The 139,176-nt window shown below is 41.2% G+C and overlaps 6 protein-coding genes and 1 long non-coding RNA gene across 16 annotated transcripts in view; 4 read left to right on the forward strand and 3 right to left on the reverse strand.

The window, feature by feature from the left end:
• The first annotated feature begins 17,305 nt into the window (after positions 1–17,305).
• On the forward strand, positions 17,306–26,713 carry LOC121694761 (eosinophil peroxidase-like). Of its 3 annotated transcripts, none has more exons than XM_042075087.1 (14): positions 17,306–17,327; positions 21,154–21,222; positions 21,565–21,649; positions 21,753–21,925; positions 22,065–22,197; positions 22,386–22,515; positions 22,780–22,986; positions 23,136–23,493; positions 23,700–23,860; positions 24,055–24,316; positions 24,850–25,020; positions 25,395–25,632; positions 25,766–25,965; positions 26,180–26,713. In XM_042075087.1, exons 2-14 carry the CDS (start codon positions 21,156–21,158, stop codon positions 26,209–26,211), a joined length of 2,217 nt encoding a protein of 738 aa, XP_041931021.1. In that variant the 5' UTR covers positions 17,306–17,327; positions 21,154–21,155; the 3' UTR covers positions 26,212–26,713. The 3 variants fall into 3 exon arrangements, with proteins under 3 accessions (XP_041931021.1, XP_041931019.1, XP_041931020.1); XM_042075085.1 differs by lacking the exon at positions 17,306–17,327 and adding an exon at positions 17,559–17,580; XM_042075086.1 differs by lacking the exon at positions 17,306–17,327 and adding an exon at positions 19,148–19,217.
• Positions 26,714–52,362: 25,649 nt separating this feature from the next.
• LOC121694502 lies at positions 52,363–53,434 on the forward strand. The gene is made up of 2 exons (XM_042074687.1): positions 52,363–53,041; positions 53,207–53,434. The coding sequence occupies exons 1-2, from the start codon at positions 52,454–52,456 to the stop codon at positions 53,360–53,362; spliced, it is 744 nt and encodes a 247-aa protein (XP_041930621.1). The 5' UTR covers positions 52,363–52,453; the 3' UTR covers positions 53,363–53,434.
• A 12,342-nt stretch (positions 53,435–65,776) lies between these two features.
• Positions 65,777–72,768, reverse strand: LOC121694144 (leukocyte cell-derived chemotaxin-2-like). The gene is made up of 6 exons (XM_042074139.1): positions 72,536–72,768; positions 68,323–68,449; positions 67,356–67,403; positions 67,101–67,203; positions 66,718–66,875; positions 65,777–66,386 (listed from the first exon to the last, which is right to left on the reverse strand). Exons 2-6 carry the CDS (start codon positions 68,360–68,362, stop codon positions 66,220–66,222), a joined length of 516 nt encoding a protein of 171 aa, XP_041930073.1. The 5' UTR covers positions 68,363–68,449; positions 72,536–72,768; the 3' UTR covers positions 65,777–66,219.
• A 916-nt stretch (positions 72,769–73,684) lies between these two features.
• LOC121694989 (myeloid protein 1-like) lies at positions 73,685–75,510 on the reverse strand. Its single transcript, XM_042075449.1, has 4 exons — positions 75,357–75,510; positions 74,404–74,451; positions 74,143–74,245; positions 73,685–73,925 (listed from the first exon to the last, which is right to left on the reverse strand). Exons 1-4 carry the CDS (start codon positions 75,394–75,396, stop codon positions 73,685–73,687), a joined length of 432 nt encoding a protein of 143 aa, XP_041931383.1. The 5' UTR covers positions 75,397–75,510.
• A 2,093-nt stretch (positions 75,511–77,603) lies between these two features.
• On the reverse strand, positions 77,604–116,676 carry si:ch211-132p1.2 (proteinase-activated receptor 4). 5 transcript variants are annotated; one of them, XR_006025675.1, is made up of 4 exons: positions 82,806–83,296; positions 80,509–80,640; positions 80,080–80,249; positions 77,604–77,881 (listed from the first exon to the last, which is right to left on the reverse strand). XR_006025675.1 is itself a non-coding variant. In XM_042074128.1 (2 exons), the coding sequence occupies exons 1-2, from the start codon at positions 116,144–116,146 to the stop codon at positions 90,122–90,124; spliced, it is 1,167 nt and encodes a 388-aa protein (XP_041930062.1). In that variant the 5' UTR covers positions 116,147–116,676; the 3' UTR covers positions 89,232–90,121. The 5 variants fall into 5 exon arrangements, 1 of the variants encoding a protein (XP_041930062.1); XR_006025673.1 differs by having other exon boundaries at positions 80,551–80,640; positions 82,806–82,981; XR_006025674.1 differs by lacking the exon at positions 82,806–83,296 and adding an exon at positions 82,709–82,783 and having other exon boundaries at positions 80,551–80,640.
• On the forward strand, positions 110,968–112,918 carry LOC121694145. Its single transcript, XR_006025677.1, has 5 exons — positions 110,968–111,020; positions 112,275–112,383; positions 112,473–112,535; positions 112,677–112,709; positions 112,831–112,918. It is a non-coding gene; the product is annotated as an uncharacterized LOC121694145 (long non-coding RNA).
• Positions 116,677–138,963: 22,287 nt separating the features above from the next.
• The window catches only part of rnf130 (ring finger protein 130), a 50,871-nt gene continuing 50,658 nt past the window's right edge, over positions 138,964–139,176 (forward strand). For 2 of the 4 annotated variants that reach the window (XM_042074124.1, XM_042074126.1), the window contains exon 1: positions 138,964–139,125. The gene's annotated coding sequence lies outside the window, so the exon portion shown is untranslated. Of the gene's footprint in view, positions 139,131–139,176 lie in introns of all 4 variants that reach the window. The other 2 variants (XM_042074125.1, XM_042074123.1) reach the window with 2 other exon arrangements.

Below are 139,176 nucleotides of genomic sequence, written 5' to 3' on the forward strand. Positions count from 1 at the left end.
CGGCTTTAGCATTAATGTCAACTAGTGGAGCAAAACTGACTGAATTAAGGGAGCGAGAGAGAGCAAGAGAGAGAGCAAGAGAGAGAGAGAGATGAGAGAGAGAAAGAGATGGGAGTGGAGGGGAGATGCTAGTGGTGCTCACTAATGACAGATTTAAATAACCTTAACCCTCCCGAATCTTTAACATGCATCTCTGTGTTTGTAATGGCTTCAATTAACAACAGGGTCATGGGTCTCTGTCTGGTAGTGGATAAAAGCATTTATCTCATGAAGGTTTAAGAATAAGGTTGTCTGTGTGTTTGCAAACACATTTTTTATAGAGAGTGCACGTCTGTGTGTAAGTGAAGTGTGTGTGTGTGTGTGTGTGTGTGTGTGTGTGAAGTGTGTATGTGTGTGTTGATTGGGGCTCAGGTGGATATTGCCCTAATGAACCGAAAGAGGCCACTGAAGCTGCCCTGAATGCAGGCTGGAAGTGACAGAAGTTTAGCAAAACACATACACACACACACACACACACACACACACACACACACACACACACACACACACGCATATGTTCTCTTTACCAATACCGAGGTCCATAGTGACTATTCATTATCTCAGTGAGAAAACAGATTGTGCTGCGAGGGGAGGTTAGGGAGATGAAAAGAGAGAAATTGAGAAACTAACAGAGAGTGAAAGGAGCAGAGGGTGAAAAAAGGGCAAGAAAGAAAGAAAGAAAGAAAGAAAGAAAGAAAGAAAGAAGGGGAAAAAAGAGAAAGAGCAGAAGTTAGAGAGGGATGATGATAGAGTACAGAGGCCAGGGGCAGCAGAGTCCATCAGCAAGAGTGCAGTTCAGGGTGTGTGTGTGTGTGTGTGAGTGTGTGCATGTGTGTGTGTGTGTGTGTGTGTGTGTGTGTGTGTGTGTGTGAGTGTGTGCATGTGTGTGTGCAGGCACGTACTAATAGAGTCTGTGGGCGGCACAGAGATGGAGATGGAGAGAGAGGGAAAGAGGCTAAGGAGAGAGAGAGAGAGAGAGAGAGAGAGAGAGAGAGAGAGAGAGAGAGAGAGAGAGAGAGAGAGAGAGAAAGGGGTAGAGATGAATTAATGGCATGCTGGCTCTCTAATTGCATAGCAAGAGTAAACAGCCTCAACCTCTATTATCTGCCCAGTCACCTGTTGTCCTTTCTGCAAACTACATCCAGATTTGCAAATTTGCACATAAATGCTGAGATACAGATCGTTGTTCATTTTGTTGCAGTTTATTTTTAGGCGTAAGAATACTTTTTTCCCCTCTAGACAAGTGCTTTAATAGTAATAGTCACAACACTGTTGACATCATTAGTTTTCTGTTTGTTCGGTTTGTTATGGCAGTGTCCAAGAACGCCAGGAAAAAAACATTAGCAGACACACTTAGAACTTTGAAGCCTAAAGCTATGTTCTCAACAGCTCTTCTCCTCACATCAGACTTTGGAGCAACTTGGTTGTGAGGCTGAAGGATTTTTGTCTGAAATGTCCTGTTTTTTTCTTCTTTAGTTACAAATGTTGTATACAGAATTGGAACAATTTTACTCTCCTTTGTCTAATTTATGCGTGCAGGCAAGCATAAGTGGTCTATCCATTCACATTCAAAGTGTGGAGGCAAGCAAGCCCTTGAATGTAAAGATGGTCAAATATAACTCCTGTCCTCAGGTCCTGAGCTGCAGCCTCAGAAGCCGAGTCCACCAACCCTCGGATGAACCATCTCCCTCACCCCAGCTCCAACAGCGCCCCCTCTTGGTAGCCCACTGTAACCAATAGTCTGGTACTGTCACACTCAATTGACAGGAGATTCGGCAGCAGCAGAAGCAGCGGCAACAGTCCCCCGTGGCCTGTGACCTACTGCCTTGGACCACAGATGGAACGATGGCGAAGGGAATGAGAACTCGAACCTGGCATGTGTCATAAACTCAGAGCACGTACTGTGTCTCCAGATGCACCATTGTGGGACGCAGCAGACTGGAGCCATCGGCCGAATCCCCCCCTCTCCCCCCACCCCACCGGCAGCTCAGGGGAGCAGATGAGGGTCATCATGGGTATCTTGTGTCGTCGGAGTTGATCTGGTTAAGGGGGAGATGGTTCAGGTGGTGGCGAGGGGGAGTGGGGTGGGGTGGGGTGTAGGCTTGCACATCAGCACACTAAAGCTTATCCCTCACTAATCCAGCCCTCTCTGCTCGAGCGCTTTGCTGCAGCGACTCCAGTCAAAACCCGCATCCTATCAAAGTCCAGTGGCGGGGGCCATGAGGGTAATAAGTGTAGGTTAAGGGACACACACACACACACACACACACACACACACACACACCCATTCACACAGTGGTAGAGTGATGGCTGCTGAGATGTAGGATGAAACTGTGTCTCTGTGACAGTTTCCACTACTGCGGAGAGTAGCCCTACACTGCTCCTCCTGATAGGGAGACCCTAGATTAGATGGTCAAAAAATTGCCTCTTCCATCACCACTGGACAGCCAGCTGCAGCTGCTAGAGCACTCATCACTGTGGTAGAGGAGAGAGAGAGAGAAGGGGAGAGAGAGAGAGATTAGGGGAGCGAGAGAGAGAGAGAAGGGGAGAGTGGGACATCAGCTGCACCTGCATGCTGCCTCACGGAGTCCAAGAGTCTCCACCTTCCACTCCGAGATGGAGAGATGAAAAGACCCCATGGTGGACGAGGTGAAAGTGATGTGACCTTAACATCGAAGCCTCCAGCCAGATCAGCACACATGGAGAGAGCTACTGTGACACACAACATATAAAACATACGCAGACTAAATTTAAACTAAAAAAAGACAAAAATACACATACGCAAAACATACACATGCATAAATACGCACACAAACAAACACAGACAACTGTCATTCAATGTACAAGTCGCTATGCACTTTGTTGTGTGGCTTCTGCCTGAGATCTTCCATGTTTGCTTGCAAAGAATAAGCTCCTTGAAATCTTTTCATTTTGAGAGGATTGTTGTGAACCTTGCCCATCGTGTTTCGCCTGTGATAGGTACAGCCAGCCTATTCCTGTGTTTGCTTTTGGTTATTTAAATGGGGCCTTGAGGCCATCAATCATGATGTTAACCCGCAGGCTGTCAGATGTCTCTCGGCTGAAGAACTGAGAAAATGTGCTTCTTGGTTATATGTCTTGTTTGTGTGATGCTGTGATGCTGTGATGCTGTTATATGTGATGCTGCTGCCACAGAATGAAGGGAATGATGATTAAAGATTTGCAAGTAAATGGAAAAAAACATTATTATACTGAAGATATAATGAGGATTTCAGAAATGTCAAATGTCTGACAGAAGAACGTATGTGCTACCATCATATCCTGATCGCCGACAAAGACTTTAACCTCCGAACAAAATAAGTGCACACCTGCTGTTAAGTCATTCTGCCACTTTGTTCCCTCCTCTTTGAGCTGAAGGCAGCGACATTTTTGAAAGTGTGTGAAATGAGCTTTCAAGCACTCAAGGTTACATTGATTCCGCTTTGAAAGCGCCACTGCCCGCCTTCTCTCCATCTCCTTCTCCTGCATATGCCAGCATACAAAATCGGCCTCACACCATTCCCTCATCTCTCCTCTATTGTACCCTACCCCTTGACTGCGTTCCCTCCTTCATGCATTCCTCCTTCTCCTCCTCTGCTACTTTTCTCTATTTTCATTGTTCCTACTCAAGCAGGCTGTAAGCAGCAATCAGGGGGGAAAGTTCTCTTTCTCCCCGCAAGATGCATGCTGCAAGTTTTCTTAGTGTTTCTCATTGCCCACTTGTTTAGTGCTGTTAATGCCCCATCATGTGTTACTGTTATGTAACTCTAGTCAACGTGGCTGAAATTGAGCTCAAACCTCACACATTATATAAATTTAGCTTTTAATCAGCTGTATAGTAGCACTATTATATTCAATTAAAAACAAAATTGTTTGAATTGTAGGTATTTTAAGTCAGACACCAAAAATATGTTGTTATTGCAAGATTTGTTTGCTTCACTGTTGTCCTTGCTTTGGTGTGTCATCCTTAACAGCGGGTATTATCCGAGTCTGAAATCTCCCATGTTTTGATCTGAGTCATCAACAGTGTCCCTGAACCCCCAGTCTATAAGCACAGGGAGCCACGTTTCCACCTGACTACACTAACCTGTCACACCCCCACACACAGAGAGAGAGAGAGAGAGAGAGAGAGAGAGAGAGAGAGAGAGAGAGAGAGAGAGAGAGAGAGAGAGAGAGAGGGAGGGAGAAGGGGTAATCAGCTTCCATAATCCAATAAGATAAATATGAAATCCTTGTGATGCTCAAGAAGCTACAATTTGTGATTCTTGTTTTTTTTTCATCTTCTTCCAGCCGAGGAACATAATGGCGTGGGATGATGTTCTAATTCTAAAATCAATGTGTAGGCTACCCAATTTGGCCTTCACAAGCATGATACGACACTACAAAAATACCAATTTGCAGAATCGAATTTACACCACACACACTGTTATTAAATTCTCTTCCGGGGCGTCAGCCAGTTGGACACTACAACTATAGTTTACAGCTTATACTCAGATACTAGGATGCCGTTTTCACTCATTTGCATCTAATCTGGTTTGTACCCTATAGGGAGATATCATGCACACACAGTGACCACCACCTACAGATGGCCTCATCTGTGTGATGCTGAAAATGACAGCTTCACTATTGGTTCGGACATATGGAATGGCACCACAAGGTAAACCAGGACCTGATAAAGGTCAATCCCTCTCAGTCCAGCCTTCATCTCTCTTTTATTACTGCACAACAGATTGTCTTAGTAACCAAGTTGGCATTGGAAACCAAGTGTCCGCTTCAGTACTATCAAGGGAAGAAATGGATGCTTGGTATGTAAGTCAATGATTCTGGAAACATCTTTTCCATGTTGCACAAGCAATGCTGGCCTTCACTGTTGGTCTCTTTGTTGGCCTTTTTTGTTTTAATCTTGATGATTAAGGCTCACAGCTCATGGAAATAAATCAAAACTCCCGTATCTCAAAATATTAGAATAAATAGTATAATACAGAAATGTAAACCTTCTGAAAAGTAATTAACTAATCTGACTAATCTAAACTACTTGATTTATGCATTCAATACATGTTTGGTTTGACTTGGTTTCACTTCATGTGTAATGAATCTCGAATATATTAAAGTATCACTTTTTGAAATAAATTATGGGAAAAACAAATTCTTCTATTGTATTCTATTTTTTTAGATGCAGCTGTATTTTATTCACTCAGTCTGGTTTGTTTGCTTCACTTTGATTAGGCGGTTCACAGTCATGGAACACTCTGTTCACATTCTCTTCACACACACACACACACACACACACACACACACATTGATCTTTTCTGGTCGTGCCCAGCATTTTACCGGATAGTATAATCTGCTGAATGGTGCAAAGTGTTAAAATAATCATCTGCTCCACTTGTCTTCATTTACATGTACTAAAGTGGATCAATTAGGATTCCAGCAAAGGTCTCAATCACCTGGTCACTCATCTGTTTCAGGTGAGCAGCAGGCTCCTGCACACTTTATGGAATATTTAAAAACAATATCCTATACTGCCACCTACTGGGGAATATTGATCAATGCATTGTCAAGGAAGTTGCAGTCAAATATCAAAGAGCAAAAGCTTTTTGTGTTATTTCTAGGGCTGTCAATCGAATAAAAAATGCATACTCTGTGATTAATTCATCTAAATTAATCGCATATATAATTTTTGGTGTGAAAGTATTTAAAATATTTAAAGTCAAATGAATCATTGAATAATCACTATTAGTGACATTAAAGTTCAAAAACTCTTTTATTATTATTTTCACTGTTCAAATAATGGCCATAATAATCTATGATATGACCTAATACGCTGAGGAAATAAATTCAAAAGCGCTTCGGGAAGAAGTTTTTTTTTTTGACATACAAGGCATTTTAGGCCACAGATATAACCTAGGGGACACAATGAAAATAAATTAACACTCCTCTCAATGTCAACACTATTTCTTTGCATTGATGTGCGACTTTAGAGTTGACAAACTCCGATGATATGCAAATTCCTTGCTGCAGACATTGCAGACTTTATTTTATCTGTCTTATCTTCTACTGTCTTTATTGTACAGTGGAGTTTAGTTATATGTTTATACTTATACTTATGTTTACCATTTTTGCTGTAAGTGCATGTTGTGTGTTATGTCTGTATGCTACTGAGACCCTTGAATTTCCCCTTGAGGATCAATAAAGTATCTATCTATCTATCTATCTATCTATCTATCTATCTATCATTTTAATCAATACTTTATTGATATCAACACCATCAGGCGTTTTTTTAAAAGTAAATGTTCTAATCAATGATCTAGGCAGCACATTTTCTTCTCTCTCCAGAACGACTCGGGGTCAAAGGTCGTACAGAATTGATTAATCTGCACTATTTTTTTTTATCAGTTTTTTTTTTTTTCAAATTAATTAATCAAAATGAATCAGTTATTTTGACAGCCCTAGTTATTTCAGGATATTCTGAGCCATTTCCTTCCTTTTTTTTGCTTTTGCTGCATGTTTTTTTTTTTCATTTATTTTTTTATTGGATTACAGTGTAATGTACAATTTTTTCCTTCCTTTTAACTGACAGTAGACTCCTCCTTCCACTTCACACATTCAAGATACAGACACACTCCCATCAAATGAAATGTGTTACCTATGTTTATGTTTTTACCAATTCAAAGACTATAACTGCCATGGAAAAAAGTTTGGCTGTGTCTGGAGAGAAGGCCTGGCTATACACACCGGTGTAATGCTGTCCGACAATACTTGCTTTGGTCATCGTTTGTCTTTGATTTAGGTGTTTGTTGACTTCTTAGTCCTAAAAAAGGCAAATTCCTGTATATCCTACTGTAGCTCACACCGTTGATATATTTTATCAACCATTACACTTTGATAATACACAATTTCAGATGTAGACCTATACATCAAGAATAAACCAAATTCATTGAATGGACTTTGAGAAAATAACTTATATATGATTTCCCTATGCGCACATATTGTTGTAGTGACCTGCTGTGTCTTATGTCGGAGGCAAAGCTGCTAGGAAAACTGACTGTCCATTGCTGGCATGCTGCCATTATTGCGATGTCCATGTTTTATCAATCCAAGCTTACCAGTGGTTAGGAGTCATGTCAGAAAGAATGTCAGCAATGGACAGGTAGTTCTCCCAGTTACAGTTCTGGGCCAAGGGGCAGTCAAAGCGTGCCATCTTGTGGTCAAATTGTGTCCCTTTATTGAGTGCAACAATTCTGAAATTTGAGATTAGATTTGCAAGAATCTCAATGACAATAATAATAATAATAATAATAATAATAATAATAATAATAATAAGCTTTATTTGTATAGCACCTTTCATTCACAAAATGCAGCTCAAAGAGCTTTACATTTGGAACATGTAACACAATAATAGAAAAGAATCAGTCATTCCGCCATTTATGATCCAATCAATGGACATGGCTTGGCGGCTTTCTCCAAATTGTTAGCATTCTATTCTCGATGTATGTATCTTTTTAGAAAAGTATAGTTTATTATCAAAGTGAAATGGTTGAAAGAAAACGCCAGTGGCATGAGTTTCAACACTTTGTTGACTTTATTATGTGCAATATCTGTGACATGTATGGTACCCACTATTTCATGATGTCACTATTTACTCTCTGCGTCTGTGTAAAGTTCTGGTTTGCTCAGAGGGATGCTGTGGCATTACTGGTTACAGCGGCTATACCATAATCAGGTCCACGTGCCTGTGGAGACCTGGGTTCGATTCTGCCCTGACCTGAGTCATTTCCCAATTCCACCCCATCTCTATCTCTCCCACTCACTTTCTGTCACTTCTCCACTATCCTGTCAAATTAAAGGCATAACCCCCCCCCCCCCTCCCCCCCACACACACACAAAAAAAAACAGAATCTGGTTAACTCTTACATAATGATACTCACACTTCCTTCTCCTCCAGTCCTGTTGCTCCGCTGTAGGGGCAGTATTTCTCCCTACAACTTCTGCCTGTCTCATGGCAGAGGGATGAATGCTTTTACTAACGTTTGTCTGTATATGTGTTATGTGTTACGCCCCTCTACCCCCCCCCCCCCTGCCATTGCAGTGGTAGTGCAACAGGGCCAAAGACGTGACAAGGTGCTATTTTGCAACCTGGCGCATGACGGAAAGCTAGTTATTTTCCTGGTGAAATTCGTATTTTAAAACCCACTTACACAGTTTTTACGAAGATTATGGTATTCACCAATGTTGTCTTGTTCTTAGGTAAGAATAGAATCTATGAACACTCAAGAGCACTCTTACGCACATTTGAGAACTGACTTGTTTGTGCAAAATCAATGGTTATTGCATTTTCATCATATCTAGTATAAGTATACACTTTTGATCCCGTGAGGGAAATTTGGTCTCTGCATTTATCCCAATCCGTGAATTAGTGAAACACACACAGTACAGTACACAGTGAAGTGGACACCATTCACACATACACAAACTGGCACACAAACACACATACTGTATATGAACACACTCACACACACACACACACACACACACACACATAAACATGGCATGAGATATAAGAGTAGGCATGGAGTAGGAGATGGAGATAATCTGGAGAAGTGCAGGACTGAGTAGCTTATTTTGTACTACTATGCCGTACATCTAGTTACTTTATTGTCTTTGTTAACTAGTTTTAAGTTTGGATGATTTATACATTATTGCATTTTACCCGTTGATGCACAGTGTCCACTACAGTGGACAGTTGAGTATTTCCGTCAAAATAATAAATATTTTTTAAAAATCAATTGAATGTATTCTAAGTCTTGTTTGGGGGTAAGAAAATGTTTAGGAAAAAAATCTACCTCAGTGAATTAATAATTCATGTATGAAAGGGTTAAACATGGTAGTTGGAGCATCATACTGTGGGGCTGTTTTGCAGCCTCAGGCACAGGGAGCCTTGTTTTGGTGCATGGCATCATGAAAAAAGAAATTTATATTGAAATTTTGAAGGATAATATGCAGAAATCTCCTCATAGTCTAGCCTTAGGTCGTTGCTGGGTCTTCCAACAAGATTGACACCTGATTGGCAGCACCTGTGAGCATAGGCCATACTACTGTAAGTACAGTAAGTGTCTGCCATGACTGCCTTCACCGTAAGGCCCGTTGGCGCTGGTGTCGGCAACATGTGCACTGGAACCTGAACATATGAAGGAATGTTATGTTCAGTGATGAGTCCAGATTCTGCCTACGACAGTTGGATGGTAGGGTGTACACATAGTTTACTAAAAATAAAGGTGAAGGAGTGAGTTGTCCAAAACCTTTCTTTTTAGTAAACTATGTGTACAAAGCGTGAAACCTGTGAGAAATGTGTGATTTTTGACATTTAAGAACACTTTGCACTTTTGAAGTAAGGAAAATATATGTTTTTGGATGAAGGGATTTTAACACAGTAGCATGCTAAGCTGCTAGGGCACCCTGCTAGCTATTGAAAGTTTGAAAGTCATGTTTAAAATGTAGTTTAGGTGCTTTTTAGGCCATTTTGATGGGAGAAAATAAGTTAAGTTCTTGAACTTTATGGAAACATACCATTTAAAGGGAGAAAATTGTTAAAGGATAATTCCGGTATTTAGCACTTTGAGTCCCTTTTCTGGTTTGTTTTAGATGAACTAGAGTGGTGGACACCAACATTTTGATGATTGGTCCTGTCTCGACTTTTCTGACTCGTTTGGAATCACCTTTACTGCTTCAGAGCGGCTGCCTATGGGCATGCACAAACATGTCCTTAAAACAACCCTTAACATTCGTTTTAAAAATTGTGCAACTCACCGAGTGGTTTTAGGAAATAATTTACCTGTTCTATATGAACAGTGTAACAAGTCATTTGTTTTGTGCTGCTTCAGACTGACAATTTGACTGCAATTTGGTTGCCTGCAGGAAGCTGCACAGGGCAACCAGGCTGCTGCCCCCCACCCTGAGGCTGCAGTGAGTGATTTGTCCTTTTTACCATGTCAACTGTACTGTATGGTGATCATTGCTACATTCTGCAGAGGAGGAAGTGGAAGAGGTGGGCGGGGGGGGGGGGGGGGGGGGGGATTTGGGGGTGCTGGCGGATGGAGGGAGCGGATGACCAGGGGAGAGAGGTAGGGGTTAATTTTCCTTCTCCTCCACCTTCTCCTCCTCCTCCTCCTCCTCCTCCCCCTTCAGAGCCGCGGCCTGCTCGCAAGTTTGGAGTATAAGGCCTACCAGGTGGACGGGGCCACCTGGGACAGACAGCATGCAACTGCCTTGTCCAAGACCTCCAGGGTTAGGTTCTTTTTGTATTTCATGACAAGTGGTCAAACAGACCTCTGGAACTGGAGGTTCTTGGACAACCCCAACAAGATCCGGGAGTAAGTGCAGCCTTCTTAACACATTCTTTGTAAATGGGTAGTCTAACGTAGCACATTACTAAATCCACACAGATGGGGGGCCCCACATACAAGATAGTGATAAGGCAGTTACCACTGCAAATTTCTACCTGCCAAATGCCTCGCAGTTTATCGAGTACTATCGTCAGACGCAGCCGAAATTAAGCCGGCTGACCAGTACGTGTGTAACTGTCTTTTGTTCTCTCTGTCTCTCCAAACAGCTGAAGTGACTTTTCCTTCCAGACAATGTATGTGTGTGTTTTTCTCCATGGTGCTAAAGAGATTTTTTTAAAAATGCTTTCCAACTTTTTAGTAAGGGAACACACAATCTCCAAAACTGATTAGGATATATCACCATCTCTCAAACCATTTGAACATTAACTAAGATATATATATATATATATCAGGAGAATAGGGAAAGAGAGGGAAATGGCCAAGGAGGTGATGAGAGAGACAGGTGACCAGAGAAGGAGGCGACAGAGGAGGTACAGCAATTGAAGGAGAAGGAGAGAGAGGAGGAGGCGACAGAGTGACCAAAGTGAGGGAGAGAGAGCAACAGAGACAGGCAGCGCAGGAGGCACAGATGACGTTCTGTGAATGGTGTCAAGTACCTTATAAAACTCAACTCTGTAGTACTGCATAAGAGTTTTACTACAGGAACGGCAAATTAGCATGTTACCTTTTACACAAGAAAATGATTCAATAACTAGATGTACCGCAGAGCGGTACAAAATATGCCCGCCGCCCAGTCCAGCACATTTTTTCCACAAAAAGAAATCACGCTGAAAGGCCTATATGATTCTAACTGTCTCACTAAATTGCATTATCCACACTCAATTCTCACTGGTATCTGCTAGACAACAAGTACCAAAACATGATTAGTTCATAGATTTCACATGTAAAATTCATTTTATACGACCCCACCTCCATCTTGCCTGTTCACAATTCTGAGAAATTTTTGATTGTTTGTGTTATGTTTATGTTATGTGTGTGTGTGTGTGTGTGTGTGTGTGTGTGTGTGTGTGTGCGTGCTTGTGTGTGTGCCTGCGTATGTGCCTGTGCATGCAAGCGTACATATGTCTACTGTGTGAGTATGTGTCATACGTATGACTAAACCTACATGACCGCCGCTTCGCTGCGAGGCGGTCATAAATAAATAAATGAATAAATATACCGCGAGTTTAACCCCCCCAATGGTAGACCCAAAGTTACGCCCTTGGTCTCACCTATTCTCACTTTTATTATGACCGCCGCGCAGCGAAGCGTCATATAGGTTTAGTCAGATTTGTTTTGTTTTTTTTATTTTTCGCATGCCCAAATTTCCGTCAATGATTCCCGGGACACTGAAAGACCGGGGTACACGAAACTTGGTGGGCATGTAACCCCACATGGATAGCATGGAACCATCGTTTTTCGTTTTGATCTGTAGACCCCCCGCTGGACTGGACCCCCCAAAGGAGGGTAGGGCAGACACAGTTTTCTGTGAATACTGTATCTCGAAAACCGTAGGGTTTAGGAGGACCTTTTTTTTTTGTATGTTGATCTCAAGGGGCCATGTCAACCCATTCCATAACCACTCATTTCATGTATAGCGCCACCTAGTTAAACACAAAAAAGTAAAAATGAGGTGTTGTAATTGAAGGTATCTGTGACCTACCATAGTAGAAACTGCACGAAATTGGAAGTGTAGGATCATTATGACACACTCTGTATGCACGCCAAGTTTTGTGGAATTCCGTTCATGGGGGGCCACACAATAAATTAATTTATGTTACTATACACCAACTGGCCTGTAGGTGGCCGGAGACAGTTTTCTGTGAATATCTTGAGAACCGTAGGGCCTAGGAGGTCCAACTTTTTATGTATGTTGGTCTTAAGGGGGCATGTCAACCCATCCCATCACCACTTATTTCATGTATAGCGCCACCTAGTTAAAAATTAAAAAGCAAAAAATTAGGTGATTTTCATCACAATATCTCTGGCTGACAAGGTCAAAACTGCACGAAATTAAAAGTGTAGGATCATTATGACACCCTCCGAATGCATGCCAAGTTTTGTGTACTTTCGTTCATGGGGGGCCTTACAATAAAATAATTTATGTGTACATTTAGTGACGTACACCAACAAGGATTCCCGGGACACTGAAAGACCGGGGTACACAAAACTTGGTGGGCATGTACCCCACATGGATAGCATGGAACCGTAATTTTTCGTTTTGATCTGTAGCCCCCCCGCTGGACTGGACCCCCCGAAAGGAGGGTAGGGCAGACACAGTTCTCTGTGAATATCTTGAGAACTGTAGGGCCTAGGATGACCATTTTTTATGGATTTCCATACGTTTGCCTCCAGGGGTCATGTTAACCCATTTCATGTGCACTCATGTGCACAAACAGATACACACACACACACACACACACACACACACACACACACATACATTCACAGTAATCATACGTATGACACATACTCACACTGTAGACATATGTACGCTTGCATGCACAGGCACATACGCAGGCACACACACAAGCACGCACAAACACACACACACACACACACACACACACACACACACACACCCACACACATAACATAAACATAACACAAACAATCAAGAATTTCTCAGAATTATGAACAGGCAAGATGGAGGTGGGGTTGTATAAAATTAATTTTACATGTGAAATCTATGAACTAATCATGTTTTGGTACTTGTTGTCTAGTAGATACCAGTGAGAATTGAGTGTGGATAATGCAATTTAGTGAGACAGTTAGAATCATATATGCCTTTCAGCGTGACTTATTTTTGTGGAAAACATGTGCTGGACTGGGCGGCGGTCATATTTTGTACCGCTCTGCGGTACATCTAGTTCTTTTTGGGGTAGGACTGCATACGAAGATGGAAGTCACTTTTCAATCATATCTACGGTGTCCTTCGATGGGAAGAGGATGATCCATGTCTTGTAATTTTTTGTCTGTGTATTCTGGCTCAAACTGAGAGAAAGTGGAATAGAGCATTATGTCCAATATGTGGGGTTAATGTTCTGCATTGGGCCCAATAGACCAATATGTGGTTTAATGTTCTGCATTTCTCACTAGTGCGTCACTTTGACACTAAAAGTATGATTCTACGTCTGCATCAACCCTGTATGATATCTGTACTGTTCTTCTAAACATGGATAATGTAAGGCGCCAGGGTTGATAACACTTCTTGTTGTCTATTTTATGTCAACAGCAATTTGCGTCATTGATTAAGGTAGACTGGATGACTGCTGACTTTGCCACTGTTAGTGTATGATTATCTATTCTCTGCTGTGGGGTACTTAAACCCTGGATAATTCTGTCAGAGACGCATATTCTGGAATACGCTGAGCTACGTGTGTGCCTCTCTCCTGTATACAGCCTAATTAAACTCTGCATCTTGATTGTACTTCTTCGTGACTGGATCTCATGTTTCACTTTGGTATGCAACAGTTTATGGAGTTTCTACCCGAACATTGATAAGGATTATATGGATCTATTGAATTAAGGATTTTTCCTTTTTCCCAAAATCCAAACCTGCCTGACCCTACCTGCCTGACCCTAAAACGGTTTCTCGTGGAGTTAACAAACATGCAGAGATTCGCAAAAAACTAATCCCAGAACATAAAATGCAGTTGGGGGGGGAGTAATGGAGCTGTTACCTTGGACATGTGGAATGACGACTACAGAAGAATCGGCTACCTTTGTGTTACTCTGCACTACATAAACAATAAGTGGGAACTGATCGAACGAGTGCTCTGTACCTCTGAGTGGGACAGTTCCCTGCGTAAAACAGCCGACAACATTAAACCAGCCATCATCAGCGCATTGCATAAATTTGGCATTGATGAATTCTACTCCAAACTGGTCTACATGACAGATAGGGAGCAAGATAGGGGCCCTGCGTACAGTGACCAGATTGAGCTGTGCTGCCTATATTTCCACTGTCCTGTACACTACATTCAAACCATCCCAGGAGGATACGTATGCAGAAGAAGTAGCTGCTACAATTGACTCAGCCAGGTACGATTGACCTATTTCAAGCAGACCAACCTTCAGGCTCGCCTGAAATAGACTCTTAAAAACTCTATAGAGACACGTTGGAATTCCCTGCATACAATGCTAGAGTCTATCAGCAGTCAATATGAAAACAACTGCACACTTCTGGAAGAGCGAGGGGAAGTTGACCGCCTCACAAACTTGGATGAAGAGACCCTTTCCGACTTTGTTGCATTCCTGGAGCGATTTAAGGAAGCCACTAAAGCTTTAGAGGCATCGAAAACCCTGACCTTCTATCTAACCATTGTTTGGTATGAGCGCATCAGACGCTTCTTCAAATGATGGCATGGCCATTTCCTCACTGAAGGAGAAATGCCTCAGTATTCTCCAGAAGAAGTTCAACATTAATCTTTTACACAGACTTGCAATGTTCCTGCATCCTAAACTGAAAAGTTTGAAGCTACTTCCTGACAGTAGTGATGTGACAAGCGTTCACAGTGAGATGTGGCAAACACAGCCTAGGTTCCATTATTAGACAGCCAAACATAACGTTACCCCTGCCTATTTCAATATATAATGTTAAATTGCACTGCAATGTTTGTTTACATTTATCATAGACCTCAAGCGTGGAAGTCCTAAGCAGCAGTGCCACCGCCCCTCACTGGAGAAGCAAGTTTGAGCATCGGTGGACACTTTATCAGACGTAGAAGATTCTAGTGATGAGGCCCCACAGTATTAGGACGAAGTGGCTGCTTACATCGATCATAAAACGCCAAAAGATGACCCTTTTGACATTTTGTCATGGTGGCAAGACCATGTTCGCCTTTTCCCTAATATTACCAGATTGCGAGGTTTATCCTCCAGCGCTGCAAGTGAGCGAGACTTCTCTTGTGCTGGATACGTTATCCAAGAGCGGAGGAGTCAGCTGAAACCGTCAACAGTGGATGATGTGCTTTTTGTACGCAGCAATTCAAAACACCACGCCACAAACTCAATCTAATCCCCTCACACGGGAAAAGGTGCAGGCCAAAATTGCCCTCATTAGATAATAGATTCATAAACGTGCCAGTTCCATGTCTTAGCCCTAATTGTAGCCTAGGCTATATAGTGAAGTAATGCACAGGCCCGTTGGTAAAATGTTATCACTCAGTGTTGTGGTAGCCATGTTCTTCATATAGCCTAGGGTAGCTTAGGCCTTTTGACAGCTTAGGCTGAAGTTGCCATTGTTAATGGTCATGTAATAACTTCTGTATGACCTGGCAATTAACATTTTTGTAAGTGTGTCTAAAATGTGGTAGGCTAAACTTTATTTTGGGTGCGGGTCAGGTGTCGGTTCTATTTTAAGTGGGTCGGGTTGGGTGCGGATTTTAATTAGTGCTGCTGTCGGAAAACGGGTTGGATGTGGTTTCAAGCACTGCGGGTACGGACAGGTGCGGATTTACAAAATCAGGGAATATAAATTTGTCAATATAGTCTTCTAAACAGGAAGTTTTTTCACGGTAAGCACCCCAGGAAAATCTGAGAATATATGGTGCTGTAAAACAATTGTCTGCTATTCACTGAAGCACATCCCTCTTGCATGACTCATTAATTGTGTTGATGTTTGAAGAGACACTTCCTCAACTGAGACTTTGTCAATATTCTAAACAGGAAGCAGTTTCCTTTCACGGTATCAACCCAGGAAAATCTGAGAATATTTGGTGATGTAAAACCAAGGGGGCAGGTGAACGTTCAGAGAACATAGACACTATGGGCTAGAATGAGACTACTTCCAGCAGGAGCATGCCTATGTTCCCACAGCCCTATGTTCCCTAAACCTAACCCACCCACCCACAACTCAGGCCTAAATGTGGGAACATAGGGCTGACCCCCTTCCAGCTAGCATTCCATTCAACCCCATTCATTTTGGCGTCACTTTGACATCAAATAACGTTACAACTGAAGCGTTTTAAGCCTTTATATGAACCTTTATATGAACACTTTACTTGACAGTATCGACATAAAAGTGACATGACACTGTCATGACACATGAAACCTAATTCTAACCTCTATCCCTAATCCTAACCCCAACCCTAACCCTAACCTAAACCTAACCTTAACCTAACCCTAACTTGTTATGACAAAAACCGAAGGTCACTTAATAATAGAAGCGTTATGTCATAAACGTTTATGACTTGTTTATGACACGTTGATGACAGTGTCATGTCACATAGAACCTTTTCTATTTTCAGAGAAATACAACATTGTGTGTTTGGTGTCGTAAATCATATTACGGCTGAGTAAAAAACTTTTTTCGAAAAACAATGCTATCATGTAATACGTAATGAGCATGCGACTTAGCATTGCACAGTAGCAAAGTAATAATATTCTATGGATAAGAAAGTGCAGGCAATCTGGGGGGAAGCATGTGAATGATATTCAAGGGAAAAGCCATAGACAGTAAAAAATAGCAGATGGAAAATCCACTGGGAAAATCCACGAAATCATCGGACCAGAACATTGCAGCGACGTTTTGATGGATTGACAGGCTATGAATGTGGCAAGTGCTGTTTATATGAAATCACATTTATCTTCGAACAATTAGGACATTTAAGAGAAGTAAATGTAGACTGTTTAAGTAATTGTGGTAACAAAGTAAGGGCCTACATTAACTCAGTCTCAGCCCATTTTAATCACGGTTAACGTTATCCTCTCTCTCTCTCTCTCTCTCTCTGTGACAGACTGAGAATCACATTTTCTCGGCGCAGCTATCACAAGAGTTGCACAAGTCAGCCTACGTAGTCCGAGGCTGTGCAGTAAACCACGTCGACCAACAGGAAACAGTTGAAATTTGATTCACTCATCTCTTCTGACGTCTATGTGATGACGGTTAATAATTTACTGCCTATGTGTATAACAATGGCCTGCTATTCATTGAAGCACATCCCTCTTGCATGATTGCAAGAGACACTTCCTCAACTCATCAGCTGTTTCCATATCTTCATTTCAGAACTTGCCAGACTTGCTGGGGTTGTTTACTAATGCTGAATGGAGCATCCCCTATTGTTTTGTTTTCCATGCACTGTATTGTTATCCTCGAGTGACCGTGAAAATGTTACCAATGATGGAAAATACCTGACAGGTCAGGTTCATGTGTGTCCAAACTTTATGGGACAGTAAGATGCATTAGATTATTGTATTGTATTGTATTTATTGTATTGTGAATATTGCAGGGCTTGAAAACGAAATTATTTTTCAAACGTTCCGTTCCGAACGGTTCAGGTAGGCCTATGTTTAACGTTTTCGTTCTTGCATGCGTTCCGCCACCAACATATCGGTCCTGAACCGGTTCGGAACGCAAAATATCGTTCGTTCTTAAAGTTCCGACAGTGTTTATGCGGCCTATCAAGTCTATTTTTGTGGACTTTACCTTAGAATAGACATACTCATTATTTCCCCTTGATTTAGCCTATACCGTAGCTATGCCCAAAAATAATAAATCACAGGCGGCATCCAAAAACATTCAGATGGGCTATCCATCCCATAGCCTACAGACTTACTGTAGACCTAACCTATGCCTATAAATAATTTCTTATCAAAATATTTCTGGATACGTGCTAAACTCCTTACCTGGTTGTAGCCTAAGTTTTATCCATATGTTGATCTTCAAAGGCTTGTGCTATAATTCCAACCCTGTTTATAAACGAACCTGTCTGTTGCTGACAAGGCCTATCTCAAATTTCCTGTTTAACTCTTCTACATAGAATAGGCTATAATTGCGCAAACATTTTAAATCCCGACTTTAAAACGACAAGGCGTGGACAGGCAAAATAGGCTATTACGCATAGGCTACAAACAATTTCCCAATCAGTTTCAGTAGCCTACGCTACGAGCTGGCCTAAGATCCGAAGTGGCAGACGGATAGGTTACATTACAACAGCAAGACAAAATATAGGCTACACATTTGGACCAAAGGTCCATTTATTCGTGTTTTTTTTTTTTTTCAAACTGCAGAAATCAAATTATTAGGCTGTTATATAGAGAACGAAAAAAAAACGTTATTAACCGGTTTTGTGGATTTCAGAATAACGTTTCTGTTCCGGAACAGTTGAAGACCATTTTGTTTTCGTTTCCGTTTCCGCTCCTCGTAAAATTCCGTAAAATTCCGTTCGTTTTCGGTTTTCTTTTTCGTTCCTTGAACCGGTTCGGAGCCCTGGAATATTGTAGAACAAAGCAAACAATTAATCTGACTCCATTAAATAAGTAAATGATCTACAATAGTATCAAACCATTTCTAAACGGCGCTCGGGGAGCAGTGAGGGGTTAGGTGCCTTGCTCAAGGGCACTTCAGCCATGCCTACTGGTCGGGGTTCGAACCGGCAACCCTCCGGTTACAAGTCCGAAGCTTATTGTAATGATATTAATGCATGTTGGTTTAATAAACCGTAAAGTCATACTGTATATATATTTAATACTCCTCATTCCTGATATCCCAGTGGTGGATGTGCGCGGTCACATCTGGCCCTCTGACAGTGACAAGACAATATTTGTGGCCCTCTCTATCATCAAAGTTGCCCATCCCTGTTCTACACCTATTAAGTCAGGCCCAGCAGAGATTACATGAGACTAGGTGAGCTAGTCTTGAACTATACTGCACACATTTCAGATAGTATGGAAACTATGACTGATGATGCTTAGAGGCGTGGCCACATGTTTTGCTTTAAATGCGGCACACATCTGCAGACAGAGGTATCCTTGAGTTGGAGCAACCTGCCAGAGGTAAGAGCTGCAGGCTACACATTAAACATGGGAATGGTTGCTTCATGCATGCTGATGGAAAATACTGTTCCTTAGTTAAGTGCATTTGCTTTTGTTGTTAGTTAGTGGTGGGAATTAGAAGTCCAAGTCTAATTGTAAGGGCAGTTAGGTGTTGTGTAGCAAAATTACTTTGTTAATGGACAGTTGAAATTGCAGACTGTGGACAATTGTGGCGTGTTGTGGACAGTTGTGGTGTTGACTGAAATTGTACATTGTTATATCAATATTCTATTCTATCTCCCAGGAGACTGGATTGTTAGAGGATAATCTGAAAACAATAACATTACACTTTGGAATAAGTGGCCACATGGCTAAAGGGGCAGCCTTGGCCTAATGGTTAGCGCTTCGGACTTGTAATCGGAGGGTTGCCGGTTCGAACCCCGACCAGTAGGCACGGCTGAAGTGCAAGAGCAAGGCACCTAACCCCTCACTGCTCCCCGAGCGCCGCTGTTGTTGCAGGCAGCTCACTGCGCTGGGATTAGTGTGTGCTTCACTTCACTGTGTGCTGAGTGTGTTTCACTAATTCACAGATTGGGATAAATGCAGAGACAAAATTTCCCTCACGGGATCAAAAGAGTACTTACTTATATTACTTAGAAAAAACAGTTATCTCAACTTTTTTTGTATCTTGCACTTGTAAAATTCAGTTGACTCAACTTAGATATTTAATTATCTGTATCACTGCAATAATCCCAACACTGTAAAAAAAATGTCTGATTTTACTTAAAAAGAAAAAAGTCGACCTATTTTTTGTGAGTAATTTCAACTTGACAGTGAAGAACTCAAATATTCAAGTTAAGTCATCAAATTATAAGTTCACTGGAAGAATCATCAAGTCTTTCCTTAAGTTACTTCAACTTATGAAAATAAGTAATATAATTTCTACTAAGTTTCATGAGTTAACACAACATAAAAAAAAGTCTGATATAAAAAAAGTCAACCTATTACACTGTTTTTTTTTTTGGTTAGTAGTTTCAACTTGACAGTGTTTTATTACTTTTTTGGATGTGTAACATAGAACAACTGATGAGCAAAATGACTGTGTAAGGGAAGAGTATTGTCAGGATTGTGTAAGGGAAGAGTATTGTCAGGATTGCCATTGAGGAGAAGACCCTTATTAAAATGGACATTTTAGAGAGTAGACATACTTCTTCTTGGGTGCAATGCAAAATGTACTACTTTCTCAATTAACATTGATGTGACCCCCCTTGGCAGTGTCACAAAGTTGGGCACTTAATGCTTACTTGCATTATGTGTCTGCAAGGGCACTGGTAGAGAATTTATTTATATAGTATTATTGGGGACGGGGCTCTCTGGGGGCCCCCTTGTCAGTGCTGGGCCCTTGGAATCGTCCAACATGCACAAGGTTGCCAGTGAATTTTGCGTTTTCGCAAGCTTTTTTCTCAGTGTGGAAACATCTTTATTTGCATTCACAGCTCTCAAAATGGTTCTTATAATACCTATCAAACCTCTCCATGTCTCCACAACGATTCTAGACTGCACCTTTTTAGCAGCAGTCCGGGTTTTGAGGCAGGAACAATTCTTTGCCAACACTCTGGCCTTGTGCTCACTCTTTTGACGGGTTGAGGTCTGGACTCTAAAACGTTGATATTGTTCTCTGTTAACCATGTCTTGCCTTGTTTGGCTTTTTCATATTATATATAAGCACACTTCTATTCAAAGCGACTTACATATGTCAATTATATAACAAGGGCCATTCTGCCCAGAGCAACTGGGGGTTAAGTGCCTTGCTCAAGGGCACAACGGTGGAAGCCGGGAATTGAACCCACAACTTTTCAGGCTAATATACACTAGCCCTTAACCACTACGCTACCACCACCTGTCTTACCATCTTACGCTGATCCTTTTAATTACTTTATGTGTGTGTGTGTTGCAGAAATGGCGCGTTTGCTGTGTATTCTGGCTGTGGGGCTGTGTGTGTGCGTGCTTGAACAGGTAACTGCAGGTGAGCAAAATATGACTCTTCAATTTTCTCTCATTTTGAAATATTAAATCACATTTTCATTTTTTTATTGTTTGCTATTGGTTTGGACAAAATGCATCTGCTAAGAACCATACACATATTATCTCTGATGATGTCATGTATTATACAGTATATTCCAGATAGTTATAATGTTACAATTTTTATAGTACATTTGAAATGTAGTTTGTACAATTTGTAAAACCTTTGTGTATAGTGAAAATTCAGAACAACAATGCAAAACCAAAACAATATATGTACTTAACTATTATAAAAGATTGATTTGTGTATGTTTGTGTGTGTATGTGTGTGTATTATCCCTTACAGAGACCTTGAGCAGTAATGCCGTACTAAGAGCCATCAGCGATGCCAAAAAAGTCATTGATGATGCCTACACTTACTCTCGTGCTGAGTAAGTGAGGGACTTCACTGTGCATATTTGAGCACTGAAATGTGTATTAGTGTGTCCAAAACACATTGATTCTATTCAATGTGTGTGTGTTTTGTGTGTGCAGGACTCTGAGGCGTGTGAGGAGGGGTACAACTAATCCATCTGACCTCCTGCGTTTGGTGAAGCAGCCATCCCGAGATGCGCGCTCTGCTGTGAGATCAGCAGACTACCTGGAATACACTCTCCACCTCCTGAACGAAAGACACCACATCCACAAGCGCTCACTCAATGCTACAGGTATACACACACACACACACACATTCAAGCACACAAACTCTACATAGTTTGTATACAGATAAAGATAAGTAGATAAGTGACAGTAGATAAGTGAAATACACAAACATACCAATGCATTATACTTCTGTGTTTGTGGTAGATTTGATCAGCACACAGGAGCTGAATACAATCGCTCGTCTGACTGGGTGTGCTGCGCGTGTACGTGAACCTAAATGCAAGAACATACCCAACCTAGACCAGTACCGCACAGCTACAAGTGTCTGTAACAACAGGTAATGCACACATGCACAGAGAGGGATCTAGCTGAAAACAATGAAGGACGGTGTTGTTTTCTTAGTCACTGACTCAAATACAACAATGAAAGAGTGAATTCACAGTGTGTGTGTGTGTGTGTGTGTGTGTGTGTGTGTGTGCGTGTGTGTGTGTGCGTGTGCGCGTGTGTGCGTGTGTGCTCTCATAGGAATTTCCCCCGCCGTGGCTCTGCTGCAACGCCCTTTGCGCGTTGGCTTCCAGCTGAGTATCAAGATGGCATCTCCCTACCACAGGGCTGGGACCCCAAGGACCGGCGCAATGGTGCCCGGCTGCCACTGGTATGTTTAGTGTGTGTGTGTTGGGGGAGTGGCAATGCAATGCACTTGTGTGTGTATGTACATGCTCTTGTGCATGTCTGCAATGGATTTCAACAGCCAGTTTTGGCCAACAGCCTAAACACCCAATTGATCAATTAATGATGAATTTGTTCAACATCTACATGTAAACCAACTTTGTAAACAATGGATCATGAACGATTACTCATTCCAGCTTGCCTGCTCTCCTTTGATTTTATGACCTTTTCTGCCTGTGTATTCTCATAGGTGAGGCTCGTTTCAAACCGCATCCTTCGCACACGCAACCAGGATGTCGTGAGTGACTCTCTTTACACACATCTGATCACCATCTTCGGCCAGTGGACGGACCATGACCTCACCTTCACACCTCACTCTCCGAGCATCCGCTCTTTCAATGGCAGCATCAACTGTGACGAGAGCTGTGAACGTACAGAGCCATGCTTCCCTATTGATGTAAGTTTGGACTCCCGACATACCGTAATTCTGTCAGTAGGCCTATTAGCATGCTGCTTTTGTCAGGCATGGTGATGGTTTAAAAGTTAAAAAAACATAAACATATGTCAATGAGAAAGTACATCACTCCTACATATTTAAACATATAGGTTCCTCGCAATGACCCTCGCTTTGGCCGAAGGTCTGATGAGTGCATCCCTTTCTTCCGTTCCGCTCCGGCTTGTGGGACTGGCGACAACGGTCATATTTTCGGAGATGCCACCGTGCGGGAGCAGCTGAACACTCTGACGGCCTTCCTGGACGTAGGGCAGGTGTACGGTTCAGACGAAAAGCTGGCGCGCGACCTGCGCAACCTCACCGCTAACAGCGGCCTGCTGGAGGTGAACGATGAATTCACAGATAATGGACGTGAGCTGCTGCCCTTCTCTCGTGTCAAGGACCTGTGTCGCAACCGTAAGGCTATCACTGGGGATCGCAAAGCTAAAGAGGTGCCCTGCTTCCTGGCTGGTACGGATTTCCGCGTGTGTTTTGGTCAACACTGATTTTTTTATTTTTACAAAAAATGTTATAGTTATTTTTGCATTTGTATGTAAAGGTAGTATTTATGGTTATTCAATGTTATTCCATATGCTATGCTATTTGTGATATAATATCGATGCAATGCAAAACAAAAATGTGTGTATGTTCATGTATTTATGCCTCTGATTGTACAGGGGATGAACGTGTTGACGAGAACATTGGGCTGGCCTCTATGCACACCATGATGATGCGTGAACACAACCGTTTGGCACGTGCTCTGGCCCGACTTAACCCCCACTGGAGTGGAGAGACCATCTTTCAGGAGGCACGCAAGATTATGGGTGGCTACTTCCAGGTCTGTGTTTGTGTGTGTGTGTGTGTGTGTGTGTGTGTTTATGCAAGTGTAAGAACATGGATGCACAATGTTATAGTTACTAAACCTACATGTATGCATGCTTGATGTTTATGATAACTGCTGAAACTATAAAAACAGACAGCATGTTATTGTGATATGTCGTATCAATGCTGAGCTTGTCCCTTTTCTCACAGGTGATCACGTTCCGCGACTACTTGCTCCACATTATTGGCCCAGATATCCTTAACGGACCTCAGCTTGGCCAATATAGTGGTTATGATGAGAATGTGGACCCGTCCATCGCGAATGTGTTTGCCACCGCAGCCTACCGCTTTGCACATCTGGCCATTCAGCCCTTCATGTTCCGCCTGAACGAGACCTATGAGGAGCATCCACAGTGGCCCAGCGTGCTGTTCCACAACAACTTTTTTACGCCCTGGAGGCTGGTTTTTGAGGGTGAGAGAGCAGGACATAGATCTGCCAGTATGCACGCATCATGGTACAACTTCTCAGCTGGTTCCCACAGTTACAGTAGGAAAAGCTCAAAAGAGAAAATGGGTGCGAGTTTGACAGTGTATTTTGCCGACAGGGTAAAAGATAGCTAGATAGATCAGAATTTAACACTGGTTGGTGATTAGTTTATTCAATTTGACTTCGCCGGAGAGGTCTTGCCCATTTCAGAATCCCCGACTTGACGTGGCCACCCGCTACCTACTGTATATCGCCACCGAACTCGGACCAATGAATTATAACATATCAGGCCTGGGAATACGATTGAATTTAGTCTATTCTGATTTAGTGTTTTTGGATTAACATCAGTAAATGATCATATCATGTAATGCTAAATAGGTAAACACATTTAACAAGTAAATAATCTCTTTTTCAACTCCTTTGTCTTTCCATTTGAATGTTGTATTTATTGACAAACCAATATTTCCTTAAAGCCAGCTAATATTCTCAAAAATAAACTTTCCCCTGTCTGCCTGTAGGTGGCATCGACCCAGTGATTCGTGGTCTGGTGGGCCGTCAGGCAAAGCTCAACACACAGGACACCATGATGCACGATGAACTGCGTGAGCGCCTCTTCGAGTTCCTGGGTCACGTGGCACTGGACCTGGCTGCTCTGAACATGCAGAGGGGACGCGACCATGGCCTCCCTGGTATGTGCTCTCCCTTATACGTATCCCTCTTCCATTCAACATTGCTCATGACATTCACAATACATTGATAGTCATGGTTGTGGTGATGGATATTTCTATATGCTAAATCACTAAGTAGTATGTTCAGTTTAAGTTCAAGTTTATTGTGATGTACTCATAAAAGGATTTACCAGCAATGAAATGTATTATGCTCAAGAGCCAGCTCAACTTTAAAGAATAAATTAAATAGTAGTAATTAGTAATATTATTATTACTAATATAGTATTTAACAATATCAGACTGTGGATGGTCAACTAGAGTTGCTGTTGGCAGTGCAGAGAGTGGCGTCCTGAGACATGAGTGGCTAATCTAAGTCTGTCCGTCTCTCTTCACAGGCTACAATAGCTGGCGTGGCTTCTGTGGCTTGTCCCAGCCTAGCACGCTAGACGAGCTAGCCGTGGTCATGAACAACGCCGAGCTGGCCAGTGACCTGCTGGACCTCTACGGCACCGTGGACAACATCGACGTGTGGCTGGGCGGAGTGGCCGAGCCTTTCGTGGACGGAGGCCGTGTGGGACCACTGTTTGCCTGCATCATTGCCAGACAGTTCCAGAAAATCCGCCAGGGTGACAGGTCAGCACTCACACACACACACAATCACACATACTTTCTTCATTCTCATACACCGGCAAATCTTTGTTTTGATTCTTGAGGAGAACTGCATATTACTGCAATATGTATAACTGTGCATGCGTGTGTGCGTCAGGCTGTGGTGGGAGAATGACGGTGTATTCACTGAAGCCCAGCGCAAGTCTCTGCGGAACGCAACTCTGTCTCGTGTCATCTGCGACAACACCGGCATCACTGATGTCCCTGAGAACCCCTTCGAGTTCCGCCCACGTGGCTCTGGGTACACACGCTGTGAGGACATCCCACCCTTTGACCTGCGCCCCTGGAGAGAGAATGGTAACATACCCACATCATGAATTTAGATGTGTGAGTGTATAGTAGTTGTGTTTATGACCTTAGCTTAATGCGTGTCTGCTGGATGTGTGTATGTGCAAGCGAGAGTTGGGTGTCTAGGTGTGAATGTGTTATCAATTATTGGTGATAGATGAAGTATGTGTACTTCTGTGTGTGCTTGTTTGGATGTGGTGTAATATTGTATTTGTCTTGGCAGCTGGGCGCCCAAGCAATGGGAATCAAGGTTGAAATGGATCCTCAGGCAGAGGTGGGAAGAAACAAAGTACACATACTAAGAATTGCATTTAAGTAGCATTTTCAGGTATCTGAACATTACTTGAATATTTTTTGACAACTTTTTACTTTACTCTTAAAATGAGAGCACAATTTAGTGAAATGAGCACACTATTTAGTAAAATATGGCCACGATTTAATAAAATGCGCATACAATTTAGTAAAATGAGCGCATGTTTTCTGGATGTTCACCAAAAAATATCTTGCAATGACCCCTCCAGGGTTCCGTACTTATCAGATGTACATGTATATCTGTGCAATGTACAGACGACAAAATATACAAATGAGGAAGTGTGACCAACTTGAACTCATGGTGTAGGCTTTTCTTTTCTTTCTATTGCATTCAACATTCTGTAAAGACTTGACTTGACTTTGCAATTAATCACTGAATTTATATCGTTAATAACAATTAATTTCATGTTTTATCACATGATTAACATTCTATGATTTTGCATTACAAGACTGTGTTTATGTCCACATTAACAATGTAAATCAATTCTTACCAGTGTATATTGATTGGGAATCAAATAAATGGAAAGAAAGTTACTTTATGAACTTAACTTTAAGACATGTTTGATTATCATGACCACCGCTACAACATATAGGAGTTGTCAAAGTTTTTTTCCTGTCAACATTTTGGTCAACGATTCCCAGGTGTAGATTTAAGTTGAGTTACTGTTACTTTAAGATTGTCTTGGTAGTGTGAGTGCCTGTCACTTTGGGAACCCTTGCAGTTTTAACGCAGTTAAAAGGCTGCTGATATGTGTGAATGCAATTCATAATGTTTTCTACGTAGTTAGTTAAAATAAAGGTTCGTACTTCTTCTCCTAGGGACAAGCACTTTTGAGTCTTGGAAAACACTTTTCCATTTACATCGGGATTTTTGCAAATATTCAGGGCCAGATGTACGTACATACATGTATGCAAGCATCATCAGCACCATGCGACTAACCGCAGATAGATAGCGAACACTGTGATACCCTAGTGTACGTGGTATTTATCAAACCTTCACTTCATCGGGTAATCTGCGCCTTTCTCCGCCCCCTACTGCAATTTGCGAATGTCCACTACTGAATGGCATAGCCTACATTCAAGCGCAGTTTTGACCCCAGCTGTGGCGCAACTGGCTGGGGCACCTGCACCGTACGCCGGCGACCCGGGTTCGATTCCCGCCCCGTGGTCCTTTCCGGTTCCCAACCCAACTCTCTCTCCAACTCACTTCCTGTCACTCTCCACTATCCTGTCGCATTAAAAGGCATAAAAGCCCCAAAAAATATACTTAAAAAAAAGAATCAAACGTTTAGCGATCATGAAATAATACAATACATGATAAGATGTCATCAAGCAGGGAAATAATGAAGATCAGTAGTTATACTCAAACTACTTGTGCACATGGGCTATGGAAGATTGGTCAAATCTAACAAGTAGGAAAGTTTAAGTGGATGATGTGAAAGTTAAAGTATGACAATCGAAAGTTAAGGTTGCTTTTTATATAGTACAAAGAGACGCAAAACTGGTGGTCTAAATAGCAATGCTGTTGTCTTTAAAAGGTTCTCTTGTTAACGCATTTACTGTAACCACAATTTGGATTAACACCTGTTTTTACAAAGCAGAAATATTTAGGCGCAGAATAGACATGCGCTTTCACTGGCAGTTTTTGTACATACCATAACATTTATTCAAAACTGCTGCATTCAAGTTAACTCTGCTAAGGTTATATCAAAACATAGTAGTAGCAGTAGCTCAGAAAGTACACATATGTTCTTTCTTTCATAGCGCAACATGGCCTGTCCCTCACTATATTGCAACCTCTTGTCAACCTTATTATACGATCTGTTGCTGAAGACAAGCGAGCCCTCTCCAGATTGTCGTTATCGAATGCACAGGCCTTCTGCATGAGCACACACGATATTGCTGCTCATTGGAAACCAAATGGAAATATGGACAAGATCTCGAATGTTCTGATTTGTTACTTTGATGAGAAAATGAGTCATGCAAACTCATTTGAGAGAAAAATATGTTTTTAACATTTTTAATCCCCTATTTCTCAAAAAGTATAATAAACTTTTCAAAAAATCTGAAACGATAACTCTTGTCCAATTCCAGACCTACACTTACTTACCTTAGACAGCTTACTTAGATGAACACCATGGCCCCAGTATTACAACTAGGATAAAATAAGAATTACTCTCCTCCCCAAGTTAACAAGGAGTGCTAACAGGACACCAAAAGAGCCTCCACCCAAAAACCCCGCTAATAGGCATCACCCAGCCACACAGCTTCCCCCTCACACAGCGCCGACAAGGGATTACCAGACATGTGGCTCTTAATGGGACTGCCGGTGACCCATGACCCAAAGGTTTGACTGTATGGAGGCGCTCTCGGCTACCTTGGACACCCCAGGCCACGTGACCCTACACCTCACTGGCCACCATACACCCATGTAAACAGAATGGCCACAAATACCCCGCGCAACATACCGTAGTTCCCTCACCCAGCCGCACCCGCTCCAACCTCTAGCATGACCATGGTTGGTTGGTGACGCACTGGCTGTTTCAAGCTTACCACAGTAATTCCACTGAGCCCACTGCTGCTTTGCTGAAACAAAAAAATAATTTAGCCAAATACCAGAAATTAGTATCACCTACAGTACACTGACTACCAAAACAAAGAAAACAATAATGAACAAAATACAAGGATTGGAACCCACGTCTCTGCTATTAGGAAGTAAATCCTGCCGACCGACTACTCCAGATTGTGGCAAGAGCAGTATTTTGAAGTGGCCAGACTATGCCACTCTGGGAATTGCACCAAGAGAAATGTTCAGGTTCAAGAAGGCACAAAAGTTTGTTTTACTCACTGCCAGAGACATAGTTCCATCCATAAATATATTTTTATTAACATATAGCTACTACACAAAACACAAAACAACTGGCAGATAGGAGAAGGATACCAGGGCTGAGGCTTATTGGGGGGAGGCAGATCACCATAGGCCGGGGGAAATCCCAATAAGCCAACCACTTACACGTGCACACAGGCACAAACACACGGCAAGAAAGACCCACTGCAACGAGGACACGTGAACACGGCACACATGTATGGGACTCCACCACCTCAGGGGTACTTCTTTTGGTGAAAGCTGGCAGTACGAGCTTGACTTTACACTCAAACAGAAGATCTTGGATAACAAAGCCTGTCAGCCATCACCTCATCCCCTAGATGCAGATACTGAGTTGGCTGTGATGAGCTTGCCACTGGATCTCCCACCATATGTACCCTGGGAATCCAGAGTTTGCGGAAGCATTTGCTCAGCGAGAGACTGGCAATGAGTAATGATGCATGTTACTTTTGCCCCTTGCATCGCGGGAAACCAATTACATCGGTGTATCTGATCTAGGTGGGCCAGAGGCAAGCTAAACAGATGACAGTCGTAGTGTTATCCAATTGCACCGAAATCCGGAATCAGTCAGTAAACATTGGTCATATAGTGTTATCCAATTCCGTGCAGTAAGATTTTCAAATGCATGTTTTAGTGCCGCCTCTCAAGTTGGGCCATTACATAATTCATGGCCAGACCCTTAATCTTTCGGATTTGGGTCTGGAATCTCCAGGCTACACCATATGCTGGAGAGATGAACATTATTAAACTACATGGTGCAATAGCTACGAGGAACTTGAATGTATTTTGTCCATAGTAATGACTTACACACATCTGCACTCGTCAATTAACTCATAGGCAAAGTGAAACTAACTTTACCATGGTGTCATAGTAGTCAAAGACAAAACAGTTGTACACAGTTAATTACTTTCACTATTGACTGACAATGGGTTACCATCGAAAACATAGTCTGAAAAAAACAACACTTACCCCAATAATGTTCGAATGACTGAATAAAAAACCTAAGGACATTTATCCTGCAGAGGAGTTGCTGCTTACATCTCGTGACAGCGCGTCTTCAGCTGTGCTTCATATGTGCCTTTCGCTATAGACCAGGTTTTTCTTGGTCAGTGGTGTCTGTACACTGACAACCCAGTGTACAGTTGAGACAGCCAATCATTCAGGAGAAGTTCGGTGTGCACTAGATGTTGGTCATGGAGGTGAGGACAATGGAGTGGGGCACTGACAGCATAGGTGTGATCTTCCATGTGTAGATATTCCCACTGTGTAGAAGCATCATGGTGTGTCATCCTATCAGTCATCTCTTCAGTTATCCCATCAGTCTCCTGGCTTGTAGAGCTGGTTGAGGGCGTTTCTGTAGGTCTAGGTTTCAGGACAGACTACCAAAAACAGGGACGTCTAGCACTAACGTTAAAGTCACCCTAGAGCACATCGATACATTGGCTAGCAAGTTATGTGGACAGGGTTTCATGTGGCTGTTTTGTTAAGGTACATTTACCTTTTTGTCCAGTTCTCTCTTGAGTCGAGTAGCAAAACAGCAAACAGCAAAATGGCAAGCCATTGTAACATTTAACAGCTAGAGTGGATATATGTTGCAGAATGATATCTGCAATTCACTTTTGTCTGAAAAAACCTTTCAGATATCCGCAACTACATTCTTCCTATTCATGTAATTTCAGATATCCACAAAGATATTCTTCCTAGGACAAATGCCGTCACTTTTGCCATTAATTTGTATGGGGTTTATCATTACAGATATCTACAATTCAGTTGCAGATATCCACTATGGGGGTAATTCTCCCATGTGCGTAAGGTTGCGTAAGTCCAAAAAAGTGTACAGTAATTACGCGCATTTCACTCTGCATGAATTCTCCCCTTTGCTTAAATCTGTAATTTACGCATGATAGAGAGTTACGCATTTTGGGAGGACCCCAACCCCAAAATCTGGGTGTTTCTTATGTTAACTCTTGCACGCATTCTGACATGGCTTAAGCACTTTTCCAGCTATGCGCTCTGGTGGCCCTATTAAAGGTCAAGCCGCACTACAAGATTACACAGAACGTTAAAAATATTTACTTTGAAACATTACTGTATCAAATTTGGCGCTTAATATGCTGATACAGCTTCATGGTTTCCCCCATTACAGTGTCACATGGTGGCATATTTCCCAACATTACCTTATCCATGAGGCTACATTGTTAAATAGTGAAAAACCCATTATAATGACCCACTTTGGATATTGGATCTTACACGTGAAGTCATAATCCCATTGCCTACTTCGTTTGAATCGGTCAATTTCTTTCCAATTTGACCGAAGTCTTCCATACATTTGCATAGACGTGTGCACTATTGTCTAGCAATGTTTATATTTGTCTCTTGATTTGTTTGTAATAGAGGCTGGTATTGTTGGTTAGTATATTTTTTGGGGGCTTTTATGCCTTTAATGCGACAGGATAGTGGAGAATGACAGGAAGTGAGTGTGAGAGAGAGTCGGGGGGGGATCCGGAAAGGACCACGGGGCGGGAATAGAAACCGGGTCCCCGGCGTACGGTGCAGGTGCCCCAGCCAGTTGCACCACAGCCGGGAGCCTGAGGCTGGTATTGTTATGCCAGTCTCTCTACTGCATGTCTGGTTACATTGAAAGGCTATGATTTTATTACATGATCAGTTGTTCTAAACTTTCTCTTTGTAACAGGGACCATTGTTGTCGAGTGATTGATTGTTGGGACTAAGCTAAGGTGTGCCTGGGTAAATTCATAGCTCTTTCGTTGCTGATCTCAGGGAGTTGGGGGGGGGTGGCACTTGTAAATGATTATGTAATTTATTGTAACACCATTCCAATACCAACACTTCATTACATGCAACGAAACCAGTAAAACAGGGTTTGTTCTTTTTCAGGCATTCTGTTGCTTGATTAGGATGAAATTCATTGTCATAACTAATCCAAACACGTGGGTGTTAACATTTCCGCATCGGTGTTAACAAAAAAACTGATAATTAAACTCTGTGAATGCATTCCTTTTGTCTGTGAGGTTCACAGAGACACAAGCTGTTCTATCAGTGCAGGGATCTTAAGCAATACACAGTGGGCTTTTCTCAATATGCGTTCTTTTCAAGTTCGAACTTTCAAGAACGGGAGACCGTTCTTTAACGTACTTTGTATTGAGAAAAGCCCAGCGGCTGTGAGGCACACAGAATTGACAGATTCCTTGTCAAATCAGACAGAATCCAAGAAAATGGTTGCTGTGTCTCAGATTTGTGTCTACATAATGTTTAAGTCCAATGTTTTCATACATGTTTACATCATTTTTACACCGTCAGAAATACCTTATCTTGGAGGCCATGTTTGGGCATTCATATCCTAAAAAGTATTAGGCTATAGCCTGCCCAAACTTCCCATTAGTTTAGCTGATGAGTTTTGTGTTTTGTGATGAGAGAAGCATAAAGGACAAACTCCACCAACCAGGCCTTTTTGGTAGATTGGACAGATGGAAGCCATTTTTTTGCTAGGAGTTTCCCAAAAAGCACTTGAACGACTCTCAGACCATGAGAAGTAAAAGACTGAAGTATTTGGCCACAATTCCCAACGGTGTGTGTGGAATTAACCAGGCACTGACCTGCACTGATGGTTGTCCTTCTTTACGCTTCTCTCATCCGCTCAAAGGAACTCTGGCTGTCATTCATAGTGACCATTGGGCCTTTTGTCCCAGATTACTCAGTTTGGCTGAGCGGTCAGATCTAGGAAGACTGTTGGTTGTTCCAAACTTTTCCGTTTGAGAACGATCGAGGTTACGGTTTTGGCCACTTTCAATGCTGCAGAAATTTTCTTGCATTCTTCCCGAGATCTTTGTCTTCACACAACTCTGTCTCACAGTTCTACAGACAATTCTCTCAACCTCATGACTTGGTTTTCACTCTGACATACACCATCAACTGTGAGACCTTATATAAAAAGTTGTGTGCATCTCAAGGACCATTGATAGAAGTAGGATGTGTGATACAAGAAATGTAGCTCGACTACGCCACCCAATTGGAGAGCTGGGACTATTAAATAAAATAACCTTATATTTCTCACAAGTTCGTTTAGTTTGGTGGGAGCAACACAACAGATTTACCCAGACAACAATTTGTATAAAAATATTTATTACAATCTCTAATTACAATAATAAAAAGGGGTACACCAAGCACACACACGCACTCAAGCTTAAAAGCTAGACATCAGACAACGGATTCAAAAGTCCACTTTAAGTTCGTAACTAGGAGCCCACAGTCCATAAGAGGTTCCTCTAACACAAGTCCGTCTCACACCAGGCAGTGACGTCTACACAGCAGGCCACCTGTCAATCACTCACACGCACCGGCACAACTCACACAAACAAAATGAAGGCCGCCAGTGTCTCCGTAGATAACAAACACAGCATAAGCACAGCACCACACTAGAAGAGCAACAATCGTGCAATACCAAATTAAATCACTGCAATTCGTAAATATGCATAGGCTATATATATATATGGGAATATGACTACGGCAGACAGCCTGGAGCACTCCGATTTAGTGAGACGTAGATCTTAACCTCAGACGACCACGTCTCACTCACCAATAAACTGGGAGCAGACGAATCTGGCTCCCAGTCCTGTTGAACAGCGCTCCACAAAACCACAGGCTCAGGACGGACGAGGCAGGCTCCGGACAGCACAGCAGAGGACGGCAGCAATCTTAGCGCAGCAGAGGGGAATACGAGGACACACAGCAGCCAACGGATTGAAGGCAGGACCGGCACACCAGCAACTTCAGGCTTTGACACAGGCAGACAATAATCCATGCAACGATCGTAGCAAACACTTAAAACAATCGCGACTACCCAACAATAAACGTGGGGAACAGGGCTGCAACAAGCAGAGTTCACGGGGTATCAGACACGCACTGTTGCAGTTCATTTGCTTTTTTAAACAGTCTTTGATTTGGTGTGGCAATTACCAACAGCTGTTCATCTCCTAATCACCTGTGGTTGGGCACTTAAGAGAAAACGGGGGCGTTGCCCCACATTCTAAATCACGGTCAAACAATCACTAAGATAATGCATGCATAGTAAAATAAAATCACAAAAGAACACCAAATCAAATTAAGAAAAAGGAAAACAGTGCCAAATACACACATAAAAACATGAAATAAAGTAGACCATAATCTCACCATATGACAGATGCACCAGAGTTCAATTGCCAGCGTCATAACAAAGGGTCTGATTCTAGAGCCTTTGAACAGACCGCCGTCATGCTATCCGGCAAAAGATTCTTTGGACGCCGCTATTTATGGATTTCCGGCTCCCATTGACTTACATTTAACACATGTAAACAAAACGTCAATTATGTGCTCAAACTAACGCCGCTGACTAATGAAAACCACCATTCCAGTTTGATACGAAAGTACATAATTGTACAACATTTATACAACAAAAATCACAGAATTTGGATCAAGTAATGTGGAGAAATCTTATGCAAAGTGTCAACCCCTAACAATGTGCCCATTGCCCACATTTATGGTCGACTAATGTCGAATGTCAGAGTAATGACATTGAAAAAGGTACCTTAATGATACACTTTAATTTATAAAAGGTACGAAGTATAAAAAGAAAAACACAATTTATCAGATGGATTACCCAAATAATTTGTAACAAAGTACAACATTTATTCGAGGGCACATCTATTCCCAGAACTATAATGGGTGTTAAATATTCCACAACCACTAGATGGCAGCATGACACAGCACATAAAGTACACCTACGTGTCGCTGCGACCTGAAGGATGGCGTGGTTGAATATCCACTTCTCCTGCACTTCGGGTCTAATAGCGGGTGAATTGTATGACCACCAGATGACGCCATTTCACTGCACCTCGGGCCTAATAGCTGCTCTAACTTCGTTTAAGTAATAAGCCTCGAGGAGCCGACGGTTACACTTGTTTTAGGGGCGTTGTTAGCCACGCTGCGCAAGCCTGGTAGGCTACAGGAAAAGCCCATAGGCTACAGTCGCGTGTGTTTGTGGTGATTTATTCCATGTATTAACAAAATAATAATGTAACATTAAAGAAATAGCCTACATAGATTAAAAAAAAAAAAACTAAATAATTACACCAAAAAAGTAAAAAAGCTTTATCATTGATATATAAGCTTACTGAAAATCAAATAGGCCTAGCCTACAATTGTGTTCCACAGACAATATGTCCTACAGATAATAACAACAGTAAGAACATAGGCTAACCTAAGTCATGACGACACGAGGGCTTAAGTCTTATGTTGGCCTATGACTACGTAGCCTAGGCTACCAAGCACGTCTGTGTCTGCGACAGTGAAATAGCTCCAATATTAATTGTGTCGCCAATAAATATATGCTAACATGAATATCATCAGTCACCTATAGATAAGGGTTAGGCTATAACATATGTAGGCTATAATGTAAAAATAGGGTCATATCATATAATGTTGACTTATTAAGATGGGGGAGAGAGCTGGACATATTACACTGAACTAACTGTTCATTGTTGAAAATCAATCAAAAGTTTGTAGTTGATCCGGATGTCATTGGTCGCAAGGACTGTTAATGGGTGTATCCACAATTGGGACCTTGTTACAAGTTGGTCTTTCAGCTGCTAATGCAATCAGTGGCCGTCAGAAAACATGTTAGACAACTGAGGAATGAGATGCCACACATAAAATGTACAGTCAAACAGAACCCACAAACATCAATGGGAATCAACCAAACACTGCAGGGAACCATGTTATTGTCAATCAGCACTCTGCCACGCTAAATCAGACCCTGCTTATGTTTGTGCAGAGCAGAACAGATATTTGTAGATATGGTGCAGGACCTGTTAAGAGAGATTGGCAGCTCAGTCTCCCTCATATTAGTCCCTACGGTGAACGATGTAATAGCATAGTGCTGCTGCTTCTGATGTGCAAGACAAGACAGGGTATATATTCATAATGTGACAGGCAGCATGTATTTATCATTATGTTACAACCTCTGCACAACTACTATTGATGTTAGAAGAACAAAACAATACATCTTCAAATGTTCATTGCTTATTACATGTGTTATAAAAACAAAATCCTTGTCTGCTTTCTGTGTTTTTGCATGCACCTGTCTACAGGGGTGTAAAGACATATTTGTTCACCATGCACTTAGGCTGTTCTGAGTCATTGTTTGTAAGTTATAGTATTTGTTGATTTCCATTTATTGCCCATTGATATTGCATTCACATTATTGTTTATTATTGCTATTCTCCTTATTAATGTAGTGTCACCAACATTTAAAATAATATGAACTGACATTTTTATTCATAGCCATATTTATTCTGCTCTTATAAGGTAATACAGTGCACATATTGATATTTAATTTATACTATTCTAAACCACCTTCTGAAAATCAACTGTATAGTACTGTACCATATTTCTTGACCTGTCTCACCACCTGCCTATACTGTAGGCTACTTACACCACCTTACTTACAACACTTTGAAGAGCCAAAAACAAAGCTCAGCACACCTGTTCTGTGCATCAGCAAAGTTGGAGGGTTAATTTATGAACTATCACTTCTAGCTGAAACATCACTTCTAGTAGGCTACATGTGACGTGTAGGCTAGAATAGAAGTCTTTATTGTCCACTACTGGGGAAATTCATCGGCAACACTTTATTTTAATGTGTCGCTGTTACAGTGTACCTACATGTACCTAATTAGGTACAGTGGTACAACCTGTGTAATAACATGTACTATCAGGTACTGTACTATCATTGTACTTGCATTATGTATTTGTGGGTACCTACATAGGCTATAGTTGTTACATTGTAATACTGAGTGCTTTTACCAAACTTTGCCAATTTGCCTACATTTTCATCAGAGGCAAAGCGCTGACCTGAGACCTGCTGGATCGGGTAAATCTGGTCATGATAGATTTGATATACAAACCATTCTTAGCTCCAGTCAAGGCCTCATTGTCTTCAGTGTACATGTAACAGCTGTGCTGCTACAACCTTGTTACTCTTTGATACAGTGGAATAAACCTATTAAGTGTACCAGTTAATTACTTACATGCACATATGACATGTATGTTGTGTCTTCGATGTCTTGGAACAGGTCTACTAATTCACATGTACTGTGTGGTGTAACAGCAGACACGTTTCAACACATCAATTACAGGATGCATGACATCATTGACAGGATGTATGGTAACACTTTATTTTAATGTGTCGCTGTTACAGTGTACTTACCTAATTAGGTACAGTGGTACAACCTGTGTAACAACATGTACTATCAGGTACTATCATTGTACTTGCATAATGTATTTGTGAGTACCTACATATAGTTGTTACATTGTAATACTGAGTGCTTTTACAAAACTTTGCCAATTTGCCTACATTTTCATCAGAGGCAAAGAGCTGACCTGAGACCTGCTGGATGGGGTAAATCGGGTCATGATAGATTTGATATACAAAGCATGCTTAGCTCCAGTCAAGGCCTCATTGTCTTCAGTGTACATGTAACAGCTGTGCTGCTACAACCTTGTTACTCTTTGATACAGTGGAATGAACTGGAACAGGTCTTGTCTTGGAACAGGTCTACTAATTCACATGTACTGTGTGGTGTAACAGCAGACACGTTTCAACACCTCAATTACAGGATGCATAACATCATTGACAGGATGTATATATGTAGATGTAAGTACTTAACTGGTACACTTTATTTTAATGGGTTTATTCCACTGTATCAAAAGAGTAATACATGTGTACCAACACAGTTGATACATGTACTACAGTATGTAGGGTAATGGCAGACATGTTCCAAGACACCAATGACACAACAAACATGTAATATGCCATTGTAAGTACTTAACTGGTACACTTCATTTTAATGGGTTTATGCCACTATATCAAAGAGCAATAAGTGTGTACCAACACAGTTGATATATGTACTATGTAGTGAATTAGTAGACCTGTTCCAAGACATCGAAGACATAACATACATGTCATATGTACATGTAAGTAATTAACTGGTACACTTAATAGGTTTATTCCACTGTATCAAAGAATAACAAGGTTGTAGCAGCACAGCTGTTACATGTACTGAAGACAATGAGGCCTTGACTGGAGCTAAGAATGCTTTGTATATCAAATCTATCATGACCAGATTTACCCCATCCAGCAGGTCTCAGGTCAGCTCTTTGCCTCTGATGAAAATTTAGGCAAATTGGCAAAGTTTTGTAAAAGCACTCAGTATTACAATGTAACAACTATATGTAGGTACCCACAAATACATTATGCAAGTACAATGATAGTACCTGATAGTACATGTTGTTACACAGGTTGTGCCACTGTACCTAATTAGGTAGGTACACTGTAACAGCGACACATTAAAATAAAGTGTTACCGGATGTATATAATATGTACATGTATATGTACAAGTACTTATCTGGTACACTTTATTTGAATGGGTTCATTCCACTGTATCAAAAGAGTAATAAATAACAGTTGATACATGTACTACAGTATGTAGGGTAATGGCAGACATGTTCCAAGACACCAATGACACAACATGTAATGTAATTGTAAGTGGGCAATTCCACGGAAAATTGACTTTTTGTCACATCCATAACGCCAGTGAAAGGCCTTGGCATTTGTATGATGTGAATGTTACTATTCATTTTTTGTGCATTTTTCTCATGTACATTCTTCAGCCAGAAATAGCAAATGCTATATACCATACCATCACATTTTATTGGCGTTATGGATGTTAGAAAAAACGTAATTTTCCATGGAATTGCCCAAGTACTTAGTACTTATGCCACTGTATCAAAGAGCAATAAGTGTGTACCAACACAGTTGATGTAGTGAATTAGTAGACCTGTTCCAAGACATTGAAGACACAACATACATGTCATATGTACATGTAAGTAATTAACTGGTACACTTAATAGGTTTATTCCACTGTATCAAAGAGTAACAAGGTTATAGCAGCACAGCTGTTACAAGGATACAAGGAAGTTTATTGTCACATGCATATAGTTACTGGAAGTAAGAAATGCAGTGAAATTATGTCTGGTGTCAGCCTATTTGTGCATTTATGGGGGGGGGGGGGGGGGGGTGCAGTAGAAGAGGGGTTTAGTAGATTAAGTGGCAAGGGCTGCATAAGAAAGGTGGGGGAGGATTGGGATTTGGGGGGGGGGCACCAACAAGGAGCACCCAAGAGCAAAAAAACATGTACACTGAAGACAATGAGGCCTTGACTGGAGCTAAGAATGGCTTGTATATCAAATCTATCATGACCAGATTTACCCCATCCAGCAGGTCTCAGGTCAGCTCTTTGCCTCTGATGAAAATGTAGGCCAATTGGCAAAGTTTTGTAAAAGCACTCAGTATTAAAATGTAACAACTAAGCTTATATGTAGGTACCCACAAATACATAATGCAAGTACAATGATAGTACCTGATAGTATATGTTGTTACACAGGTTATACCACCGTACCTAATTAGGTAGGTACACTGTGACACATTAAAATAAAGTGTTACCTATATATATATATATATATATATATATATATATATATATATATATGTACATACACACACACACACATTACATACATACACATATAAATGTAGCATGACAAGTGTGTTTACATACAGCAAAAACTTCTGTATTGCCCCCTCTCTCTGTGTGTGTGTGTGTATGTATATATATATATATATATATATATATATATATATATATATATATATATATATATATATATATATATATGCACACACACACATTACATACATACACATAAATGTAGCGTGACAAGTGTGTGTTTACATGCAGCACTAACTTCAGTTCAGACCGACAACCTGTTCTGTATTGCTCTCTCTCTCTCAAATTCAAATTCAAAGTTGCTTTATTAGCATGACTGCATGGGAACAGTGTTGCCAAAGCTGTTGTTACATACAACATAACAAACAAGAACATAAGACCATAGGACAAAAAACAAAAACAGAAAATACTCTCTCTCTCTCTGTATATGTATGTGTATATATATATATATATATGCACACACACATTACATACATACACATATAAATGTAGCGTGTGTGTTTACATGCAGCACTAACTTCAGTTCAGACCGACAACCTGTTCTGTATTGCTCTCTCTCTCTGTATATATATGTGTGTATAATATATATATATATATATATATATATATATATATATATATATATATATATATATATATATATATATATATATATATATATATGTGTGCGTGTGTGTGCGTGTTATATATACATATATATACATACACACACATTATATATAGTATAGTATATCCATGCATACATATGTATTGTATGTAGTATTGCATTACTAGCCTATTCTAATTTGGTTTGTTCTATTGACATGGAATGAATGAACAGGCACACGTGACTATGGAGTAGGTCTACTTCACAATTCAGATTTTCAGATGATGCGTTGTGGCTGACAACGGCCCTAAAATCTCGAGTGTCTAGGTTTATTGTTGGTTCCTGGTTGCTGTAGTGCAATGATGTCATCTGCTGGCCGTGCCGCGCAATAGCGCCACAACATATGTCATTTCACTGGACATTACGGTAAAAATCTTGTTTTTCCTTACTAATATTCGTGTCATCCAGCAAACATATTGCTTAATTCTTTTGACATTTCGTTCCTTTATAAATTGTAATGTAATATAAAGGTACGTTTTTGAATGTCATTACTCTGACATGTGAGGGATAACGGCCACCGACGTGACCTGTTATACGTGACTCATGGACAAGGGGAAATGCCATTAACTCGGCGTCACGCAGCGGCAATTTTCTTAATATCGATATTTCTCCACATTACTTAATCCAAATTCTGTAATTTTTGCTGGATAAATGTTGTACAAAAATGTAGTTTCGTATCAAAGTGGAATGGTTTTTGTCATAAGTCAGCGGCGTTAGTTTGAGCACATAATTGACGTTTTGTTTACATGTGTTCAATGTAAGTCAATGGGCGCCGGTATTCGGCCAATGGCGGCGTCCAAAGAATCTTTTGCCGGATAGCATGACGGCGGTTTTGAACAGGTGGCTGTGCACAAGAGCTTTGCTGTGACAGTGACCGATCACAAACAAAGTTATTTTTTCTCTTTATTTGTTTCGATAAATACAATGCCAATGTCGGAATGTTAGGAAGACATGTAGCTTGTAGAAAATGGGTTCATAACTTACATCTCTGAATGTAGGGAAAATCAGCAGATGAATCCAAGAAAGTCTTTCTTTGCATGCCAAAGACGGCACCGTTATTAATGGTGCACATAGATGGAGTGTTTTTAAACGCTATGTATGTAAATGCCAATTTCTAAGCCCATAGGCCTAGGTATGCTTCAAATTGGTGGTGGTGGTAATTAAACATGAATGAGGCCACATTTATGAATGGCAAATGTTAATATAGCTAACAAACTGAAAACATTCCACACTGTCCCTTTAAATAGGGCACCCAGTTTGTGATTGGTTACATTGATATGGATCACATGATTGCAGGTCAGCTGATTTGGGATCACATGAGGAGTACTGTTGATGAGACTTGAGACCATAGACCTCTGAAGTTCGCCTACAAAAAAGAACCAAAACGGCCATATTTGCCCATATAAGGAGTTCCGGTTGTTAATTGAAGCTAACTACCTATGGCAAGTTGCATTGCAAGTTAGCTCTGGGGTAGCAAAAATCTAAGTGTGCCGCCATCACATACCAGAGATCACAGTATCCACTCGAAGGCAGAGGACAAAAGTGTCTGCAAAAAAAAACGTCTGCATTTCAGACTTTTTTATCCCCGCGAGAGTTTAACAGGTGCGATAAGTCAAAATCCCCATGTTATTTTCCCATAGGAAAAATCGCCACATACCGGATGTCAAAGATGGCAGCTTTTTTGTTGGTGAACTTCAGAGGTCTATTGTTGTAGTGAGAGTGAATCAATCAAGACATAAAAATGTATACATTTGATTACATTTCCTGTCCTGTTAACTGTTCCTTTGGACATGTGACAAGCATGTGACAGTAGGCTCACACTTGGTAGCTGATCAAGAGTCCACATATGATTGAAAGGGTTATCATAAGCCTGGTAATTAGGATCCTTACAGCAAAAATGGATGCATGCAATTAATTCAGATTAATTAATCAGAGTATGTAATTAATTAGATTCATTTTTTAATCAATTGACAGCCATAATTAAAATACAAAGTGAATCAAATATCATGCCCAAATTTAAATAATGTAATTAACATTGAAATGGATAATAACAATAATAATAATAATATTTATTTGCTATACAAATAAAACGTATTATTATTATAATCCATTTTCAATGTTAATCATCCAAAACAGAGCCGTAGATATACACGGAATTCTAAATCTATCATAAAAAGTAAACACTCCCCTCTTGTGGTCATTACTGGTACTGCATCTATAAAGCAACAATTGTATGACCAAAGCCCTGCACTGCTAGCTACACTCTGCTGAATTAATCTCTAGAATGGATCTCCATAATATGTAATATATGACATATGACATAATAATGTAATATATGACATAGACAACACAAATAAAAAAATGCAGCTTTTAATCATTACATTTAGTTATTCAAAACCTATATCACCCATGTGAATAAGTAATCCCCCCTCACCCTAATACCTGTTATGTAATATCTGTTAACAACAGCCATCAAATGTTTGCAATAACTGACAATTTCTACCAGAAAGACTCAGTAGACAGAATAGAATCAGTTAACCGTTTAATAAGTAAAGGAATAGCTTGGATACAAGCATGATAGAGTCCTAAATGCGTAACAGTCTTTGGCGTAGGCCCCGTCTCGGACCTGTCCAGCGATGAGCGGATCTTGTCTCCTGCCGATGGAAGAAGGCAGGGGCGGGAAGCCTACCCCCAAAAGGATGAGTGATGCCCATAAGGGCAGTGACTCAGTAACCTGGTTCTGAGAGGAGCAAAGAGATTATTATGCATGCAAGATTATATTTAACAGCATGTCTGGGCAGGGATGATGAGGTTGTGCCAAAAAGCCATCAGAATTTTGTGGATTGCGGGGAAGAATTTTGGATGCCTTTGAGGAGAAGGCGAATTTGGGGGTTTGAGAATAGACTAGGGAAACCGGGGTCATGGAGCCTAGTGTGGAATTGTAAGCCGGCGACTGTTTTGCAAATTCACGCAAGTTTGAGAATGTGATGATCAAAGCAATAAACCAGAAAAGCACAGACAGTGGAAATGAGAACTGGGAGGATAGGCGTGCGATGGTGCTGACAAAATATAGAGAACCAGGACCAGGCAGAACTGTAGCTTTGATGGTGGACTTAGCGACGCCTTTTAACATGTAGGTTTCGGCTTTTCACAAAGGGGCTATCACATTGTACACGGTATGCGCTGCGCTCACCGCTAGGTTGCTTTTGGTTGAGGTAACGTCCCAAAGATTTTTGTTGTGCTTGCCGCTGGGCTCAGCGTAAAATACCAACGACTCACAGCGCGGCACGCGCAAGGGCGGCAAAGAGGCAAAATGCCGCGCGGCGGCAGACCAGTTTTTGTGCGCACAAGCCATTGACTATAATGCATTTCATAGCGCATGCCGCGTGTAATGTGACAGGCCCCAGTGAGAAATTAATCCAGGATCAGTTTGCCAAAATGAGGGCACGGGTGGACACTTTGCTGGCTGAAGGGCAGAGCTGGTGGAATTCCTGCAAACGGAGATGGGAGAGGGCGTCAGCTTGGACATTAATATAACCGGGGACATGAATGGCATTTGCGATAAAATTGTGTGTAACAGACTGCCAGATGAGCCTACTCAAAAGGGACATTATTTTAGGGCAGCAAGAGCGACCTTTGTTTACAATGGCCACTACTGAAGCATTGTCACAGAAGAATACGATGCGCTTTCTTGAGCATTTTTTACCCCAGAGTACACAGACTACCACGATGGGATACAGTTTGAAGAAGGCAGACGAAGTGGCCTCGGAGGCGAATGCCAAAAATTCATCGGACCATTTTTCTGCGAACCACGCGTCTTTATACAGCCCCCCAAAACCGAGAGATGGAGCATCCGTGAACAGCTCAAGAGAGGCAGCCGAATCAGTGTGATCGTTAGAAAAACGAGATGCTATTCCAGTGAGTAAGCAATTTGGACCAGAATCTAAAATCCGATCGACAACCTAGATCGAGCACAACAGGATCGGATAAATTAACGACAAAGTGGGCCAGAACTAACAGGCAAGAAATGAAAGAACGGCCCTGCGGACTGATGCTTATCGCAAAATTTAGATGACTCAAAAGAGAGAGGAGGTCTCGCTTGGTCACTGTGCCGACTGAGAGATAGGAAGCGGAGACTTCGCGGATCCTGGCTAATTTTTCCCCCGGGAGAGAGGCCTGCATTTTAACCAAGTCGACGATAATACCCAGGAATTCGAGGGAGGTAATGGGGCGCAGTGTCTTCTCCACTGACAGAGGTACGCCTAGCTCCAGGAATACAGCGTGAAGGACGTCCAGACCTGAACTAGACCCCTCCGGGAAATCGATTAACAGAAAATCATCCAGGAGATGCAGGACAAATGGTAGATGGCAGACATTTAGCAAAATCCAGTACAGTGCCTCCAAGAGACAATTAAAAATGTGAGGAATACTCCTGCACCCAAAAGTGAGCCTCACGGCGAAATAAAATTTAGACTGCCATTTTACGCAACAGCCAATCAGCGAGATAAATCAGCATAACCTTGAACACATCGGTGATGTCTGCCTTAGCCAGGAGAGCGCCCCTGCTGGCGATTTAAATGAGATGAATAGCATTGTCATAGTGGAGCGAAAATGGTTCGAGAGGAATAGAATATCAGTCTTTTCTTGCTGGAGTATTTCCGAGTGGCTATACCGAGGGAATTAACAGACAGAGAAAGGGCCGAGAACATAGCCTTTATTAAGTTCCTTGGGCAGGAGTTCAGACACTACAGAAGGTTCGGCCAGGGCAGACTGCAGGTTCCTAGCCACGTACGAGTCAGAGAGTGGGGACAGGACACCAACCCTAAACCCCTGAGAGAGACCAGTGAGCAAATAATCAACAAACACAGAGTCAGGATAGGCAGAGAGATAAGATGACGGAGAGCGGAGACGTTGATAGGTGTGGACAGATTAGACGCTAGAATTTCTTGGTAGAAGCCACCTATCCACCCCGGAAACGACGGGGGCAGACAGACTTGGGATGAGGGTCCTTGCACTGGCTACAGACATGGGGGAAAAAATACAGTTAGTATGGGGGCACACACCCTCATTAAAATTGTTGCAAATAGCGTGCCTGTTAAAGTAGGAGACGGGCCGCCCTTGCGTATCAAGAGTAGACCTTACGCCGTCACCCTAGGTAGTGTCTGGAACAGACGGCGCGCTGAAAACTGTCTGAGGACACAGAGTTGCCGTGGGAGCTACAATCATTGCAGCTGAGCGATCGCTGACCGCTGAAAAGCCTGTCTAGAAGCTCCGTGTTGACGACTGACCAATCTAGATGAGAATTGTAGAGGGAAATGTAGTAAGCTGATTTAGCGGAAAATTAGTTGTGGTATTGGTAGAACAAGGTACCACCATAACGCTGATTAAAATCGGCCATCATAGCAAGGTACGTGTCCAGTTCCAATCTGCGATCAGGGTAGGCACTGCAGTGGACATTGCGGTACATGCCGAAGGCAATAACAGTCACAGAATGGCAGGCTCTGGAAAGCCTCGGGCTGGAATTTTGTGCTGGAATCTGACGGTCGACTGCGGGAGACGGCAACAGCAGTGAAGCAAGATTAATGTCTTTACCTTGGATTATGTTTTGACTGAGTTGCGGAGAGATGGAAACCGCAGAGGGAGCAACGAAGCTCCTGCCCAGCGGGGGGAGCAGGGAGAGCCGATGCTAGGGTGAATGGCGGCACAACCGGAGTGCCGAGGGAACGGCAGAAGAGGCGGCAGGTGGAATAACCGCGCTGCTGTTCGGGGTCAGGAGGGAGGCGGGCCACTGGAGAGGCGAGAGCTGGAGGCGAGGAGGATGGTGGAGCCGGGCGCTGGCTCTCCAGCAATTGTATCCTGGAATCGATTGCCTTCACCGATGTGGCGAGGGAGAGAACAGCATCCAGGATGGGTTGAGGCGTGGCGGGAGCGGCCGAGGCAGGAGCGACTGGGGCGGGGGGCCGAGTAGCAGATGTCCTCCTATGCGGTGCCGGGGCGACGTGCTTGACCTTGGCTCTGCGTTTTCTCGGAGGCTGCCCGTGCTCTTCCGGAGCGGCTGCAGGATCAGCGGCAGAAGCACGAGCAGGTTCTGAAGGACCTGCCTCGACGGGGAGGGTGAGACTGCCAAAGGCATTGTGTGCGAGGAGCACGAGGTCTCCCTTACGCAGCTCAGCGTTGAAGGGAATCCCTGCCTGCGTCAGGGAAGCCGCGATGTCGACAGTGCAGAAGTGGACCCAGTTGGATTTGGCCTGGATTGATCTAGCGCTTCTCCTGGGCTGGGTCGGAGGAACAAAGCCCTTATCCGAATCGGACGACTGGATGGTGAGTAGAGGAGAAGCACCGACGGACATGGTTTGAGAATTCTAGCTCCTAGACTTTTAAGGTAAAGTAAGGTAAGGTTAAGGCTTTAAGTTAGAATTCGTAGAGAGTAGTAACTAAGACAACTGTGTCAAAGTAGACGTATTGAGAAGCAGAAGAAGCGTTAGATGGAACAGATTTAAAATGTCCACTGAATTCCTATAGGCTAGCGCTGATTGAATTAGTGAATGACCAGATTGCGGGGCTTTCCCGAAAAAGTAGGTGAGAAAGTAGGCTCCATGAATGCATGGGAGGAGTAAAAGGCTACACTACGAGTCTTCCTAGTAGAACTTTCGCTAAAGCTATCATAACTGAGTCTTTTACATCGCTGTGGAGGAATTTTGGCCTACTCTTCTTTGCAGAATTGTTTTAATTCTGCAACATTAGAAAATAATAATAATAAAATAACAATACTTAAAAAATAATAATCCAGAAGAAAAAAAAACTCTGACTAAACTTATATGACTGCCGTTTTGCTGCGCGGTGGTCATAATAATATTGTTAAATTCAATGGTGAGTTATTATTTTGCGTGCACCGTCAAATTGCAGCCTGGCTCTCCTTCAGGATCATAGAGTTCAACAAATCGACGTTATGTTCTCACATTTCCCCTGTCTAATTTGAGTGCCTCTATGCCAGTTAACGCATGCAGATAAAGTCGCTGCTTTAGCCAGAGCAAGTGGATGTTGGAGTGGAGTTAAAGTCGAAGGTGAAGTAATGTTAAACAGGTCATCACATACAACTAAAAGTAACAAGGCTCTGAGTTAGACTATGTGCAAGGCGGTATGGTAGCCGTCCATCTGCTGGTCAATGATGAACGGTATGTTAACTGCAAGGTACTGTAGCTGGCTAGCACTCCAGCTTGTTAATATTAACTCATTGAGTGCCAAAAACGTAATATTACGTTTTTAGTTTTTTTATTTTTTATTGCGAAACTAGACACTCTAACACACCTTATATGTGATTTTGGGAACTCTGTGTTGAATGGAAATGAAATATATGACGATCGTGAAACTCATGAAAACGCACAATCTGAACATTTTATCTGGACATTTTATCATAACTCGATTGCCGCTTTGGGTCGAATCAGTGACGCATGCACGTCAGGTCAAAACCAGGCCATTTTCGTGGGTCTATCACTAGGTGGCAGTCTCGCCAGGTCTCGCTGATCACTTCCCGGAAAGTTTACACAAGTAAGTAACAGGCAACACTTCATATTTCATGAAAGACGTTATATCTCCATTTCTAGAAAAAAAACAGTGATTTTGATGAAAACTAGCCACTGTTTAGCTTGGGATTTCTCAGGAACAGATGTGTGTAGAAATACACGGTTTGCACCCACCGAGAGCTTAAAGTCTCACCTTTTAATCGAGCTATTGTATGTGTTCATAGCTATAACACAGAATATGCTGTGGCTGTACAAAAATCATCAACAATGGTCTAGATTGCTGGCACTCTAGGACAAAGCTCCCGAAAACAGCTTGACATTCAATGAGTTAACAGAGAAAAAATAATGTCTAAATACTAGTTTCCTAATTTGAAAACACATTGGTTATGTTAATGTCTTCATAACCAGGGCTCTCAAGTTTTGAAGTTTGCAAGGACTGAGACTTTGTTTCTCAGGGGGGAGGGGCGTGGCATTGGCACAGTGCCACGCCCCCTCCCCCCTGATCGAAGTACATGAAAGTCCTACGTCTGCTTGAACTACTCGTGGCGCCACGCCCCCTCCCCCCGATCAACAGAGACCCACCCTCCCCATGTCCCATAGACCCAGCTTCATGAGAGAGCACAAATTCCATTATTTCAAACACACTGTTTTATTTATTCTAGAACCCTATAGTAAATAATAATAAATAATAATAACATAAATTATAATAATAATTTCACATGGGCCCACAACAGCACAGTGGCTCATTCTGCTCTATAAACAAACAGAAAACAACCAAATGAGAAAAAGCACATTTAGCCCCAAAATGGTCTCTTGAACAGTGGTGGTTCTGTCCGTGTGTGTGTGTGTTTATGAGTGATGTTGTGTGTTGTAAGTGTTTGTGGCAGATTTTGATTCCTTGATGACTGATACTGGGGGCTCCAATTTAAAGCACTGTGGTTCAATGTCAGCCATTTTCACAGTCATGAGGCCATCCTTAAAAATATTCTTGTTTGCAGTAACAGCCAAAAAAATCAAAAAAATGGGTCGGTAGGTAGGTCAATATTTTTTTTTCAAGATTCAAAGTAAAAAAAAGTACAATTTTGGTCATGGTGATTACGTAGATATGAATTTAAACAAATGTGCATATTGTGACGTAACTGACTGGGTCCTCAACCCGTGCCTTCAGGCGCATCACTGCAAACCTCAATCTGATGCAGGTTATGTAGACCAGCCTTTACATGCACTTTCACTTAAATGTTTTGTGACATGCACATCAGAGGACTGCTTTACTAATGTAAGATATAATTAGTTTCATTGCTTTTGCATGGTTGCATGATGCTTGCATAAGAAAAGAAATACTTCTCAAAACAGCAAGAATTATATGGGTGCTATTGTTTTGGGATGTTTCCCTCATGCAAGCATCATACATACAAGAAAAAAATACATGTTTTTTAATGAAGTTTAATTTGAATGCCTGAATGTAAGGATTCAGGAAACACAATACCAGCTTTTTTGGCGAGCAGATGGCGTAAATCACTGATCTGTTGATCTTTAACAGATAGAAAGAAGGCTAGCTTTTGGCCACGTTATATTCAAATTTGACTATATAGGCTACAATACTCATACCGTGTATTATACAGTCTCTTCTCTATTTCTATGGAAGTTCCAAAAATCAACGTTGTTCTTTTTTAAACAATTAAATAGCATTCTACAGGTTGAAGCGGAGCTTTGATTCCAACGTTATCGTTTCTCTCGCGCAGACGCCTGCATTGAATGAACGCTCATAGCCTACCACCACTTTATTGTATGGCTCCATGTTTAATGACATCGATAGCAGAAAAGTTTGTTTTCTTTTTTTGTCGGTCCGCGGTATCTTGATCAACTGCGCAGCAAATTAGGCTATCAGACGAAGCACCGGGCCTAATTTCCATGGAGGTAATTTCACTCCACGACTCCGCGGACCAGCAGTCTCCACGTTGCGGACCCACGTCAAAACAAAACTATTTCCTGATTGGTTGAGAAATCCTATTTTCTGATTGGCCGATAGGTTAACTGAACAGCAGCTCTCTGAACTGAATGAGCGCACAGACAGCAACGTTGTGTGACACGTTTGTAAAATATAGCCCTTAGAAATTTCTGTTCGGGCAAGTTAATATTTTTTCGGAGTGAGAAATGCCATGTGTGGCGTGTGAGCGTGTGACGTCATTGAAATGCGTGTGTCTCACGCTCAATGCGTGAGACTTGAGAGGTCTGTTCATAACTTATGGTAAGAAGTGCAAAAAATGTGGCAAAGAAAACCATTTTGCAGCAAAATGTAAACCAACTAAGCAGAAGAAAAGAAAAAGACAAAGGTGTGTACAATGTAGCAGAGTGTGAGAGCAACGGACATTATGTTTTCTGTGTTACTGCAGCAGATAGAGAGGATGTGACTGTGAGCGCAGTGGACTTTGATAAATGCCAGAACACACAGATTTGAGTCTGAGTGTAGCGCGCACACGACAGGGGGGACAGTTTTCAGTGTATAGGCAGGCTTTTTATCTCTTTTCTCCCGAACTTAATCAGTTCAGTGTATGTAGGAACAGGAGCGTCATGGCAGAGTCAGTGCCCCCAAAAAAGGAAAATGTAAGACCCATTTCAAAGTGTACCCTTGTCTCATAATCATAAGAGTAAAAAATAATGACAGGCCTAGTCTTGCACGCTGCACTGTTTGTAACAGTGCCTTTAGCCTTTGCCCATGGTGGGTTAAATGATGGCAAAAAACATGTTGAAGTGAGTTTAACTAGTGTCAATTCATGTGCATATTATTCAGGACTATACTAGATGGCTAGTTGCCAAGGCTACATTAAAAGACGAAACTACCAAAATCTACATAGGTGTACTGACTAGACATTACATTATTTATTTATTTCAACGTCAACGTGGCGACTTTAAAGTAAAGTCGACACGTCGAGATTAAAGTCGACATTACATTTCAACTTTATTCTCGAAATGTCGAGTTTAATGTCGACATGTCGACTTCAAAGTCAACATGTCGAGTTTAATCTCGCCATGGCAAAAATATTTTTTTTCTTCATGTGTGGCCCTAATACTTAATGTCGTATAAAACGGACAAATATTGTTCACGAGTGATTTTTTTTTTTTGCGGGGGGTGTGCGTACCATAGCATTAATTCCTGCAGGCGCCCCTGTGTACTACGAAGGGAACTTACAGATGTAACCCAGGGTTACTTTGTTAAACCGGGGTTGACAAAACCTGGTTATCATAAGTGGTGTTAATCGGTACTACGACGCTGATTAAGAAGTTGATTTGTTGAACCGGGGTTAACCTAATTGGAGTTTGTGCGCGTTCACATAAAAGGGGCGGGTTGCAGCGCAAGTCACCACTTTCAATGATGACACGATCACCTTATTTTACGGATGAGGAACGCACAATTATTATGACAAGTTACTGTACGAGGAATTAAAACTCACTCTACGACAAAAATCAAATGCGTCGGCAGCAAACAAAGCAAGACAAGGCTGTTGGCAACGTATTGCAGATCGGGTAGCCTAAATGCCTAAAAGTAAAGTTTTATTTCCACATGTTCTTCAAATATGTGTTACAGAGGATTGCTTGCGAAATGTCTGAAATTAGTTGAAATAATTAAATTGCCTATTTGGAGTTCATAAAAAGGCCTACAGATGCAACACAATTCAGAAGTGGCATATAGATTAATAAGGATAATTGAATGTTTAAGTAGCCCCCATTGACTGATTTAGTGTATGCCTAATCCTGTACATTTCAGATGCAACACCATTGCCAAACGCACATGGCAGCAGGTGAAAATGAAACACAAAAACATTATTCATTATATAGTTATAGCTTGCATTATTTATTTATTTTATGAAAACATGTTGTATGCTTATTATATATTATATAATATATAGCCTTCACTTGGCCTCTGTTTTACAGCTAACAAGAAAAAGGTGTCTTGAACACTATTGTAGGAGGAAAGGCACCAGAGTGTTTTACAGTAGGAGAGGAGTTGGCCATCGCAAATAATAGTGGAAGGCCGATTATGGAGGGGGTTGAGGGAGGCATTCGGTCGGATTCTGGTGCTGTGGAAATGTGCAGCCTTTAGCCAAAAAAGTTGGTCATCCTAGGCCCTACGGTTATTGAGATATTTTTTTCAGGGGCCTGGTGCAGTGGAGGGGTGACAGATCAAACGAAAATCAATGGTTTCGTGTCATCCTTGTGGGGCTACATGCCCACCAAGTTTCATACAGCCCGGTCTTTCAGTGTCCCGGGAATCGCTGACACAAAATTACTAAAGAAAAATAAATGTAAAAAAAAAAACTCTTCATAGCTTCATATTATGATGTCACAGAGAATCTGCCTGTCATCAAATTCTATGTTGCAGCAGCACCATGGAAACAAGTTCTAATTAGAAGAGAAAACACAGTGAAGTTCCATATTTCACTTTGCTTTGTAGAGTGTGGTTGCTTTTTGAGTTTGCTCATTCATTTGTTGTGTTTTATTGCTCCAAATGGCTTCGAAACGCCTCACCATCATTGTGTTGGCGTGTGCCCTGTGCTACCTTGAACCAGATTTCACTGGTTGGATTGTTTCAACACCCCTAGCACCGCCCAAGCAGTGGGCCAGTACTCCCGGCATTTCACCGAATCCCTTCAGTGCTCTGACTCAGTTCGCCCTGCAGCTGATGGTCAAACAGGAACAGGATGCTCATAAGAGAGTCAAGTTAACCCCAGTTAGACCCACGGATGCTGAGCCCTGCTCCAAGGAGCACACACTCCTCAAGAAAGGACCATGCATGGTGGTGGAGGACCTGCTGTTAGAGAGAGAACACAGAGAAAACCTCCTGCATTTCACAGGGAAAATGGATGAAGTGTTTAAGAGAAGCAGAGTCAGCCAGACCAGAGCTAACAGCCAGAGTCCTGAGGTGAAGAGAGCAGGGGCAGTGCCTCTCCGAGCGACAGCGGTGATAGAAGCTGTCCAAAGAGTGGAGACAGAGACAAGGAGACCTGGTGCCATTGTATGGGTGATCTTTCACCGCGTCTGTCTGCTGGTCACCATGGGCCTCTTGGCCAGGATCACCATCCGGATACTTCTGCAGGTAAAAACTCAAGGCAGAGGAGAAGGAGGAATGGGAAAACAAGGGTGATTAGGTTTAAGATGGAGCCTTGGGTTTTTTTTTACCTTTGTTATAGTTTGGAAACCCAAATGTGTGAGAGAAATTGTTGCTGATGTTTTCATGATGTGTTCCTCCCTTCTCTCACAGAACACAAATGCGCCAGAGGAGTGCAAGTCTGAGGGACAGAAAGGGTCGAATCTGCCTTGCCCCTGCCCCATCACTGTGCTCCAGAACAGAGCTGGTCCTCACAAAGCCACCGCCAGGAGAAAAAGGAGAGGGGTGCGGAGCTGCAAAGGCTGCTAAGCTTTTACTTCTGCACATCAAGATCTAGTTTTAAATTTAAAACCTTATTAAACTAATTATTTTTCTGTAAAATATTTCAAGTGTTATTTTTTTAATGGAATTATGAAAAAAGTTTTGTTAAATTGTATATAATAGGGATTGCCTATGAAAAATAGATGTGCTGCATAGCGGTATGTGTATGCTTGTATGTGCGTGCTTGAGTGTGTGTGTGTGACTGTGTGCGTATGAGTGTGTGTGAGTGTGTGCGTGCACTTGTGTGTTTGTGTGTGTGTGTGTGTGTGACAGAGAGTGTGTTTGAAAGTGTTTGTAGCTCCTCTCCTCATCATCATCTACCAGCAACCCTTCGCTCAACATTACCATTTACTAAGGCTGTCACTGTTACGTTCAAAAATCAATTGGACCAACCAACACAAGTTTCGAAACTAAAATAGGGAATCAATTTTAACCAAATACACTATTTATTTTAACCGAATTAGACAAATAAAAAATATAGATGTTACAAAACTCACAAACAAGCAGAAAAAGACAATAAAGAATTCCGAAAGTGCAGTAGGAGTTCAGAAAGCTAAAAAGAACATTCACACCAATTTTACGCAGTGGAAACAGCCTATAGGATAGTTTAAATCGGTTTCAATCGGCTGCTGCTGGTGTTTTGCCAAAAAATGAAGTACAACGGAGTCTCCTAGGTCCTCTGACTGGGTGCAGGATGCAACATGGCCTGTAGGAGAACAGAGACAGAACAGCAGAATAGTGAAATGGGAAAAAAATAGCACAGCAGCACAAACACTGTTAAACTCCCCCCTAATAGTGTAACAGCGTGGATACAAGGATACTCATGCTCAAATGTTTATGTATTTGACCAACCCTCCAGATTTTATATTTTAAATTTGGAATGCAGAACTGTAATTTATTTTTTAGTTCAAAATGCAGAATTTATATTTTGAATGTTAACAGTTTATTAAGAGAGAGCAACAGAGGAAGACAAGTTAAAAAAAAGGTAAAGAGAAAGGATGTAACAATGGGAATTGTTGTTCACATGGACCTGTTTGTGTGTTGCACCTGAGACTGAGCATGTTAAGCTGCTTTATTATCCGGCTCTTGCTAGTAGAACGCTCCATTGAATGGGATTTCCCAATGTTCTACAGGTCAAATATATTTATTTAATTATGGTGTATAGTGATATATAGTTAAACTTCAAATGTATCCTGACCCAAACATAATAGAATAACAGAAGGGTTAATAGCTGAATCTCTATGTCCCCCCTCAGGTCTAAGCCCTGAACCCTCAAAGACTTAACTGATATCCATTGATAAGTGATTGGGTTTGAGAGGCTGTAAGGGTTCAACATGCTAATAACAACAATGGGACATCACCTGTGATATACTATATTGTTAAATTGACAACAGCCTCCCTTGTAGCCTCCCTTTGGATAACTATGTGTCATGTCACAACATTATGATTTGTTATTAATTCTTTTGGGTAAAGTGCATAAATGCCAACTTATGGAGAGTGAGCCCTCAAGCACTTCACAATTTCACAGTGGGACAGCCCTACGCCCTCACAGACTTTGATAGGAATGTGCATCAACGTCTGTGATTTAACCACTCTGTGTTAGCAAAAAATTGAACTGGGGAACATTGGACCCTGGAAGCATAGGACCTTGGGAACATACTGTAGGACCTTGACCTGAATACGAGTCGGTGACACGGCGATGGAAGATTCTCCACCAAAAAGCCTCTAATAAAATGCAATTTGTTTTACAGGAGTAATAAAGAATGAGTGACAAAAGTCATTGTCGGTTCTGTTTCAATTTACTTAGCAAAGTAGCCTAATAGTCAAGTTATTGGAGTTTAGCCGAAATGTCTGCTAAATACAATAACCATAGCAGAATCAATTCAGACACCTGCATGTAACATGGCCTAACAATGTTAAATTATAATGGGTAAACCTTTATTTGGGTCGGTATATAAGCCCAGTAGAGTTGATGTAGCCTATTCCAAAGTTTAAAAGCATTTGTGAAATTGGCTGCCTATTCACCTTATTCATCCGGCGGCCAGAACAAGGCTAAATACACTTGGCATTACACCTATGTTCAGCAGATGATGGTGGTAAAATGCACTCCGTTTGCAAAACTGGCAAAAAAAAGCTCACCGAAAAAGAAGAAGGGTTCACTGGCCTGTTCTTCTTCTTCAGTGAGTTTTTTGGGCAGTACTGAGGTTACAGTGCCCAAATAATACAGACAATTATATATTAATGAAATCAATATTAAAAAAAAAAAAAACATGAAATAGTTAGTGGCATGCCATTCATTCACACATCAGTCACCATTCAACACATGCAAACAAAAAGCATAAGCCCATTCACACACGCACCCACAACAGTAATAGTATTACACTGCTAACATACAGCCCCGAAGTGTAATGACCCCGGGATGAGGAGGACCAGGGCTATGCACCATGGAAAACATAGCTGTTAGCCAGACATCAAGGAAAGCTAGAAGCCATGCAGCACAAGCAAGCCGATGGCGAAGCAACCGAGCAAAGCAGCCTAAATGGGCACAACGCGAAGCAGCTAGGGATCACCCAGGGTGGTAGAGAAGACAGAGCGGCAACTCTTCTGTAAGAGACCGTGGAAAAAGATGCCAGCGCTTTTCCATGCCAGTTTCCGGATTATTAGAGCTTTGGAATTGAAAACGGGCAATCACTTGGTCAATGAGTTAATCGATTACACCCTCCAGCGTTTAGAAATACATCCCACACTCCTGCGATACAGCCACTCAGCAAAGATTTTTTGGAACTTTTGATCGCGTGGCAGTGACAGCAAAGAGTGTCGCAACTCTCTCATTCTATGGCTCTGGGATCACCCTACCACATTTGAATGCATTCTCCCTCTGTTTAAGTCTTAAGCTATAGAAAAATAGCACAAACAAAATGATTAACAAAAAATGGTTACTAGAGGTATAATGAACCACATAGTCCCTCACTTATGGAAATCACACCTGTTTTTTTTTTTTTTTCAAAGGTCACTGAGAACTGTCGGTACCAAAAAAATGAAAACAATCGGTTTTACCTAGTTCGAGTTGCTACAGCCAGGCAGTTAGAGCGCTAAACTCTGGGGGCATGTCAGTGGACTCCCATGTAACAATAATTGAATCATTTAGAAGCTCCTAATTGTTTACTGCCACCATGGAAACTCATTTATTTACATTATTACCACATAGGGAACACCTGCACCGAAAGAGGAAATGTACTCCAACAATCGGAGTACCTGTTTACGTGGGAGGATTTTTCAATCGATCGGATTATCAGAACGGAGTACACCACCTCTCTCGATCCGATTGGAATCAGACGGATTAGGCTGAATCCGATCGGTTGAGGTGTTTACATGAGGTATTTGTATGACCACTGCGCAAGCGAAGCTATAGGTTTACTTAGTTCTTTATTATTTGTTTTTCTTCAGTAATTTTGTGTCAATTCCCGGGACACTGAAAAACCAGGCTGCACGAAACTTGGTGGGCATGTAGCCCCACAAGGATGACAGAACCATTGTTTTTGTTTTGATCCATCGCCCCCCTGCCAGATTGGACCCCCGAAAGGAGGGTAGGGCGGACACAGTTTTCTGTGAATATCTCGAGAACCTTAGGACCTAGGAGGACATTTTATAAGTATGTTGGTCTCAAGGGGCCATGTCAACCCATCCCATAACCACTCATTTATGGTAGCATGCATCACATAGTTAAAAACTAAAAAGCAAAACTGAAGCTTTGTGAAATTTGACCTGTAGAATCACTATGACACCGTCTGAATCCGTGCTGAGTTTAATACAATTCTGTTCATGGGGGGCCATACAATACATTTATTTATTTAACATTTAGTGACTACACAAAATTGGCCTGCAGATGATAATGTTGAGAGAAATGTTTCCGGATGAAGTTGAAATCACACACACTCACATACACACATGCGCACACAGGGGCGCAGCTACCCATTTTTGAGGGGTATGCAACAACAATATTGCCCTCCCACCCCCACCCCCCCCCCCAAAAAAAAAAAAACACAAACAACTAAATCAAAACAAAAGGCCAATAATATAAATATTAATAAAGAAATGCTGCCAATTTGATGTTTAACTTGATGTTATACTTGATAAGTAGCCTATAGATAAATGGTGCATTGCCACTTTAAGAGAGTCTAAACGGTTCTCATAATGTCCTTTTGCCAGCTATTGCTCACAATGGATAAGGCTGATAGGCACTCTAGCCTTGTTTGTTTGCACCACATTGACAACACAATATTAAGTTATTACAAGGAGCCTTCATTGTAAGGGTATGGAAACATGTAATGAGTTGCTGCTAGCATGACATTTCTGATGGAATCTTATGAGATAGGGCGCCTACTCTAGCCTGTTAGTCCTCTAAAATGTTATAGAACATTGAGAAAATGTTGAAATGATTTAGAAACGGACAGCAGTAGCTACATATAGAAAATACCAAATATATATATTTTTTTTACCATCACTTTGGCGCCCCCATGGAGCTGCGCCCCTATGCGCCGCATATAGCGCATGCCTACTTTTTGTGCCACTGCCCACACACACAAACACCCACATACACCCACACACACATAAAGACACACATATGCCACACACACACACACACAGGCATGCACACAGACACACAAGCACACAAAAACACACACGTGCATGCACACACACAGGCACACATAAACACCCACCCACAGAGCATTACCGCCCCCCCCCCCCACACACACACACACACTCTCACAAGCAAACACACACACACACATAGACAAGCACACATATACACAGAAGCAAACACACACACATGCACACACTCATTTACATACACAAAAGTTGCAAGAGTAGTGGATGGAGTAGGAGATGGAGACAAATTGACAAGCGTGATATTTTTGCGGAGAGAATGTGCAGGACTGTCTGGGCGGCGGTCATATTTTGTACTGCTCTGCGGTGCATCTAGTTATTCCGATTGAGCCACATCTCCATTTGTAATCAGGTTAAAAGTGTCCCTGTAAATAGGGCTAGTGGTTGTACAAGGCTGTAAACTGTTTTTGTCTAGCTTTTGTTGAACACTTTGTTTCAAAAGATGTTTTCAAACGGGGAGATTCTGACATCTTGTCCTGTTTGCCAAAATGCTTTCTTAATTCCCTTATTTCAACCTATCAACATCCCGTTTGCCACACCAACTGTTTATATAATGCAAGTGCCACTTTAAATGGTAAATTTTGAACCTCTAACTTGATACATACCAATGAATGTCAGAATAAAATACAGAGAGTAGTGAATGTTTAGTTTGTGAATCGTTGGCCTTGGTGACCGAAGGGTGGCCGGTTCAATTCCTTGCCTGGTTGGAAAAATCCGTTCCTGTGGTAGTTTTGGGTCGTTGAAGAGGGGTCTAAAGACATTCCTGTTTAACATGCACTTAGTTCTTTAAGCGCTTCTTATGCATTATGGTTTGTATAATATTGTTTTATTTGCATTAGGCTGTTGATTAATTTTACATTATTGTTTATTATTGATATTCTCCTTAATCTGGTCTTACCATGTCATTGTTTTTATATTATTGATTGAATGGACATTATTGTTTATTATTGCTAATCTCTTTATTATAGTTTGACCAACATTCTAATCTGTTCCCTGTTAAATTTGAAATATTATGTTGTTTTTGTATTTGTGTGTCGCTTTGGGCAAAAGTGTCTGACTCTGCCAAATCCCATAACCATAAACAAAAATATGATGGTGGGAATGATTGAACAGAGCAGTCCCACATTCACATTTAGTGATGGATGAACCCCGATGAGCAAGGCACCATATTCCCAACTGCTGTTTCTCCATTCCATCAAAGCATCACTATTTCTGTCATGACCTTACATGACATGGGAAGTCACAGTTCTGTCTTACTGCAAGGCCTTGATCTAGAGCAGTTTTTCTGTGGCAACTGGGCAAACATTTGAAGTGTCTGAGAGCTCTTTATTTTTCAAATGTAATGACATGAGAAGTGTGCACAAATGGATGATGAATTTCAAACGTCCTAATCATTCTTCAACATGGGAAAGACAAGAGAATACACATTTTGAGTAAGCTATGGCAATACCAAAAATGAGTTCTACATTCCTACAGTTAAGACAATAAGAAAGAAAATCCTAAAGTTCATTTGGGTCCATATGAACTCCTCCTGGGGACATGGCGAAGCCTAAGAACAAGACAAGTCACACTTACCATTTTAAAAAAAGGTTTAAAAAAGGCCATTTCAACATCTCTGTCAATACATTATTTATGAACGTCTGGAACACTGCTGGCCTAAATAGCCCACTAGGAGTAATGGACAGTCTTCCACTCATTCCCTTTCTGTATACACACCAAATTATAGGCACTATGAAGATACATTTTAGTGAAAATGGTAGTCTTATGCAGCTGTTCAAAATCAGATGACATCAAGGGGAGAAAAATGGAAGCTTCAGCGTTAAATTCTGTCTGGAAGACTCAATGCATGCGTCACTCATTCATTCATTACTTCCGACCAATCACCAGTCTGCATCAGCCTTTATAATCACTTTACTTTGCACCTGCCTGTTGCTTTCAGCTTCCGATTTTCGATGTTCCGTATCTATGCACGGGTAGCTAGTCATTCACTTTGCCACAACTTTAACATTTGATGCAGTCACAGACCAGTAGCTTAGCCTACCTTACGTTCGCTTCAACTGAGTTGGACGCATCTCACCAAAGTCTCGGGGGTTTCCATCAATGCAGCATAGTAAACGTCGGAGAGTAAGGTAGGCCAAATTGTGCCACTGTTCGGGTTCACCCTAGTCTCGTGTTAGATCCTAGTGCTTAATGAGGTTAACGTCGTATCGCTAACAACGCAAATATGCTTGCTAAACTTTCTGACGGAAACCGTCAGACTTATCAGGCTACGCTGTTAACATACATGTACGGAACCTTTTAAAAAAAAACTCGGTTAAGCTACTCCAGTTATCGACACTCGCGATGGTTTCCTTGCCAAAGTTGCCATGATACAGCTTTGCTAGGTCCACATCCTAGGCAAATTGTCTCACTGGTCAGGCTGTTGTGTATGGAAGGCCAACAGGGACAAAAGTACTCTTCCTTCTTGGCTGCAGCATTAGTCGCAGAGATGCCGTTGGTATTGTCTGCAGGGCGGTAGGCTAATGTCATTAACCCATAATATTTTTCGATGCACCTGAAGGCCATATCTTATTTTCATTATCTCATGTCTGGCTGATCATTGTCTGTCATCGTCTGTTACTGCCATTGGTTATGTGTCTACATAATATGTAGGCCCATACATGTGTTCGTTGATTTAACTAATGGCAACGTAATGTATCATGGCTGTTTATTTGCCTGCGTGCTAGGTCCTTTTGAAAATGCTATGTCTCCTCTCTAACCACTCCATTCCTCCTTGCAGGTCTTCAGGCTGTAGGGACTAGAACAAGATCTTTTCTCTAACTCTTCTTTGCCAAAAAAGCAACACCTCTAGCAGGCACAAACTCTCCTTCAGGCCAATACTGCACTCACCCTTATACTTTTTCCAAGCACAATGCACTTTGCTTGTCGTCATTCGTAATCTCCCATTACGTCACGGCATTCCTTCCCATTTCTTCATTACTAACATCTTAATAATCTTTCAATTTCAGGTGCAGCTCCTCTTCGTTTAATGTAAATGCCTCTCTTTAATTTAAGGGTATGCATCTGTCGGCAGTGCAGTACTGACCCTCACCGTAACTATCTACTTCATGCAGGGATGCGGGGCTGGTTCATGTAGGCCTATAGCCAAAACGTTCATCGAGGGACAGTGCTTTGGTTCATATTTAGTCTTACTTCATCCAGGTCATGTGATGTCAACTTATTTACCTCCTCTAAGCTATACGCTAACCCTGTAGCCTACTCTTCATGTCTTTATCCCACCACAGTAGGAGCAGCAGCATTAGTGAACTTACATTGTTTAATCATTAGATTTTGTAATTCACTATCGTATATCCATATGTCCTCGAATCTCAATCACATAATTCTCAATCGAGTCCTATATAAGACCTCAGGATCAAGCCCTTCTAGATGCGCAAATAGCTCTCGCAAGCGTCAAATAAGGTAAGCTACCTTTCAAAGGTCTGGTGGTGGTTATTCGGCTCAGCTAAAGCATTATATTAATTACGATGGACCCGAGCCACTCTTCTCCAGTCACTACGCACAGCCAGCACTTTAGGCACAGAATAAAGTGTTAATACATTCTAGTCACTACGCACCGCTGCCCTTTCTGCAAGCAAAACCTCGGGTAATCTCACGTCACAACAGTTAATTTCTTTTATCCTACCATCACCCCACTTCACTCATCATATACATACGCAACTCGACTCGGCAGTCGACTCGACTCGCAATCATCAAATCGCAATCAATCAATCGTTATCGAACCGAACGATCATTAAGCACTTTCCACAGGGATTTGCACCACATTGCATTACATTCTTGCCGTGCAAGAACCGAGCTTACAAAAGCTCTGAGCTCGGCAAGCTCCTTGACTTCGCTGCAATCGCTGCAGACCATGCTGGTCATTTTCTTCTTTTCACCAGAGAGTGCTCAAGCTTTCTATCTGTTTCTCTATACCTTTTCTCTCTGAACTTATTACCCATGGACAATGTCTATCGTGGTTTTCCTGTCTCGTTTAGCTAACGTTACCTATGCTGCTCATCTTATTTTGGGGGGCCTTTCCAAGAGCCAGGTGCAAATGACTCACTTTTTTCATCTTGCCCTTGGATCTTGGATCTTTAGCTCCATTCCGTTGCAGGATGCGGCTTGCTCACGGAAACAAGTCCTCACATTTAGGGGTCGTACTTAAATCAGATATAATCGGTCATGGACACTACACCGTGCTGTTATTTTGGGTAAGTCAACATAATTAATTCATTAATCTAACCTTGCCGTTTACATTTCTATCCTAATAGTAGGCCTATACGTTGTGCTATTTAGCTTTCTTTAACATGGCTTTACCTCTGCCGGATGGACAGTAGTCTGTTAATTTCATCTGCTGTACATCTTGTCCTCGCAGCTTCTGTTCACCATTGAACCGTAACAAATGGAGTTCACAAACTGTAATATTTTGCATCAACTTGCTTATCAATTAAGAGCTAGCTACTCCATTTGCTTGTCACAAGGCTCACAAGAATCTATTGACTGTATGGTTACTGAGTTTTTGATTACTAAAGACTCACTCAGCAGTAATGAGCATTTCGTAATCAATCTACTTCCTCTTGCAAATGTCTGGTGGTGGTTATCTAAATTTAATCATATTACTCATTTCTTCGTTTCTGGTGCCCGTACTGGCTTGGTCGCATTTGTGCAGGTCATAATTTAACTGCAAGTGCTATTTCTTCTGCACTAACCTGAGCTTTTGCAACTGCAAGCTCATTGTCCCCCGAGCATTTGCAACTGCAAGCTCTATCCCGCTGCACTAACCCTGAGCATCTGCAACTGCGAGCTCTATTCTGCTGCACTGACCCTGAGCATCTGCAACTGCAGGCTCTATCCCCTGCACTGACCCTGAACGTTTGTAATTGCAAGCTCATCGTCCTGCACGTTGTTAGTTAACCCTTAAGCTAAGCTTCTGCAAGCACTCAAGCAGTCTTGTTCAAAGGGTTGAACATCTGCAAGCTCAATTCCCTTCCATAACTTTAAATCAATCATAGAATTTGAGTCACAGGTGGTTGAATCCATCATCCTCATCAAATCAGTTTATTTTATTAATAGTATATTCTTCATGTGTCTGTCTGTCTTGCTTTCTCTGATTTATCTCCCGAGCTCAACCGGATAATACAACATGCACTGTTTAATATTGTTATGATCTATTTCAGAGAGGATGACCATCTAAGCATTCTGGTGGGTATCTTTATTTCTTATTCTTTGGGGGTAGGCTCCGCCCCTGCCGTCTCATACCAGCAGGATCTGAAAGGGTCTGCACACTCGGTGACCTGGACCGAGGACGGGGCCTATGCCAAAGACTGTCTTATTGTTGCTTATGCCTTTTGTATATCCTTTGATGGATTAAAATGTGTTAACTTTCATTGTACCTCCCTGAGTCTTTCTGATAGAATGTTGATTCTTCTCAATAATCTTGTTGAGACCCTGGCAATCTATGCATCCTTCTTGTCTAAGAAGAAGCTAGCCCTCTGCAGGAGAGGTGGAATGTCTAATAAAGTCAGACTTCAGTTGAAACAACTTCAGGAAATGGCATTTTAAGCAAATGAGCCAGGTGTAGTTGTGCCTACTGTAATGGTATCAGAGGAGAATGCCATTAAAATGTATCAAGTACCATTTAAAGCAGAAATTCTGCATTCCAGTGACCATTTAACCTAACTTGAGAAAGACCGTTCAGAAAGACTGTTATTTCACAAGTTTTTGCACAATGTCATTGTGAAAGCAGCCACAGTTGATGCACAACAATATTATTTGCACGTGTCGTTTGGCCTACAAGCACACCTACACACACCTACACACACACACACACGCACACCTACACACACACACGCACACCTACACACACACACGCACACCTACACACGCACACCTACACACACACACGCACACCTACACACACACACGCACACCTACACACACACACGCACACCTACACACACACACGCACACCTACACACACACACGCACACCTACACACGCACACGCACACGCACACCTACACACACACACGCACACCTACACACACCTACACACACGCACACCTACACACACGCACACGCACACCTACACACACGCACACCTACACGCACACGCACACACACGCACACGCACAAAACAACCACACTCCACACACTCAATTACGAACACACAAAAAAGGAACAAAGTAGGAAATGAACACAATGTGGAAAAAAAATGTGCTGGACTGGGCAGCGGTCATATTTTGTACCGCTCTGCGGTACATCTAGTTTTTGTACGCATTTGGTATCAATCATTATTATTGCTTTACATACTTATTTTATTAATGTTGTACCAATATTTGAGCTCTCCACAAATAATGGGCTTGAACATTTTAAGAATTAAACAAGGGGAAGTTGTGTTTTTTGGTCATTTGATTAAAATGGTACATGGAGTAAGGCACTTGAAAATCTGTGAAAGTAGCTCAGTGTATGGGCATTTAGTGTACAAAGTAATGTTGTACCATTGAAAAAAATTCATTGGCACTTCACAACTTGACTATGAACAGGGCTATTCCCACAATTATTGTCGTGTTAGCTACCCCACATGCCATTTTAGTCCTATGAACATTTACCAAAAATGGAATCACACCTTGTTTTATCCTTAACATCTCCATGCACATTTGTTGTAGAGACCTCCAATATTGGCTCAACATTAATAAAGTATTGTACAGTATTTGCAGACGAAATGATTGGTGCCATTTGGATATTAAAAAATACTTTACAAGACCATCCAGCATCACTAGTTTTGCACTTTGTTCCATATAAACTAGGCGTGCAGTACAAACCTTTAACGGTTCAGTGAGAACATGTCTGTCTTCCACCCTACAAAGAGCTAGGAATCATACTTTTCAAGATATCAATGCCCAAACACTGCCACCAAGATAAGGCATTTCTGAGAGTGCAAAATGATACAAAAAATCAAGGGTGAAAATATATGAAAACATTGGAATTTAATATACATACTTTACAGGTCTTAGTTTTGTGACCTAAATATTAGGTGGACAAACTTTGAGCAAAATCTGAGATGTTGCAGCAATAATTTCCCTGGATTTTGTTTCTTATATGTGAGTGTTCCGTTTCTGGTGCTGATGCCCTTTTTTTACACACAGCTTCACTGTTAGTTTCAAATGTGAGTTTTGAGACTCATTATCGTCCCCATTTATAAGATTGCACACATTGAACAGTTTGACCTTTGATTGATGTGATTTCTTGTGTCTGGATTTTTTTTCTAAAATCAATGCGCATGTCCTTTGTTTTGGCTACATTTAGTTGAAGGTAGGATGCCTCACACCATTCAACAAAGTTATTGATGACTGGACCATGGCCTGTTTCACTGTTTTGGAGCACTGCTAACAATTACTGAGTCATATGCGTATTTAATTATGATCCTGTTGTAGCGCCGGGAGGTCAGGTCTACGCACCTGAACCAGAAGGTTCAGAGGAAGCTTCTATCCCGAGGCTGTCACCTTACTGAACTCTAACTCTGCATCCCGGTGACAACCAATCAACTAAGCCCCTAGGTTTATAGCACAAGAAAAGCATTGCTTCAATTATGTTCAAGCTTTTTTACATCTGTCTGTCAACACACACTGTATATGTGTACTGTGAACCTTGCTGTTGAGAATAAACCCATGCAAAGACCACGTGAGAGCCCAAGTGTGCAGAGACATTTTTATTAGCATGAGACAACAGAATGTGAAACCAGCAAGATCAGATATTGTAAAACTAGAGATAGATAGATACTTTATTTATGCCCAGGGGCAATTCAAGACTAACAATAACAATACAGGGGAAGTTGCGGAGATGGAAGAAGGCAGTGGGTATAAATGTATTTTTATTAAATTAATGTGCCAATCTTCAGTAATGCTATTGTCAGATAACAGGACGTTTTGGCTGAAGCTGTACTGTATTAATATCACTGTGATTGACCATTATCAAGAGCCTAATGATTTTAGAGCTTTTATTCTTGATTGCTTCATCATCCATACAATATAAGTAATATCTGTCACAGAAATGGGGTTTTATGATGATGCGTGAGACTGCCATAATAGGCAAAATGCAAGACAGGGTGGACATTACAGAATGCTGTCTCTATCGGCATTAGAAATACTTGGTGGGGTCAGAGCGGTCACACATCTGGACGTGGGTGTGGGAGGTCATCCCGGGGTACACCCTCTGGATTGGGTGCAGTGTCCCGATACGGTCGCCCTTCCTTAGCGAACCCCTGTACTTGTCAGGCTTCACGTAGAATAGCTTGAAGCACAGACCTTTGACAGACAGACAAAAATGCAAGTTAATCCGACTATGAGACAAACATACTAAACTACACCTTACTATCAGATCAGTTGTAGGTATACATGTAATCAGATGGACCGTCTGTAAATATGTAGGCCTAAACAATAATTTTACTGGCCAGTTTTCAGGTCAGTGTATTTATTTGATATTTCAAGTAATAAGGGACTAAGATCAACAAACACTATATAACCTCAGTTCATGATATGATTATGTAATGGAATATAAAATATAAAATAAATTGTTATGTAATAATTACAAATTATTCGCTAAATAAATATTTTAGAGGAAATGATTGCTCCTGACCTCCGCCACTTAGATTTACGCCGTCATTGATGAGCTTCTGGAGAGCGGTTGGGCTGCGATATGGAGCAGCTTTGCCATTCAGCTTCACATCGAACGGTGCATACACTGTAGCCCCATCATTGCACTGAATATCAAGGCCCTTGTGTGTCCCATGTGTTCTATACAAAAAAAAAAGAAATGATCATGCATAACAGTGAGATTTTTTTGTATGGTTTCACAATTATTTTTGTCTGCTAGATATCACTTCTCACTTCACAAAATGAATGGTTGTTACATTTATAAGGACATCTCATACTATATTTAATAGTAAAGATGCCTATGCTGGCAAAAATGAAGCAGTCTTCTTTCTCTCTATCTGTCTTTTTGTCTCTCTTTACTTTTACCGTTTTGCACCATAATTTCCACACCCCCATTTTACATCACAGCCTCTCTTTTGGTTTGTTGGGTTTCCACTGCAAAGAGGGCCAAATTTCACCAGCGAACGCTCTGTTGGTCAAACAAAACCACTCAAACATGTGCAAAAACAAGAGCTGTGTGTGTATGTATTTTATGTGTGTGTGTGTGTGTATGTGTGTGTCTGTCTGTGTGTGTCTCTGTGTGTCTCTGTGTGTGTGAGTGAGAGAGAGTGATTATTGTACCATGACTGGGCCCCTCCTGATGTCCAAAGAGCTGGTCAGTGCTGAGCACTAAAGGGAGGAAATGACAGTGAAGAGTAATTAAATTAGACTGCCTTTCATGTAAGAAAAACAAAACAGGATGTTTCTTGTGCTTGATACAGCAATCAGTCTTTATTCCAGTCATGTACAATGGCAAAGCACATGGAACAGTGAAATGTAGCCTACTACAGACTATTTATACTGTATACTCTTAGGCGGGGATCACATTAGCCAGCGGCAAGCGGCAAATGTAAAGCAACGCTCAGACCATAATAAATTTTGTCTTGTTCCTAAGCAACACGAACGGTTTGTCAATTGAATATGCTCGCGTTGCACTTTGAAAGTTGAACCAAGTTCAACGCTCAGCTTGCTCAAAGCTAGCATTACGCCAGCGTTGCCAGAACTTGCCACCGTTCCGCTGCCGAACCAGAACAATAGGAAACCTGCCGCTTGCCGCTGGATAATGTGATCACTGCCTTAATGTAACTGAGCATGGCTGCTGTAATGCGAACAGGCCTGACCACATTTTGTTCTGTATGATAATTAGGTTCCTCTGATCCTTTGTCTGATGGTTCCCCATTTTGATGAAATCTCTGTTTAGCCTACTCCCTAACCACTGGTGTTGCCAGGGTGTGGACCTTCTTTTTTACTATGATGATATTAGCTTCTGGAAGATCGTAGTAAACATATGTTTACTGATCACAGTGGCTACTTTGTCATGCTTCTACAAAAAATAAATTCCTTACATCCATCACAGTTATTAAAAAAAAAAAAAAACAGCCTTCAGCCCAGTAAAAGGCTGACAGCAGTAATTAAGACTAATAAAGGCTGCATCTTGGTTCTATACCTGCTGTTTTGTGTGTGTTAGTGTGTCACGATCTTGCACATTTAAAAACGAAGCATATTCTTAACTGAAAGCAGTGGTATTTACAAAGAGGTGAGGACTTACCAGTGGACACCAGGACAGCCAAAACAATGGCCACCTTCATTCTTCTTACAGTGTTCCTAGTGATCTGCCAAGATTTTGCTGTGTGACTAACGTGTGTGTTTTGATATGAGTGTTTTTATACCATGGGCTGTAGAGAGAAAGAGGGCTCTTACGAAATGTTTCCTCATAATTTCCTCACCTTAAACACACACACACACACACACACACACACACAAAAATGTTGACTTTCTCCCGTTTCACAATGCAGTGTTTACTCAATTTATTGTTACCGTTTTAGTTTTGAAAGTTGTGACTTTTGTACTGTTGTGTTAAGGTAAATTAAGCTTAAAAACCTGCATAGTTCCCCTTTAATAGGCTACAAGTAGACCAGGCCTAAGCCAACAACCTACAATGCATAAACTATCCAGCAATTCAGACAACAATGTGGAAATGGATGAGGGACTGATTACAGTTTTTAGATAGATAGATAGATAGATAGATAGATACTTTATTGATCCCCAAGGGGAAATTCAAGGACATTTTTCACAATTGCTAAAAAAACTAAACTCTATTCTCTGAACCAAATTCTCAGTTCTCAGACATTTCTTGAACTGATCCTCCTTTTGACAAAATCTTAAACTGTTTTCACATATAAAACACATTTTGCAGATCTCATAGACTCTTTTTGCAAAACTCAAAACACCTTTTCATGCAATTAAGCACATTTTGCATTATGATGCACTTGTGATGCATAATGGTAACTACAAGTGGCAAAAGGTAAACACAAATAGAGCACAGATGTCTTACGTTAAACACAACAAAATTGATCACACTTGTTTCAAATGATGTGACACAACCAATATAAGTTATAGTTCAGAGTTCAAAAAACAGATCTTACAGTTTTTCTCAATTGCTAAAACACTAAACCCCATTGGCTGAACAAAGTTCTCATTCCCTGAACTCATGTAGCTAATTGTTCAGTCTGTTGTCAATACCTTAAATCATTTGACATGGTAAAACACAATTTGCAGATCTCACTTACACTTTTCAGCAAAACTCTAAACACATTCTCATTCTCAAAACACATTCTGCACTCTAATGCACATGTCATCCATACTGGTAAACACAAGTGTCAACAATTAAATACAAATAGAGCAGACATGTCATTGATTAAACACAACCACTCAAAATTGAGTACACGCACACATGCACACAATTCAAGAATTTCTCAGAATTATGAACAGGCAAGATGGGGGTGGGGTTGTATAAAATGTATTTTACATGTGAAATATTTTACATGTCTGTTTTTCCAAGTCAAAACACAAAATAGCAATTTCACTGAGACAAAACAAAGTCTCGGGTCGTCTCTCTCTTAAAATTTCGTCTTCATCACATGCAATGTCCTAGTCCAAGGCACCGGGAAAAATATATTCTGGAATGACGTATCCAGACCTGACATGACAATATCCCCACATGTAGACTGTTTTGTTTTTGTCTGTAAAAGGGCTATTTCTTCCTCTTCTCACTCTTCCGGCCCCCTCCATTGTACCCATTGTACATGACCTGTGGCTTATTTATAGTGCTTAGGCTGATTGCAAAGTGAACTAATTATCTAAAACAGTTTTCACATGAGAAAGTGTGCCTGAATGTGCACTGAAAGTGCAGTGAATTGTGCCTACAGTTGTGCAAAGTGTGTGTTACAAAATTGCAAACTGAGTGCAAAGCAGTGTTTGTGCTTTTAGTTTTGCGAACTCAGTGAGTGGTTTTGCTATAAGTATTAATAGTTTTAGAAATTGTGCTATAAGAATCACAGTTGTGTTTAAGCATTCAGAAAAAACTGTAGTACTTGAATAAGAAACCTCCTTGGAAGAGTAGGTTCCTGCTCGAAGTGGTCTTGGTGGCTGGCCAGTAGGTGGCACTCTTCCCTGTAGCCAAAAGCCACCAAACAAATATCAATACCAATGTCCTATTGCAGTGACAGGAACACTGTACTGCAGGAGATGTTTTCCTTTGCATGAATGTTAAATTGAGGTCCTGACTCACCATGGTTGTTAAAGATCCCATGGCACTTATTGCAAAGAGTAGGTGGTTCCCTGATTTGCTTTATTTATGCACACATACATAAGGACACAAACACACACACACACACACACACACACACACATATACACACACATAAAAACACACACACACAAAGACACGTAAACACATACACACTACACATGCACACGCACATACATGCACACACACGACACGCACAAACATGCACACAAACACATAAACACACATACACACACACATGCACCCACACATATAAGCACACCTACAAACACAAACACACGCACACACAAACACAAAACACATACACAAAATGTACACAAACACAAAAACAACCACACTCTCCACACACTCAATTACAAACACACAAAAAAGGAACAAAGTAGGAAATGAACACAATTTGACAAGCGTGACTTATTTTTGTGGAAAAAAAATGTGCTGGACTGGGCAGCGGTCATATTTTGTACCGCTCTGCGGTACATCTAGTTTTTGTACGCATTTGGTATAAATCATTATTTTTTCTTTACATACTTATTTTATTAATGTTGTACCAATATTTGAACTCTCCACAAATAATGGGCTTGAACATTTTAAGAATTAAACAAGGGGAAGTTGTGTTTTTTGGTCATTTGATTAAAATGGTACGTGGGGTAAGGCACTTGAAAATCTATGTGAAAGTAGACAAAGGAGGGTTCTCCGCGCTTCTGTCAAACAATCCAGTGCAACCAGGCCAGGACAGATATTTCAGAGAGAAGGAGAGACGCCGGTGCAGCTCAGATGTCTTAATTTTCAATTTATTTAGTAAAAGGTGCAGAACATACGACTAACGTTTCGATGTACAGTAGTCACATCTTCATCAGAGTCCTTGGAAGGAATGGGGGGTAAAGCCCTGATAAGGATTACCTACAGGTGTGATTGAGCATAAAGGGGGCGTTGGCTACCTGAAGATACACCCACAGCTTCCAAGGAGCTACACTCACAACATTAAGTCATTAAAGGCAAATTGCCCACAAACCAGAGAAGTAATTAAAATGATTGAACAGGCATACATACTGTACATGTATAAACAAGCATACATAGTTCACAATACAATAGGGAAAAACATTTAACATTAACAGTTTAACATTTACAGAAAGCATAATAGATTTAATTCATCATTAAGGCCTAAAGGTTCTAAAGTGCCAAGTGCATGTATCCAATAAGCTTCCCTACACAGGAGCTTTTTGATAATATCACCACCTCTGGGTGGGGCTGTGATTTTCTCTATTCCCCAGAATCTCAAAGATGCCGGAGAACCATGATTGGCCTCCTTGTAATGTTGCGCCATGGCATATGTTAGGTTTTGGGTGTGAATGGCAGTCTTGTGTTCAGATACCCGTATTTTAAGTTGGCGTTTTGTTTGCCCTATATAAGCCAGTCCACAGGGACATTTTAGAAAATAGATTACGTGTGTGGTGTTGCAGTTTATAAATGAAGAAATAAGAAATGTCTTGCCAGTGCGAGGGTGAGAGAAGTACTTTGTGTTGGACAAATTTGAGCATTGTGCACAATTTCCACATTTATAGAAACCTTGTGGTGGGCAGGATAGCCAAGTGGTAGGAAGTGGGGTGGTCATGTCCGAGTGGACCAATCGATCGCAGAAATTACTCAGCTCAATCACACCTGTTGGTAATCCTTATCAGGGCTTTACCCCCCATTCCTTCCAAGGACTCTGATGAAGATGTGACTACATCGAAACGTTAGTCGTATGTTCTGCACCTTTTACTAAATAAATTGAAAATTAAGAAGACATCTGAGCTGCACCGGCGTCTCTCCTTCTCTATGTGAAAGTAGCTCAGTGTATGGGCATTTAGTGTACAAAGTAATGTTGTACCATTGAAAAAAATTGAGCTTGTATTTATCAGACAGATTTCCGTATCCTCGCTTGGGTGTGTGATGTGCATTTAGACCACAACGGGTCCTAGACCTTAGCTTCACAAACAATCAACAAATACAACAACAAATGAATTTGCTAACAAAGACTATTTGTTTTTTTGTCTGCCCTGGAGCATAGGACTTTCCTTCCCAAATGCCTGGCTGAGTTCACTACTCCTGTGTATGTCAGTGCGTGCGCAGTATGTTTTTTGCCCATATACAGTGTCTTAGAAAGTAGCCCTCAAACGGACTCCCTACTCACCCGGAGCGAAGTCAAGTCTTTGGAGCAGAGGCCCTGTTGCAAGGCATCCGGGGTTCTCAGCAACACAGTACAAATACAAATAAAAAATACAAAGAAAGAAATCTGTATCTAAGTCTAATGGCTAAAGGCTCGATCCAAAGAAAAATGAAAAGGAAAAAGAAGAACCAAGAACCCTGAACAAGGGGCCGTTCTCTTTTTATACCCCTCTCGGTCAGGCAGAACATGTCCAAGTTTGGTATTCTGTCTTGCCATGAAATTATTCCTTAAAGGAACCATATGTAAGATTGTGGCCAAAACTGGTACTGCAATCACTTTCAAAATACTGAAGAGCGGTGTATCCCCTCCCCCTCCCCCCTGACTCGAGGTTGCACACGCGGATGGCGAAATACTACTGACTTCATGATTAGTAGATAGGTGGAGGGTGGCGCATCAGGCCAAAACACAACATGACATGACAAAACACAACATCAACAACAGTTGAGGGCTGAGGGCTTCACTTTTTAAATGACAATATCCTGGCTGGACTACTGTTGTCAGTGATATAAGTATTTGAAATTAACATGATTTCTTAATGTCTAGTGACATATCAGGGCCATTTTATGATTAGTTGAAATATTTTTCTTACATACGGTTCCTTTAAGTCTGAGCAAAACACTTTAAGTTTCATAACTTAAAGTTTCATAACCTTAAACTTTCTTTTAAGGTTAAGAAAAACACTCTCTAAATGTAAGCAAAATTATAACAGGTTATTCTAGCAAAAACAATGTATTACATTACATTACATTACATTACATTTAGCAGACACTTCTTGACCAAAGTGACTTACATAAGTCAGCTATATTACAAGGGATCACATTGTCCCCGGAGCAACTTGGGGTTAAGTGCCTTGCTCAAGGGCACAACGATGGAAGCCGGGAATTGAACCGACAACTTTCAGGCTACTGCACGCTAGCCCAGCTCCTTAACCACTGCACACCAATTTATGCTTTTAATTAAGAAAACACACTTCAATTCTAAGCTTCTAAGTTTTTAAACATTATAAGTCTAACTTGTTTCACACTGGTTGTCTATCATTACCTTGCAGCATTTGCACATTTTTATTTGTTTTAGAGCAAGCTGGATTTAAGCAGTTATATGACTAAAAATCTTTTAATAGTAAATTATGATTCTTATTATTATCACATCTTCATATTGTAAAGTCACGCTACACTTCATCATCCATACAATATAAGTAATATCTGTCACAGAAATGGGTGGGTGTGGGAGGTCATCCCGGGGTACACCCTCTGCATTGGGTGCAGCTTTGCCATTCAGCTTCACATCGAACGGTGCATACACTGTAGCCCCATCATTGCACTGAATATCAAGGCCCTTGTGTGGCCCATGTGTTCTATACAAAAAAAGAAATGATCACGCATAACAGTGATATTTTTTTGTATGCTTTCACAATTATTTCTGTCTGCTAGATATCGCTTCACACTTTGCAAAATGAATGGTTGTTTATAAGGACATCTCATACTATATTTAATAGTAAAGATGCCTATGCTGGCAAAAATGAAGCAGTCTTCTTTCTTTCTATCTGTCTTTTTGTCTCTCTTTACTTTTACCGTCTTGCACCATAATTTCCACACCCCCATTTTACATCACAGCCTCTCTTTTGGTTTGTTGGGTTTCCACTGCAAAGGGGGCCAAATTTCACCAGCAAACGCTCTGTTGGTCAAACAAAACCACTCAAACATGTGCAAAAAGAAGAGCTGTGTATGTATTTTATGTGTGTGTGTGTGTGTGTGTGTGTGTGTGTGTGTCTCTGTGTGTGTGTGTGTGTGTGTGTGTGTGTGTGTGTGAATGAGAGAGAGTAAGTATTATACCATGACTGGGCTCCTCCTGATGTCCAAAGAGCTGGTCAGTGCTGAACACTAAAGGGAGTAAATGACAGTGAATTAAATTAGACTGCCTTTCATGTAAGAAAAACAAACAGGATGTTTCTTGTGCTTGATACAGCAATTAGTCTTTATTCCAGTCAAGTGCAATGACAAAGCACATGGAACAGTGAAATGTAGCCTACTCCAGACTATATGTACTATATTTATACCGTATACTCTTGGGCGGAAATCACATTAGCCAGTGGCAAGCGGCAAGCGGCAAATGTAAAGCAACGGTCAGACCATAATAAGTTTTGTCTCGTTCCTAAGCAACACGAACGGTTTGTCAAATGAACCAAGTTCAACGCTCAGCTTGTTCAATGCTAGCGTTACGCCAGCGTTGCCACCGTTCCGCTGCCGAACCATAGAGAACCATAGAAAACCTGCCGCTTGCCGCTGGCTAATGTGATCACCGCCTTAATGTAACTGAGCATGGCTGCTGTAATGCGAACAGGCCTGACCACATTTTGTTCTGTATGATAATTAGGTTCCTCTGATCCTTTGTCTGAGATCGTTCCCCATTTTGCTGAAATCTCTGTTTACTCCCTAACCACTGGTGTTGCCAGGGTGTGGACCTTTTTTTTTTACTATGACGATATTACTGTATCTTCTGGAAGATCGTAGTAAACACATGTTTACTGATCACAGTGGCTACTTTGTCATGCTTCTACAAAAAACAAATCCCTTACATCCATCACAGTTATTTAAAAAAAAAAAAAAACAGCCTCCAGCCCAGTAAAAGGCTGACAGCAGTAATTAAGACTAATAAAGGCTGCATCTTGGTTCTATACATGGTGTTTTGTGTGTGTTAGTGTGTTACGATCTTGCACATTTAAAAAAGAAGCATATTCTTGGTAGGAACTGAAAGCACTGGTATCTGCAAAGAGGTGAGGACTTACCAGTGGACACCAGGACAGCCAAAACAATGGCCACCTTCATTATTCTTACAGTGTTCCTAGTGATCTGCCAAGATTTTGCTGTGCGACTAACGTGTGTGTTTTGATCTGATTGTTTATCTGAGGGTTTTCATACCATGGGCTGTAGAGATAGAGGGCTCTTACGAAATGTTTTCTCATAATTTCCTCACCTTAAACACACACACACACACACAAATGTTGACTTTCTCCCGTTTCACAATGCAGTGTTTGCTCAATTTATTGTTACAGTTTTAGTTTTGAAAGTTGTGACTTTTGTACTGTTGTGTTAAGGTAAATTAAGCTTAAAAACCTGCATAGTTCTCCTTTAATAGGCTACAAGTAGACCAGGCCTAAGCCAACAACCTACAATGCATAAACTATCCAGCAATTCAGACAACAATGTGGAAATGGATGAGGGACTGATTACAGTTTTTCACAATTGCTAAAAAAACTAAACTCTATTAATTCTCAGTTGTCTGAACACATTTCTTAAACTGATCCCCCTTTGAATATTTACGTGTTTTTTCTCTCGTTTGTGCTTATGGCTATTCATGGAAGGGGTGTTGGCATCATGGAGGTATTATACAGTATATAACTGGAGAGAGTGACTAAGTCCCGCCCCCATTAATTTCAATGGCCCATGCTAGGCTAGCTACTTCAGCCAAAAAAGTTTGAAATTGGTCGCAGCCATCTTTACAAAAATGGCGTTTCATGGGTGTTCGTTTCCGGCACCAGGTAGAATTAGCCTATTAGAGTCCACGTTACAGACAGAGACAACGTAAGGTACAACGGTATGTCGTTGATGAAGATTGGACATTCCCTCAAAGGAAAAGAAGTTGTTTGTGAACGCGCCTCACCTCGTTATAAGCGCAAATTGATTTAATTGGTTGGGATAAAATTTTGGGAATGGTGGTAGAAGTTTGCCCTGTCTCTGAAGTCCTAGGTTATTTAATGTGATGTTCATATATGATAATAAACAATGTGAATCAATATTGAGTCACTTTAGGCTACACAAATAATGATCCCTAAATGTTATTTGGACAGGTTGTATGCAATAGGCTCGTGCATGAGCTGTCATCTACCAATCAGCATGTGCAAACTGGTGCCGGATATTACAACCATGTAACGCCATGTTTTCAAAAATGTCGGCGGCCAAATGCCATGCTAAGTGGCTGAAGCTAACCCTTCAAATCCTGCCCCCCTGGTTGGCATCCTCTGAAGGTGGATCACCTAAACCGCCATCAGGGGAATGACATGGAGCTTTTGTTCTGAGAAATTACCAAACGATCCATTAGGGGGATTTAACTTGATGTAGCTGCCTGCAGCGGCCTGTAGCTGACTGCATGACATATGCACAATTCTGGGTTGAAAACGTATCTGAATCTCGGAAATAATCACGCTATGCAGTCAGCTTAAGATGGCTGCAGGCGGCTACATCAAGTCGAATCCCCAATTATTTCACATTTTATAGTTATCGCAGGTAACGTGTTTTGGCACAGGATAACTAAATGGTGCACATGTTCCCACAGTGATCACATTATTGCATGAAGATTTATGGGTAGCCTGTATGTTATTTTATAAACAAATAGAAGGCATCTTTTCTGTGTTCTGTTTATGTAGTCTATGTAGTCTTATGTAGTATAGTTTTTCATTTTTGGAAGAGGAAAATAGTAGTAATAGCTATGGGACAAGTAGTGTTAAAAGGACTTAAAATCATTATGAAGAATAAAAACATAATTCAAAGTGGTATGTTGCTGTGCATTTATAATTTTTTGATATGCAATGCAAAATTTATGTGCAAACAATAAACATTACCTGATTCAAACAGGGACAAAAATGAGGGGTGGAAGACCATTATTTCACAGTTTTCCGAGGAGCTGGCCCTCTCTAATAACTAGGGTTGCTCCCAGCAGAAATAGCAAAAGCATGTTTTGTAAAGGCAAAAATTTAAATGCCTTAATTGAATTTACAGTTGAAGGACATACTATGGTCTTGTCAGAGCCGTCAGAACCCCTTGTTTAACCCATAAAGAGAATACACTTTATTTGAAGCACAAAAGAAATAAACCATTTTAGACAGCGGATTCAGAGAATAACCCCCCTTTCTTTTCTATGCACAGGGTGCAATCCCCCAACCCAAAGACAGAACACTGTACGCGGATAAAGGTGTCACCATCAAGGACTGCTCCAAACTCAAGTAAGTGTGTAATGTGAAATCAAGAAGCTATGATAAAATTAAATATTTTATTTCATTTTGTTACAGCAGAATTATTTCTGAACATTTCAGTGAAAAAAAAACCATAACCAGTGCCATATTTCATACAAGGGAACTGAAAAACAAACATGACATTCTAGTTCTGGGGGCATGGGAATCTAAAAGTCTGTAAATGACTAGAACAGATGGTGATCTTAACTGACAACTACACAACCTTTTCAACCGTCAGTTTCTCCATCTAGGACATCCTCTGTCACGTCGTCCTCTGGTTGGGGTTCTTCCTCCTTTACTGGCTGTTAGACAAACATGCATCAATTTACTTCCAGTTTCAATACTGCAGTTTGTGTGTCTCTGTGTGTGTTTGTGTTTGTCTACAACCCCAAATCAGAAAACTGTGGGATGTTGTGTAAAATACAAATACAAACAGTTATAATTAGTCTCATAAACCCATATTTAGCAGCAAAAAGGACATAGTCAACATATCAAATGTTGAAAATGAAAATTTGGACTATTTCATGGAAAATATGTTCATTTTAAATTTGATGCCAGCAACATGTTTCAAAAAAAGTTGGGACAGGGAATGTTTACCACTGTGCTGCTTCACCACTTCATTTATCAAAATTCTGTAAATGTTTAGGAACTGAGGAGACCAGTTGCTAGAATTTAGAGAATGAAATGTTGTCCCAACAGCCCGATAAGATAGAATTTCAGTTGCTCAACATGGGGTATTCTTAGTCATGCTTTCCATTCCATGATGCACCTAATTTGACAGCTCTGGACTGCAGACAGGCCATTTTAGCACCTGGACTCTTCCTCTATGGTGAAATACTGGTTAAATGTGTGCAGAATTAATTTTGCCATTGTTTTCCTGAAATATTCAAGGTCTTCCCTGGAAAAGACATTTCCTGGGTGGTAGTATATGTTGCTGAAAATCTGTGTACATCATTCAGAATTGATTGTGCTTTGCCAGATGTGTAAGATGCCCATGCTGCAGGCACTAATGCTCCTCCACACCGTCATACATGTTGGGTTTCGAACTGAGCACTAAAACAAGTTGGATTGGTTGGATACTTGGATAGGCCCTCTCTTCTTTAGGCAAATGGCAATGGCGAATTCTCATTGGTCTAACCACACAACCTTTTTCCACATTATCTCAGTCCATTTTAAACAAGCTCTGGCAAACATTGCTATTTTCTGTATCATGTCTCAATACAATTTTGGCATGTTGGCATGGTTTAAAGTTTTTGAATTGAGTATCAAACTGTGCACATAGACAATAGTTATTAGAGGTTTTCCTGAGCCCATTTAATGATTTTCTTTACAGAAACAGGTCTGGTTTTGATGCAGTGCCATCTGAGGTCCAAAAGCACACAGCCATCCAATATTGTTTTTCAGCTCTATCCCTTGTTTCCTCTGGATTCTCTAAATGTTTTAATTATGTCATGTAGATGATGAACTCCCCAAATACTTCACAATTTCATATTAAGAAGCATTAAAATTGGAATTGTTTCATCATTTGTGCACACAGGTTTACACTGAGTGATGAACACCCCTACATTTTTACTTCTAAGAGACCCTGCCTCTCTGGGATGCTCTTTTTCATACCTAATTGTGTTGCCAGATACCCTTATTTAGTTGTGAAACATTTCTCCTTTCATTTTCTTTATCATTGCACAACTTTTCCAGCATTTTGTTGACCCCATCCCAACTTTTTTTGAAACATGTTGCTGGTATCAAATTCAAAATTGATATATATTTTCAATGACATTTTCAATATTTGATATGTCTGTGTCCTTTTTGCAAATAAATATAGAGTTTAATAGATTTGTCTGATTTTGGGGTTGTATGTTCATCATAACACATCTGACAAATGAAATGTGTGTGGTGTGTGTGTGTGTGTGTATGTGTGTGTCTGTGTTCCATCATAACACATCTGACAAAAGCATTTAAGTGTGTGTGTGTGTGTGTGTGTGTGTGTGTCTGCACGTAAGTGTTTGTACTTTCCATTAAGCTGTCACACAGGTTACTCAGGTTATGAGTAATGCAGCTGGTTCCCATTATCATTAATTTCCAGACCAAATGTGGCTACAATGTTCTGATATTTTAAAGGTTGAATGACAGTGGAAAATATTGAGGGTAGACGGGATGGATCCTTTGTCCCCCTCTGGACTGTTTTCAGAACTAGTATCGTCTCTCGGGCATGTTAGGACAAGACAGTTTGGCTGAAACTGGAACTTCCTCCTCTGGTTGCTATGCAACCTGTACTGTAGATGTGTGCTTGCGTATGTGCGTGCGTGTGTGTGCTTGTGTGTGTGTGTGTGTGTGTGTGTGTGTGTGTGTGTGTGTGTGTGTGTATTTGTTTGAACGAGCACACTGAAGAAAGCACGTGCCAAAATGCGACCTCCCTCCTGCTTTACTTGATGTGTTGAACAAGAAGATGTATATCTGTGTAGTGGCTTACACTGTAGTATTTTAATTCTTGTGTGTTTACCATGCTTTTAGAAGGCCTTTCTGACACAGGCTGGATAGTCTCATTCTCATTCTTCTCAGTTCGCCAGGCCCTTCCATAGGCTGCCAACAGCTGCCTGCACAACCAAATAGTTGTGGTTACCAGCGCCAGCAGAGTAACTATGCTGCTGACAATCACCACGGTGGGGATCTCTGTGGATGAAAATGGAAAACATGTGCAGATTTGAATTACTGGAGCATTTAAGACTCCCAGTGACATACAATTAGATGAGGGAGCAGAGCATAAACAACTATCCTCACTACAAGGAACTCTTGAAATGAGCATGGATTAAGCTATTAGGTCCTATATGCTCCTGTTAGGTTCTGTTCCCCAATTATCAGATTGCAATCTGGTTAGTCTTCTAAATGATGTGTGTAGCTGTATGACTCAGGGACACTGTACTGTACTCACAGCCCAGAGGGTCACAGGGTGCCATGAAAAGGGCTTTCCTACCATCATTCTCAACTTTTGTTGAATCAGGAGGGTCCATGGTAATCAGCAGATAGAGAAGAAGCCGCGGAAGAGCACCGTACTGTTACGCACCTATGGCATAAGTTTGGAATGTTTTTCAGAAATCATGAATAAGAAAGGCATCATTCTCAGACCCGTGTGTGGTGACTGGTGAGGTATTCAGATAAGCTTTTCATAATTAACACAGTAAAAATAACTAGAGTAAATAATTTGTCACATCAATGCTGCAAGATGGTACTTCCTGTTAGTTCAGCATTGTAAACATGTACTATTCACAGCATGAGAAAGATAGCATCATTGACACCAGACTCTTCTCAATTGAGAGTGGGTCTGGAAAAGGTTAATTAACTTACGACTTCCAGTAGGGACATAACTAGCAGTGAAATTGGTGCATTAAACTCCAAATTGTTTCAGAAGTATAGCAGTCTTGTAAACAAAGGCTTTAAATGCAATTCCAAAGAATTACACGTCGCGATTGTATTTGCGTACCCGTGTTTAGGGACATTGGAAATGGGCTTCAATGGCCTCTTGGCCAGACGGACCTGCAGAGCAAATCCCAAATATGCCAAAACTTCATGTGGGTGTTACCAGGGTATGTGAAAGAGGCATTTTATAAGCATCTGGTGAAGCAGATGCGCTCAGCTCCCAAAAACATAATGACTTCGGGTGCGAATTCAAAGGAAACCGCACTGCCAAGCTTTTACTCATGCTCATTTTGCCCAATAAAGTAAAATAAGCATGACAAAAAGCTTGGGAGTGTGATTTTTCACATTATTGTCTTAGAGCTGTGGTCTGCAACTTTAACTGCTCTCATGCTGTGAATAGTACATGTTTTCAATGCTGAACTAACAGGAAGTACCATCTTACAGTATTGATGTGCCAGATTATGAGAACAGTTAAAGTTGCAGAGCATGAGAGCAGTTTAATTTTCTTTGAATTTCCCCTAGGGATCAATAAAGTATATCTATCTATCTATCTATCTATCTATCTATCTATCTATCTATCTATCTTTCTTGTGAGCACACTGCTTAGCAGTTCACTTTTGTAATGCATGCTAATATCCACCAGATGTCAGGTTACCCTAATATTAGACTAAGCAAATGTCAAGATAAAGTTTCAAATTTTAAATAAGACACGTAGCTCAACTTAAATAATCAGACATGCGATCAACCTAAATCTTTTTGAACACTCCAGAGAGTTCAACAAATAACGTGATTGGCCAAATCAATTCAATAAGGTAACAACATAAGCTTTGATTGGACATCACTCCGGCCCACTCCGACCAACAGTTGTGAATAGTGTGGTTTGCTTCTTACGTCCAGTGCCAAGTCAAGAATCTAGTCCGGAAGCTGAATCTAGAAAAGCTTTGCTGGAGTGCATATTGTTTTACTGATCAATAAATACATTTATGTGGAGCTGAACCCTAGTGAATCAGCGAATGTTTTAATGGAAGGAAGGAAATATGCCGCAAGAGCGATTTGGCCTCAGCTAATAGCATAAAGTGCCAATTAGTAACGATGATATTAATGACATGCCCCAACATGACATGCTTTGCCCACCACTGTTGCACTAATGAAACATTTCCACCAATCCCACCACAAATACACTCAGCCCCAAACACTAACAGGAATTCAGCAGAAAATGGAACTGGAGTAGGAACAGAGGACTAGATATATGATTAATAATAAAATGGCAGGCCATTAGTTGAAATGACACAGTCTTTGGCTAGAATATTTGATTGTTCATATACTATGTGGTGGGGTTGAAACCGTTTGTTTCCTCCATTGTGGATCAGCTGCTCTCCGCAAAAAAGATATTTAATTTCAAGGGCCGGCTCTAGGCAGGGGCCAGGGTGGGCTAAGCCAAACAGTTGTGCATCTGCCTACGAGACATGACATAACCTGCAAACAGTAAACAGATCAACTATGTTGATACTGTTTTACAGATGCACTCAAAAAGTCACAACTGAACTCAAGCGGAACAAGGTGGTGACAAGTCTCTGACATCGTCAATGCATGCGATGCATGTTGACAGCTTTGCTATGTTGCCCACCCAAAATTTCTACCAGCCCACCCAGACACTAGAACTGTCCCTGATAATTTCTATTAGCAATAAACTAATTGTGGGAAAACAAACTCACCCCATTACCAGAACATATATCCATTTCTATTTTTCCACTTGTACTGAATTTTCTGTGATGTCAAAATACTCAAATACATTTGAAATGAATCACTTACCAAGAAGCGAAGGCGGGAGATATTCCTGGCTTAGGCTTACTCAACTGACATCTAGTCATGCCAGGGGTGTCACTCAACCTTGTTCCCTCCAACCCCACTTGAGACCGCTGTGTCATTGTGTTCCTTATCTCTCAACACATGGAGTTGAAAAGGCGTTGTATTAGTTGCATGCTGACACTTGATTAAACTTTCTCTCTGAGGGTGCTTTTTTTCTGCTCTGGACAGCCAGCAGTGTTTAGTGACTAAACTTTAGTTCATTTCTTCTCATTTGTTTCATCAGCTTTTATGTATTCACTGATCCTGTGATTCAGCTTTGTTCTTGGTTTATTACTGCCCACTTGTATTTTGATTTGTATTTTGAACTGGCTTGTTTCTTGTTGTTTTGTTAAAGTTTTAGTCTAAAGTTTACAGTTAGTATAAAAGTAGCAAGCTTAATAAAAACCTTGCAAACACCATCAACAGCAGTTGGCACTAGTGAAAGCATAATAACATGCTAACTGGTTTGTTTTGAGGATATTTTTGGCAGTGTGATACTGTGAAGTCAAGTCAAGTCAAGTCAAGTTTATTTATATAGCACATTTCATACACAGAGGTCATTCAATGTGCTTTACATAAACAAAACCAAACAATAATAACAAATAAAAGCATAGAAGGGCAGTATAGTCAAAGAATAGTTAAAAGGTAAAGATCATAATAAAAAGAAAACATAAAACACAAGGTAAAATCATTTAAAAATAAAGAATAATTAGTAAGCAAAAACAAAGGCAAAAGTAGTAAAAAAAAGCAATACAAGACAAAGTAGAATAATTATCAAGGCAGATTCAGAATTTGTAACTCGGCACAGTTAGCAGAAAGCATCTGAGAACAGTTTGGTCTTAAGTCTAGATTTAAAACTGGCTACAGTTGGGGCCTTTTTAATGTCATCCGAAAGTTGGTTCCACAGCTGAGCCGCATAGCAGCTAAAAGCTGCTTCACCATGTTTAGTTCTAACTGTAGGTTTTACTAGCAGGTTTTTCACCTGGGACCTGAGAGGACGAGAAGGTGTGTACTGCTGAAGCATGTCTGACAAGTATTTAGGTCCTGCTCCATTTACTGATTTATAAACAAGCAATAGTGCTTTAAAGTCAATTCTGTGACTTACTGGAAGCCAGTGCAAGGACTTAAGAATTGGAGTAATGTGGTCAGTTCTTTTAGTTTTTGTTAGAGTCCTAGCTGCTGCATTTTGTATCACCTGAAGCTGTTTAATAGTCTTTTTAGGAAGGCCTGTGAACAGTCCATTGCAGTAATCAACCCTGCTGGAGATAATTGCATGAATGAGTTTTTCTAAGTCATGTTTTGACATCAGCCCTCTGAGTTTGGCAATATATTTTTTGAGGTGGTAAAAAGCTGATTTAGTTATCGCTTTCATGTGGCTGTTGAAATTTAGATCACTGTCAATTAATACACCAAGATTTTTAACAGTATCCTTTGCCTTCAACCCTTTTGTGTCAAGGAGAGTGGCAACCCTAAGTCTTTCCTCATTTTTACCAAATATAATTACTTCAGTTTTTTCAGCTGAAGAAAATTTTGAGACATCCAGGTGTTGATTTGTTCTATACACTGACACATAGATTCAAGAGGACCATAGTCGTTTGGTGATAGAGCTAAGTAAATTTGTGTGTCATCTGCATAGCTATGATATGAAATCAAATTATTTTGAATGATTTGTCCAAGTGGGAGCATATAGAGGTTGAATAATAGTGGCCCCAAGATCGACCCCTGGGGAACACCACAGGTCAAGGACGTTGGTGTTGAGGTACAGTTTCCGATGGCAACAAAGAAGCTCCTTTCTTGTAGATATGATTTTAGCCAGCTGATAACTATGCCTGTAAATCCAACCCAGTGTTCTAGTCTGTGTAGTAAAATATTGTGATCAACAGTGTCAAATGCTGCACTAAGGTCCAGTAGCACTAGGACTGATGTTTTACCTGAATCTGTGTTGAGGCGTATGTCATTGGAAACTTTAATGAGAGCTGTTTCAGTGCTATGATTTGCCCGAAAACCAGACTGAAAGTAATCAAAATACCCATTTGATGTTAGGAAGGTGGTTAATTGATTAAAGACTACTTTTTCAATAATTTTGCCAATAAAAGGTAGATTGGATATGGGCCTGTAATTGTTTAGCATGGAGGCATCCAGGTTATTCTTCTTGAGAAGTGGCTTTACAACAGCTGTTTTCAGTGACTTAGGAAAAGTGCCAGACAGCAGTGATACATTTACAATTTGAAGGACATCCGCCGCTATGAGGTGAAAAACAGTTTTGAAGAAATTTGTAGGCAGTGTCTAAGACACATGTGGAAGAGCTGAGATTCTGTACCGTTTTTTCAAGTGTTTCGTAGTCTATCAAGCTGAACTCTGACATCAAGTTTAGTTTCCCTCTGTTTGTTGCTGGAAGTTCAGGTTGTTGAATTTGTAATTGAGCAGATATGTTGAGTCTGATTTTGTCAATTTTACCTTTAAAAAAAGATGAAAACTCATTGCATTTATTAGTTGAGAGAAGTTCAGGCGCTAATTGTGAGGGGGGATTTGTTAACAGTTGAAAATAGAATACGAGTGTTATTTGAACTTCTATTGATAATGTTAGAAAAGAAAGACTGTCTTGCTTTGCATATTGAGTTATATGTACGGAGCATCTCTTTATGGATTTCATAGTGGATCTGAAGTTTGTATTTACGCCATTTTCTTTCAGTCTTCCTACACTCTCTTTTTAGAAGTTTAACTGCTGGATTTTGCCTCCATGGTGCTTTCTGTTTGTCCTTAACTTTCTTGAATTGTAATGGAGCAATGTCGTCCATAATGTTTGCCATTTTTGCATTAAAGTGATCAAATAAGTCTTCAAAGTCTGACAGTTGACTTGACTTTAGTGAAAGTGCTTGCTCAAAGAGAGCACTTGTCTGATCATTCATGAAGGCTTTCATTTTTCCAGGGTAATTTTTTAGATTAGATTCAACGAAATGCAGTATTTTGACTCAAATCAGAATTATGTATGGCATAACCTGGTGTGTGACAGAGGTGTGTGTGTGTGTGTGTGTATGTGCCGCTGGCCTTATCTATCCATCTCTCATATGGTGTAGTGTGGAAATTAGCCTGTTAGGATACCCTTTGTTGACTAACTGTATCTGCCTTCTTTTTCCGTTCTTGTTTGTTTTCGGCTCTTGACAATAGTGAACATTAGCTGAACTTCTGTTCCATAGGGGGGCACACGCACACAAAATAGCCTACTGGCGCTGCAAAGGTGAATAGATTTGTACCACTTGCCAAAAAATGTATAGCATTGTTATAAAACCTTTAAAATCTCTAAACAATCACAAGTAGGGCAGTTCATCACAGTCCATCCATTGCAACTGGACTGATGAAAGGTACACTTTACATGCAGTTTGTGGTGCAAATAACTTACATGTCCAAAAGGGCCTTCATGAAATGCGTTGCTAGACCGTTCATACACATTTTAACGGGCCAAGTTGAAGAGCTACTGTCTGTTATTGTTTGTGCAAATAATATGCTGATTCATGTTCCCTTGCATTTTGCAACTATGAGGTCCATGGTTAGTCTGGCTTTCGCCAGACCAAGCTCAATCTTTTAAGAAATCGAAAAGGAATCGCAGATCAGGCTGAGTTCACCCAGCCTAGTCCATGGGCGCCCGATAGAAATAGGCTATTGTTTAATTTTGCGATTGAGATATCCATGCACTGGCGCCCCCCCTGCGACGTGTTCGCCCCCGGTTTCAGAGCTATTCTAAATGCAAAAATGCATAGAGGGAGTTATGACAAAACCGTGACTGTTAACAAACTATAAGCTATATAAGGTAAGCCCTATGCTAGGCCTATTACACAACATAAATTGTCACTAGGCTATGTTGGCGACCCAAATATAAACTCCTTTGGGAACCAATGGCTTACAGTATCAAGCGGACTTAAGCTGCCACCTCTTGGCGAAAAGTTAAAGGTTTTGAATATCAGTAGTAATACATTTCACGCAGCTGTGTGAATCACGGAAAGCGCGAATGAAGTGGACACTTCTAAATGGAACCCAACCCACTGTACAGTACCTCCAGGTCTGTGGCTAAAGCAGCCATAATGAAAGCGTTATCATTGTTTGAATACTTCACACACACGTGTTTTTTAATCGCATAGACTACAACTACCAAGCTGGAATCAACGCACATCGACTCCCCTCTCACACCCTAAACACGCACTTCTAACAAACAAAAAGTGCCTCAGTCTCATGGTATAGCCATAGGCAAAACTGTATCGGACAGGTGTAACATTAATACTAAATCATCCATCGCAAAGAATGATTTTTGTAGCACGTGCAACAAATATGTGTAGGTACAGCCCTGCCCTGGATACATCTCTCAACTTGCGGTCTAAAACATTTGGTTTAAATGGATATGTAGATCATCACGGGTGCGTTAATAAATCTACATTGCGGCGAGTTGACACAAATTATTCACTTTGACGAATTTATTTCAGTCCTAGTTACTTTACTTTGAGCCATGCTCTTCCTTACTTGAATCACCATTGAAAATAGAGGATTGAAGTAGCCTATATGGGTGTTTGGGAATGAACGTTGACTCAGATGCTTTTTGAGACTTTGAGCAGAAATGTCCCAGCCCGGTGTTTAGGATGCATCATAGACAGGTTATCTTTCAGGTAGCCTATATATAATATATATGTTCCATTAGAAAACCATCACGTAGCGAACGTGTTGTGGCTAACTCACTTAGCTCCTGTTAGTAGCCTAGGTTATGGTCAAGCAAATGAGATGATAGTCGAAAGATACAGTTAGTGCTGTTATCAATTTGCTTGGTAGCCTATAACCCCATTTATGGTTTTCTACAAATACATCAATAATCAAATTGGCCTCTATCACTCAACCAATGCTAACGGTAACATTATTTTACCTACGACCCAGGCTATTGATATAATTTAAGATTAACGTAGCCTACCTGCAGTAAAAACCAAGCATGTCCGATAAACATTCTCAGATTTATTTCAGCTTCAAGAAGAAATGGGAATTACATGTCATGCAGAAATCATCCTACCCTTATTAGATGTTCTCTGCGGTAAACTACAGTCTTGTCCTTGTAGGAAGCATAGTCTTTCCAACCCACTTTAGATTAACTTCCAACAAAATTACTCTCACTGCAATGATGTGCCATCTGGTGGACAAACGACTATGTGACGCCAATACTGGAAATGCAGCCAATTTATTACGATGAATATTTGGTTTTCCTTTAATCCTACTGAATTTGTAATTATGTATCGGCCGTTCTAATTGCCGATAATGATGGTATGTGCCTGCCTGTGTGTGTGTGTGCTGTGTATATGTGTGCACCACCATCTACAGGCCAATATGTGTACAGTCACTAAATATACACATAACTTAATTTCTTTAGACCCCCCCATGGATGAAATTCTAGGAAACTTGGCATACCCCCAGAGAATGTCAGGTTAATCATACACATAAAATTTGTTGCAGTTCTGAACATCTTAACTGAATAGAGGGGCGATTAAAGCAGAATGATATTGCATTTTCATTTCTTACCGGGGGGTGCAAATCACAAATTAGTGATTATGGGCTAGGTTGATGTGGGCCCTTGAGACCAACATACCATAAAAATTTCTTCATCCTCGGTGCCACGGTTCAGGTAGTTATTTAGGGACAACTAGGGAAATTTTTCCGTAAAAGTCTAGCGGGGCTACATACCCACAAAATTTTATGTGCCCCGGTGGTTCGGTGTCCCGGGTATCGTTGACCAAAAATTCAGGAAATAGATGACGGGGGAAAAAAAAAACTTAGACAATCCCTATATGATCGCTTCGCTAGCTTTGCTAGCGGCGGTCATAATAAATATGGACATATAAGAGAATACTGTAGACAAAGTAATATATATAAAAAAACTATATCAGTGCAAGAATAGGTTGAAGTAAAAGGGTTACAGCCATTGGTCAAGTATTAAGTATAAAGTATTAAGTATAAGTACGGCCACAATCCAGGCTGTGGGAGGAAAGAGGGGTTATGCATATGTTAGTACACAAACATGGAGAAGGTGGAGAGGCAGACAGACTAGTTTGACTAGTTTGGTTTCCGTTAGATCTTGCAATTTGTACACTCGTTCAGAAAATGTCCTGACCTTGACTGTTTCATGTTGAACGGAATTAGGAAAAACAGCTTTTGAATTTTATGTCGCCAAAAAATGGAATGATTTCTTTGGATTTCTTCTTCCCGGTGTTGTGCAGACTGTTTTTATGTGTAAACTATGATTGTTGGTTTATATTGTTGTTTTATATCGTGTATGTAATCAGGGAGTCATTGGAAAAGAGAGCTTGCTTTCAACTGACCCTCCCTGAATACATTAAGATGAAAAACAACAACAACAAAATATTTGGTTCATTCTGGTCTTTTAATTATGTTAATGCAAACAGTGACATGACAACCTCGTTAAATGCTACTGTTATTTAAAGCCATTCCAGATAATACACACTTTAGGTTGAAGAAGAATTTTAATCCTCTGGAATGGTTTTGACAGAAAGAAGAGGGTTCAGCAAACCTGTACTACTAACAAGCCATCCAAGTTTGTCAAACTGTGGGGTATTTCCACAAATAGATATTAATATGTGCTGAGAAACATGACAGTGTTTTCATTACTTTAAATGAAATGGCGGCATTACACATTATAAAACCAAGGCAAATGAATATTAAATATATCATGTACTATGTCCTTTTTTCAAAGAGTAAAATAATACTTCCACTGTGATCCTCAAGCACACTCCAACTCTGACTAAAACAAGTGTTGTGTTTATGGAATTTAACACTGTTTTCCAGCACAAAAAAGGAATGGCTAGCACTCTAGACTTCTTCACAAAGCATCCAGGACTGTCAGAACAAAACAAAGCAGATTGCAACGTTTTTTGACAGCAATAATGTTAACATTTTACAGAATTTTTTTCTGTGTACTGTATGTTCTGTAAACATGCAAATATAAGCCACCTTATTGACTGTTTTATATGGTCTTTACAATACCAACATGGGCCTTTGATGACAATAGATAGAATCACTCCTGGTTCCCTGTATGAAAGCCGTTAGCATCGGAAATGACAGAAATGCATTTAACACAAACAGATGGAAAATCAGCCACGAATTGTTTCTAGGCAGCCAGTGTCTCCAGTACACGCCATCTGGAGAGTACAGTCTCTGGGGTGCACTGGGGAGGCACTTGCTCTTACCGCAGTATCCCAGCAGCATCACACTGCCCTTCCCACAACCCCATGCCATCAGGCTGCAGCTCCGTGCAGGCAGGGGGCCTCGGGAGTCACTGACACCCGGCCCGAAGTGGACAGCAGGGTCACCTTGGACCGGGAGGAGGAGGACGAGCGCGTATTCAGCTGGCTGGACGTTGGCACCTTCATGAGGTCCGTGCAGAAAAGCACCTGCCGCGCCTTCTCCCGGAAGTCCTCGGACACGTAGTAGAAGATGAAGGGGTCGAGGCAGCTGTTAAAGGTGCTGAGTGCCAGCGTCACCATGTAGGGTATGTAGAGCTTGTCACTCTCCTTCTCCCACAGGTAGGAGTTGTGCGAGAGCAGCAGCACGTTGCTGGGCAACAGGCAGACGAGGAACACGATCAACACCAGCGCAGTGACGCGCACGGCGTGGCCGTAGCGCCGTCCGGCCGTGACCAGCGCGCACAGGATGGACCCGTAGCAGAAGAGCACCACCAGCAGCGGCAGCAGGAAGCAGATGGCAAACAGGCCGGCGAAGTACGGCACAAGGAAGCTGGACTGTATTTCACCGGGCAGAACGTCATGGCACGTGGTGATGTTGGGGTCGTCTAGAACGAAGGTCTGGGGCGTGGTCAGCAGGGGCACCATGGCCACCAACACCACCATCCACGCCGCCATACTCATGTACACGGAGTAGCGGTAGGTGCGCAGTGCCCGCCCGCCGATCGGGTGCACCAGCGCCAGGTAGCGGTCGAAAGCGATCAGCGCCAGGAACAGCACCGAGCCGTACATGTTGCCGTAGAAGAGCGCCATCACCAGGCGGCACAGGGGCTCGCCCAGCTTCCAGTCGTTGCTCTGGAAGTGGTAGGCGATGCGGAAGGGCAGCACGACCAGCAGCAGCAGGTCGCAGATGGTCAGGTTGATGAGCAGGGTGGTGGATGGCTGCTTCTTGGTGCGGAAGAGCAAAACCCACAGGGCCACCAGGTTGGCGGGGAGGCCCACCAGGAAGGCCACGAGGTAGAGGAGGGGAATCAGCACTGTTGTGACTTTGGACTGGAACTGCTCTTTTTGCCCTATGCTCGTTTCACAGTTATTCTGGTTTGTGGTAGGCAAAAGGGCGCGCGCAACTGGTGATAAGAAGAGAAACATAAACAAAGTCAAGTCAGTGCTTATTGACATTTTCACAGAAATGAAATGTATGAAAATTACGTCTCTTGGACCAAAGTGCAACATAGAACATTATAACAAATTGTGTCTCTTGGATCTGTATCTCTTATATGTTATTGAAAATGGCAAATTTGACTATTTCATGGAAAATATATGTTCATTTTGAATTTGATGCCAGTAACATTCTTGTGGGAAATAAAATCCACAAGCAATCCAATCAACCTCCAATTAGCACTCTGAATCACTATCAATAGCACTCTGGTGAACCCGATCCAAGAAGACACTGAAGACTGAAGAGAGCTGCCGTTGACCAAGTTTAATTCACAAGTACTGACAATGGACAAAGTCTGACCAAGTACCACCAAGCAGTAAAGTGAATCAAGGTATCTGCAGATAACCTGTTCCCATGAGAAGGTGCGCACAATCTGAAGTCTGAGCGGCTGTGCTTCGCCTTTTATGCAATGTGCGAGATCTCAAACCCTCCTAGTTTCCATACGTCACTCGCCCAATCCGAAATCAAGGTTTTTCCTCATTACTGGTGATTGACACCTTACTTAGCCAATCAGTGCCATTCCGATCAATCATAATGGTGGATTTCGTTTTGACACTTTTCAATAAAAAATAAGGTGTTCTTGTGTTTCAAGCTAATGCACAGCTAAGTATGGTGTTCTCATGTGTCATCTTAATGCACGGTTTTTCTGACATGATGTATCCTTCAGGTATGCAGGTATGATGTACAGTATGGCTCTTAACTTGACACTGTTTTTCTATGACCGGGTGTCACTCTCGATGTCATACAAAAGTGAAAGATACCTGTATCGCGTGCTACCAATGTTTTGAGGTGTGTGCGAGCAGAGGGATAACTTGGCGAGCAAAACCCACGTGCGGGGGGGTGCATGAACCTTCAAGGGAACAGGACATTCTGTTCTTTTTACTGCAGAGTGGTACTTAGGCCTTTTTACTTTATGTTGGAAATTCACCAACATTTTAATAAAAGTTGGAACAGGGGCATGTTTACCACTGTGCTGCTTCACCCCTTCATTCTGTAAATGTTTAGGAACTGAGGAGACCAGTTGCTAGAGTTCAAATGTTGTTTCATTCCTGCTCTATAGGATTTCAGCTGCTCAATAGTAGGGGTCTTTTTTGGGAATGTCTCTATTTAATAGAGGGTACTACTGGAGGGGTTTTGGGTATTTTAGTCACAAAAATACTTGACCGTCTCTGGTCATCAATAGATTTTTCTATGACCCATCACCAAAAGGATTTTGATTAATGAGTTGTTGTTGACTTTTGCACTGATTGACATGTCACTAAAATGCTAATATTTGACTGAGAGCTACATGAAAAAATATGCACCAAACAAGCCACTTTGAAATGTTCCGTTTTTCATGAATACAAAAGTTGGGTGACCCCCCATAGACTAAAAAAAGTTGGGTGACCCTCCCCTCAACAAAGAATAATAAGACCCTATTTTCCCCGGGGGTCCATTCCATAAACACTGAATGGTTCCTAAATCATGTTTTTTTATTCCATGATGCACCCAATTTGACAGGTCTGGACTGCAGACAAGCCATTTTAGCACCTGGACTCTTTCTCTAAATACTGTTTAAATATATGCAGAATTAATTTGGCAAATATTAATAATAATAATAATTTCCTTAAATATTCAAGGTGTTCCCTGTTCCAGTTTTTAAAACTGTGCAACTCACCGAGTGGTTAGTGGAGTTCGTTGACTATTAAAAGCAAATATATCGGCGCAATGTATGATTCGTATTTGAACCTGAAGCATAGACGGTGGCGCAGTAATATCAACGTGCAATGACAGAAATCAATGGGATTTTACAAAATGCCAAATAAAAGACGACAGAAACTGTATTTCGCTACGCTACTTGTTTTGGAACATCAACGAACACCACTAACCACTCGGTGAGTTGCACAGTTTTGAAAACGAACGTTAAGGGTTGTTTTAGGACATGTTTGAGTAGCCTACTACAGTATGCCCATTGCCAGCCACCCTGAGAAGTGAAAAGGCGATTCAAAATGAGTCAGAAAAGTCGAGACAGGACCAATCGTCAAAATTTCGGTGTCCACCACTCTAGTTCATCCAAAACAAACCAGAAAAGGGCCTTAAAGTGCTAAAAACCGGAATTTTCCTTTAAGCCCAGGAGTCCATGATTTCTAAAAAGAATTGCAAATTTTGATTGGGCTAACCACAGGACGTTTTTCAGATTTACCTTAGTTCATTTTAAATGGGCTCAGGCCTAGATAAGATGGTGGCATTTCTGTAAATACAATGTCTTCTTTTGCAAGGTAAAGTTTACACTAGCATTTGTGAAATGAGTATCAAACTGTAGACTACAGTTTTCCTGAGCCCATACAATGATTTTCTTTACAGAAACAGGTCTGATTTAAATGCAGTGCCATTTGAGGTCCAAAAGACATCCTCGGTTCTGGTTAGTCCTTTGTTCGCAAAAATTTCTCTGGATTCATCTGGAAGATGATGACATCCCAAAATACCTCGCAATTTCATGTTAGGAAGCATTATACTTGTATTGTTTCATCATTTGCCCACACAGGTCAACACATAGTGATGAATACCTCCACAGCTTTACTTCTAGGAGACTCTGCCTCTATGCCATGCTCTTTTTTATACTCAATCAAGGTACCAGTTGTGAAAAATTCCTCTTCTTGTTTTCTTTATCATTGCACAACTTTTCGAGCATTTTGTTGCTCCTGTCCCTTTTTTTGAAACGTGAAACATTTTATATGTCATCTGTGTCCTTTTTGCAGCTATATGTGTTTATGTGATTTGCAGATTTGCATTACACAAGGTCCCAACTTCTTTCTGTGATGGGGGTTGTACAACATAGAACATTACCAGCGCACAGGACATGCAATTTTCACAAAACACAGACAGGCCACAGGCTGAGATGCATGGCACAGGGGATTCAATCAGGGCCGGTATTCACAAAGCATTTTATGTAGTACTCCTAAATCGCACTAAAAGGTTTTAGCTAGGAGTTTGCTCTTAAAACCTATTCAGAAAGCCTCTCAGACCTAGGCTACTCTTAGTGGGCTAAGGAATAATGACAACTAAGATAAGATAACTCCAATTTGGAAACTTTCATAGCATTAAAGGAAATTGTGGGATATAATGGGAATTTACGGGAATTAACTGGGAATTTTGGGTAATTCATACAAACTGTTTCATATACAAACAAACATTTTGTTTCGTAATGAGCAATAGGATTTGTTCGTTCGTATTTTTGCTTAGCTTAGCATACAAAGCTAGCTAGCATGCTAGCTGGAATCCCATTCTATGCTATGGTTTACTAGCATACTAAGCTAGCAACACTGAAACCACTGAACTGCCCAAGATACGCCACTCAACAACAAAATCCAATTGGTTGGAACATTGACTGACAATCACTTTGTCCAGTCAAAATCCCAGAAAATGGTAAAACAAATAAAAATATAGCTGCAAGCAGCAATGAGGGGGCCAAGCAGATAGGCCGGAGTAACCATGGCAACGAAATGCTGTTAGCTCAATGCTGCAATCAGACGTATGGCCATAAGCTGTCAAAGCAAGTTTCACGTCTAGCACGTCAAAAGTTACAAGGCAAAATGCATTTTTGCTAATTGCAGTGACCCTAGAGGTCAAAGGTCACAAAATTTCTTCGGCCTTCACCTGATGGGGTCATGAGTCCATGTACCAAGTTTGGTTTTGATACATGCGACGATTGCTGAGATATGAGCTCACTTCCTGTTTGGCGGCTTCGCCACAAATGTTGATTGGATGTGACGGGCGAACGCTTCTATCAATAAATGAAGTGACAAGGCATGGTCTGAAGATGGTCTGTGCCAATTTTGGTGAAGATCAGATGAAATTTGTGACCTGTGCGAAATTGTTGGTGTTTTTGATCAAATCAAATATGGCGGCAGAATAAATTATATTGATGTGACAAGTTGCCCTCAGTTGACCTAAGGACCTTTCACAGTATTACCAGACACCACTAGTACCATTTAATTCTAAACACAGCAGCAGCTACAGGCCAAAAGGCATGTTTGTGAATTACAGCGCCCCCTAGAGGTCAAAGGTCACCAAATTTCTTGAGGGTCCTCCTGATGGGGTCATGAGTCAATGTACCAAGTTTTGATACATGCAAGGGTTGCTGAGATATGAGCTCACTTCCTGTTTGGCGGCTTCGCCACAAATTTTGATTGGCTTTTACGGGCGAACGGTAATACTTCCGAAGACAAAAAGTGATAACTTTTGTGTGGCTTGGTCTGAAGATGATCTGTGTCAAATTTGGTGGGAATCAGAGAAAGTATGTGACCCCTGATACATTTTAAGTGTTTTTGATGAAATCCAAAATGGCGGAAAATCCATCATGGCGGAAAATGATGGCATAGGGTGCGTTGAACTCGGCTTGGTCAAAGGATTCCAACAATACCTGCCGTTTGAAAATCGGACCAACAAGTCAAAAGTTAAGTGCATGAACGCACGTCCAACTTTGGCCTGTTGGTGGCGCTAGAGGGTTCGAGTTGCCGACATGAAACTTGGTGACATGAATCATGGGACCGTCCCCAATCAGTGTGCCAAATTTCCCAACTTTTTACCATACGGTTCTATGGGCTGCCATAGACTCCCATTGCATATAATAATAACTAGATGTACCGCAGAGCGGTACAAAATATGACCGCCGCCCAGTCCAGCACATTTTTTCCACAAAAAGAAATCACACTGAAAGGCCTATATGATTCTAACTGTCTCACTAAATTGCATTATCCACACTCACTGGTATCTGCTAGACAACAAGTACATGATTAGTTCATAGATTTCACATGTAAAATTCATTTTATACAACTCCACCTCCATCTTGCCTGTTCATAATTCTGAGAAATTCTTGATTGTTTGTGTTATGTTTATGTTATGTGTGTGGGTGTGTGTGGGTGTGAGTGTGTGTGTGTGTGTGTGCGTGCTTGTGTGTGTGCCTGCGTATGTGCCTGTGCATGTGCCTGTGCATGCAAGCGTACATATGTCTACTGTGTGAGTATGTGTCATACGTATGATTACTGTGAATGTATGTGTGTGTGTGTGTGTGTGTGTGTGTGCGTGTGTGTGTGTATCTGTTTGTGCACATGTGTGCACATGAAATGGGTTAACATGACCCCTGGAGGCAAACATACGGAAAAAAATGGCCATCCTAGGCCCTACAGTTCTCAAGATATTCACAGAGAACTGTGTCTGCCCTACCCTCCTTTCGGGGGGTCCAGTCCAGCGGGGGGGGGGGGGGGGCTACAGATCAAAACGAAAAATGACGGTTCCATGCTATCCATGTGGGGTACATGCCCACCAAGTTTTGTGTACCCCGGTCTTTCAGTGTCCCGGGAATCCTTGTTGGTGTACGTCACTAAATGTACACATAAATTATTTTATTGTAAGGCCCCCCATGAACGAAAGTACACAAAACTTGGCATGCATTCGGAGGGTGTCATAATGATCCTACACTTTTAATTTCGTGCAGTTTTGACCTTGTCAGCCAGAGATATTGTGATGCCATTGCCCTTAAGGGGAAAAGTCCAAGAACAGTTAAAAAGGATGGAGGAAATGGGCGTTATTTCTCCCATAGAGGAAGCTACAGAGTGGTGCTCAGGAATGGTGGTAGTACCAAAACCTAATGGAAAAATTAGAATATGTGTTGATCTAACCCGCCTGAATGAAAATGTGTGCAGGGAGCGACATATTCTTCCAGCAGTTGATGAGACACTGGCTAAACTAGCTGGAGCTAGAATTTTTTCCAAACTGGACGCCACTGCTGGTTTTTGGCAGGTGCCTTTGCACAGAGCTTCAGCCCCACTCACCACCTTCATCACTCCCTTTGGTCGTTATTGCTTTAATCGTCTCCCTTTTGGAATATCATCGGCCCCTGAGCACTTTCAGAAGCGATTGACGCAGATGCTGGACGGCCTAGAGGGAACTTTGTGTCATGCAGATGACATTCTGATATTCGGTGCCACACCCAAAGAACATGATGAGAGGGTGCATAAGGTGTTGCAGAGACTGCAGCAGCATGGCCTTACTCTAAATGACAAATGTCAGTTCGCTGTGAAGGAGGTTAAATTTCTCGGACATGTTGTCAGTGGAGAAGGCATACAGGCAGATCCCGAGAAGATTAGAGCGATTAGAGAGATGCCACCACCGAAAGACGTGTCTGACGTAAAACGCTTCATGGGAATGGTCAACTATGTGGGAAAATTCTCACCCAACATTGCAGAACTCACAGGGCCTATCCGAGAACTCCTGAAAGCGGAAAACATGTGGATGTGGGGAGCAGCGCAGCAGAGTGCGTTTGATAAAGTGAAAGACCAGCTCCTTGCCCAGTACAGCCCAGAAAAACCGACGAGAGTGTCAGCAGACGCATCGTCTTACGGGTTAGGAGGGGTCTTGTCTCAGCTTCAAGACTCTGGAGATTGGAGGTCAGTGGCTTTCATATCTCACAGCTTTACTGAGACAGAGCGCAGATATGCACAAATTGAAAAGGAGGCCCTTGCAGTCACTTGGGCCTGCAAAAGATTTCAGACTTACCTCCTGGGTCTGCACTACGTGATGCGAACAGACCACAAACCATTAATCAGTCTCCTCAGCTCAAGGCCGCTTGATGACGTCCCACCTCGTATCATGCAATTCAGGTTACGACTTATGCGTTTTTCCTACACAATCATACATGTACCAGGAAAAAATCTTGTAGCAGCCGATGCTTTATCAAGAGCTCCACTCCAGTCTATGGCAACAGAGGAAGACCTTGTGCTTCAAAACGACGTGAGTGCTCATATCCAGGAGGTCATTCAGCAGCTATCGGCCTCACCTGAGAAATTGCTACAAATAAGGAGAGCACAGGAAGAAGATCCAGTGTGTAAGCAGCTGTCCTCCCTGATCCACACAGGGTGGGAAAGAAACAGTTCTGCACCACAGCTGAAGCCTTTCTGGCAATACAGAAATGACCTGCTGATGGTGGATGGCCTGTTGATGAAGGGAAATAGAATACTGATTCCATTAAGCATGCAAAAGGACATCTTGGACAAACTTCACCAGGGCCACCAAGGCATGGTGAAATGCATGGCCAGGGCCCACGAAGCAGTCTGGTGGCCAGGGCTGACTACACAGATTAAAGAGAAGGTACGTCAGTGTGAAATTTGTGCCAAAGAGAGTCAAAATGCCACAGAACCGCTGATGACCACACCCTTGCCTTCACGCCCTTGGGCGCGGCTAGCAGCTGACTTATTTGAATGGAAGAAGGGTCAGTATTTAGTAGTCATTGATTACTATTCACGTTACATCGAAGTTTCCAATCTTACACGCACTTCAGCAACAGCTGTGATTGAGAAAATAAAAGCCATCTTTAGCCGCCACGGTGTGCCGGATACACTCATCACAGACAACGGACCACAGTTTGCTGCCACAGAGTTCACAGATTTTGCTAAGGATTACAACTTTCAGCACATAACCAGTAGCCCCCGTTACCCGCAAAGCAATGGGGAAGCTGAACGGGCGGTAAAAACTGTCAAAGCCTTGTTGCAGAAGAGTGAGGACCCTCACAAAGCGCTTATGGCATACAGAGCAACTCCTCTAGCCCATGGAGTATCACCAGCGCAGCTCCTGATGGGGCGCAACATTCAAACACCCCTTCCGGTGAGTCCAAACACCCTCAAACCAGCCTGGCCGGATTTAAGAGCATTTGAGTTGAAAGACCAGGAGCTTAAAAGACAACAGGCTGAAGGATACAATAGACGACACAGAGCACGGGAAACACCATCTCTCAAGCCAGGTCAGAAAGTTTGGATACGGAACACGCCACACACAGGAGTCGTCTCTGGCTCAGCAGGGACGCCACGCTCATATGTGATTCAAACCTCCACAGGCAGTCTCAGAAGAAACCGTTCTCATCTGAGAGTGGTGCCATACACCGTCTAGAGGCCAGCCAGACTCGGGACAACACACCAGGGTTGACAGGGAAGTCAAGCCTGTTAAAAGACTGAACTTATAGTTTAGTGTTGTGAGTATATACGGAGCATAATAACCTCCATACCACAACAGAGAGGATCAGGCAGTCTACCCTACCTCTCAGTTAGGTTATGTACTTGTTTTTATGAGTTCAGAAAAAAAAAAAGAAAAAAAAATATATGAGTTGTGATAAGATATGCCATGTGAAATGGAAGTTGATTTAACCAGTTTACATATGCTCATGTTTACAGAGATGTTCAACAGGTCATCTGTTCCCCTGCCTTGATGGTAAAAACAGTATTAGGATTTATTAACATATAATTTGAGTTTTCTATAAAGATCCTGAAAGTATTAGTTAAAAGGGGAAGATGTAGTGAGCAGGTTTTGATATGTAATGAGCGCGCATGCGCGGGTGTTCAGATTGATATAATGCCTCAGAAAAAGAGTCGACAGCACATCTTGGTCTCTGGTCCATTTGTTATAATTTAGTACTATAAAATACAAGACACATATAGGCCTAGAAATGTGCTACCATTTTACTCTAGAACGGCTTATTGTACAGGGGATCAGTGGCGATTCTAGACATTTTTAAAGGGACACCAGGCAACGTTTTCATGTTAATTACTCATCTTCGTAAGTCGATATATGGTTAAATGACTCATTACAGGGCGAATGAAGACTCTCTCGCCCGCCCCTACTGCCTGTAGGAAGAATATCCCGCTTGCAAGTTCAGTGTATCGTACCCGGCGACCGAAGCAGTTTCAGTTTCCATCCTGCATCCACAGCACAGAGGGAGGCTAACGAAACGCTAGAGATTGTTGCAAACGTGTGTATAATGGCAGAGCCGGCGAAGAAGCAGCGAAAACCCTTGACGGAAGATGCAAAGAAAAGGAAAAAACCTTCAGACCGAGCGAGGGGGAGTTTCGTAGAGAAAAAGCATCTAAGCATATAAGTCGGTATACAGTATGGTTAAATGACTCATTATGGGGTGAATGAAGGCTCTCTTGCCCGCCCCTACTGCCTGTAGGAAGAATATCCCACTTGCAAGTTCGGTGTATCCTACCTGCCGACCGAAGCAGGATCAGTTTACAGCACAGAGGCATTAAGTTTACTTAATTAGGGACTGTTCGTTATTTATTTAAGGGGCTACCGGAGGAGTTTTGGAAGCATTAGTCAAAAAAGACGTGCCCCTTCCTCGCCAGCAAGAAATTTTTCTATGACCCTCCAAAGTGATTATGAAAAAACGCATGACCCTCCCCTTCAATTTATTGATGCCTTCTGTAGGCTACTGGGTCAATTTGGGAGCTTGCATGCTACCACTCCTTTCTTAAAATGCCTTGAAAAGGCTGTCGTTTGCACAATTTCATAAATAATCACCGGGACCGAAACATAGCCTACCTGTCAACTTTTTCCGGGTTTATCATGTACTGTATTTTAACTTTTTTCCCCGTCTGAGGAGGAGCTGCATGGCCGTCGCAAGGGGGTGCGAGGCCCTGTGCGAACTTGACAGGAGCGAGGCCCTTTTCACCCTGTTCTTGCATGAAATCATGCGATAGCCTATTGATGGTGCACTTTAATAGGCTAAAGGCTACACCAGCTTGTCTTTAAGAGGGGAAATTTTATAGCCTATAACATTATCTGAGTCACATATTTGGCCATAAGCCGTTTATCATAGTCTATCACGAAACCAAACTACAAAGGCTACCATTGGACAAATAAATTACATTGACTCGCCATATCCTGACTCTTCTTGCTTTTTGCCGCAAACTCAGCAATGAAATCATAGGCCAGCTTGCAGGTAGCCTAGGCCTACGTCTTTTTCATTTAGAAGGGCGGATGGATGCAACCGCGAGGACGGCAATGAGTTGTTAACAGACATGAACCAAGACATATAGCCCAGCAGCAATCTATATAAAATAACACATACTTGAAGTACCATTCATGATATGTTGTCAAATATTGAAGTCGTGGGAAGTTTACTCTTGAACGGTTTTGTTCAGAGCTACATGCAACTGCTTTCGACAAAGGACAGATGTATGTTGCTAGTGACAAAATATTAACTTTCAGTGTTTTACGATGTCTTTGTCATGGGGAAGTGTTTTTCCCATAGACTGTATTCCCCATGCATTTATTCTAGGCTACTGTCAGTGACTGCCGCAAGAGAAGCGGTTCCGTGTTGCGTTCATTTCAGTGACTGACGCAAGAGAATCGGGGTCTGTGTTGTGTTGCGTTGCGTTAATTTATTTTCATTGGGCATGCCCTGCCGTGATGTCCACAGCTCTTCAGTTCCAACAAAGCCAAAATTACTCATTTTGAAACAATGAGTGCAGGCCGGCCGCGCGTTTGTATGGTTATATTGCTTGACGAGGGGGGGGATCCAAGCAGCTTTCAGCCACAAGGCTACTTTGAGAACATTTCCTAATTCACCCGACACTAATATCCAAAATGTTGAAAACTATTTCGCCATAGCCTATAAGCAGTTTAATTAAATGCAATGTTAGTTGTAAACAAACTTGTTGGAACAAATAGTTGTTGATTATAAAGGCAACTTTCTGTTGCAATATTCTGTGTGTTCTGGACAGCAGGTAACTTGTTAAGCCAGTGGTTCACAAACTTTTTCTTTCATTCCCAACTTTGATCAAGGGGGCATTGACTGATGATAGTGGAGATAACGTGTTATCCCGAGGCCTTTGCAAGTCAGCATCTCCAACGGTAGTCTACCCTATTAAAAATATAAGTTTTCGATGTCCCAAACGGAGAGCCATACTTTATTGTTTTAACAATCTCTATGCTACTCACCAAAATGTCGGCATGGGAACATGATAAAGTATCCAACTGTCGTGTGTTAAATTATTGTGATTACGAGCCAGTGGTTTATGCAACATTATGCGTGACTCGGACATCTAACGAAATGCAACAGACTCATATCGTCCTCGCATTCGCAAAATGAGGACATACAGACTGCTCAGATAACAGGTGTACCTCCAGTTATGCACGGTTTTAGTCAAATCATTTAAATGTGCTGGTGAAACAGTTGTGTACTCTATTGTTATTTATCCCCTATTCACCCACGCCGTCAATTCTGTGGTGCAGTGCGTTAAGGACGGCTGATGACAGCTGCCGTTACGCAGCAGTTATCAGTCCCCTGTCCAAGAGTTCGAATCTGGGTTAAGCGTAGTTAGCTTTTGGGAAATGCACCCCTGATGTCTGATGTGTGATCAGTGGAATATGGGAAGGGAAGTGGCAGTGTTTTTTTGCACGTCTGCAGAAGTCAGCCAAATATGAATGTAATTCTGCGGCATAAAGCAGATGTATTTGTTTATTGTACAGAAAAATAAAAATGACATGTCAAGCAGTCAATTGACTACATTGCAGTCAAGAAGTAGGGCAAATTAATTTACGAAACCAAAACGTGGGTCATAGTTGTCTAAGCCTCTATTGCGTAGCCTGGTAAAAACGTTGCCAGATAGTATTAAATCGGCAACAAAATTGTTTTCTGCAGAAGCCTACCCAAGGCTACAGATTAATTCTGAACAGTTATTTCTCTACTGGCTCAATTATCACACAAGACACTGTTTTGATTTGCGTAGTTGCGTTACCCCCAACACTGACAATAATGTAGACAGCAAATTTCGATTTCGATTTTCATTACCACCGTGTAGTCAAGCCTTAAGCCATACCCAAGTGGCCTAAATCGAGGTAATGTTTAATTATGCATGATTTATTTTGTTATTGAATTAGTTGGCTGGGATTACTCTCGGCATTATGTTTAATGGTAGCCTCCTGCTTTTTCAGAAGGGGCGGCAGGCAGAGCGATGTACAGTGGCAGAGCGACGCACAGTGGCTTAAAGTGGTACTAAAGCTTCACGCAGCTTCACGCCTCGTAATGCACGACTGAAGTGGTCATTTGAAAGCAATGCCCACTGTAGCCTGTAGGCCAATAAAGGCAAGCGTGTTTGCCACTTACATTTCTGACGTCTGATACTTCAAACTGCTGCAAGTGCATCAAGAAAGGTCCTGCCTTAGACCATGTAAATGGCCAATCGTAGATTAAGATTTGGGGGTGGCACCTGGAGTGGCCAATCGAATCTCCTGGGCCTGTGCCACCCGAAGCCACCCCTCTGGCTCCGCCCCTGCAGGGGATTGCATTACACCTTTGTGTTCGGTAAGCTCTGCTGTTTATTCTGGTTTACGGTTTGTCATGTAGTTGAACGAAAAGTTTGTGAGATATTCCACCTATATGAATTGAGATGAGCGCAGAGCTGTAGAGTAATATGATTATTTCTTGAAAGTTAATTTTCCCGCGAACCGTTTATCACAGCAAATAGCAACTATAGCACCGTATAAAAGACGAGCAAAAGTTATTTAATTTGATATCTGTGTGATGACTAGGCTAGCCTACTTTGTGAGTAGTTCAACAGAGAAGAATGGGCGGCCACACTTTGCATCCGTCTGCCTTATAGGTCTAAATAGCAACGTGTTCTGTGAAGGTGTCGCGGACCAGATTAAAATAGTCAGCGAATCAACAGAAAACTGCGTTGAGAACGTTGTAGGCAGATATTAGACCTACCTGCTGTTGGTCTAAAGCTATATGCCTTAAACTCGTCTCCTGTTATTTAGAAACGATGCTGTGGTCTAGTCTAGTCATCAACAAAAAATGAACGGATTGCAAAAAAAAAAAAGAATGGATTTTGTGCGTGAGAGCGTGAGAGTGGTGCTGAAAGCGTGAGTGTCACGCCAGATGCGTGAGAGTTGGCAACTCTGGTAAGGATCTAAGCTGGACACACCATAATGGTGTGGTCACAAAGACAGGTAGACAGCGGCTCTTCTTTCTGAGACAGTTAGAATCAGCATTTCAGCGTGACTTATTTTTGTGGAAAAAATGTGCTGGGCTGGGCGGCGGTCATATTTTGTACCGCTCTGTGGTACATCTAGTTCCATTTTGTGTAGTCATTCTATATCAGACATAGGTTACAATCCAAATATTCTACAAGAAACCTCAGAAATGCATACTTTTATTGTCAGTATGCATTTTGGGTAACCAAAAGTCCTATGGGGAGTTTCCATAGGGCATTAAAAAACGCATGAGCATTCCTTGGCCAATAATAGTCTAAAGTACTCATTTTTCATTCTATATTGATCTACTTTTGCACACAGCTTTGCAAGACCTGGTCCTAAGGCTCAGTTGTGTTTCTAAAATCATATGAAGTGACCTAGATGGCTGAAATGTGGTCTGTTCTGAGATGCTTTTTATCCGGCAGAAAGACAAAAAAAAATATTCTAGGCTCTGTAACTCTGTGCCAGTGCTTCCTAAGAAACTACAGGATCTTAGCTTTCTAAAGATGTCCAACATTTGATGGTAGTCCAAAAGAACACTCTGCCCTCTGAAGTAGGCAGTGCAATGTTGGGGGGGAAAGCCTAGAAATGGCCCAACAGGTTATGGGAAGATTTAAAAAGAGAGACTGTTGCACTCTAGTAACATTTGTGTGGTCCAGGTACTTTTGCATAAAAAATGGTTGTCATTCACACGACTACTTTTACTTTTATACTTTAAGTAAATTTCCAAGCCTGTACTTTGTTACTTTTACTTGAGTAAAGAAATTAAATCAGTACTTTTACTTTTACCAGAGTATTTTTAACACAAGTATTTGTACTTCTACTTGAGTATCGGGAATTGAGTACTTTTGCCATCTCTGGGTAACACCACTGCCCAGGATCGAAAATCACTACAAAGAGTTGTCAGATCAGCACAGTTCATTACAAAGACTGAGTTACGTACCATCCATCTAGGACCTCTACAGCCAGCGCTGCAGAAGAAAGGCCAAGCGTATAGTTTCTGACCCCAGTCATCCCAGCCACTGTCTTTTCACCCTCCTGCCTTCTGGCAGACAATACAAGAGCATAAGGACCCATACCAACAGATACAGGGATAGTTTCTACCCGCAAGTCATCAGGATACTGAACCGTTCTTAGAAATCCCGACAAAATGGCACGTTTTTTTTTTTTATTTTGTTTTACCTTCTTCCTCCTTCTCTCTCCATCCTATTTTTTATAGTATTTTTTTTAATTAAGTGTGCTTGCAAAGCAGCACACTTATTGTTCTTCTTAAGTTTTATTAAGTGTGCTTGCTGCAAAGCAGCACACTTATTGTTCTTCTTAAGTTTTATTTTTCCCGTCTCCCTAATTTTTTGTCAGCTCTAGTGCCTAGGCCCTTTGAGACAGAGACACCGTTCCAATGTTAAAACGTCCGGTCAGTACCGGTGTAAGTTGGTCGCGAAGATGACGTCAGGTGGGCGTGTTGTTCGTCCGCCATATTGGATTGAACAGAAAGTGAAACTAAATTTTCACAGGTCACAAATTTGGTCCGAACGCCACGAAACTTGACGTACATTATCCTTGGACCAAGCCTCACAAAAGTTACCAGAAGGATTTTTGATTTTCGAAAGTGTTTGCCCGTCACAGCCAAACGAAATCGGCGGCGAAGCTCCGAAACAGGAAGTCGTCCATATCTCAGGAACACTGTCACATATCGATACCAAATTTTGTATTTGAACTCGGGACTCCAATGTGAGGGTGCTTAAGCTAAAAAAAAAAAGGAAAAAAGGTGCAAATATTATGTAATTTATCATGGGAAATTATTGGAAATGTTATTTCTTGTTTATTCTAAAACACTTTTAATACCTTGAAAAGACTCTCATTTTGTTTATTTGATGTTGCCTAGCAACACAGCGTTCAGAGCAAAGATTCTAGAACAGAGCTTCAGAGAGACACGTTTTGAGGTCGTGGCCAAGTACCTGAAATATCAGTTTCCATGTGTATGTGCTGTAGCCTGGCGAGCCAGACCGTCTAGATTTCTAGGCTATATGTGCTGGATGGTGTGCTTCCTTTATGAAAGTAAGTGTTTTATAGAGTTACAGACATAATGAGTCATGTTGTAGTGGTCCACATAAATGTGCCCCTTCTGTTATTAGAATGCTAAGCGGAGATTTAACATCATTAATTTCTTGTGTGGCTAGAAGCTGGCTAGCTATGTCATAGGGAGGAGATGTTGCTGTAACGTTATGGGATTTATGTTGCTTAGCGTAATGCATGGTCATTTGATATGAGCTGCTTGTACTCGTAACTTCGTCACTCGTAAATTTAGGACTCCTATTTTTTTTTACTAAGAGTAATTCAGGAAGCATTTTAGCCCTAAAAGTAGCACCTGAGTCTGTGACAGCTTAAGCGAGGACTCCTAATAAGACCGATTCACAAACAATGTTTTGTGGTGGCATTTCACAGTCGTGATGTTTTGAAATGCGTCTAACAATCACGAGGGAACAATTTTGCATTGTAGGCATAACTAAGGGATGCAGTAACACCACCAACAACAACCAAAACTAGCCTACTCATTGTTTACATGTACATTAAATGTAACGTTTCATTGTGAATCAAATTAAAAGATTCTCCTCTTTGCAAACGTTGGCATAGGCATATGGTGACAGATTAATTTAATAATGTTGCTGCGTGAATCACGGTAAGTGCGAATGAAGTGGCCACTTCTTAATGGGAGTCACTGTATGGAAGTAGGCTAAGTAAAATAGAGATGTTTAAAATAAGATACAGTTAGGATATGCCCGCTTGACAACGGCAGAGATAACTGGCCTTTGGCCATAGCAACCATCCATTTAGAACGACTAGCCTTCATAGCAACCAAGGATCTTAGCTGTGATTCATGTAGCTACAGGATGCATGCAATGTGATGCAAAGTATAGAAAGGTGATGAAATATACATGAGACAGGTCAAAAAAATATAGTGCAATGTAGACAGTAGTATACAGTTGATTTACAGAAGGTGGTTTAGAGTAATATGAATTAAATATAAATATGTGCAGTGTGTAGGAACTGAAATTTTTCTAGGGATTGTTTCAGAAATTAAGTCTCAGTCAGCCAGGAGTCAAGTCAGAAATCTCAGAGAGCTTTATTCACGAATCCGGAGACCTACGTCGTGTTGCTAACAGACACAGTCTGATGTTACAAACAGGGAAACACTTTTTATACCTCACTGACAGGTCAGACAAGACATGACATCTCCATTAATGGTACGCAAACTTGTTTACGACATAGTTACCCAAGAGTCAACCATATCTATAAGGCTGTATCCCATAACGACCAAGGCCTATGGAATTCAGTCAAGATTGACTCCAAGACAGTAAATAAGGTCTTAGGGCGCCAGCCGTCGAGAAGAGGCCTACCCAGCCTCCTTCGAGGACACACACACACTCAGCCATGGTACACACAGACAGCATTGACACACACGCAGACATCCAGACAGCATGGCATACGCACACACATACAGCAAGGCTGCGCCCATGCGCTCAGCATGGCTGCACATACACACACAGCAGGACTGCACACTCACACACTCAGCATGGCTGCGCAAACACCTTGAACATGGAATTCCACAGTTGTTTAACTCATAAATCTCTCCTTCACTTTCTGCTTACAGCAGCGTCTCTTTCTTCAGCTTTGCACAGACCACACCAAAAAGAGCAAATGGTTGAATATAGCCTGCACTATATGGAAACACCTTTAAGGCCAAAATTTCTTACTACAAGTGTATTAGCAGTTATCTCATACAATAAGTAGAATAATGTATGTAGATGTAGCAGTAACATTATAATAGTAGAAATAATAATATAGATATATGCAGTGTATTAACAGAATATAATAAAACAGAATAAATATGGATATTCAATATGACAAATATATAACAGATATGTACATAACATACAGCTATGTGCAGTGTGGAAACAGTGTCATTGTAGTGCAGGAACAACATTATAAGAGTAGTAAGAATAAGTCTATGTGCAGGATGAATAGTATAAAGATCAGTAGAACAACTATGTATAAATGTAATTACAGTAGGCCTATGTACATTTGTAAATAAATAGAAAACTATGGGTGAGAGGGATAAATTAATTTTATTTAATCGTAAAAGTAAATTGCATTCAATTAAATTGCAATTAAAAATCTTTCCAGTAGGCTTTAATGTCACGCAAAAAGTACAACCAAAGCTGAGCTTGATCAACTAGAACTTGAGTGTAGTTTTTTGCTGGGTTCCAGGCCATGTTGGTCTGAGGGGAAATGAGAAAGCGGACAGTGCTGCTAAGCAAGCCCTCAATGAAGAAGTCACAGAATGTCAAATCCCTGCCCCAGACCTTAAACCTATACTGAACTCTTACATCTCAGATAAGTGGCAATCTGAATGGGATTAATGTACCAACAACAAGCAAGGAATGTGAATTTTGGCACATTTTCATGATCCACTGGGTCGTTATGGGCCACACAAAATACGGTGTTGCTAAAATTACTCCTATTGTGGCTATTAGAGACATGCGTTCATGAGTATCCAGCTACATTCAATGAGTTAAGTAAAATACATTCACACACACAAAAAAAACATCACTAATGTTGTGGACATTCCTTTATTCTGAGATACATCAATAGGCTCTCAAAACAATCCCAAACAAAAGTAAGGTCTTTATAGAGCAAATCCATATAGATTATTTGTCAAATAAACCAGTAAAACAGAATTAGGGGATGGAATATAAAACATTCACACTCATAGCTCATATTTTTAAAATAAATCAGTGAAAAAGTATCCTGACAAACAAGCAGCATTTTAATGCCTTAGTCATATTTCAGAATTTCAAATTTTTTCTCTAGGTTACCTGATAGCCCAGTTTGAGAGGCGCAAGACGCGTGACATTATTTATTTTTGCAGCCAATCACTGCTGTTGTTTTATTTTATTGATTTGATTTTAGTCATAGAAGCTAAATTCAAAGGCAGGCCACAGGTAAAATCCAACGAACTGCATTCACCCCGCAAGGCAATAGTTGAATAGAGCTTTTGAGGTATTGCCACTGCTCCAACACTGAAAGGCACTGTTAGAATGCTTTGATCAAGCCAGGTTCAGCATAGCGTATGTCACTGTCTGCTCACGTTGGTGACCGGACCAGGGCAAGCACACTTTCGCAGTTCCCGCCGGAAATGCAGTCTAGTTTATTCTTGAAGTTGAATGGACACTTGAGCACAAGGAATGTGAATGCCGATGAATGCTTGTTTATAACATGATAATAAACTAGAACTTGAACTTAATTCCTGTATATTCCCATGGAAAGTTTCCAACGGAAAATTCCCGGGATTCTGCAACCCTAGTTAGGAGTCCTCTCAACTCCTCAAAGCTGTCCCAGACGCACCCTTACACACATGGGGCAATTCGCATATTTGAGCTCATGGTCACAAGCTATAAGAGCATGGCCCCCCAATGAACGGAATTCCACGAATTTTGGCATGCATTCAGATGGTGTCATAATAATCATCCTACACTTCAAATTAGAGTTTTGAACCTGTCAGTCAAATATACCTGCAATTACAATGCATCGTTTTTGCCTTTTAATGTTTAGCTAGATGGCGCTACACCTCGACTGGATATGGGATATTTGGGGGCCCTGGGGGGTATTCCATCAACCTCGCTAATGAAGGCAGCACCACTTGGGGCTGAAGCCGTTCCATTAAGTCAAGTTAGCGGCATCTTGGCCTCGTTTATTCAAGCGAGGTTTAGTTCAGCTTCATCTCTGCTCGTGCACGAGGTAGAAAAGTAGACCAAAACAGTAGATTGACGAAAATACGATATATATGTCGTAAAATTAAGACAATACTAGACGATTTATGTTCGATAGACAAGCGCCATCTACAGGATTTTCATCGAAAGTCATCAAATTTAACATCGAGAGAAAAAAATAGATTGCCTACCTACAGAAATTGGAGAATAATGAAAGCATACATTTAAAACAGCATTGCTAATGGTTTGAAATCAGTTGCGAGTTTGATTGGCTTCACTCTTGAACACATAGACTACAGTCTATGCTTGAACAAAACGAGTGAATGAATACATAGTATAAAGTCAAAAACAACTTTGGCATATATTCAAAACTATCTATAGCCTACGTTCTTATATTAAAAGAGTTCACTCCAAATTATTGTCTAGGTGTAGGTGGTCATAAAATAAATGATTATCAACATAATAGCCTATTGTTGTAATAACCCGTCCCCACTAACACAAAACGTTAAGGGAACGTTAGTGTATGGTTCCCTAAAGGTTAGTTCGAACCAAACCAAAAACTAACGGTTAGGGAACGTTCCCTAAGGGTTCTAACGTTCCCTAAACGTTAAGGGAACCAACCAACTAAAACGTTCTCCTGTGGTTGCACAGTACCTTCACACAACATTCCCGTTTGGTTGTCTTTGGTTGTTTTTTGGTTGTTCTGAGTGCGGTTTTGAAATGTTTATTTAAACAAGCTCCATTTCAGTTTTTGAAGTAGCCTAACATACAAAATGTTTGCAGTCACTTGATTTAGATCCACTCAAATGATTGGTCTTATGAAATCTAAGTAAGGTAAACATCATATCAAGATAATATTTATTTTAGGCTAATATCAATTTTACTAAATAAAAAATATATACTTTTGTGCTTTTTAGGTGAATGAACTTTAAACAAGAATCTATCAATAGAACACTTTTCACAACTAAGAAAATTCACTTCTTTCATTTCACATTTCACTTCAGTTCAATCAGACAGGCTCTCCCTTACACGTAGGTCTACCCCCACGCCAGTAGGGGGAAGACAGCGCCTCTGCTTTCAGGTGATCGATTGAAGTCTTGTCCTGACTTCCGTAAACGGGCTCTGTTTAAGTCTTGGAATGGATTACACTCGTCTTGAATTCGATCTCACGAAAGTAAGTAAAATATGTTACAGTTTCATGATGTAGGCCTAGTGGTTGTAATGAAAGGTTTTGAGGTTTAACCTTAAGTCCTTTCACTTGTAGGGCTTTGTTATATTCCGATTCTGCCAAGTTTGTAATTTACCAGAGCACATTGCTCGTCCGTCTTTGTTTGCTGCTGTTCTCAACGTGTTATGTTTTGCAGCATTGTATGTTTTGTGTCATCGTGTTAACCTGCTCGCGTTGATGTTACAAATAATAGCACTAGGCTACCGTTTCTTTTAATTAGTTTTAGTGTACAGTCAGTCCTTTTAGGCAGGTCACTCGGCAGCAGTGGTGTAGTCTAGTAGGCTAGTGGATATACGTATGTAGCTGGATCTAGGCTACTGTGTTGTAGGCTAGTAGTTACAGTAGCTGTAGTGGGTAGGCTATACTGTGATCAACCCCAAATGTATCCTAGTCTATTTTAAGTGGATATACTGAGATGGTGATGTTTTTTAAGTGGGTATAACCTACTGAACAGTCCTGCAAATGTAGGCTACACTAGAGCCATAGAGATTGCTGTAGAGATAATGTACACTGTCGGCGGCCATCTTGTAACACAGTCTTTCGGATAGACGACTCAAGTGAATAGACCTCTGAATTTTGCCTTCAAAAAGCTGAGATCCGGTAGCCTATCTTGCAATTTTTGCTATGGGAAAATAACATGGGGAGAGAATTATTGCACTCTCCTGGGGACTAAGAAGTCTGAAATGCAGACATTTTGCTCAACACTTTTGTCCTCTGCCTTCGAGTGGTAGGCTAACTGTGATCTTCGGTAGGCCTACGTTAAGACAGCAACTTAGATTTTTGCTACCCCAGACCTAACTTGCAATGTAACTTGTCATAGGTAGTTAGGTTAAATTAACACCCTGATCTCCTTATAGGCAAAGATGGCAGTTTTTGGTTCCTTTTTGTAGTCGAACTTCAGAGGTCTGTTGGGAAGCATACAGGAAGGGGCGGAATGTGTGTAGTTGGCTATACACAGCTGCCATACTGGCTTTACAAACTAAGCCCATGCATTTCTATGGATGCTGTGTCTCCCCATTAGAAATTCTCTGGGCTACAATACAAAAACCAAGTCAAAAGCTAAGCCAAATATCCAGTCAAGAAAATCTGGTTGTGTACAGGTGACTGATTGCTGCAATACTATCAATAATAGTTTTCTCTGTATGGAAATACTGCTTTGTTCTACTACTGGCTCACAAAAACTTTGTTCTCTTAACGTAGATTCATACACCAAAGCTATGGAAAAATGTCAGCGGCTGATGGACACTTCTTGCATTGAGGCGGAAGAAGATGCGAGCGTCCACAAAAGGCAGTGCAGGGTCACGTGATGGTAAGACCTCTTAAATACAGACTACATTATTTACACAATTCAAATATTCTTTTTGCAATCAGTGCAGATTGTATGGTCTTTTATTTCAGATGAATCCGTTCCGCAAGCAAGAAAGCATTCCAGGATGGTGCGTGTGCCTGGAAGCCCTGTCTGTAAGTTAACATTTATACATGTATTTAAGAAACCAGTTGAGTCATATTTCCTACCATGGAACTTCTGACATTCATGTTTATTAACCTGGTGCATATCATGTGGCTGTTCTGATGTATTTGTCTCTTCCTGCCTTTTTTTAGGTCAGCAGATGTCACTGCCTCCACCACCTGCATGTGAGTTTTTCTTTTTAGCGATTGTTTATTGTAACAGCATAGGTTTATCTTTTGCAAATGCCATGTGCAAGAAACCTACCATAAATTAACTGACCAATATTCATATTTACTTTCTTTTTAGATGAGTCAACACCACACAGGCAACCAGCTCATTGCCCAGAGCTGGATGGGTCTATTATAACGCCTGCCACTTCATCTTGGGACCCAGTAAATATTGGGAATCCAAGTAAATACAATTTCATGACAAGGAACTTGAGAGTAACTAACTTTTTTTGTTGTTGTAAACAGCACAAGTGACTCATCACACAGAGGGAGGTGGCTTGGCCATGGAGACGGAAATAAGAGGTAAGAAGACTCACTTAATTTGTTCACATATGCAAGTATATAATGCATTTAACAACTAAAACTAACACCATCCATTTTTCCATAGCAATAAGGACAACCATTACCGCATGGCACAGCGAATGGATGCATTTGAGGAGAAGATGGATGAGCTGCTCATGCTCTTAAGGAGCTCCCAGTCACCTCCCTCTGCTCCAGTCGATGACGTATTGCTGTCGTCCTGCTCAACAGTCACTGAGCTGCAGGAGAGGAGGAACAAAATGCCCTCCCTCCAGGACTTGTACTCTGGGACCTAAGTGGGCAGAGACCATCACCAAAGACTCCACATATCCTGCACACACACTCTTTAACTTCCTCCCCTCTGGCAGGCGCTACAGATCCCTGCACACAAAAACAACCAGACACAAGAACAACTCTTTTCCCACTGCCGTCACTCTCCTGAACTGCAGATAAGTGGGGTCATCCCCACTTTGACCATTCACCTGCACATTACATACTTTATCATTCCAATATGTGTCTTGCACACTACATTTGCACTATTACTTTGCACTCTACATCACACTCCATGTGTACTTATATTGGTATTATGTCTTATTTCTATAGTTGTTTTGTATATTATTGTGTTGGTATCTGCCACAATGTATATTGTTGTCTCTATTGTACAGTATGTCTGTCCATTTGTTGAATGTATAGAGCACCTAACAAAGTCAAATTCCTTGTGTTAGTATATTTGGGTAACATGGAGTCTGATGTTTATATATATTTTTAGACCTTTTTGTATTTTGATTATTTTATATTAAAGTTATAAATCCCATCAATTTTGCCTGTTCATTAATTCCTGCAAATATATAATAATGCATTCCTGCTCATGCAGTTTAAAGTAATAATAAAATTGGTATGCAAATTGCAATGTTAGGGGAAGGTTCCCTAAAGGTTACAACGTTTAGGGAAGGGAACATTCCCTAAATGTTGCAACGTTTAGGGAACGTTATGGGAATGTTCCCTAAAGGTTGCAACGGTTAGGGAACATTAGGGGAAGGTTCTCTAAAGGTTGCAACCTTTAGATAACGTTAGGGGAACGTTCAGGGAACGTTTTATATAACCAATAACTAACGTTCCCGGAACATTCAGCAAACTTTCCATGGGAACCAAAACTTACTCAAAAACTAACCTTCGGGGAACGTTTAGGAACCAAAAACTAACGTTCCCGAAACCAAAAACTATGGTTCCCAGAACGTTTTGGGAACCATAAATTGTTAGCTGGGGTTGCACAAAAGCAGAATTAAGACATCCGGGATAAGTTACTGAGCTGCGCTCAATGAATCCAAAACAAGAGCGTACAGGCTTAATTGGTTGCACAAAGACCAATCCAGGATGAGCAGACACGGATTCATCAAGCCAGGTGAAACCTATCCTGGATAAGTGCGCGCTCACGGCTCCCTGAAATAGACCCCACCGATCACAGATTCACCATGGCAACTAGAGCGGCTTCATTTAGTTCATTGCTTCTTCTGCAGTGTAAACTAGGTAGCGATAGCCTTTTCACAACAGCAACAAACAGCAACACCTCTGTTTAGGAGAATATTGCAACTAGTGTCGCGACCACCACGCGTAAAATGGTTACGGCGCTCCCGTGACGTCACATTGTCGCATGACAGGTCGGGAATGGCGAGTATGTAAAAGTTAATTAATGATCACAAACGTTTAAATAATGACAGTGGGTCTAGTTATATGTGATAACAATGTGTAGTGGCAGTGGAATAACTATTGGTTTCCGTTTGTGGTGACTGCTGACTGAGATAAGGGATGAGATTAAATAGATCCTGGAACTTAGCCTGGTCTGGAGCAGGCTAACTCCACAGAATAAATCGCCATGGTGATTTATACCATAACATATCCTGCTGCCCCCTATCCAGACCGTGCAACCGGATCACCGATAAATTGAGCCCGGATAACCAAGATATCCCGGCTTAATCCCTTATCCTAGTTTTGTGCAATGGGCCCCAGGAGCCAAATCTGGGAGTAAGACAGTTTATTTTAGCCCCGATAAGATAACTACCTGAAAAGTGGTCTGTATAGGTTATTTGACTTTGAGACCCATGAGTAAAGTGTCACCTCAATTGGGTAACATATTACAACGAATGTGTTCTACTGCACACAATTCAAAGATAATTGGTGCTGCCATTTTTCCAGCAGTTCAAACACGGCCACAGTACAAAAAGAAGTGGTAAAGTACTTAAGCAGTAACATTTAACATCTGTTTTTTTTTTCATTGGGGTTATTGGTGCTCAAATACTTATGGCCAGTTGGGCTCTACAAACACTAGGCAAGGGTCATCCTTTACAATTGACGGTTTTTGAGGTCAGGAGATGAGATGAAAGACATGCGCCCTCAGTTCATCACACAATATGATCGGACACAGATGTGTCCCCTGCGCCAGCATCATAACAGAGCCCAGACAAGGCATGCATTCAGACAGAGACTGCCATGTTCTCCGATGCCACAGTCACACACAATAAGTGTTAATTTATGTGGTGTTGTTTTGTGGTGTTGTTTAAACTTGAACCTTGCGCGAGGACAGAGGACAGACAGTATAGCCAAAACAGGAACGTCCATTTCCCTGAGGAGCACATTCCAGTCCTTCAGGCTGGCAAGCGTTACCCCTACCCACTGTTCAGCTGAAATCCAAACAGTTCTTCCCCACTGAATAAGTACAGTACTGTACTGTATGTGTGTGTCTTACACCCATATGGTTATGGTAATGGTTATGTGATTTCAAAGATGCTTTTATGGAATGAATAGCTCTCATCTCAACAGATCTATTTAAAAAGAGAGAGAGTTTTTACATAAGTGTGGTGTGGTGAGGATTCCAATTCTAATTATTTTTAAATACTCATAAATAGCCACAGAGACAACGCCTGACAGAATCTTGAGCACAGCGAAACGGCTTCTGCATGATGTTTGCAATGACCGTAAAAGCATGGAAAAAAAACAAACTTACATGGTGTTGGACACGGGTCTGGTACAGACGGATCAACAAACTGGAGCATGAAGAAGTAGAGCAGAAGGACCAGAGCAGAGTGGCACTGAGCCATCGCTGTTCCCTCTCTCTCACACACACACCGTAGACGCAGGAGGGAAAGACGCGCGAGTACGTCCACTTCTCCTAGAGCCACTGGTTTTAATTCCTGCTCTGAGAGCTCGCTCCTTCTCCTTCTTGACCTTTTCTTGATCTCCCCCCCCCCCCCTTGTAACTCCTGCTCACACAAGTGGGCACTCTGCTCTTCAGAGTTTGGTGTTGAAGCCCGCACAAGTATTTCCTGGGTGTCCAGAATCAGCAGTCTGGTATAAGTGTCTCCTGACTTTCTACTTCCCTCAGAGTATGCACACGTCTGTCACACCCTACACTCTAAAGAGTTATTTTCCCTCTTCCTGGCTCTCTCCCTTATCCAAAGGCGTGCTTCTTTTCCTCTGTGGTTTTCCAGTCTGCTGCTTGCTTTGCTTAACCAATTAAACTTAACAATTGTGGACTATGATCTCCCTCACTCTCATACACACTCAAACTCTCTTTCTCTGTCACTCATTCTCTCCCTTTTTATAACCTAGCTGTGGCTCTGTAATGTGGTGGGTGGTGTGTGTATGAGTGAGGCTGCGTGCGGGTGGGTGCGTCTGTCAGTCCGTGTGGGAGGATACTTCTCACATTTCCTCTCAGACTGTGATGTCACAGCTGGAAAGTATTGAGTAGAGGGTGCAGCCCAAGGAGCAGTGCAGAGAGGTGTGGTCCAGTGGTTCCTCTAAACCAGTGTTTCTTAACTGGTGGGTCGGGACCCAAAAGTGGGTCTCGGAACCGTTCTGGGTGGGTCACGGAGTTTGTTTTAAAAAAAGAAGAAATCGCTCATTTAAAATGCTACCTTATCAGATCTAATATTGGACCTTTATTTTGATAGACGTTAGTCATATGTCAGTCATTGCCAAGGACATAGATAGACAATGTTTATTTGACAGGTCATGTTAGACATCATTTTAGCGGTAGAAAGCCCAGTGTGTGGTGTGCAGTGAATTGTTGGCACATGAGAGCATGAAACCATCAAAACTAAAATGTCACATGGAAACCAAGCACCCCTTTCAAAGACAAGCCTGAGTGGCCTATTTTGGAAGGTGACATCAGGAGTTGAAGACAACACAAATGTAATGCCAAAGATCAGCATGGAAAGGCCTACAGGCACTTTGCGTGTCTTAGCATGTAGCGTAGCGACTTGATGAACATAGGAAATTGTGGGTCCCAAAGCCAGACCAGTTAAGAACCACTGCTCTAAACTACTCTGCATCGACATATACAATTACCTAGTCCAGTGGTTCTCAAATGGGGGTACGTGAGATTTTAACCCTTAGAACCCGATTGACGCAAAGTGCGTCAAAAAACACACCCTTTCTTCTCTGTTACATTGCTCCGCAACTGTTCATCGCAGCGAGATGAAACCTTTCTTGCGTGACAGAGCAGAAGTTGGGCTTTCCAACGAGACAACGCACTTGTCTGTACGCTAAAGTATGAAAATAAAAAAGTCATGAAATTAAATCAAATTGCACCATATTTACAGTCTTTACTTCTCTGCGTTCACCTGCGCACCCATTCATACTCGCGGACCTGTGATCGGATAGATATGCCACGCATGTCAGATGAAAGAGGAGACACGGAGCTATCATTTGATACCAAGTACATCCTTCTGGGTTATAAAACATACGAAATATAAAAAATAATAACTTCATATAGCTCGACTTACCTCACATTGTCTGTTTTTGTGGCAAAGCATGTTTATAATCCAACGCTATTGTGTGTTTCTCCATGGCAAAGAATGTTCATAATCCGGTTTTGAGATCCTACCAAATTCGTGCATGGCATCCAATTTAAGGCTCATATTGCATCCCAATTTGTTTGACAAAGAAACACCTTTTTTGCCTTTACTTTGTTCATGGCAATGCAGTAAAAAGTTGTAGAGAATCACGAGTGCAGACACCATAGGCACACACAGTCTATAACACGTAAACTCGGGTTAAGTCTGGTCAGATCAGTTCGTGTCACAGATATGGAGCGCAAAAAGGTCATTAAATCACTAAATAAAAAATGGCATTTATGTCAAAATATAATCATTTTTATAATATAATTTTTATATTTTAATTCTTTAAAAATCAAAATAAAATCAATGCTAGTACTAATACATGAAATGTTCTGGATACTCTGCTGAAAAAAACAATATATAATATGTGTGTGTGCCACTTACAATGACCAGAATAAATCCTTATGAATAAAGGTAGTAAAAATGCCCTTAAAACAACTTGGGGTTAAAATATACATAGATTTAGGCCGGCTTTACACGACAAAGCTCCCTGGTGAAACCAACAAAATATTTTATCAGATGTGCCTTTCGTTTAGACAGTGACAGCGTTTTTGGAGCATAAAAACGCAAAAAAATGCTGCTTGCTTTGCTTAACCAATTAAACTTAACAATTGTGGACTATGATCTCCCTCACTCTCATACACACTCAAACTCTCTTTCTCTGTCACTCATTCTCTCCCTTTTTATAACCTAGCTGTGGCTCTGTAATGTGGTGGGTGGTGTGTGTATGAGTGAGGCTGCGTGCGGGTGGGTGCGTCTGTCAGTCCGTGTGGGAGGATACTTCTCACATTTCCTCTCAGACTGTGATGTCACAGCTGGAAGGTATTGAGTAGAGGGTGCAGCCCAAGGAGCAGTGCAGAGAGGTGTGGTCCAGTGGTTCCTCTAAACCAGTGTTTCTTAACTGGTGGGTCGGGACCCAAAAGTGGGTCTCGGAGTTTGTTTTAAAAAAGAAGAAATCGCTCATTTAAAATGCTACCTTATCAGATCTAATATTGGACCTTTATTTTGATAGACGTTAGTCATATGTCAGTCATTGCCAAGGACATAGATAGACAATGTTTATTTGACAGGTCATGTTAGACATCATTTTAGCGGTAGAAAGCCCAGTGTGTGGTGTGCAGTGAATTGTTGGCACATGAGAGCATGAAACCATCAAAACTAAAATGTCACATGTAAACCAAGCACCCCTTTCAAAGACAAGCCTGAGTGGCCTATTTTGGAAGGTGACATCAGGAGTTGAAGACAACACAAATGTAATGCCAAAGATCAGCATGGAAAGGCCTACAGGCACTTTGCGTGTCTTAGCATGTAGCGTAGCGACTTGATGAACATAGGAAATTGTGGGTCCCAAAGCCAGACCAGTTAAGAACCACTGCTCTAAACTACTCTGCATCGACATATACAATTACCTAGTCCAGTGGTTCTCAAATGGGGGTACGTGAGATTTTAACCCTTAGAACCCGATTGACGCAAAGTGCGTCAAAAAACACACCCTTTCTTCTCTGTTACATTGCTCCGCAACTGTTCATCGCAGCGAGATGAAACCTTTCTTGCGTGACAGAGCAGAAGTTGGGCTTTCCAACGAGACAACGCACTTGTCTGTACGCTAAAGTATGAAAATAAAAAAGTCATGAAATTAAATCAAATTGCACCATATTTACAGTCTTTACTTCTCTGCGTTCACCTGCGCACCCATTCATACTCGCGGACCTGTGATCGGATAGATATGCCACGCATGTCAGATGAAAGAGGAGACACGGAGCTATCATTTGATACCAAGTACATCCTTCTGGGTTATAAAACATACGAAGTGACAGCAAAATAATAACTTCATATAGCTTGACTTACCTCACGATGTCTGTTTTTGTGGCAAAGCATGTTTATAATCCAATGCTATTGTGTGTTTCTCCATGGCAAAGAATGTTCATAATCCAGTTTTGAGATCAATGTCATTTATTTCTGTAAGGCACACACCACATATGTCTGTAAATTGCTCAGCCCCAGAGAATTCCTCCACCATGGCAATGATATTGTGAGATTCAGGACAGTCTGCCCTACACACACACACATGAAATGCATGTAGAGCTATGAGCTTGCTGTGGTGAGATGCATGTCAAAATATAAACATTTTTATAATATAATTTTTATATTTTAATTCTTTAAAAATCTAAATAAAATCAATGCTAGTACTAATACATGAAATGTTCTGGATACTCTGCTGAAAAAAACAATATATAATATGTGTGTGTGCCACTTACAATGACCAGAATAAATCCTTATGAATAAAGGTAGTAAAAATGCCCTTAAAACATCTTAGGGTTAAAATATACATAGATTTAGGCCGGCTTTACACGACAACGCTCCCTGGTGAAACCGACAAAATATTTTATCAGATGTGCCTTTCGTTTAGACAGTGACAGCGTTTTTGGAGCTTAAAAACACAAAAAAATGAACCCACCCTCCAGAGTGGAAATCTTAAAGACGCTCCACCGTCGCGTTCCCGTCTAAAGGGTTGAAAACGCAAAAGTGTGCTCTGAGCTGCTCACGCTGGCTATCCTTGCATACGCGTTGACGTCATATCCATGTGCAGTACAGGCAAACAACAACAAACATGTCGGATTATTTCCATCAGTCGGACATTCAAGTTGCCTTAGCTGCTTTGATAGCTATTCAGGAGTCTGTCTTTACTTCGCTTCTTCGCCATGTTTTGGTTTTCAACTGTGGGCTATTTCGCGCTACTACGGAGAGAAGTAGAAGGAAGTTTCAACGCATGCGCGCGCTCTTGGTGTTGTTGTATGGCAGTGCTTCACAGTACCACCTAGCCACCTGGCATGCATACTACATCAAATTTCACACACTTTTGCGTCACCGTGTGCATGCAGATTTCCGCCCAAAGACGCTCGTCTAAACGCGAAATAAAAAGTGGAAACGCAACACCACTTTTGCATATTGTGTTCAGATCGTTGTTGTGTAAAGCTAGCCTTAAAAAGTAGAATCCATGCAAAAATACTTTCAAAACAATTATTTAATAAATATTTCAGGAAAATATAAGTTCATAAAATTAATTGTATATTTCAGTAGGCTATTCAATTTCATTATCCTAAAAACCCAGAGTCTCCCCCGGATGGTTCGACCCAACCTGTCACATGCCACCCGCCATCACCTGTCAATCACTGTCAAAACTCAAACGATGGAGTCGTGGTTGAAGTTTATGGATGGAGTCGTGGTTCCAAAGTTTAATAAATTAGACACTGATGTCACAGTGCTCAAAACTAAAACTCAACTAAACTCAACTAAAAATGCTTTGCGCTGGTTAGGGGGTACTTGGCTGAAAAAATATTTCACAGGGGGTACATCACTGAAAAAAGGTTGAGAACCACTGACCTAGTCTATAGAAGTTTATTGACAAATTCTCTGGGTCACCCTATAGAACCGACCTTTGTAAAAGGCAGGGCACACTGAAGCCAAGAGACAGCAATGACTGCCTGTTACCTAATCTGTCTCTTTGACAACATCTCAAGCACTCCTGAGCCACAACTGGCTTCAACTCCTGAGGGGTATTCCATCAACCTCGCTAAAGGCCAAACCTGGCTTATTTCAATAAGTCTCGCTAATTTTAGTGAGAATTCTGTTCCATTAATGAGGTTAACGTGAATCCCAGCTTGGTAACTATGGGAATTTATGCCACAGAACTAACCTGCTCCGTAGCAGGTTAACTTTCAAGCTAAATTAAGCTGTGTTGCAAAAAAAAACAATCAGTCGGAAAACGAGTCCAAAAAGATGGTTCTGTCAACCTGTGCTTTTGTCACCTGTAGCATAGGCCTACAACTTAATATCAACAAAAAATAGAAGTAGGCCTTTTCCGACAGTGTCACCAAGCATGGATTTACACATTCACTTTGTTTATAGCTAATGTGCATGTTAGCTTTCTAAGGTGATCTAGCCAGTTAGTTTGTTAACATTGGTCATTCCTTAACTGTGTTATGAGTAGGCTGGGAATTTTACGGCGGCCACGTCGTTGCCCCGTGCGTTGGCCGTGATGTCCTTTGAAAATCGGAGGTTCACAGGCCACTGTGGCCTTGGTGCCCATTTCTTTTTTATATTTTGCTTTGCATCCGACTAGCGATTTTTATTTAACCTATGGCCTGATTAAGCTTAGCATTCACAACGCAAATTAATTTAGCCTATGTCTTTTACGCAGTGGAGAATGTGACAGCGCACGGCAAGAAAGAAAGTGCGTCCAAATTCACCCATTCTTTGCTGAACTAGCCTATACTCCGATAGCCTACTCTTCACACAGATATTACATGTATCACATCACACGAAAGAGCTTTTTCTCAGCTTTTAAACAATGTTGGCCGCAATTTGTTGTGGTAAACGGTTCGCGAGAAAAGTAACTTTAATTTATCATGTTACATACCCATTCATCAGCAGACAGCAGACCTTACCGAATACAAAGGTGTAAAGCATTTCCCTGTACAGTTATAACCATTCCAGAGTAATCCGGTTTTACATTTGCAGCAATGTCCAAATGTTTGTCTCCAACTTTGGGCTTCAGGTTTCACAGTGTGTTTAAATTGTCCAATACATGATTTCATAACAGGCCAAATACAAAATAAATGTTACAAATATCGCCTAGATATCTGTAAATATTAAAATCAGCTGACTAAGAGTTTGTCAAAGTAGCCTTAATGATCACAAAATGCTAAGCATGCATGTAGGATATTTAAGTTTCTTAAAGCTGAACTGTGCTTTAATTGTTTAATACATGATTTCATAACAGGCCACATAGAAAATAAATGTTAAATATAGCCTAGATATCTGTAAATATTAAAATCAGGGCTATGATTAACAGTTCTATGTAATATGTCATGTTTGCTATTAGATACGGGTTTTAAGGTGAAAAGTAAGGCATTTGTAGGTGAAACTGAGCGGTGGTGGTGGTGGTGGGGGGGTATTCATTTTGCTCTCAATTTCTATTTGCCCCCCCAATCTGAGCAGCCTAGATCCGGGCCTGGGTCCAGGGCAATTCCGCGCAAAACTGTCACATCCATATTTAGTTGGCGTTACGGACGTGACAGTTTTGCGTTGTATTGCCCCCGTATCTTATATAAAGCTCTGTTCTCGCTGTCTAGCTTTCTCCTCTTTGAGCAATCGATGAAAATAACTTACTTATCGTTAACTTATATCCATCTGATTGTTTCTCGTCCTGTCTCCTCTCCTTGCTCGTTTCAGGCTATCAGTCTCTTCCTCATAGTAGGCTACTTTACTCACTGACTCGACTTTATCAGAATTCACAGATTTCACTGGCTGAGTAGCAGAAAGCGAAATGATAGTTCCTGAAGCTCCTGAAGTAAATGTTATCCTAACCAACGAAACGATTTACCACAGCTTTGAAATCTTACGTGAAAATCTAAGGGGGACGTTTATACGAGGACGATTGCGAAGGAAGACGACAAAATATTTTATCATAAATGCCTTTCGTTTACACGGCGACCCCGCCATCGGGGCTTGAAGACGCAAAAATCTGAAGACTCCTTCCAGAGTGTAGAGTTTTGAAGATGACCCGGGTGGCGTCTCCGTCTAAACGGCTAAACCAAAGATCCTTGATTACCTCTCTGGCTAAACTGTCAAATTAGAATGTCTGCGCGTGACGTACCGGGGTTCTATCACACCACCACCCAGCGGTCTGGAATGCATATCCAATCGAATATCACATACTCTTGCGTCTTCATATAAACAAAGATTCCCCCCTAAGAATGCTCGTCTAAACGCGAATAAAAAAATGAAGACGAGACGCCACTTCTGCGTCTTCTCTTTTCATCGTCACCGTATAAATGTAGCCTAAATTAGGCTATTATGGTCCGGATAGGATCACGTTAGGGTCCGGACTCGGACCGCGGTCCGCCATTTGGTGACCCCTGGCCTATAGTCTCTGTGTTCAAGAGTGAAGCCAATCAAACTCCTAATTGATTTCAAACCATTAGCATTGTTGTTTTAAATGTATGCTTTCATTATTCTCCAATTCAGGGCCGGCGCTAGCCATTTGGGTGGGTGCCCCCCCCCCCCCCCCACACACACACCCCAACCAACCAACCACCACCACCAAAGGAATAAAAACCATTCAGAATTTCTTAGTTTTTTTTTTTTTTCTAACCAACAGATGTCGCCCTTGGCCTAGTATGAACCTCTTGGAAATGACCGCATAGAACAACAACTAGTAAATTTATCTAAAGCTGTCTAAAAATCATATCATGTTCAGTTGCAGGGTTTTTCCAAAGTTCACCTTACCAAGAGTTGTTTCCAATCATCATTTCATTACGTTGTGAAAGTGTCACTTGTAGCGTTACTTTTTCACTACACAATTAGATCGTTTGATCATAATAACAAACGCCAAAAAAGCGTCCTGAAATGCAAAGCAAACTAGGCTAATAGGCTAACGTTACCTGACTATATCTCTGATGGCTCAAAGAAATAGCAAACCCAGATTAAGCATAATCACAAATAGCATTGCTAGCTAGCAACCTGAGGAAGGATTGGTAGTCTTATGAACCGATTGCTAACGTTAAAGTAAAGTGTTGAATTGCATTCAATAACCCATAATCCATATCCACAACGTAAAATAACTAGCTAGCCAGCATCAAATCATTTGCAATGTAGGCCTAACACTTGAACATGAACATGGCTAGTAGGAGCTTACGTTACAAAGTGTATTGACGGTAGTAGTATTACCTGGCATAAGCATAGGCATGCATACACGCAAGGTCTACAAAACGTTTTATTTATTTAAAACATTGTCTTAACTGCAAGTGAAGCGCGAGCATCATCCCGCTGTCTCTTCTTTTTCCTTTTTTCCGCCCCCAACTCTTAGTGCCTTTTCAAGGCGATGTCTACTGTCTGCCAAATTTGGGATTGAGGAATAATCGAACAGACCACTGGGAGGTGGGGGAGGGGGGCACCAGAGGGAGACTGGAGAGAGGTCTTCACAGGAGATTCACCTTTTTCTCGACTAATTTGGTCTAAGCCTATATTACTTTTGTATTGCTTTTGCATATTAACATGCTTTAGACATATTTTATTTGTTATTAATACTAGTAGCCTATTGTGGTGATTTTTCACGACCCAGCTTTTTTGGTGCCCCCCCAGGCACTTGGTGCCCTACGCGCAGTGCGTGATGTGCGTGTGAGGAGCGCCGGCACTGCTCCAATTTCTGTAGGCAATCTATTTTTTTCTCTCGATGTTAAATTTGATGACTTTCGATGAAAATCCTGTAGATGGCGCTTACCAAATTGAACAGAAATCGTCTAGTATTGTCTTAATTTTACGACATATATCCTCTTTTTGTCAATCTACTGTTTTGGTCTACTGTTCTACCTCGTACACGAGCAGAGATGCAGCTGACCTAAACCCTATGCCTAAACCTAGGCCAAGATGCTGCTAACTTGAGTTAATGGAACGGCTTTAGCCCCAAGTGAAAGTCTACGCTAGTTCAAGCCAGGCTATTTCTGTTAAAGGAAAATTCCGTTTTTTAGCACTTTAAGGCCCTTTTCTGGTTTGTTTAGGACACCAAAATTTTGACGATTGGTCCTGTCTCGACTTTTCTGACTCGTTTTGAATCGCCTTTGACTTCTCAGGGTGGCTGACAATGGGCATACTGTAGTAGGCTACTTAAACATGTCCTAAAACAACCCTTAACGTTCGTTTTTAAAACTGTGCAACTCACCGAGTGGTTAGTGGTGTTCGTTGATTATTAAAATCAAATATATCGGCGCAATGTATGATTTCCAGCCGTCTTATTTGCTATTGTGGAACTATTTTTTCAGACACCTCACAACCGCGTATAAACTTCTGCTTAATTGTGAGCCTGAAGCATAGACGGTGGCGCAGTAATATCAACGTGCAATGAGTCTTCCAACAGAAATCAATGGGATTTTACAAAATGGCAAATAAAAGATGACAGAAACTGTATTTCGCTACGCTACTTGTTTTGGAACATCAACGAACACCACTAACCACTCGGTGAGTTGCACAGTTTTGAAAACGAACGTTAAGGGTTGTTTTAGGACCTTTTTTTGCACTGAGAGCATAAACTGTCGTAATTAAAACATGACAAAGCCATTTGACTACCTTGTTCATAAACGATGGTGTCAAGACTTCTCATTTTGATGACATTTCATTGACATAAATACTTGCTTTTGAGGAATGGACTATCCATTTTGAGCAAGTGACGTGCTTTTGCAGGTTATCCACTAGGTTTTGCAGTTTGCACTAATTGTTTTGAGAAATGCACTAACTGCTGTGCAAATGTTAATAGTGATGTGAGAAAAGCACATAAGCGACTGAGAAAAACTGTAATATCAATAATAGTGCTTTTCAGTGGTGAATAGCTAGATAGCTAGTGTTACACAGTGTTACCTGCTGACACAGACAGAGTGGACAATACATAATAGCATCTGACTCCCAAGCAGTGAAAGCTGACAGCCTGGCACCTGAAATGGAGCATTAATTGAGTGATGGTCTATCTATGTCAGCAAGCGCCGTCGACTCAGTCTCTCTGCTCTTTGTAGCTGTAAGTGTTTGCCACCATGTTGATCTTGATCATAGCATTTTGAGCAAGGGCGATCTCCACCGACAATGCCATTTGAGATCACGCCCTGTGGCCCGTAATGAGAGCTGGAAGAGATCAGCTTGAAATTTCCGTCAGTTGGAAATTTCCATCATTGAAAACTTGAAGTTATGTGATCAACAATTAAAGGCCCAACCCCAGTTCTCATTTGTATTGCATCAGGCTATTATTGCATTAGTTTGCCATTATGTAGGACTAATTTGTTCACTGTGGTGTCCAACAAGGCACTGTGGAATACATTATCCCATTAGATTACATAATTCTTTTGTCAGCTGGAAGAGGTCATTTTGGCATTTTAGCAAGCTTCTAGCATTGCCATTGAGGTGTACCCAGAGCTTACCCAGAGCCGGGCCAAGCCCTGATGGGTCCCCTAAGCAGAATTTTATTTGGATGGTGAATAGTCGTTACCAATGAAACTAATAGTCTTCATTTCATTGCTTATGTCATTACATACAAAATTGTTGAACTAGTTATCAAATTATGTCACAATGCTGTAGAATTGCAAAGAGCATATACAGTAAAAATGTGAAACGTACATATTCAGTGTCTTGTACTCACTTACTCCCCTACTGTAACTACAGCAATGTGTAACTTTACTGTAGTTTTCAAATGGCTGTACAAGTAGTGTATTAAGGTTTTGCACCTCCGTTCTAATGTTACGTCACCGTTTGTTTACAACTAGAGTTGAGGCACTGCAGAGTGGTAGGCAAGCCTACAACAGTCGGGATGCATAGGCTACACATAGTTACAAATAGCTTCAAAATTGAAATTTTGATTATCAAATATTGACCGGGATGCCGACCACTTGTGTAGGCCCTAACAGTTGGTTTTACAATAAGAAGCAAAAAGGCGACGAACGACCATTTAGCCTACCTATCCTCATGGTTGTGGAGGATGATCGTTCTCTAGATGGCCTAATGATGTAGCCTAGGCTACTGTCTACTAAGATGTAGGCTAAAATAAAACTATCTACAGTCCTCCAAAAATGAATTGCCAGAGATAGGCTATGAAGGGGAAAAGTGCAGCATTTTAAACATGGCAAGAATATTTTTACCGGAACAGTTTGGTCTAATTTGTCTCGTTAAATTCGTGCTTGTGGACATCAATCACCACCTGGAAATTCACAATTTCATTTCGACATAGTCCAGTATTTCTTTCGAAATTGAAAAAAATGTTTTTTCTTTTTTTTTTTAAAAAACGCCGACGAAATTGTGAATTTCCAGAGCGTGTTACTCCACACTCGGCAATCGACTCCTACGGACTTTCCCCTAAAGACGCCAGCTGCAGCAGCAGCAACATTTCCGGAAAGGTACTGGCTTGATGAAATTCATTCTGGACTCTCTATCCGACCACATAAAGACCTCGGGATACTTCGGTTTGGCTTTAGGGACCCTCTACTGATCTTCGCAAATATTGGTATTGGTTGGTCTCTCTCTCTCTTTATCTCTTTTATAGACATCACACACACACACACACAGAAACAAAAAAATATCATATTACAATCTCCCCAAATGTCTCCCCTCCTTTAAATACTAGTACAGCCATAGACTTTCTAATGAGGAGATAGAGCACTCAAAAAATCCTCCATAGAAACACATGGGGTTACTTCGTAAAGACAATATGGTAGTTGTCTACACACATCCCGCACCTTCCATGGCTAAAAGTTAATGTGAATACATTCTGCCAATCAGGTGTTATGATCTCACCGCTGAAGCAAGGTTGGTATCGTGAATTCTAATGGTCTCTCTCACGAATCCTCATTCTCATGGTCTCTCCCAAAATTGTAGTCATAAGAACAAAACACTTGTAGAAAAAAGTACACCTGTTTAGGAAAGGAAGTAGTTGGCTAAACACTGTTGTTGGTCATCTTCTGAGTCTACAGATGGACCTACATGGACTCATTACAATTTGCATACCGTCCAGAGGTGGGTGTGGAGAATAGCTTAACCTGTCTTTAAGACAATGCCATTCCCCAAAGAGTGGATTATTTTCCTGGCTTCTCTATAGTTTCAGTGTTCTTATGGCAGAAAAGTCCCTGAGGGTAATGTTGTGTCATGGTATAGCACCTTTTTCGAAAACGTTCTAATCACATATTTGTGATCGTACTCCCAGGGGCCCAGCTGCATCTGATCACATATTTGGGACCGTACTCCTCAACAGGTTAGTCTACCTGCTTCATAAAACACACTCTCACCTGGACATGGCTGGCAGCATTGTGAGGATCATGTTCTTTAATTTCTCAAGTGCTTTAACACCATACAGCCTATGCTGCTACGGGACAAGCTATGAAGGATGCAGATAGACACCTTGACAACTTCATGGATTACTGATTACCTGACTGACAGACCACAGGTTGTGAGAATGAAAGGGTGTGTGTCAGCAGGTAGTCAGCAACATAGGAGCACCACAAAGGACTGTGCTGTCTCCTTTTCTTTTCACACTGTAGCCTACACCTCAGACTTCCAGTACAACTCTGAGTCATGCCACCTGCAAGTTCTCGCACGATTCTGCAGTTGTGGGGTATTTAAGTGATGGTAAGGAGACGGGGTACAGGCAACTGGTGGACCACTTTGTGACATGGTGCAGAAACAACCACCTTGTCTTGAATGTGGCTAAGACAAGGGAAATCGTGGTGGACTTTAGGAGGGCCAGGCCTGAGCTAAATACCATTTCAATACTGGGTGAGGAAGTAGAAGTTGTTGAGAACTACAAATATTTGGGGGTTCTTATAGACAATAAACTGGATTGGCGGTACAACACTGAGACTGTATACAAGAAGGGTCAGAGCAGACTCTATTTCTTGAGAAAGCTTAGGTCATTTAATGTGTGCAGCAACATGTGTTCTATCAGAGTGTTGCAAGTGCAATTTTCTTTTCTGCCATCTGTTGCGGCAGTAGCATTACAGCCAGGGACACTAAGAAACTGAATAAAATAAGGAAGGCTGGCTTTGTGTTGGGGACAGCTCTAGAGCCCCTGGAGTTGGTGGTGGAGAGAATAATGCTGCACAAACTGTCAAATATATTGAACAACACCTCACATCCACTACACAACTTACTGGTCAAACAAAAAAGTGTTTTCAGTTGGAGGCTATTCCAACTAAGCTGTAAGAAAGACAGATACAGAAAGACTGTTTTACCCACTGCAATAGCACTTTATTATGACTCCCCCTGAGCAGAGAGAGTGAGAGAAATAATATTTTTTTATAATTTATGTATGTATGTATGTAGGCTTGTGTGTGTGAATGCTGTGTTTGTCTGTGCTGCTGGCACACTGTAATTTCCCTTTGGGGATGAATAAAGTATATCTATCTATCTATCTATCTTCATCTTTCACCATTGCTGTCCATCTTGCTCACAAGCATGGAGTAGTACTACACAGCTCCACCACCACACTTCATACAGTCAACTAGTATTCTCAATATTGCCCAAATCTATGCTGGAATTCCGACACTCCCTCATATATCCCTTCCCTACATTGTCAATTAGAAAATTGGTGGGAATATTTGGAAAGTATCAGTTATCAGGTAGTTGCTTTCTAACTGGGGGTCTAAACATAGGCAATATTTAGGTGAAATATTTATCAACTTTACATTTGTATCTCATCTCTTCAAAATATGCAGTATAATCCCTTTTCAGGTGGTGGCCATATTGCATTTGGCAGCCTTCTTGGTCTCAAGGATCACTGGTTGAGCACCCTGGCTAAATCATTTCAGTATGCCCTCAGCTGCATCTGTGCCAAATTTGGTGCTTGTAGATGAATTTGCACGAACAATGGGGTGTAAGGCCCCATACTATAGTCAAAACTGCTTTTTTGGACAGCGGCCATATTGGAATTGGAGGATTAAGGGTCCAGATATACTGGGTCATAAATATAAATTCCATGATAAAATAAATTCCATGATAAATTAAGCTGAAAAAGACATCAAGTTTGTATTTGTAGCTCATGTGGTTCAAAAGTTATAGTCAGAAGCCTTTTCGGGCAGCGGCCATATTGGATTTGGCTGCCATCTTGGCCCCAAGGGTCGCTAGCTCTGGCACCCTAGCTAAATCATTTCAGTATGACCTGAGCTATCTGTGCCAAATTTGGCGCTTTTAGATGAATTTGCGCAAAATTACCTATTTATGTGCTTAAGACCCCCCCCCCCACTAAGTGGTACTTTAGTGTACTTATAGGAAGTACACCTATTTATAATACATTGTTAGTATAATTTCGGGAAGTGTAATTCACTTCATCATTAGTATAATATTACACTTTAAAGAAAGTGTACTATAAAACAAGTGTTTTAATTAGATGGCATATCAGAAGACCTAAAATAAAAAAGATAAAATAAAATATGCTGAAATGCAAACATTTATAATGGTAATTTAACAGGGTTTTGTATTTGTAATAGCCTGCATAATCCGGCTGCGCAACACTAGTGGGCGGGTCTGTTCACCAAAATGTTGTGTGAGGTCTGTAAGGTCACAGGTTTGTCAAAATTACAGATATTAGCTAGGCATGGCAGAGACGTTGGTCCTACAGAGCCAGGAGCCAAGTTATTCATGATCAGGTGAGTCCCAAAATATATTGTTAAATGATTCTGATGTAGCTTACTCTTTATGACATCTTTGAAAATGTGAAGTTTATGACTTGGCAATCTTTCAAGAGTTTGTTTTTATCCTTGCTAGTACAAGCTAGCAATGTCAGATCACATTAGCTAATGTCAACCCAGATCATACCTGTCAACATTTAGCTTTCCAAAAACGGGAGATTTTTTTTCGGGGGGGGGGGGGGTGTCAGTGTTTATACCGGATCTGTATTTGCATATTTAATACGTTTCATACATGTGTTTCAACACTGCATTTCGGTCAGCCTACTTCCAAAACTCCAAAGCTGCTTGCTGTCAGATTTGGTTCCGAGGGAACAAGTTCAGTGTATCAACAACACTCAATAACAGTTTATGTGATGTGTTCAATTAAATTCCAAACAATTTCACAACAGCTAGTTCCGCTTGCTTACGACGAGCCTCAGGCTGTGCAGTTGGCACCCGCTTCCTTATTTGGGTTTTGGGTTGCCAGGTTTTAGCCTATGACAAAACGGTTGAAATTGAAACTTAAGTGATCGTGTATGTGTAGGGTGTATTTCATAAACAATCTGGCAACCTAAATGGATCAATGATTTTAAAATGAAGTTTGATGGCCATGCAAATTACGGGAGTTTTCCGGGAGAAATAACAAAACGGGAGGGTGCTGGGAGATGACCTTGAAGTACGGGAGAAACCCGGGAAAAACGGGAGGGTTGACAGGTATGACCCAGATCCCTAGCCTGGCTAGCGCCACCACTTCTCAATGAGACGTGGTCTGGGAACCAAACGTTAATTTTCTCGTATTTGAAAAAAAATGCCCAGATCCGTTTATTGGGTGCCACGGATGTCTATCAAATGCGTCTGTGCATAGCTCATCATCGTCTTGCTTTCCCCCTTGTTCTGTGATTGGTCCCCTATCTCAGGCGAAAATTTGCTCCATGGTCTCCAGGCTGCCTTAGCAGCGTGAATCAAATCGCGCGCAAGGCAGCATGGGAACACCCAGGCTACCAGATCCCTATCAAGAAGAAAAGAAAACTACATTAGCCTACTTTGTTTTCTATAAATTACTTTGTTTTTTAACAAATTTTATAAATTGACAAGCTCTGGCTAGCACTAACGTTAGGCAAACTATGATGTAAGAAAATGTCTGCCTAATGTTCTTTAACATTATGTGCGGACCAGTGCGGGGAACCTCACACTAGCGAAAGGTGGATGGTGCTATGCTAGTCAGAGTGACACAGTGTAATCATGTTGGCGCCTAATTGCGGAACGCTTATTAACAATAGATAAACATTGCATTTTATTGAGTGGTGACATGCCAACAAAATATAACTGATAAATAAATCTACATGGCAGAGTATGGTCTGCGGAGTTTTGAAAACAAAGGAATCTGAAACGGGGTGGTCGCACTCATATCAGCACCAAGGTGCACACCACTTTAACAAAAGAACCTGGCCAGGTCTATCCATACTAGGATGGCAAACAGATGGTGTGAAGTACCAATTTGACCCATAAAAAGTAAATGTGAAAAAGGTACAGATAATCTGTATTAATGTCATTATTGTCAATGGATTTCAGTGTAAAATATTGTTTTTCTTGTAAAACAAGAAAACAAAAATCTTCTTTCTGTTTTCACAGACAAGAGAGACATATTCTCTAATACCAAGGTCAATGCATTTGACTCTGCTGTCCAGCCTAATTTCTGGGAAATGGCTGGATGACACCTACCATAATAAAACATGTTCAAACCAGCCACCCTCTGCCTCGTACAGTTATTTTGTAGGAAATCACACTCTCTTTAAGGAAGGAAATAAAGTGCCGGGGACGTAAGGGTGTGGATGCGTGCCACGTCCAAGGCTGTCACAGACACAACAAAAGAACATGGAAAGGAGATGGACATTTATTAACCTAAAATACTTTTGTCCTTGATAAATGAAGAGGATGGGTGGAACAAACGGTGTCACCAGAGACTTACTGGAAATACACTTCTACAGTAGCCTTGCTTCAGATGTGTTTTCCTGTATGATCCTCTTTCTGCAACTTATACAGTTTGATGCTCTTACCGCAATTTTAGTGTACAGTTTGTTTTTGTACGGTAAATAATTCCCTTACCGCAACTTTCCAGTAAAATAGTTCAATATTAATTATATTAGAATATTATATTCAATATTAATTATATAATAAATTCCAATTCAATGAAATAATGTTCAATAGTAATACAAATGTTACACACATTAGCTTTTTCAAAAATACTTCTGAACAGATGGAATCGTAACAATATAACAGATTACAGAAAAAATCTTACAGTAAGTCAATTGAACACAATAAAATAGAGAACAGACATACTATATGCCCTCATCATCCCCCAATCACACATTATCTCGATTGTTTTGTTCTTAACAATTATCAAGTATATACAGTAGGCCTACACAATATTCACATTACACAAGTCCTTTCATATTTAAACAGTCCTTCAGGGTACTCATTTTAACAAGCTTTATCACCCATGTGAGTTTCATTAGAGGTTGAAAAACTATTATGAAAAGGTACAAATGCCCAGCTGTGAATAAATAAGTGTTTACAGAACAGAAAATAAATATTATTATTTATAGTACTATTGGAAACTTGCTGCATATTATATTGCAGTTTTTCTCAAACTTTCTCAGACCAAGGACCACTTAACCAATAAAACAAAAACTCACAGACCACCTAGCTAAAAAAAGAGTAGACCTAGTACATTACACAATAGGCCTACTAACTGAACCACTTTGTTATATTACACAATAGGCCTACTCACTGAACCACCTTGCTTATTGTATATTACACAACAGGCCTACTCATTGAACCACCTTAGGTATTGCCTTTGCACCTTGCTTATGGTATGATTTAAACTGGCATAGCTTACGTAGGTAGTTTTGCAGAATTTACATAGAATGTTAGATTTACATACAATTGGTTCAATATTGCAAACAACTCATTATATTTTACCACGTCTGCTCGTGGACCACTTGGCATAGCTTGCAGACCACCAGTGGTCCCCGAACAACACTTTGAGAAACACTGTTTATATTGTGTATTCTACTGAATTATTTGCTATCTCTATCAACAAATGTTCATTAATCTTATTTGTTGTGAGGTCACAGTGAGAGTTTTCCAGCTTTAAAATATGAAAGGGGGGAAATACTTGAGGTAGAGTATCACATAATGTGATATTCCACTTCTACCACTAGAGGTCAGGCTTCACTGAATGATTTTCTGAACACGCCATGGCTAAATGACTATGATTGTTCATCTACAGTTATTACAAGTTATCCCTTTAAACAATAAAATAAGAGTAGAACTTCTCTGTACCATTGTCCTCAGTAGGACATACTCAGTGCTTTTATGTTAGTTTCTATTCTCATTAAACCAGATTCTAAATTCCAGCAGATTGAGAAATCGCTTACAGTAAACCAAATTCTAAATTCCGGCAGATTGAGAAATCGCTTACAGTAAACCAGAATCTAAATTCCAGCAGATTGATAAATCGCTTACAGTAAACCAGATTCTAAATTCCGGCAGATTGAGAAATCGCTTAATTGAGATAAAGTGATGGCAGGGTGGCAATCCAGGCGTTAAAGAGTGACCTCAGAGACAGCCGCACAATTCTCTCTCTTTGTCACACAGCCTCTAAGCTGAGACAACAATTCTGAATGCACCTTGCCATGAAAGTCACCTTTGAGAGAGAAAGGAGTTTGTACGTGTGTGTATGTGTATGTGTGTTTGTGTATGTGTATGTGTGAGTGAGTACCTGTTTGTGTGTGTGTGTGTGTGTGGCATATTAAAGATGTGCTACTAATTGTCAAAATGCCAGAGTGTGATGCATTTACAATCAGTAGAAAACAAACAGTACATTGTCAATGAGAGGTAAACTCCTTGATCCCATTGGCCAGATTTGAGGGATGAGACAAACGTTGAGGGATGAGACAAACGTCAGTCTGGCGGCAAAGGCACTCAACTTTCTCTCACAGACAACCGGGCCAAATTCCTCTCTCACCACTTTAAAGGAATTATCCGGAGTAAAATGCACTTTAGATCAATTTACGGATGATTGGGAGTACATACGTTGAGTTGACATCCAAATCATGTCATTCGGATGTGTTTTGAGAAAGTTCGATGTTACCGATGTTACAGGTACTCACTCACACATACACATACACAAACACACATACACATACACACACGTACAAACTCCTTTCTCTCTCAAAGGTGACTTTCATGGCAAGGTGCATTCAGAATTGTTGTCTCAGCTTAGCCTTAGAGGCTGTGTGACAAAGAGAGAGAATAGTGCGGCTGTCTCTGAGGTCACTCTTTAACAGGATCGCCACCCTGCCATCACTTTATCTCAATTAAGCGATTTCTCAATCTGCTGGAATTTAGAATCTGGTTTACTGTAAGCAATTTATCAATCTGCTGGAATTTAGATTCTGGTTTACTGTAAGCGATTTATCAATCTGCTGGAATTTAGAATTTGGTTTACTGTAAGCGATTTCTCAATCTGCTGGAATTTAGAATCTGGTTTAATGAGAATAGAAACTAACATAAAAGCAATGAGTATGTCCTACTGAGGACAATGGTACAGAGGAGTTCTACTCTTATTTTATTGTTTAAAGGGATAACTTGTAATAACTGTAGATGAACAATCATAGTAATTTAGCCATGGCGTGTTCAGAAAATCACTCAGTGAAGCCTGACCTCTAGTGGTAGAAGAGGAATATCACATTATGTGATACTCTACCTCAAGTATTTCCCCCCTTTCATATTTAAAAAAAAAAAAAAAAAAACATAGTCCAGTATTTCTTTTGAAATTGAAATGAAGTTGTATGGACTAGACTATGTTTTTTTTTTTTTTTTTTTTAAAAACTCCTACGGACTTTCCCCTAAAGAGGGCAGCAAAGATGGCAACATTTCCGGAAAGGTACTGGCTTGATGAAATTCATTCTGGACTCTCTATCCGACCACATAAAGACCTCGGGATACTTCGGTTTGGCTTTAGGGACCCTCTACTTACTACCACGTAAGTGTAATGTTGTTTGGAACTGTAGAAGAGGTATAAAAATAGTAGTATTTTGTAGCGGCGAAATAATATGCCCTTCTCACTTCCACGCTAACGACTTTTGACTAAAAACGGTAACATTGAACTTTCTCAAAACACATCCGAATGACATGATTTGGATGTTAACTCAACGTATGTACTCCCAATCATCCGTAAATTGATCTAAAGTGCATTTTACTCCAGATAATTCCTTTAAGTGAAAATGGGGCCAATTCCATGACCATTAATTCCATGACCTGCTGCTCCAAAGTCAGAGCTGCACAATGTCCACTAATATCACCAGTTCATCTGGATGATGTCCATAGAAAACAAACAGCTTTTTTTGCATGAGTTGGGTAGCCTATGTGTCTGTAGGAATGAGGTGTGTCGGCCTATTATTACTCCTGGATATTAATCAGCACTTAACTGCCACTCTTTTTTATTCACAAGGTGTCAAAAAAAGAGAACTAACAGAAAACTACAAAAATTCTGACAAAAGAGTCGAATCACTAACAGATAGCATGGTTTCACTCCGAGTACAGATAAGAGCACGGTGATGAAGTTGTTTTGAATTGACAAATAGGGGACAGATTTGGAGTAATATATCTTCCTTTACTTGATGCCCATTATAGTGAGGGTAAACACAATTTCAAACACGTCATTGAAAAGGGCCAACTCCCTGCTTAATGGTCTTTTGGGCCCCTCGACTTCAAGGCAGCGCTGCCATACCTAACCCTAAACCTAACCCTATCCCTTGCCTAACCCTAGTGCCTTAGGCAGTGCTGCCTTGAAGCCGATGGTGGGGACCCAAAAGACCATATATGCCAACTCCCTTATGCAAGGCTGATTTCAATTGATTTCAGCCCTTGTTGCCGATTGGTAACATCTTTAAACATGCAAACTTTACTTAACCTCTTCAAAACATACTGAGCATGCATTGTCATTTCTGGGGTTGCCAGTGTCCATGACCATCTGTGAGTAAGCTGCGTCTATTTGTATGGCCACTGAGGCAATAGAGGTCAGTTTAATTGATTTATCTTGTTGATAAGATCAAACAATAAAAGCATTCACACATTGTCTTGAAACTTATGCAGTAATTATAAACTCATAATGTAACAACGGAATGGAATCCATTTATTTCTGTCTTTTGCCTATTTTGTTGTTTCCCAAGGGCCATGTCAGTACTGTGAACAATAGCATTGTTTTTGCATTTTAGCATACAGTTTTTGCTCTGTGAATACTTTTTCTTGATGTAAATTAAAATGACTGTGGAGGTTGTCATAGATTTATGAAAGATGTGCACGAAAGAGAGTCACAGTACACTTCTTTGGCTGATTGTTTATCAGTGAACTGTGTGGTTGGTGGTGCTTAACATTGAATCCACATAAAGTTTTGTTAAATAAAATGTCATCATTATTTTCAAGCTGTCAAGATTTTTTATTGCATACAAGGTAGGTATAAAGGTGAACAATTGGTATTATCCACCTCAGTTTTCTGCTGGTTAGGTCTACTTTAACTATTTAGTAATCAGCCGCAGACTTCAAAGTACATCATTGCATATCAGTGTGTAAGTAAGCTGTTATGCTATTTTGTTAAAGGATTCCTGGATTGCTTTCTCTCCAGTCTTTTCTATTTAAATAATTAATTAATGCACAGACCCATTCCAAACATTCACTCCCATGATATAAACATGTTATCCAAGAGTTCCATGTCTTCCAGAAGGATAGCCTATTAGTGCACTTCAGTTGCCTCTTAAAAGATGCATACGGAAATGATCACTAATACCATGTGCACTGATTAATATTAATTTAGTGTCCACAAACTGAAATACTAGTAGTGGATTCAAACACACAAATAGTTCCTGTGTTTCCACTTTCATTTCTCTATAATAAACTATTGAGATGACATTGTATGACATGCTTTTAGCATAACACATTTCAGTGTAATTTCACCCCCCCCCCCCCCCCCCAGCTGTCAGCAGTGGAACGGAAGCAGACTGACCGACAGCGCACACAGATATTCATTTCTTTCAGCCTGTGGCTGCAGTCAGTGAGTCAACATGCTAACAGTAAACTGATCCCTCCATTTAGAGGGCTAGTGTGGTGTCATCGTGAGTCCAGTTCACCCACCCTCTCAAAGTCTTCCTCTGGCCTAGAAGGCCCTCAGGGCGATGCAATCCTCCTCTCAACCCCCACAGACTATCAGATGATCCCTTAACGTCAGAGATAACTGATAACTTTGGAGATGTAACATACCATGTGTCTCTTAGTTTATGTGTGAAAGTGTGTGTGTGTGTGGTTCAGAGAAAGAGAGAAATCTAATCCAGAGATAAATCCAGCTCTCTCTTTTATTGTGCTTGTCAAGAGTCTGAAGTCCTTCTTTTCACTGCCTGTACATTTATCTGTGTTTGCACTGAGCATCAGAGCAAATCTTCACCAGGAAAATATGTCTGAAACCAACTTCTAAGTAGGAATACATGATTTTTGCACACTGTATGATGCCTATGAAATTCAGTGACGTGGTTTCTTCTGAATACCTGTAACTTACTGACAAGCCTACCAGAAGGCCACAGAGATAGTGTCAACATTTGCTTTAAATTGTATAACGATTTAGATAGGGCCAGAATAGTCTTTATAGACATTACAATCGACTCATCAGGTCTGACGCTCAACCTCAGTATATTTAGTTTTTAATAGACACTACTCCTTTTCAGCGTGCACTTTTGTCTCCCCCCTCTGTGCGCGAGCTTCGCATAGTCCTCGCGCTTGCGCACGCCACCGCGTCGCAGAAGGAATACGACGCGAGCAGATTCGCGAGCTCGCCTTGTTTTTGACCGTGCGGAGACAGTGTACAAAATATCCACGGGGAAAAAAGCAAAGTTGAAACAAATACATCTTTAGCGAGGCCATTTGAAGGTACGGTAGGTAAAGCTGGTTGATTTCGCACCAGGAAATCAATGCTATCTC

Source organism: Alosa sapidissima, chromosome 20, assembly GCF_018492685.1.
Source record: "Alosa sapidissima isolate fAloSap1 chromosome 20, fAloSap1.pri, whole genome shotgun sequence".
NCBI lineage: Eukaryota > Metazoa > Chordata > Actinopteri > Clupeiformes > Clupeidae > Alosa > Alosa sapidissima.

Excerpts from the sequence above, each read along its gene's own strand:
- si:ch211-132p1.2 (XM_042074128.1), bottom strand. The coding sequence starts at position 116,146 with ATGGCTCAGTGCCACTCTGCTCTGGTCCTTCTGCTCTACTTCTTCATG. Across the intron at positions 91,195-116,052 it reads AGACCCGTGTCCAACACCAT|TTGCGCGCGCCCTTTTGCCT; the intron begins GTAAGTTTGTTT and ends TCTTATCACCAG.
- LOC121694761 (XM_042075086.1), top strand. The coding sequence starts at position 19,163 with ATGCGGCACACATCTGCAGACAGAGGTATCCTTGAGTTGGAGCAACCT. Across the intron at positions 22,198-22,385 it reads ACAAGTGTCTGTAACAACAG|GAATTTCCCCCGCCGTGGCT; the intron begins GTAATGCACACA and ends GTGCTCTCATAG. Across the intron at positions 23,861-24,054 it reads TTATGGGTGGCTACTTCCAG|GTGATCACGTTCCGCGACTA; the intron begins GTCTGTGTTTGT and ends CTTTTCTCACAG.
- LOC121694989 (XM_042075449.1), bottom strand. The coding sequence starts at position 75,396 with ATGAAGGTGGCCATTGTTTTGGCTGTCCTGGTGTCCACTG. Across the intron at positions 74,452-75,356 it reads GGCTGTCCTGGTGTCCACTG|TGTTCAGCACTGACCAGCTC; the intron begins GTAAGTCCTCAC and ends TACTCCCTTTAG. Across the intron at positions 74,246-74,403 it reads TCAGGAGGAGCCCAGTCATG|AGCGTTTGCTGGTGAAATTT; the intron begins GTATAATACTTA and ends TTTGACCAACAG.
- LOC121694144 (XM_042074139.1), bottom strand. The coding sequence starts at position 68,362 with ATGAAGGTGGCCATTGTTTTGGCTGTCCTGGTGTCCACTG. Across the intron at positions 67,204-67,355 it reads TCAGGAGGGGCCCAGTCATG|AGCGTTCGCTGGTGAAATTT; the intron begins GTACAATAATCA and ends TTTGACCAACAG. Across the intron at positions 66,876-67,100 it reads GGAAATTATGGTGCAAAACG|AACACATGGGACACACAAGG; the intron begins GTAAAAGTAAAG and ends TTTTTTGTATAG.
- LOC121694502 (XM_042074687.1), top strand. The coding sequence starts at position 52,454 with ATGGCTTCGAAACGCCTCACCATCATTGTGTTGGCGTGTGCCCTGTGC. Across the intron at positions 53,042-53,206 it reads CCATCCGGATACTTCTGCAG|AACACAAATGCGCCAGAGGA; the intron begins GTAAAAACTCAA and ends CTTCTCTCACAG.